General features: G+C 37.6%; 2 protein-coding genes and 1 non-coding gene across 3 annotated transcripts; all 3 read left to right on the top strand.

Annotated features, from left to right (window-relative positions):
• Positions 1 to 55,206: 55,206 nt before the first annotated feature.
• On the top strand, positions 55,207 to 61,960 carry LOC144371599 (circadian locomoter output cycles protein kaput-like). The gene is made up of 4 exons (XM_078033957.1): positions 55,207 to 55,266; positions 56,298 to 56,452; positions 58,669 to 58,757; positions 61,254 to 61,960. The coding sequence occupies exons 1-4, from the start codon at positions 55,235 to 55,237 to the stop codon at positions 61,395 to 61,397; spliced, it is 420 nt and encodes a 139-aa protein (XP_077890083.1). The 5' UTR covers positions 55,207 to 55,234; the 3' UTR covers positions 61,398 to 61,960.
• A 12,319-nt stretch (positions 61,961 to 74,279) lies between these two features.
• On the top strand, positions 74,280 to 122,964 carry Pasd1 (PAS domain containing repressor 1). Its single transcript, XM_040286787.2, has 13 exons — positions 74,280 to 74,366; positions 83,695 to 83,794; positions 84,461 to 84,574; positions 86,091 to 86,224; positions 87,541 to 87,620; positions 104,716 to 104,791; positions 111,509 to 111,641; positions 115,289 to 115,560; positions 118,062 to 118,253; positions 118,639 to 118,689; positions 118,815 to 118,915; positions 120,055 to 120,310; positions 122,244 to 122,964. The coding sequence occupies exons 1-13, from the start codon at positions 74,292 to 74,294 to the stop codon at positions 122,427 to 122,429; spliced, it is 1,770 nt and encodes a 589-aa protein (XP_040142721.2). The 5' UTR covers positions 74,280 to 74,291; the 3' UTR covers positions 122,430 to 122,964.
• On the top strand, positions 110,724 to 110,796 carry Trnal-caa (transfer RNA leucine (anticodon CAA)). Its single transcript has one exon. It is a non-coding gene; the product is annotated as a tRNA-Leu (tRNA).
• Positions 122,965 to 144,179: the final 21,215 nt, after the last annotated feature.

Genomic DNA, 144,179 nt, shown 5'->3' with positions numbered 1-144,179 from the left:
CCATTTCACACTGTGCAAATTCCAACTCTGGCAGCAAAGCGGGCCAAAAGAAGACGTGCATACATCATCGAACCAAGTACAAGAAAAGCAAGGTGAGCTGAGCCACCCAAGTCCTGCTCTTCTGCCCCTGGACTGCCCTCCCTACCTCCCCCTGCACAAAGCCCCTGTTGCCACCCATCCTCCACGTCTGCCCCCAAACCAGTGCCCCTCTGTGATCTCCTTGTTGTCCTTCCAGGGCCGAAAGATGACAAGAAAGTCTAGAAAGCCCCTTCGAGGGCGTTGTAGGAACAAAGAAGCTGCCAGAGCTCCGACCACCTCAGCTGATAGCAATAAGAGAGGAGCAACTCAAGCCAGCCACAGTCTCCTGTTGAAGAAAGTCCACTGTCGGGAGGAGCCGGAGGGGACGACCGGAGCCTGGAAAGTAGCTGCTGCGGTTGCTGCAGTGAGGACCCGTAACACCAGCGAGGCCTGAGACCTCAGAACCTTCCCTGAAGGCTCCACAGATCTGGCCACAGAGAGGTGGTCACTGCGCAGAAAAGAGTGTACATCAAGAGTACGGAGATTGTGAAAATAAAATCAGCCTCTCTGGCGTGTGTGTGTGTGTGTGTGTGTGTATGTGATGGTGGGGGACAGAGGAGCAAGGGGAGGCTGGTGTGTGGGAAGAGGGAGGTGGGTCCTTTGGGGCTGTGGGTCTTCCAACAGGGCCACAGACCAGACGTGGAGGATGAGGACAGATGGGCGCTGAGCACTGAAGACTCATTTCCTCCACCCGGGTTTACCAGGAAGGAGGGCTATTTTGCAGGTGTAGGTTAGCAACATCAGGGTACAGATTGCTAGGACCTAGCTGAGGTGAGGTATGTGGGATGACGGGGCCACCCCCACTGGAAATGCAGACAAGTCTATTACTTCTAGGTCAACTTAAAGATTTTTTTTTGCATCCAATCCTATGCTAGAAGAAAGTAAACACTTTTCAGAGGACTAAAAATTTTACCCTAATGTCAATGGCAGTGTCACCAAGGACTGTAATAAAGGCATTTGGAGGCTGCAAAAGCAACATTGATTAGGCCACTTTCTTGTTTAAAAAACAATTGAAATAATTGCCCTACTAGGGACAGGTCAGTGAGAATATTTTGCCACTGGTATTTGGGGGGATTTGTTTCAATATGTAACACATTAGAAAAAATAAATCTCAGATCAATAATATAAACTTATACCATATGAAACTAGAAACAAAAAAGTCAATCCAAAGCAAGCAGAATGCCAAAGTAAGGATATAGTAAAGATAATAGCAGAAATCAATGAAATTGAAAACAAAATTATCAGGGAAAATCAAGCACAAAGCTGTTTATGAAAATCAATAGAATTGATAAACCTCTAGCCAGATCAACCAAGCTAATTAGATGTCAGATTACCAATATCCAGAATGAAAGGGAGGGTATCAATAATAGGTACTTCAGACATTACGGAAACAATATACCAGCTACTTAGATGACTTGGATAGGAGGATTGCAAGTTAAAGTTCAGCCAGACCTCATCCCCTCAAAAAAAGAATCTAAAGGAGCAATTAAGGAACACCATGGACAATTCTACAGTCATAAGTATGACAGCCTGGATAAAATGGACAAATTCCCAGAAACATATAAGCTTACAAAGGAAATTGAATTCATAGCTTAAAATACCCAATAAAAGAAAACTTCAAGTCCATGTGGTCTCATTGGTGAAGTTTCCCAAACATTTAAGGTAAAAATATATTCATTACACACTACAAACTCTTGAGAAATTACAAGTGGAAATATTTCCAAATATTTTATGAGGTTATAATTACCCTGATTACCAAAACTAGGCAGAGACATGACAATAAAGATGATAGACACCAGTATTACTTATGAACATAAGTGTGAAAGTTCTCACGAAAATATTAGCAAATTAATCCAATAATGTTTAAAAAGGACAATGTGTCATGACCAAGTGGGCTTTATCCTGGAACTGCATGGTAGGCTCAATATTCAAAAACTGCTGAAAATAACACAGTAAAGAAGAAAATCATGCAATGATATCAATGGATGCAGAAAAATTAGTGGATAAAACCCAATATCCGTATGTGATTCAAAAAATATAAACTCTGTAAACCTGGAATAAAAGGTAACTCTCATAACCTAACATAGAATATCCATAAAAACCCTAAAGCTAGCACTATACTTCAATGTGAAAGACTAATACTTTCCTTATACATTGAGCACAAGGCAAGAATGTCTGCCTTCACTATTCCTATTCAACATTATACTTGAAATCCCAGCAAGTGCAGTAAGGAAAGAGGAAATAAGTAAAATGCATACACATTTGAAAGGAAGAAATAAAACCATCTTTATTGGCAAACAGCATCTCTAAGTAAAAAAAATCCAATAAAATCTAAAATTGTTCTTAAATGTACTCAGTAAAAGATTCTTTTTGCAAGCTCATAGTGTAAAAGATCAATAATAGATACAGAAATCTATTTTTTGGCACTGGGGATTGAACTCAGCAGCCTTAACCATTGAGCCACATCCCCAGCCCTTTTTTAATAATTTTTATTTAGAGACAGGGTCTCACTGAGTTCCTTAGGGCCTCATTTAGTTGCTGAGGTTGGCTTTGAACTCACACTCCTTCTGCTTCAGCCTCCTGAGCTTCTGGGATTACAGGTGTGCACCATTGTACCCGGTAGAAATTAATTTCTTTTGAGACAGGGTCTTGCTATGCTGTTCAGGCTGGCCTCATACTAGGGATACTCCTGTCTCAGTGTAAGTAACTAGGATTATAGGTAACCACACCAGACAAATTAATTATCTTTCTATATACTATCAATTCATATTTGTAATTTTACATTTTAACAGCTTTATTTGAGGTTTAATTGATGTACAAAACTGCACATTTTTAATGTATATGATTTGTTTTTTTTGGATATATGCATACACCCATGAAACTATTACCACAGTCAAGGTAATAAATACATCTATCAACTCCAAAAGTTTTCTCGAGTACCTTGCTCTTATTGAGGTGAAAACACTTAACATGAGATCTACTGTCTTCAAAAATTTTGTAGCTCACAATATCATATTGTTAACTATGGGGATTATGTTGTGCATTAGATCTCTAGAACTAACTCATCTTGCAAAATTGAAACTTCATACCCATTGAACAGAAATGCCCCATTTGATACTCCTCTCAGCCCCAGCAATCATCATTCTATTCTCTGCCTCTATGAGTTTGACTATTTCTGATACCTCATGTAACTAAAATTATGACATATTTATTCAGTGACTAGTTAATTTCACTTAGTAAATGTAAAAAGCAGTATCATTACTGTAGCTTCCACAGATGGAGTTCTTAGCAATAACTCTAACAAACTATGAAAGTGCTCTGTGTGATGATGGTGAAAGTAATAAAAGATCTAAATACATGGAAATACATACTATGACCATGAATTGGAAACCTCAATATCATTGAGATAAAAATTCTCTACAATTTGATCTATGGATGTAGTCCCATCAAAATCACAGCAGGATTTTTGTAGATATTCACAAATTGATTGTAAAATTTATATGGAGAGGCATCTGAAATATGATGTAGGTAATTTTTTTGAAAATAAGAACAAAATTAGAGGACAGACACTGCCTGCTTGTAAAATTTAGTATGAAAAAAGCAAGAAAACAAAAACAAAAACCTGTAATTTTGGTAAAGGAAAAGACACTGATATAAAGAACCTAGAAGTACAATTAGACATACACAACTATGACCAATTGATTTTTGATGAAATTTCAATGGCAATTTGATGGGAAAAGTACAGCCTTTTCAACAAATGACACTTAATCAATTGGACATCCACATGGAAAAAAAAAAAGAACCTTTACTTCAGATGGTACTAAGGATTGAACTCAGGGCCTCACACATGCTAAATATGCTCTACCACTGTCCTATAACCTCAGCTTCAATATCTTATGTATAAATTAATTCAAATGGATCAGAAAACAAAACGAAAAACAACATTATGAAATTACAGATAGAAACATAGAAAAAATCTGCATGACAACACCAAAACCATGATCTATAAAGGAAAATAAATTGGGTTTTATATAAATTTAAAATATTTCCTATACAAAAGACCCCATTAAAAAATGGAAATTCAACCCACAGAATGGGAGGGATGATTGTTTTTAATACAGGGATTGAACCCAGGAGTGCTTTACCACTGAGCCACATCCCCAGCCCTTTTCATTTTTTATTTAGAGACAGGGTATTGTTAAGTTGTTTAGAGCCTTGCTAAGTTGCTTAGGCTGGCCTTGAACTTGCAATCCTCCTGCTTTTAGGTGTGTGCCACCACTCCCAGCAGTAATGATTTTTTAATCACATATCTGACTTTTATCCAAAATATATCAAGAACACTCAAAATTCAGCAATAAGGTCAAACTAATTAGAAGAATAGATAAAACAGATACTTCACTAAAGAAGATAAATGATGGGACAAGAAGATATATAAAAGAAATACACAGCAAAATAAAAAGTTCATATGAAGACATTTAGCATCACTAGTTAGTTGTTTTAGAAATGTGTGGAACCACAATGCAAGAGGCTTGGGGTTTGGGGTGCAGGTTGGTGGTAGAACATGCATGAGGCCCCGGGCTCCATTCTAGCACCAAAAAGAAAAAAACACGTTGAGATATCACTACCCATCTATTAGAAGGAATAATCTTCAAAGAATTAGTAAAAAAGAAAAAAAAGTCCTGATAAATCAAGTGCTGGTGAGGTTGTAGAGCTACTAGAAGCCTTATCTAATGCTGGTGGAAATGCATTCAGCAGTGTTTTAATAAAATTAAATATACACTTCTCATATGATCCAAACCTACTCCCATGTATTTACTAAAGTGAAATGAAGACACATATTCATACAAAAGCCTGGGTATGAATATTTATAGTGCCTTTATTTATTTATTTATTGTTTTGATTTTTTATTAGTTACACATGACAGTACAATGATCTTGACATATCATACATTTGAATCAAATGGGGTATAATTTCTCGTTTTTCTGAGTATAAGTATGAAAAAAAACCCGGAAATAACTCAAACATCCCTCATCTGTGCAATGGATAAATAAACTGTGAGCCATCCATCCAATGGAATATAACTCAGTAATAAAAAGAACAAACTATTGATATGCACAGCAACATGGATGAATCTCAAATGCATCATGTTGAATAAAAGAAGCCTGTCTAATAAACTTCTATGATCTCATTTCTATAACAGCCTGGAAATGGCAAAACTATAGGTATGAAGAGTTCATTAATAGTTGCCAAGTGTTATGTGGAAGGAGGGCAGGAAGTTTGCCTAAAAAAGAGGCAGCATGAGAGAACCTTATTTGGCATAGTGATGTGTACTCACTGTAGTGGTGATTGCATGAGAATTGTCAAAACTCATCAAAGTGTATACCTAAAGACTGCATTTTTTTTCCTGAATGTAAATCAATCTTAACATAGAAAGTTATTGATGAAAAAAATTACTTGGGTTTTTATTAATCAAAGTCAGTATTGCTTCCTCCATCTCCTCCTTCTCTTTTCTTCAGTACTTCCATATCATCTACCACTGAACTTCATCCCCACTCCTTTTTAATTTTAAACTTTGAGATAGGGCCTTGCTAAGTTCCTGAGGACCTTGCTAAGTTTCTCCAGCTGACCTTGAATTTACCATCCTCCCACCTCAGCCTCCTGAGTTGCTGGAATTATAGGAGTGCATATGACATCTGGCTATTACTGTTGTTTTTAAAAACAGAAAGCAGAAGATAAGGGCCAAGATTTGGGTGAAAGATTGTCTGTTCATTTGGGGACACAGGGCTTGGTGGAACAATTTCTGTAAATGTGATGTTAAGGTAGAGATGGTTGGAGATGACTTGAAAATATGAGTTTGGTGCTCAGAGCAAAAATAGACTGCATTAGAGATCATGATTTGGGGAGCCCATCAGGTCATGTGAGTTTGGAGATCCCACCTGTACAAAAAGGGCATGTCAGGGGCTGGGGCTGTAGCTCAGTGGTAGAGTGCTCACCTAGGACACACAAGGCCCTGGGTTTAATCCTCAGCACCACATAAAAATAAGTAAATAAAATAAAGGTATTGTACCCAACACTATATATAATTTTAAAGAGCATGTCACTGGGTAGGTGTTTTTAGAACAGTCTGTAATTCTGTAAGCTCAGGCTCTTCTCCAGTTGTTCCTTTGTTTGCTTTTGCCCTCAAATTCTTTCAACTTTACCAACTATCATATCTCAGAACCTCAAGGACATTTAGAAGCTCCTATCCTAGATCTGGGCCTCAATATTGCATCAGCAAGCACACAACTAACCTTTGCTGCCAGTCACCTGAAACATGTCTGTTGCCTCCTGCCCACCTCCTGCCTAATCCCATCCTATTCCAGGAGTACAGATGCACTATTGGGATGGAGCCCCATTTATCACCAAAGCTGCCATATCTGCTTCTGCCAGGCACCAATCTGTTTCCTGGACAGATTCTGGTGGAATTCTTACCACCAAGTCATAGATACCTTCAGCCACTTGTAGCTCTTTCTGTCCATGAGGCATTTGGCTTTTGAAACAACAGCTTTATTCTTCTAGATGACACGTCTACCTTTTCAGTCCTCCTCTGAAGATTATAGCACATTTTCTAAAAAGGATTTAAGATTTCCATTTTTTTTGGACATCCAGCTGAGTTAGTCAAAGGTTTGAAATGTCCACCTCTAAGAAGCTCTACCATCAAATCCTCAAGGCTAAATAGAAGGTGATTATTTTCTTACACAGGGATGAAGAAATTGGAGTCATTTGTTCACGAAGTGGCTTGGGTTTCCAAACATGTTTCAAATTATCAGCACTTCTCAGGGGCTTCAATTGGAAAGTACCTGCAATGCAACCCTGTGACAAATGTATTCAGATCATCCAGTGAACACAGGAAAGCTGATGGACACACTAATTCCCTCGTTATGAAATTGTGTTTATTTATCCTCCTGTATTAAACTCAGATATCAGAGAACAGCCAATCTGAACCTTGTTATCTTCCCACCTGATAGAAATGCCTCTGATCTTTTCCTACAAGGTGCAGTCTACACATACAGCCTTTACAATATGAGTCTTCTTTTTCCTTCCTTCCTTCCTTCCTTCCTTCCTTCCTTCCTTCCTTCCTTCCTTCCTTCCTTCCTTCCTTCCTTCCTTCCTTCCTTCCTTCCTTCTTCCCTCCCTCCCTTCCTTCTTTCCTTCCTTCCTCTTCCTCTTTTTCTTTCTCTGAGGATTGGGCCTTGTTCAATGTTATCTTGGCTGGTCTCCAACTCCCGGATTCAAGTGATTTGTTTGCCTCAATCTCCTGAGTTGCTGGGTTTGTAGGCTCAACCCGTTATGCTAGACTCATCATTCAGGCTTCAACTTGTTAAACATGATTTCACCAGTGATGTCTCTGTTCTTCTCAAACTGAATTAGGGGTTCCCTTTTTATTCTGTACTCTTTTTGAAATGATCTGTCATAATTTATAATTAGTTTTGTAATTTTCTGTTCAAGATACCTCTCATCCACTAGGCTCTAAGCTCTAGGAAGTTAGACCCAGTTTTGATTTTGTTCTCTGCTGTATTCCTGGTGCCTGGAATATACTAGAAGCTCCGAGCATGTTTATTGAGTGAAAGAGTAAATGAATGGCTACCCTGAGAGTCAGGCACAATGTGTCAAAGTTTTGCTGTGGTCAGATTCTAAGAATGGGTCATGTCACAGAGGTAATGGGTGTCATATGTAAAACAGAAGAGAGCCTCAAGGATACATCCAATTCATCCAATGAAACCATACAATAAAGAGGGGCTTGCAGCCCACATTTGAGTAGGCAAAGTTAAGAGAGCATCTCACAGTTTTAAAGGAATTAATCCTCTTGTCCAGACACAATTCAGTCCTAAGGCCTGAGAAATTTTTTTAAAGAGGGAGAGGGAGAGGGAGAGGGAGGGAGGGAGGGAGGGAGGGAGGGAGGGAGGGAGAGAGAGAGAGAGAGAGAGAGAGAGAGAGAGAGAGAGAGAGAGAGAGAGAGAGAATTTTTTTATATTTATTTTTTAGTTTTTGGTGGACAAAATATCTTTATTTTTTTATTTTTATGTGGTGCTGAGGATCGAACCCAGTGCCCCCCACATGCCAGGCGAACGTGCTACAGCTTGAGCCATATCCCCAGGCCCCTGAGAAATTTTTAGATGAGGTAAGAAATACATTATTTGTAATAGCAGCACTGGTAGTCATTAAAAATAAATATTTGTTGAAGGCACTTTTTTTTCTTTTCAAAGTCACAAAGAATGAGGCTTGAAGGAGGCAAAAGTTACTCTGATTTTCCAAGAACAGAAAGGGAAAAGTTCCAGAAACTGAAGTTGGGCTTTTTGCTGTTTTCTGGCTTTTTTTTGTTTGTTTGTTTTTGATGGGCTGGGGTTGGAACCCAGGGCCTCTTGCATACTAGGAAAATGCTTTATCACTAAGTTATAACCCCAGCCTCAAGGCTGGGTAAATTTGAAAGCTCATGTAAAGGTAAATCCAAATGGTTTACTACAGGTCGAAAGAGAAGGTTCCTATATACCCAGTTTCTTTGAAAAGATCAATAAAATTGACAAATGTTTAGTTAGTTATGCAAACAAAAATGTGAGAAGTCTCAACCTCATAAAATCAGGAGTGACACAGAGAACAACACTACTAATCTTGCAGAAATAAAAAGAATTATAAAAGAGTACTATGAGCTACTCAGGAGGCTGAGGGAGGAAGTGCACAAGATAAAGGGCCAGCTTCAGCAATGAAGTAAGACTATGTCTCAAAATTAAAAAAAAAAAATTAAAAAAGGGCTGGGTTGTAAAGCACCCTGGATTCAATCTTTAGTACAAGGGGAGGGGGAGGAAGACTATAAATAATTGTATACCAACAAATTAGCTAACAAACATGGAATATAAAAATTCTCAGAGATACATAAAATACCAAACCTAATAAGAAATCTAAATAGAATAGAGGTAAAGAGAATAAATTTTGTGTGTGTTTGTGTGTGTGTATGTGGGGCTGTGGATAGAATCCAGGGCCTTGTACATGCAAGGCAAGCAGTCTACCAACTGAGCTATATCCCCAGCACTAGAGATTGAATTTAATAAATTAAATAACTTCCCATAATGAATAAATTGGCTTCATGGTTGAGTCCTACCCAATGTTAAAAGAAGAATGAACACCAATCCTTCTCAGGCTTCTCAAAAGACAGAAGAAGGAACACTTCCCCACCCATTGCATGAGGCCAGTATTAACCTGATAACAAAACCAGAGAAAAACATCACAAGAAAAGGAAACTACACAGCAACATTCCTTACAAATACTTACCAAAAAATTATCAACAAAATAATAGCAAACAGAATCTGACAACATATAAGAAGGAGTTTATACCATGACTAAGTGAGATTTAGTCCAAGAATGCAATATTGAGATACATAACTGGTTGAGTCCCATACCACTACAATAAAGTGAATGTTGTAATAAAGCAAATCACACAACTGCTTTGGTTTCTTACTGTATATAAGTTATATTTAGACTATGCTACAGTATTAAGTGTACAATAGCATTATGTCTAAATGAAGAATGTACATAGTTAATTTAAAAATACTTAAGGACTAGGAGTGTGGTTCCATGGTAGAGCACTTTCCTAGCATATACAAGTTTCAGGGTTCAATCTCCAGCATCAAATAATAACAACAACAACATTTATAAGCAGGGTGCAGATTTCAGGAGTTCAGGACCAGCCTGGGCAACCACTGTGAGAACCTGTTTAAAAATCTTTATGCTAAAAACTGCTGACAATCATCTGAGCCTTCCACCAGTCATAATATTTTTGCTGGTGGACAGTCTTGCTTCAGTATTGGTAGCTACTGACTGATCAGGATGGTTGTTGCTGAAAATCAAAGCAGCTATGAACATTTCTTAAGACAACAATGAACTATACCACATTGATTGACTCCTCCTTTCATATAAAATTCATGTGTTGCATAAGATACTGTTTGATAGCATTTCACCCACAGCAGAGTGCCTTTTAAAATGATGACTGTTATTATTACGTGTAATTATATACATCAAGAAAAAATACATTTGAAAAATTATAGTCAATCCTCTTGAACCTGCCCCTGTTTTGCCAACTAATTTTATGTGATATTCTAAATATTTTCTTGTCATGTCAACTGTGTTCATAGCATCTACACCAGGAGTAGATTCCACCTTAAGAAATCAGAATGGCAGCCATTATGAAGTCAAACAACAATAAGTGCTGGCAAAGATGCAGAGAAAAAGGTACACTCATATATTGCTGGTGGGACTGCAAATTGGTGCAGCCAATTTAGAAAGCAGTTTGGAGATTCCTTAGAAAGCTGAGAATGGAACCACCATTTGATCCAGCTATTCCCCTTCTAGGACTATACCCAAAAGACCTAAAAAGAGCATACTACAGGGACACAGCCACATCAATGTTTATAGCAGCACAATTCACAATAGCTAGAATATGGAACCAACCTAGATGCCCTTCAGTAGATGAATGGATTAAAAAATGTGGCAGTTATACACAATGGAATATTACTCAGCACTAAAAAATAACAAGATCATGGCATTTGCAGGGAAACGTATGCCATTAGAGCAGATTACGCTAAGTGAAGTTAGCCAATCCCTAAAAACAAATGCCGAATGTCTTCTCTGATATAAGGGGGGTGACTCAAAACAGAGTAGGGAGGAAGAGCATGAGAAGAAGATTACCACTAAACAGGGAAGAGAGGTGGGAGGGAAAAAGAGGGAGAAGGGGAGTTGCAGGGAAGATGGAAGGAGAACCTCATTGTTATACAGAAGACATATATGATGTTGTGATGAGAAAAAGAAAAAAAAAGTGTGTCACATTAGATTGGATAGAGAGAAAGGATGGGAGAGGAGGGGAGGAGTAGAGGGGATAGGAAGGGCAGCAGAATAGAATAGACAATATGATTAATGTATGTACATTCCATGTATGTATTATAAGTCAAAATACATTCTGCTGACATGTATGACTAAAAAAATAAAAATAAATCGTATGGTAAAAAAATTAAAAAAAAAAATAACATCTAGATGACAGGTTAAAAAAAAGAAACCAGTTTTAAAAAAAATTTGGTTTAGTTTTTTTTTTTTTTTACTCATCTATAAGGAGAAAACTCATCTGTTAAAGTGTTGTCATGAGTGGCTGCAGGTGTGGCTCAGTGGTAGCGTGTGTATTTAGCAAGCAGAAGGTCTTTATTTCCATTCCAAATACTCCCCCTACAGAGTTATCATGAAATTGAGGCAATTCAATTCTAGTTCTCTTATTATTTCCATGAAATCCAAATTTGCTCCCTCACTGAAGTCTTGAAGATTCAAATTGTAAAAAAATGTAGTATTTTGAGAAGTGTGATAAAGTGTGGTACAATAAAATGAGGTACGCCTGTACCTAGTGAGTGTGCATGCGTGTGGCTTTCCCTGTAGAATATTTTAGAGATTTCATCTTGATTCAGTTACCATGAAAACACTGATTTAGGAGCCAGAAAACCACAGCCCATGTGGGATCAAATTCTGTCCCCTATTTTAGTAGGACACGTACAACACAGCTATGCTTGTTATTCCCATATTGTTTCTATCCCACAAAGCCTAAGATATCTACTATTTGGCCCTTTACAAAGTTTTCTAACCTGTTATTTTCCAGATCTGACCATTATACTTTTGACTGGGGCACAGAAGTGTGTGCCTATAGTCCTAGCTACTTGGGAGGCTGAGACAGAAGAATCTCTTGAGCCCACAAGTTCAAGGCCAGCCTGGGTAATATATCCTATCATATATTGTTAAATCCAGAATATTAAATGTCTTAAGTTGGATATCCTGTTCAAATTTATATTGCTATGAATGTGACAGAGTTCAGATATGGATGCAAGCCACTTGATTCTTGGGCCCACTGTTATAACATATATCATACTATCTTATTATTGTGTTACCAAACCATGCCCATTTTGCCTACAGGACTGTATTCCCATGACCAAGTCTTCCTGATGTCTTCTGCCTCCTACCTGCAGTGTCTCTCCACAGGACACCAGGAATGCTTTCACATATATGATTTTGGAAGAGGAGATAAATGATACTAAGGGAAATGAAGAAGCCCCGGGGCAATGTAATCCCAAGGGCCCTTGGTGGTTGAGTTAGTAAGCCTTCCATCTCTGTGAAAAAGCACCTGAGAAAGTCAACTTAAAGGAAAAAAAGATTTTTTGGGGGGGGGTTAATGGTTTCAGACCATGGTGCCACTAATTGTCTAGCTGAGACAGCCTGCTTGGGTCTCAGCTGGCTGGATTTGGCTACCCACCCACATAAGAAATAATGAAAAATAATAATGAAATTTATGTAGTTTGATCAAACTTGGGAAAACTGCTTCTCTCCAACAGCCTGTAGAATCAGTTACAATTTATAGAAACACAAGCAGGGGATATACATATTTAGATTTAGTTAGGCAGCCTGTGTTAGGCCTGAGGGGGCAATCTCCACTCCCATCTTCTTCAGCCTGTCTTGGTAGGAAGAGTTCCAACCTTTGGACTTCTTTTCTCAGCAAGACGAATGTGTTCTGAATTCATAAATGGGTGGGCAAGTTCAGCCTATTTCAATGGTCACTTTGTTTTATTGCTTCTGGACTTGTGTTGAGACAGAACATCACAGGTGGAGTGAATCTTCTCACCTCATGGCAGTCACAAAGCAGAGGGAGAAGAGGAGAATGGGCTGAGGACAAAATATACCCTTCAAAGCATGGCCCCAGTGACATACTTCCTCCAACCAGACCTCACGTCCTGCAGTTTCCTCTGTCTTCCAATAGCCCATCAAGCTATGAGTCCATGAATACATTAATCCACTGATGTGGTCAGAAGCCTTATGATCCAATCCCTTCCCACACTGGGGAGCAATACCTCAACATGTGAGGTTTAGAGGTCATTTAAGATCCAAACCATAGCAGAAGGCACCCATCTGAACTCATTGGGGGGAAAAAAATGAAGTGTGAGAACCATTTCATGTCTGATTTTTCTCTTGTGCTCTTTTCGATCTTGAGAATGTCACAGCAGCACCAAATATTCTTCACAAATAGAACTTTTAACCCTGCAAAGCATTCCATCCTATACTTTACTGTAACTTATGCTACCCTCCCTGAGATGCTGGTTTATGTAGGTAAATGCTCTACTACTGAGCTGCATCCCCTGCCTTGCCTGGGCTATTTTTATAACTTAAATTACTTTGCTGAGCTTTTCCATTTTTTTTTTCATTTGCTTCAAGATCATCTGTAGTTGCTGGTTAGAATAGTTTTTAATGATGATGCCTATTGTGGCAGCATATCCCCTGCCAGGGCTGTTGGACCATCTGGGGTCTCTGGGTAGAGGAAGGGATTTCCTGGTCTAAAGAGATGCAGAGAAGTTCCAGGGCTGGATCAGTTTTTCCAACAGGACCTATCTTACATTTCCTCTGGGTCTGTTGGTTCCTCTAAGGTAGAAAGTGAGTCCCATGTACCATGGTGAAGGTGAGCATTTTCCTTGGCCATATATTGCCTTTGGAGCTTGTGCTCACTGTCTTGCTGGGGTTTCTGATATTCGTACTGTTGTTGGTTGGCTTCCAATAATCCTGGGAAAAATGTATATCCCTGAACTGCTTTCAGTTAATCAGTTAGGGATTGGAAAACATGCAGTCCATTTAACCTTCTTTTGTTAGGGAAGGGTTTCATAAGATACCTTGCCACTATAGTGTTCTACTAGTTCTAAGGTTCGTAACCTATTCTCCCTTTTCCAGCTTTCAGAATCCTTCTTCGGTTTGTTCTTGCATTATTTACAAATGCTTAGACGTTTTCATTAGAAGTGCCAGCATAAACAAGTTTACACGATCTCTGCTAACTCTTCTTAGAAGAAAAAAAATTTATAGTTCATCAGATGTTTTTATTGTAATCACTGGTTATGCTGGTACAAAATTCACTTAATCCACCATAATAAAAAAATTGCTATACATATTTCAAACAAATACAATAAATTTTTCTGTTTTGCCTCTCCTTTCTTTCTGGCTTTTTTTTTTTTTTAATGGTACCAGGGATTGAACCCAGGGTGCTTAACCAATAAGTCACATTTTATTTTTTATTTTGAGACCAAGTCTTGCTAAGTTGTTTAGGGCCTCACTAATTTTGCTGAGACTGGCTTTGAACTCAATGTCCTTAGCTGCTGGTATAACAGGCATACAACACCAGGCCACGAGTCTTTCTGGATTTTTTTAAATGTGATGCTGGGGGCTGAACTCAGGCCCTCAAACATACTACTTTAACACTGACCTAAATCCCCAACTCCTACTTTATTTCTGGTACTTAGATTAGTATTGTTATTCACAGTGAAGCCCAAAGACCCTGCCTGGGTACTGGCTGGCTGGACTTGGTTGCCCACCCACATAAGGAATAGGCAAATGGTGGGAAAAGAAAAGTGAATTTTATGCAGTTTGATCAAACTGGGGAGAAACAGCTAGATTGCATCTCTGTAGATCCACCAGAAGTGGTTACAACTTTTAGAAAAAGATCCAGGTGATATACATAGGTAGACTGTTGCTGTAGTCATCATAGTTAGCCTGGTAAGCCAATTGTCAAGTTAGCAAACACATTAAACATTTGTATTAAATCAGAATGCACTTTCAGATATATATGCCATGCTGTAATCAAAACCACTCTATGGAACGCTAAGATAGAATTAGTGCTTCTCATTTGTGTAACAGATCTCAAACATCCTAGATCTCTACTTCTCTTAGTGTCTCTTCCAAACAAACAAATTGGCACCACCAACAAACAATCCCTGTCAGAGGTAAGGCCCAATTTTCCTGTGACACAGTTTAAGAAAAAACTCCAACTTGGTTTCAGGGAAACCCCAGACAACAGGAAAGCAGGATTGTGAGGGCTGTGGCAAACTGCTGGTGCCAAAAATTTATTTTTCCATTCTATCAAAAGTGGCAAAGGGCAGTCAACATTGGTTACAGGGATGGCCTGTTCCCCTTCTCCAGCCCTGGGAATCTTCCTGAATCTTGGTTCAGCTACCTAACCACATAAGAAATATGCAAATGATGAAAAAAGAATAATGAACTTTATGCAAAACTATTGTCTTATGATTATCACATTATAATAGGGGAAAGAATCTAAGTATCAGATAGTATTTCTAAATTAATTATGGTATCTCCATATAACATGTTATTATGTAGCCCTTCATGACAGATTACAGAATTTTATTTAATTACATGAGGATCCTTATAATATTAACATCTAAAATTGGAATATAAATTGTATGAACAGTAGGACTCAAGTAAAATATAAATGCCAGGGAATGTACCTAAAGAGTATCAATGATTTTCTATGCATGATGAAAGTTTTTAAAAACTTATTCTTTAAACTTTTTGTTATTCTGCAACACGTCAGCATTGCTTTTATAATCATAAAAACAGACAAAGCTAATATATGCTCAATTATCCCAAAATGATTACAATAGAGTACTTGAAAAATAATAGTGGAAAAAAGCTCTATTTTCTTTCTGATGCAATAGGGAAAATAATTTGTGTCAGTCCCCTTTTCAGAAAGCACAATATATACTCATCACAGAGTTGCCAATACAATGCTGGGGTAATATTGGTAAAAAGCCCAAAGCATAACCCCAGAGGCATCTCTGTTTGATTAACTGACCCTTTGAAATCACTACATGAAAGGGTCACTTACTCTCCAAGGAAAATAACATTTTTTTCCATGTCCTCTAATTTCAAACAATGAGAGTGTAATTTAAATATATATGTTTTTGAAATTTTCAATTTAGTTTGAAGAGGTATTACATAAATATTTTGAATATTCAATTTAAAGTTCAGCATAATGGAAAGCACCTATTTAACAACCATGCTATTCCACATGGGGACAAAGACAACTTATGCTGCCTTTCACAAGTTTTAATTGGCAGGGACCTTTTTGCATAGAAAGGTTACATTCATTTGAATAGTCTTTGTATTTATGTGCTACTGTCTGCTTTAGGAGCTCACGAATCAGCTGATGGATCATCTGTCCCCATTTAATAGATACATCTCTCAGATGCAGATCAATTTATTTTGAAATGAACAAAGGGGCAAGGGTCCTTTTTGAGCTGTTCCATAGGAGATGAAAATGGAAATGAATGCTCAGAGGGCCCTTCATGCATCAAGTTGCTGCTGACTCATAGGCAGAAGGTGCTATTTGTTTAACTATGTGGGCCGATGGAGGTAATTCAATATTGCACATTCTCTTCTCAAGCTGTTTTTGTGATCAAGGAGATGTATTTCCTTTTCTTTCTCTTTCTTCTTTCCTACCTTCCCCTCCCTTCCCCCCTCCCTTCCTCCCTCTCTCTCTTTCTCTCTCCTCCTCCCTCCATCCCTTTCTCTTACTCTCTCTCTCTTTCCTTCTATAGTTCCTCACACATATAAGACAAGTTCTCCATCACTGAGCTACATCCAGCCTGGGAGATGCATTTCTAAACTGGTAGGGTGTCTAGTGGCAATAATTAGCAAGGCAATAGTATACATACCCTAATTCTTGCACCTTGTTCTCATAGGAGGCATTAAACTAACTGTCAAGGGAACTCTATTGGGCCCTATTCCCAGCCCTTTCATTCTCTTTTTGTTTTAGCATCTCTTTGTTCTTGACTACCCAGTCCTTACTCTTCAGCATCATCTCATCCTTTTGTGCTCTATTCCAGCTTTCCAGCTCTCCATGTGACATGCTTTTTTTCTGAGTTCCCAGGACCAGATCCTGGCCTGTCTCTGGTTTGATTCTGCTTTCACTCCTTGACCCTGACCCCCAGCCGCTTCTCCCTTGCCACACAGGCTTTGTGTAGAGGTTCCCCAAGGAACTCTAGACAGAGTTGGCTTCCAACATCTGCTGAAATTAGCCCTTCACATTTCACCACTGACCAGAGCTGAGACTAGTTCAAATAAACAAATAATTAGAGTTGAAAAGAGATCTGTGGACGTTCTACAACAACCCAACACACAACATTATCCAGAGGGGCCATCTAAATTAGAGCTTATTTCACCACATCAGTAAGGAAGTGTATAATTTGAAAACATTCAAAGGGAATCATTTTCCCCTCTGGAGGTTGACACTAAACATTGTCCAGTCCCCCAGGCCAGTGTTGCACATTAATCCATTTTCAAGTTTTAGGTGTAAATAAATAGTGCATTTTTGTAAGGGAAGGACAAAACTTGGTGACCTAAAATTTAAAGCTGATTATACCCTATTGAATATAAAATCATGAAACTTTTTAGGAAATCACAAAAAAGTCTTGACCATTTCTGTCAAGGCTCTGCTTTTCATGGTCCTCTTCCCTCCATGCACTGGGCAGTTTATGACTTTTGAGGTGCTTGTTAATATTGAATGTTCTGTCTCTTGTAGACTACTAAGTGATTTAGTACTGGTGGGATCCAAAAGTACTGACACAACAGAACTAAGAGCTTCTACCTCTCACAAAATACCTGTGGGGCTGGAATTCAGCAAATTCCTCCACAGCCAGTGAATATTAGCAAGCAAGTTTATTAACTATTTTCTTCTAGTCCCACAAAGCCAAGAAGCTAATTGCTCGTAGGCCAGGCAGGGTGGGCCTTGCTCTCTGGTTCTTAGTGATTGAGATAACTAAAACTCTTGTATTTTCCAGCCAGAAGCCTTTCAACTTAATGCTTTCAATATGGAAATGCTCTGGTTAACACACTGAACAGGATTTAAAGCAATTGTTGAGTCTTCAAAATTAAAGTATAAACAGAGGGCAATTTTAAGAATTTGTAAATCCTTCTTCCTGGTTCTGAAACCTTTCCCTGAGGCTGACATTAGGCAGGGCTTGGTCATTTTCCTTTACAGGAATGACCCTAAGTCAAGTTTCCCTGGAGATTTTTCAGCTTGTGCAGCCATGAGTTTCTCTACAATCAAATGGTACAAATTCTTAATTTTGAGATTCTGAAGTTATGGTGCATCAAGCCAAGAAATAGACTGAAATTTCATATTTGGTAGCAATCAAGGTAACCCTTGCAAAGTTATGTATTAAATGCATCTGAGGAGGGAGCTAAGGAAGACATATAGAGGAACATAACTGATTTTTTCCCTCTTATAGTTTTTTTTAACATAAAATTTGCTTTTACTATATTCAACATTAATGAGCCAGGTTTATTACTGAAAGATACAAAAAGTTGCCCTTTGTCAATGATGATAGTACTTATATTTTGTGAGTAAAGTAAAAGTTAAAAGCAGAGTGCTAATTTTTTCAGGAATAATATTACTTTGCATTAGCAAGAGAAAGTAAATCATATGCATTAGTATTTTTTCTAATTAGTGAATACTATAACTAAGGTCTTAAAGTAAATTTAAAACATCCATTTACAAGTGAGTAGCATCCTGTTTACATTTTATACTCACCTCCTTGGCATGGATTCTGGTAATTGTTTTTCCATCTTTATTTGCATTGGAATTTGTTAGTGAAAATGGAAACAAGTAAAGTGCCTGTCATTTAAAACACTAAACAGTGTTTAACAGTTAAAACATTAAACTCAACTTTTGAATGTTGTAGAACAACTTCCATCTTCTGCTACGATTTTTGAGACTTGATTACATCTTTGAACAACTGATAATAAGTTTTAAGGATTTGAAGGAGTCAATGTGTGTATCAATTGTTACAGTTTATTTCCAGATTACATTGAATTTTATCAAACAATTAGTCCACATTTACTTATATTCTCACAGCATGCCCCAAAGCAACAAAGCACTGAAATAGCAAGCTTGATCCCTATTTCTTGCAAAATGACAATCTGTCTGGAAAGGTAAGTCCTGGGAAATATCTATAAGCATAAATAGATAATTTAATAGGAAAAATATATGGCAGGATCAATATTTTAAAAATTTGTTTTTTTTAGTTCTAGATGGACAGAATATCTTTGTTTTATTTATTTTCATGTGTGCTAAGGATCAAACCCAGTGCCTTACACATGCAAGGCAAGCACTCCACCACTGAGTTGGAACCCCAGCCCCACAGAATCAATATTATAGTTAGTCAGAGACTAACAGAAACCAATGCTAGAAAAAAATGAATTGAGCCAAGTGTGGTGACACCTGCCTGTAATTCCAGTGGCTTGGGAAGCAGGAGGATCACGAGTTCAAAGCCAGCCTCAGCAACAGCGAGGCACTAAGCAACTCAGTGAGACCCTGTCTCTAAATAAAACACAAATAAGGGCTGGGGAGGGGGCTCAGTACCCCTGGGTTCAATTCCCCCCCCAAAAAAAAGAGGGTTTAATGAAGGAAATGAAACTTGAGTGGGATATAAGGGGAGCTGGAAAATGATTCCCTCCCATGTAAAGATACACATTTTCTCAGGGTTGGATAACTAACCTAGTACTTCATGAATGCTAGGTAAGCACTCTATCATAGAACTACATTCCCAGCTCCCAAATAGTTCCTTTTGACTAGAAACTGGAAGATGTAAAAAATACAGTTAAAGAACAGTACATTTGTATTAAAAATGGTTCGTTTTTGTTTTTATTAATTTGTAACAACAATTATAATGTTAATAAACTATGTTGTTCCTCTCTTTCTTTTTTATTTATTTTTTTTGCAGATAGGGTGGGAGGGTCTTGTTAAGTTGTCCTGGTTGGCCTCAAACTAATGATCCTCCTGCTTCAGCCTCCTGAGTAGCTGGGATTACAGGTGTGCACCACCACATCCAGTTAAGGATTTTTATTTTAAATATCTCTGAAATGTTGCTGCTGAAATATTTTTGATGAAATATTCCTGATAAAATATGTTGTGTTGTCTATCGTGCATATTCAACACACTTTTATAGAATTAAACTGAATTGAGAATTAAAGCAACTAGCTTTATTTTGTATGTTTATGAATAAATTAGCAGGGAAGAAAGGGACTCAGATTCACAAACATTTAGTAAATAATGCAAGAGCACGAATTTATGGATATGGATATAGCTTTTGATCTTCAGTTGATAATAGGTATATAGATAATATATACATACATTAAAAATCTTGGACTCTTACTTGGCAGGTATACTGTGTTCCAAAAATATGATGTCTAAAGTACAATAGAATTTAAAAGAATCATCTGCAAACTGATCCTAGAAAAGCATTAAAATATATTTTATTGAATTTCATTCAAAATACTTGAAACTTTGTTTTTGAAGTAATATCCATTGGGAAGTTTATTGACCATAAATAACAAAATCATCAAGGATTGCAGAAGTGGTTTAGTAATACAGCACTTGCCTAGCATGTACAAGGCCCTGAGACAGAAATAAAAACTTGCCCTAGATAACTTTTGCTTCTCTTACATCAAAGTAGATGATTTACCAAGAGAAAGGACAAATGTTTTTTGAGAAACTTGCTAAGTTGCTGAGAATGGCCACGAACCTGAGATCCTCACATCTCAGTCTCCCGAGTCACTGGATTTACAAACTGTACCAGCACATGTGGCTGAGAAATGACAAACTTTTAAATTGGCTTTTTACTGCTTTCCGAAAATACCACAAAAATGATAGTGAATAAGACATCCTTTTAATTTTCCTTATTTATTAAAACCTCCATAACTTCAACTTCTTATATTGTAATTCTCAATTTATTAAGCTTCATTTATTCCTGGAGTCATTCGTATGATGTATAAATATGTGTATTTTTCCTCCCTCTGGGGGTTATGATCAGAAAGGAGATCACTGTGCCAAAGGTGGCAGCAGATGTTTTCCAAGAATGGACAGACATTCTACAAGAATGACTCATCCACTATTTAATACAGAGAAGCAAGTGGTTTTATGTCTCCCAACAGTCCATCCCTAGCCCTTCCAAATCCTCACTCCAGTTCCACAGTTTTCCTTAGCTCTCTTTGCCAACCTATCTTGTTTTGGTTCTTCCTCATCTGTGTCCCCATGATATATGAAACTTTGGTCAGTAATTTACCTTACGTTTTCCTGCTTTTTACCTTCCAGGAATGTTTTCACATTTTCTCCCACTGATTTTCGTCAATCTTTTAGAATCTGTTAACTGCCACAAGAAATATAATGCTAAACTCTCTCTCATCTGCTCTCAATAGTACATTCATGTTCTAATTAGATTTTATTCCACATAGAATCCTTCTCTGTGTTTTACCAAATCACATTTTAATCTTTTTTTAATATGTGCTCTTCTTTCAAGTTTTGAGTGACTTTTTGAATTAAAAAAGATGGAATGTGTTATGAATATGAAACAAATTCAGAAGTTCCTAACCCTACAATTAGGTAATTGTGAGCAGAATTAGCTACCGGCTGTTCGTTCTGAAGTAACAAGTGCTTGCCTGTGATAGTAATTATTTATACATACAATTTTGCACTTTTGCATTTTGGCAATTAATTAAATCATGAAGTTAAATTATGTGTGATAATTGAGCATGAAAGAACAAAATGCAAATAGAGAAAACTTAGTAAAAGTAGCCCTCACGAAGAGTAACTTTTCTAGTCACAAATGGAGAGGAGTCTATTGAGCAGCTATTTGATGCCTTTTCATGGAACAGGTTGTACAATTCAGGTGAGAGATTTGCTGAGAATTTCTCCCCTGTGTGATTTGTATTGTAATTTCCCCCAGGAATACTTGGGGATGCAAGAAAGTTTTGGGGTATCTCGAATACCAATCTGTTTCTCTCTGGCTGCTGAAAACTCCTTTCTGTTTCAAAACACAGACGTCTCTGTGAGGTGACTTGCCATCTTTTCCAAAACCCTGTACTTCCTGATGGGCTGTAGTTGCCAGGCACTGTTCTAGGCCCTGGAGATAGAACACTGAACAAAGCAAATTCCCTGTTCTCAGGGACTTAGCTTTCTAAAGGGAGGAGACAGAATAAATATTCCTGGGGTGATAAGTGCTCTCTTGAATATTGAAGTAGGAGAAGGGAGTGGAGTGAGAATCAAGCCTGCAGTGGTTGTTGGGAGAGGCCTCTTTGAACTGGGGATTTCATCAGGGTCCTGAAGGAAATGAGGTAGGAAGATAGGCAGATGCCTTGAGGGAAGGGCTTTCCAACCAGAAAGCAAAATGTGTAAGTTGTTTTAATGACAAGCAAGAATACCATTGTGCCTGGAGCAGAGAGGGTGAAGGGAGAGTAGGATGTATTAGAAAGGTAGCAGGGACAGGGTTATGTAGGATTTTGTAGAGTACAGTAAGGGCTTATTTTGCATTTTACTCTGAGGACAAGCAGAAGCTAAGGAAAAAGTTTCAAACCATAAAAACAATTACCAATTGTGAGGTTTTTATGGTCTAGATTCTTCACCCCACTGAACTGAAGGGTGATGTTTAGATGTTTTGTCTGTTTTGTTAGTTATCTACATCCTGGTCCAGTATCCTCAAAGTAAAATCCAAAACAAATCCTTCCTTTCCCTCCTTCTTTCTTTCTTGCTCTCCTCCTTCCTTTCTTTTGTTTAACCTTTTTTTTTAAAAAAATTTTTCTTTTTAGATATACATGACTCCTTCTTTCTTTTGGTGAGAACACTTAATATCTACTCACAATTGATTTTTGGAATAGTAACTGTGTAACCTCTGACTCTCATAAATTTACCCTTGATTCTAGTGTTTTTTTTTTTAATTCTGTAAGGTTTTCTGGGTTGCTTCCAATTTCAGAATATTATAGATAATGCTGCTATAAAAATCTGTGTACAAATATCTGTTTAGTCCCTGCTTTCAATTCTTTTGGATATACATCCAGAAGCAGAATTGCTAAGTTATGTAATAATTCTATAGTTCATGTTTTTGAGGAAACACCATACCATTTTCCACAGTAGCTGCACCATTTCAAAACATTCCTACCAGCAGTAGACAGGACTTCAAATTTCTCAGCATTCTCATCAGCACTTGAAATTTTCTATTTTTGTTTTTAAAATAATAGTCAAGTTAATAGATGTAAAGTGGTATTTTTTAAAATTGTTGCTGTTGTTATTTATTTATTTATTTTTGTCATTGTAATTTTTGTATGACTGGGGATGGAACCCAGGGCCTTACACATGCTATTGAAGCCCAGGCCTTATTGTATTTTTTTATATTTGATTAATGAGTAATGCTTTTAAGCATCTTTTCATGTGCTTGTTGGCCATTTGTATATCTTCTTTGGAGAAATATCTGTTCAAGGTGTTTTTCCCACATATTGAATTTTATTGTTGTTGAGTTGTGCAAATTTTTATCTGTTAGGGATATTAATCCCTTATCAAATACATAATTTACAAATATTTTCTACCATTCCATAAGTTGCCTTTTACTTTGTTCATAGAGTCCATTGGTGTACAATTTTTAAAATTTTTCATGAAATCCAATTTCTTGTTGCTTACATTTTTGCATTTTACCCAATAAATCATTTTCAAACTTAATATCATGAATCATTCTCCCTATATTTTCTTCTGAGGACTTTATGGTTTTAGCTCGTGCATTTATGTCTTTGATTAATTTTGAGGTGATTTTTGCTCAGGTGTAGAGAAAGTGTCCAATTATTATTATTTTTTTCTTTTTGGTACATGGATACCAACTTTTCAACACCATCATTGAAAAGTCTGTTCTTTCCTCATTGAATGGCCTTGACACTTTTATCAAGAATCATTTGATCATATATGTGAAGATTTCTTCTGGTCTGTTCTATTCCTTTTATGTGTGTGTTTTTGCTGGTACTACACTCTTTTGATTACTGTAGCTTTGTAGTAAGTGATATGTTCTGCAGTCTCCTTTGTCTGATGTTAACACAGCCACCCCATATTTCTAATGATAATAATTTTCATGAAATCAATTGTCCATCCTTTTACTTTTAATCTTTTTTATTTTTATATTTAAACACATTTCTTATAGATCATAGTTTTGCTTGCTTTACTTATATAGTTGGAAACATTTTTGTCTTTTAATTAAGGTTTTTAAAAGTTCACAGCCATCCCTCAGTATTCATGGGGGATTTGTTCCAAGACCCATGTGGTTACCAAAATCCTTAGATGCTCACATCTCTTATACAAAATGGCATATCATTTCCATATAATCTATGCACATCCTCCTCTATACTTTAAATCATCTGTAGATTACTTATAATACATACTACACTTTGGAACAACGTTGATCCATGGTTGGTTGAATTCTTGGATGCAGAGCCCTTGGATATGGAAATAATACTGCATTTTCATTTAGTATTCTTTTGCAGTGCTGGAAATTTAACCCAGAACACTGAATATTGCTAGACAGACACTCTACCCTTGAGCCACATCTCCAGCCCTGAATATTTTCTTTTAAGGTAATTATTAAAGGGACTGATCTTAAGTTCTGGAGGCAGTTTCCAGGACCCCAGCACCTCAGGATATAGGTACAAAGTCCCCCTGCGTCTGCTTTAAACTCAGCAGGCCACCTACCCTATGGAGTTCATTGTGTAAGGAGTTAGCCAGAAGCCAGTTCATTTGCAAACCCTCAGGGCTTCCACAAGAGACCAGAGAGAGCAGAAGAGGACAAATGTGAGGCTTTGAGGATTAAAGTCAGGAGTACAAGCAGGAGTTGATGGTGAGGAGGACTAAAACAGTGCCAGTCATGGAGGAGAAAACAGTGCACATGCCACTTTTTGTGCCTAAGGGGCATGTTTAGCACCAGAAAGCATGACTCTGTTTCTGAGATTTTTTTGCTTGGGAGTAACAACTCTGCTATATGGGAGAAGCTTTGCATCTTGAAGCATATGTTTTTTTTTTTTTTTTTCAGGCACAAACTCCTGGGGTTCCTGTTTGTAATAAGTAACAAAAAATGAAGGCCATCCACTATATACTTGGATTCATGGAGTTGAAAACCATGTAAAAATAAAGAAGGTTTCTTTTGGAATTCTCCATTTGACTTCCAAAAATTCAAAATGAATTAACATGGCACTCCTTAAATTACATTTTTTAACTTTATCACTGAATTATCCCACATATAAAATGGACCAAACTTTTTTAAAGTACACCACTGCATATCAACATTGTACAAGGAAAAATGGGAAATTTTAATGGAAAGTCAATACATATGTTGGTAGGAGATACATTCCAGATGTAATGGAAATATTACCAAAATTCTACAAAACAGCATTTCAATGAACTGGAGATGAATGAGTATGTGGGTGTCCTTACAAGCCAGGACTGACTTGATGTTGATTTTGTACATGGGTGCTCTGTTTTGCATTGAAAGATGTGAAAATAAATATATATTTCCTTTGGGGAGGAAACAAGCAATGGGTAGTTCGTTAACCATATAGTGATGAAACCTTACATCATTTGGCCTTCAGTGTTCCAAAGAATTCCTTCAGATATTTCCATGGCATTTTTGGGCTTGCTACACAGGCTATTCAGAACTTTCCTTTCTTTGTGAACAAATGCCTCATTTGATATTGGTTCCCAGTGAGAAAGACCACAGATGAGATGGTACCTCCAATCAAGACCACTTGCAGTCTCTGGTGGAAGTCTCCCAAATATGCTGTGTGCAGGAAGAATGAACAACTGCAAGCCCTTCTGCCTTTGCTGATTTTTTTTTTTTTTTTGGTGCCAGGACTTGAACCCAATAGCACTTAACCACTGAGACACATCCTCAGCCTTTATTTTATTTTTTTTGTATTTTATTTAGAGTCAGGCTCTTGCTGAGTTGTTTATGGCCTTCCTAAGTTACTGAGGCTAACTTTGAACTTGCAATCCTCCTACCTCAGCCTCTGGAGCTGTTGAAATTACAGACATGTGACACTGTGCCTGGCTTTTGCTGAATATTCTATTATGATTCCTAATGGTAATTATAGCCTTACTGACCAGGAACTCCTTGCTGCCAAGCCCTGTGTGTTATACCCCGTGTACCTGTCAGCCCATGGAATCATCCCAATTTTACAAGACCTGTTGTTGAGAGCGGGCTCCAAGGCTTCAGAGATATTCATTATATTCTCTGAGATCAGTCAGGATTTATACTTAAGCCCCAATATTCCCCCTTCTTCTTTGCTGCTGATAATCTCTCTGCTTCATTTCTGAGGAAGTGTGGCTGAAACAATATCAGGATAATGCATGTAAAATCCCTCTCTTTTGAATGTTGCCTCTGACAGCTCAGTACTAATTGCATAATTAAACTTAATTTATGCTGATGATACATGCATCCTGTCATTACCTCCTTACCTGAAAGTGACACTGAAAGAAGGGAAATGGTTTGCTTAAAGGACAAGAAGTGAGGGTCAGGGGGAAATGGGCCTAGTTTGGGGTTTTAGATGTATTACATAAATGTCTGCCTTACTAAACTTTTTGCTCTGTCATTTCCTGGTTATTTTAGATGCCATGTCATGCTGAAGCTTTTATACTTAATAATTAGAATCTGTGATGCTGAAGGCTGTAGACATAGCTACAAATCACAATGTTCTATTTAAAATTCACTCAGAACCCGGCATGGTGGTGCTTGCCTATAATCCTCACCTGTAATCCTACTGACTCAGGAGCCTGAGGCAGGAGGATCACAAATTCAAACTCAGGTTCAGCAACTTAACCAGACCTTGTCTCAAAATAATGCATAAAAAGGGCAGCAGATGTGGCTCAGTGGTAGAATGTCCCTGAATTTAATTCCCAGTTCCAATAAATAATAAAATCAAACAATTTAATTAATTAATTAAAATGTACTCAGGAAGACCCACACTGTTCTACAAAGAATCTCCTGTGAAACTGAGTTTAGGAGCTTGCTTTTAAAGTTCATAAAGGTTTAGGATATGGAGAAAAGTACCTCCGATGACTACCACTCACCTATGTGTTATTTTAAAAGTAGAAGGACCAAATAGTAGATTGTATTCTCTAGAGCACCCACCCTACCACCACTTGACATTTTGGGGATTGAACACCAGGCCTTGCCCATGCTAGGCACACAGTCTATTATTTAGCCTAACCCCCCACCCTTTGTAAGTCTCTAGAAACAGACTAGAGAAGTCAAATTGTGTTATATAAGGTAACCCTGCCATTCTCTATGAGTGTCTCTTTGAGAAAAGGCAAGACAGGGGGGTGGATTGAGAAGAATAAAAGAAAGTTGGCCTTGTGGTTGGGCTCACCATGCTTATTGAGATGGCAAGACAAGAGAATACTGTACACTCGTCCTCTCTCTGACTTCTAGGTTTCCAGTATCAGCAGATAACATCTACAAGGCCTGACTTAATACTTGACAAAGGACATATTTTGGTGTTCCTTAGGTTCCAATCACCCATTCTATCAGGATAGACCCTAGATTCTTTAGATCTACAATGCAAACCTGATTGGACTTCAAACATTCTCATCTTCTGGGCTCTGTACCTCTCATCAGGTGCTGCTTGGTTGGTGCCCTAAGGTCCAGGAAATGTGGAGGATTTGGATTGGAGTAGAATGTTGTGACTCAACAAGCCAAGGAATATGGAAGGAGCTTCCTCCATGTGGAGGAAGGATGTGGGTGGAAAATCTCCCTGGCATAGTTTGCATCCTGGGATCCTGTGCAGTTCATTGCATGAGGAGTCAGCCTAAAGTCACTGAATGTGCACACCCTGAGGGTTTTTGCTGATACAGTGAAGCTAGAAAGAGCTTCTAGTTCTCTTATTGCTGCCCTAGTCTCAGTGGAGACTTTAAAGCAGACACCAGTGCAGTGCAGGCAGAGACCAGTTCCCTGACTGCTGCTCTGAGGTAGCAATGGTGGCAAGGACTGACTTTGGTTCTGTGCAGGTGAAGCACCCATGCTATCCCATCAGATATAGCCCCCTGCCCAAGAAAGGAGTTTTCCTGAGCAGCTCTGTAGTGATGGTTGACAGAACTCTGGGGTGCTTGGGTTGGGAAACCCTCAAGTTTTTGAGCCCCACACACCCATGCCATCAGGTGCCCTGCAAGAGGCATTTATTGACTCTTCAGGAAGTCTAGAAATTTTCCTGGCATCTAGGTGTCCTATCAGCTCAAACCTCAGGAACAGAACAGGGAGGAAAGAAAGTAGCAATATTTGGGGCCTGCATGGCAGGGACGATCCTGGTTGGATGGTTCTCTGGGAGAACCCGTGCCCTGTCGGCAAGCCAGTCAGCACTATAAAGGCAGACAGCAGGCGGGTGCAACATGCTGCAGAACTTGCAGCGAGGTGTCTGGCGGTTAGCCACCGGTGCGCTGTAAACTCCCAGAATTGTGAATTTTGATGGTAACTCCAGATTTTCAAGGGAATAGTTGGAGGTAGGCATGTTTCTTTTCCTACTTTGTGGTTTTCAAATGTTGAGGGCTTTGTGTTGGGATGTGTGCGTGGGAATTCCTGGGCATGTCACACATGCATTCTTGTGAAATGGAGTAAGAGCACATGAGCGCTGTAGCCGCATGTTCCATGACTGTGAGAGCTGCGCTGTATGTGATTAAATCCCATGAAGTCTTAGACGAAAGCCCTTACTTACTTACTGTGGAAGTAAGTAAGCAGGGTTTTCCCCTCCCCCAGGAAACCAGTTGCAACTAATTTTGAGAAAACCTTTTGGGTTGATTGGTAGAATAACCTGTTCTTTGAGGAATCTTGCTAAAATGGGCGCAAGAGTACTGCATGGAGATTTGAATGTGCCTTGAGGTTTGGTTCCTTCGACCCGGGACCTTCGGTGGGGGATGGTTATGCCATGATCACGGAGCTGCACTTGGCTTTTCTCAGTTGCTTGATTATTTTACTACCAACTAGTTTTCTTTTGACTCCTTGTATTGTGAGTCTTGATATTTCTATGAAGAAAGTACTTTTATTCGGTTCTAGAAAAGTTTTCCCATATGATATCTATCTATCTATCTATCTATCTATCTATCTATCTAGATTGATCAATCTATCTACATATCGAGATATACATGCATATTTCTTTCTATCTTTTTCTTTTTTCTTTTTTTGGTACCAGGGATTACGGGGATTGAACTCAGGGGCACGTGACTACTGAGCCACATCCCTGGCCCTATTTTGTATTTTATTTAGAGACAGGGTCTCACTGAGTTGATTAGTGCCTCACTTTTGCTGAGGCTGGCTTTGAAATCCGCAATCCCCCTATTTTCAGCCTCCTGAGCTGCTGGGTTTACAGGTGTGCACCACCACACCTAGCTATGATATATCTTTATAGATAAATAAAATAGCATAATAATAAAAGTTCCCATGTTGCTCATTCAATTGAATGAGTTTCCACTTCAATATTACTTATTCTCTCTTATTTTCAATTTAATCATAAAACTCTGAATACAATGGCACGGGGAAATTCACAGGCTGAATGTCCATTCCAAAAGATGGCAACGCCTCCTAGGAGGGTCATTCCCTTATTCAGTATGAGAAGGAATAGTGTGTTCTTCACCTGACTGGGGAAGAGTTCAGTGATTGGGGGAAGACTAAATGGTGCTGCAGCTTTGGACTCCCTGATGTACTGAGGGCATGGAGTTTTGTTTGAGTATTTGTATGATACGAATCAGCTGTATAGCTAGAGAAATCTAATGAATTATTTTATAGTTATTATAATTTTAGCTCTTTGTAATATTTCTTCATTATGAATAAGTGTATACTGGTATTATCCTATAAATTCACATTCTGCTTCTAAATAGTGATATAGCTAGTAACTCTGAAACTAAAGATACTGTACAGCCATGTGCTATGGATTTGAAAATTAAAGTATTCCACAAGGTACATACAATAGCAGTGAAGTGTGATTACTTTTCAACTATTTCTAAAACAATGCCTTGATGCAATGATACGGTAGTGGAGATGTTTTTGGCTTTCACAATGGAGAGCTGTGATTAAAAGCACCAGGTGGGCCAGGTACCATGATGCAGGCCTGTAATCCCAGAGGCTCGGGAGGCTGAGGCAGGAGGATTGCAAGTTCAAAGACAGCTTCTGCAAAAGCGAGTTGCTAAGCAACTCAGTGAGACCCTGTCTCTAAATATAATACAAAATAGGATTGGGGATAAGGCTCAGTGGTGGAGTGCCCTTGAGTTCAATCCCCCTTTCCAGAAACAAACAACAAAACAAAACAAGCAAACAAAAAACCCCAAAACACCAGCTGATTCAAGGTTGTATAAAAAATCAAGATGTCAAAGAAAGTAATTTAGCTCTTTTTTTAAAAGTAAAAGCCCCAAATGAACTTGCATATCTTTCTCAGGTGGAAACAAAATCTTAAAGAAGAAAATAGTAGACAGCATGAACTCAGGTAGGGCCAGGAGATATAATCACCCCTGCAAAGTCCTGCAATTCTTTCTGCCTTCTGTTTTGGGACTTACTCAGCAGTATCAGTATAGTACTGTTTTCTTTTTTTCACTCCAAACACGAGTAAGAAGTATTTTTCATTATTTAATTAGATGTACTTGGATTGTTGTGTTTAATTTGTCTTTTGAAGAAAATGAAAAAAAGGGGATAGATTTTAATATAGTAATTAACCTCTAAAATGATCGCATTTTTCCTTTTTAAATTTAAACGGGTGCTGGTTGCAGCAATGAAGGTTTGTAATCCCAGCAGCTCAGGAAACTGAGGAAGGAGGATTGCAAGGTTCAGGCCAGCCTCAGCAATTTAGCCAGACCTTATTGTGAAAAAAACAAGGCTTGGGGTGTAGCTCAGTGGTAGAGCACCCCCAGGGCTCAATCTCTAGTAACACACACACACACACACACACACACACACACACACACACACCAATAAAAAATAGCTCCTTTTTTTATACTTACCATGGAATGAACTCAGGTCTTAACCACTGAACCACATCTCCAGCCCTCCAGCCCTTTTTATTTATTTTTTTTCTTTTGAGACCAAGTTCCATAGGGAGTTGCTAAATTGTTGAGGCTGGTCTTGAACTTGTGATCTTCCTACCTCAGCCTCCCAAGTTACTGGAATTACAGGTGTGCACTACCATACCTGACAGCAAAAAGTCCAGATTTCTGTATGAACAATCAGTACATGTATATTTTAAATTGCAATTGAGATTGCCTTTGCTTGTGCCACTGAGTGTCTTAAGGTTTGGTTCCTTTGACAGGAGATCTTCAGTTGTGGGTGGTGGATGAGGCTGTGGGGTGGGAATGTTATGACCAGGGAGCTGCACTTGGCTTTTCTCAACTGCTTGGTTGTTTTACTACCAAATAGTTTTCTTTTGACTCCTTGTCTTGTGAAAATTGATATTTCTATAAAGAAAATACTTCTATACAATTTGAGAAAAGTTTTCACATATGATATATATCTGTATATATATATAAAAGAGAATAATAATAAAAGTACCCATGTTGCTCTTTAAAGGAATGAGCTTCCATTTCGATCCTACTTATTTCATCTTATTTTCAATTTAGTTATATAACTCCGAACACCATGGCAGAGGGAGATTCCCAGGCTGAAAGTCCATACCAAAGGATGGCAACCCTCTGAGCAGGGTCATTCCCTTATTCAGGGGTGCAACGGTACAGATGATTAAATGTACATTTTTCTTTTTGTGGTGCTGTGGATCAAACCCAGGGCCCCACAAGTGCCAGGTAAGTGCTCTACCACTGAGCCACATCCTGAGTAGCACAAGAAAAATATCTGAAATTGTTCAGCTCTTGTATTTTAAGACACTGATGTGCTGGGTGTACTAACTTGAGAATTTAGTGAAAGACTTTATCAGTATGACTATGTTAAGTTTTCCTCAAATACTATAGAAATATTAAATTGACTTGCCAATGTTGTTGATAAGAGAATTTTTCATGCCTTTTGATATGTATTTATGGAGTGTGTGTGTTCTGACTTCAGTCTTGTTAATGTCCTAGTAGGGGAGGATGCTTTAGATGTTGATGAGTTTTTCTTCTGATTCTATTTCTAACAATTAGGCATATTGTTTAACAGGTTGTTCTTTCATTAAAGAGTGTTCATGACCACCAATGAATGTCCCCATATTTAAATATAGAAGTTGTTGCTCTGAGAGGGCCATCATTTTTTTCATAATATAATAATACCTGAGATGAAGGCATAGTGGAAATTACTCAATCAAGCTAATATTTAGCTTTACAAGTTAAAGTATAAATTCATGAATTTGATTAGTGTTCTTCTATTTGCATTGATACACACACACACACACACACAAACACACACGATGTCCAAGATTTTCCTTTTTGAAATTTTTTTGGTAATATACTTTTTACTTGCAGCAATATTTGTTGGCTTTTAAATATTTGGTTTTCAGAAGAAAGTCATCCAAGAGGTGTTGAATTTCTAGCATGTCTTTCCTGAGGCTTTTTTCCTTGTTAAGGTAAACCCTAAAATTCAAAGTTTATGTAAATCTTATCATTTCAGGCTGTTATCAAATATGTTGGTGTCAATACAACTTCGAGTTTCCAGTGAACTTTCCATCCTACATGGCATCTGATCCTCTTGAGAGTGACCTTATGGGGTACAAAGGCTAGAATTCAACATCATTTCACAGGTACTCAGAGAGGTTAGATAAATTGCTTAAAGAATCTCAGCTAGTACGTAGCTGGGATTGGATCCCAACAATTGTGACTTCAAAAATAGTGTTGATTTCCATTAGTTTTGTAGTTTCTCCTACTTGAACTACTGGATTAGGTACTTTTAGGATGTGTATTAAAGTCAAAACATTTTGTTGTCTGCTTTAACTTTAGTTCTAGTTGGGAGAATGAACTCATAAGTCAGTTGTATCTTACTAGAAAGTGATCAAATTCATTGATTTGTATATTTGGTACTGGGATTTGAATGCAGGGATGCTCTACCAGTGAGCTACATTCACAGTCCTTTCATTTATTTATTTTGAGACAAGGCTTTACGAAGTTGCCCAGGCTGGGCTTGAACTTGATCTTCCTGCTTCTCACTTTGGAGATGCTAGAATTAGAGGCATGTATCACCATGTCTGGCAATAAAATTTGTTAGTATGGGCAATAAATCATAGAACCTTTGCTCTTTTCTCCTTGTGTTGGGTCAAGACCACTTGGAAACATTCCTGGGTATTCAGGCACATATTCCCCTTAGTCAGCACTGTTTGCACTTTGCTGCCTTAACAGATTCCTTTGCTGATCATCTTGAGAAACCTAGGTGCAAACTGTGCTGCAAGGCAGAGACCACACAGCACTTCAAAATGAGAAAGCTTTAAAGTAATACACAGGAATTTGCCTGGGAAATTGAAAGGTCTGTCTGCACAGAATGATTGTGCTTTGAGGTAAAATTCACAAACAAAGTCAATCAAACATGAAGACTCTGGAAACTGTTAGGGAGAGCTGTTTCATTTGTCTATACATTCCACAAGCTGAAATATCTGTGTAAGGACACAACATGTGTGATCACAGAAAGTATTTGAAGTGTATTGGGATGGGAGAGTGTTGGGGCTGTCTGCCAGGTCATTTGCAGAGTTTTCCTGGTGGTGTGTTGGGAAGGGGGCTTTGGCACAGAGTAGCCAGAGTCAGCAGCAGTCACAGAGGCCATTTTAAGTGAGTAGGTCCATAGCCTTTTTCTCAGGTGATGCAAAGTTTCCTTAGCCCTCTTTCTGAGAACAGTGTGGCTAATAAATTAAGACTCTTTCAAATGAAGTGGTGTATACATATATATGTATATATATGTGTGTGTGTGTATGTATGTCTTGCATTAATCTTCTTGTTTTAATGACCACCTTCTAACTCCAAGTCTTGCCTCAGCTTGTCTGCTTGACCTCCCAGCACCATCTCTCTTCAAATGAGTTTGATCTTGTTAGTTTCTTCTCAGCAATTTGCAGTAGTGTCTAGCAAAAGAATCCAGCCTGATCTGGTCACTTGGATTTTTCTTACTTGACTCTTTTTATATCTTTTAACATTCTGGCTGCTCAATATTTAGAGAATCCTTTTGATTATTTAACTCTTCTTTTGAATAATAGTAATAATAATAATAATAATAAGAAGAAGAATATATTTTTAAAATTTTGTAGTGCTGAGGATTGAACCCAGGACTCCTACACATGCCAAGACAGTGCTATACATTAAAATATTCTTATTTCTCTCTCTTTTTTTATTTTTTGCTTTCAGGGCTGACACAATGATAATAATAACAATAACAGCTAGCACAGTGCTGTGCCCATGTTAGATAATTATTCAGGGGTATGAATGATGAACAAAAAAAAGAAAGAAAAATACTTGAAATCATTGTCTGACAGCTTGATTTGCTAAGAAACAAACAAACAAAAAATGCAGGACTCAATGTCCTGGAAGCAGGATTCTTACTTCCTTGGTAACTTCCTTTGGAGTCAAATAGAGTATGGCTCAAGGAGTAAGGAAAAGGCAAATGAAGAGGTCATAAAAGGGGAAGGGACTATTAAAGCAGAAGAAGTGGAGCCAGGACAGGGAAGAAGGAAGGGCAAGGGGAGGTACTGGGGAATAATAGGAACCAAACCATGATATATGCATGTACAAATACGCCACAATGAAGCCCTTTATTCTGTAAAATTAATATGTATCAATAAATAAAATTTGAAAACAACTAAAGACCTAAAATATTCCAATATAATTTGTAATATTTCAAGTTCTTGATTTCAAACAAAGATTTTCAGTCAGTTTTTGTGACTTTCTGATTGAAAAGTTCTGTTATGGTGTAAAATACAGCTCAGTGGTAGAGTGCTTGCCTAGAATGCATGAGGCACTGGGTTTTAATCCCAACACTGAAAAAAAGGACTTCTTTTATGAAATGTTTTTATCAATTTCTTTTGGCTTGTTTTGTTGATTGGCTCTCAATATTTTAAGCTCAAATAGACTGAAGACAGAGAAAACATCAGATTTTTTTTTTGTTGTTTCTGTGCTGAGGATGGAATGTAGGGTGTCACATGCTAGTAAGTGCCTTTCTGCTGAGCTACCATTTAACTATACCCCAGGTCCTGAAGTTCTTAATTTAATGACTCGTGACGATTTCTTTAAATGATTCACATAAAATAGACCTTTAAGAGAAACTGACAGCACCTAGCTTTCATAGAGGGCCAAGTAAGTCAGGTACCACGAGGGGTACAGGCAACATGCCTATGGAGATGGAGCAGACTGGACTGAACAAGGTTTCTTGGATAAGGTGCTTTAGGGGATGTGCCTTGATTCTTTTTTTGGGGGGGGTGGGATACTGGGGATTGAATCTAGGGGTGCTTAACCACAGAACCTACGGAATGTGCCTTAAAAGGTATACAGGGGGCTGGGGATGTGGCTCAAGCGGTAGCGCGCTCGCCTGGCATGCGTGTGGCCCGGGTTTGATCCTCAGCACCACATACCAACAGAGATGTTGTGTCCGCCGAGAACTAAAAAAATAAATAAATATTAAAAAAATCCCTCTCTCTCTCTCTCTCTCTCTCTCTCTCTCTCTCTCTCTCTCTCTCTCTCTCCCCTCTCTCACTCTCTCTTTAAAAAAAAAAGGTATACAGGGCTTCAGTGAATAAAGCAATACAGAGAAGAGTGCACTAAGCAGGGAGATGATCAGGAGGGATGAAGAATGAGGACCTGGGGAATAGTGAGCACTTCCTGGAATTCAGAGGACATGAGGAATAGTGTGACTGGATGGGTGGACAGACCTTTTAGTATACGGTCTTGCGTGGCAGGCTGAGACATTTTTACAATGCTTGATGCTTAAAAACTGCAGAGAGAACATATGTGACCATGATAAGAGAGGACATTCAATAAGTATTTGTGGAGAAATTGTACATGGAACCTCTTATTTCCCCTTTATTAGCATGATCTTTTTTTGTAATGACACAAGGTACAAATCAGCTTAGTAAATTACACCAAGGCCAAACCTTTCTAATATGGTGGGTTCCAAAAGCCACATAACCACTTTTGCTTGCTTCAATAATGTTTGTAAGTAACAAATCTTGTCAGAGGATCTTCCTTGAGGTCAGTACCATGCCAAACAGGTAGTCCTGAATGCCAGTCACCCATGAAGTAAGCACTGTGCATAAGTGCCACTACAGCAGACACTTACCCAGATTCTTGCAGATGCTCCTTACTAACTGTAAATAAAAGTCATCTGATGGTTCTTAAGCTTCTATGCTGTGGCAGGTGATGGTGATGGAGGTAATTACACCATTTTCTGGTCATGTGTTCCTCTTTCAGGGGACAGACAGAGAAGGGCCCAGACAATGATCAGGCATCCTAGAAGGTGGCAAGTGCTTAGAGAATGTAGTAGACAATGAGGGCTCAGGGAGGAAGACTCTAAGGAGAGTGAGTGTGAGAGATCATTGTACATGATTCTGAAAAAAACTTGAAAAATGATATCTTTTTGGATCCAAGCCATATCTACAGGACCCATGTACATTCAGGCCCAATAGATGCTGTGGGTAATATTTACCAAATATCAGAAGCAATATATTTAGGATCATGATATTTGACTTTAGCATTGGTACCATCCAGGTGGCACAAGAATGGTGTATCTTTCAGAGAAGGCAAAAAGGGTACCTGATACCTGATTAATATAAAGCAAGTCCATGGAAGCTGTTAGAAGAAATTGATGAACACACACACACACACACACACACACACACACACACGAGTTGAGAACCATAAGTAAACTGTTTTTTTTTTTTTTTAATTACACAAAAGACAATTCTCATAGAGAGATCTCAGAGTGCTGGGGACTGAACCTAAGGCTTTGTGTATGCTAAGCCCACGTTACCCCTGAGCTACACCCCAGCTCCATGCACATCTTAACAGGCACCACTTATATGAAAGAGCACTGGAGAGGATAGCATCAGAAAGCTCAGACCCAAAGTTTCCTTGGTAATTGCAGGGGCCTGGAATTGGGACGAGACTAAATTGGACTTTATGCAGAAGCTAGAAGCAATTTATGAACATTTTTGCAGAAGAAACATTTCCAGTTTGTCCACGACATTGCTTTGAGAATCATAGAACTATATGGAAAAGTAATTTTTAACCTGGAAGGTCTTGATGGTGGAAAATGTGCAGTTACATAATTATTGCCTTTCCTGGTGTTGTTAAAAATGACTATTGATCTAAAAACATCCCTTTTTCCCTAAGGCAATCTGCAACTGCTCATACACAACACTTATTCTTCATTTATCATTCTCAGGGTACAAAATGATTTTTGTTTTTTACACTTTAGTTTTGTACATTTTACATTTTACTGGGCACTTGTAATCTAATGAAAGTAGGATTCCTGTGTTTTGAATGTAATCATCAAGTTTTAAATGAGTGAAGGAAATCTGAGTAATGAGCTGCATTTTTAAAAAATAACACAGCATCTCAGTTAGTCAATGATTCACACAATATAAACATGTTCAGTCAGGTTTAAAGTGCATACATCAAGACGTAGCATCACTCAAGTGGCCACAGTCAACTCCTAGGATTAGCAAATTGAATGAGTGAAGTTGTGTAACATGAATTTAAAAAAATATGTTTATAAATTTTCTTGACTTTCACCAATGAGAACTATCAACTTAAAATGCAAATTATATTTTTTGAGATTGTATTTGATCTCTGTAAATGTAGCACTCTACTCGTTTCCCTGAGAGAATTATAAAATTGAGCAAATGAAAGAAAACACATTTTGGGTGTGCGAATTTCTTGATTTTAGATCCACAAAGTGTGTGTGTGTGTGTGTGTGTGTGTGTGTGTGTGTGTGTGTTTGTGTTTGCTTATGTACCCAGTTGTAGAGCAGATGCAAACATAAGTGAACATAATTTGTTAATTTTTGCATCCTAAATATATTTTAAGGAAGTGGAGGAGAATTTAACATTTATGTCATGCCAACTTGCTCAATTTATAAATCTTTTTTTTAAAAGAGAGAGTGAGAGAGGGAGAGAAAGAGAGAGAGAGAATTTTAATATTTATTTTTTAGTTATCGGCGGACACAACATCTTTGTTTTTTTTGTATGTGGTGCTGAGGATGGAACCCGGGCCGCACGCATGGCAGGCGAGCGCGCTACCGCTTGAGCCACATCCCCAGCCCCTCAATTTATAAATCTTGCTCACTAGAAACACAATTTATCCTTGTGCTCCCTTGAAGTTCCATACTGGGGGTATTTCCTTAGTATAGAAATTCTACTGAGATGGTACACATGGTGAACACAGTTCACCTTGTTCTTGTTTTCAAAGTTATTTAAATGTCAGGGAGTGAGGATGTATTAATTTCTGGGTCATATTGGTGGCATGAATAAGACTTATCTTGCATGGATAATTCAGAGAGAGGCTAAAAAGAATGCATGGTAATTGCAGCTGTTCTTCAAAAGAAAGGTTAGGTGTGTGTTCTCTGTCTTTAGATTCCTTCCCAGGTGTTTGAGAATATTTGAGGAGTACCTTGGACCAAAACCAGTAAACCCTTTCCAAAATTCATCTTGGAATCCTTCATAAAACATCAGGGAATCCAAATACTGGAATTTTTGTTGTAGAGCCCATTAAATATTTATTGTTAGGCTTTCAAAAGTTCCCTTTTGTCATTGCCAAGCCAAAATGCATCTTGTCAAGGAAGATGCTTGAGGATTGGAGGTGAAGCAAGGTAAAGCCACACTAAAGTCATTTTGAAGGTTCCTAGTATTCCCAAACCAATTGAAAGTGCTGCAATCTCTTGTAATCAAAAACACTGCTTCCCAGCTGGGTGTGGGGGTGCACACCTATAATCCTAGGGGCTATAATCCCAGCTTCAGCAATTTAATGAGACCCTATCTCAAAATAAAAAATAAAAAAGGCTAAGGATATGTCTCAGTGGTTAAGCACCCTTGGGTTCAATCCCATTACCAAGAAACAAAACAAAACAAAACAAAACCTTTGCTTCCTTACATTTAACCAGCATTTTCAAATATACTCAACCAAGAAAAACTTCATTTTTAGTTTTGCCTGAGTCCTCTTAACATCATTGGCTTTTAGTGTTCTGCAGGATCCCTGACCTTTAAGAAAGTCCTAGTTATTTGTACTGGAACATTTTATACATGTGAGTGGCAGTATTTTGCCAAAGCATTATTTAATTTTCCAGGAGTGATAGTTACCAGTCGCTTCTGAGCAAGAAGAATGCCACTCATTCCTGGTAGTGTCAAACTTCTTAGGATAACTGGACATGGGCATTTCTTTAGACCCCAGTATGATTAAAGATAATAAAAACTCTTGGGATAACTCCAATAGGTTAAAAAATAAAATGACCTTCTTGGACTTGGGGTGTGGCTCAGTGGTAGAGCACTTGCCCAGCATGCAGAGGCCCTGGGTTCCATTCCTAGCACTGCAGAAAACAAAGCAACAAAAACTTGCTTTCTAGTCATAAGCATTTCCTCTACGGCAGAGACAGCAAAACAAACAAACAAACAAACAAACAAGTCCAACAAGTTTGTTGTCTCATTTCCTTCTGCTCTTAGACACTGTTTCATGGGTATGACATTGGCCAGAGGTTTCTCCCTTTCTCCCTCTCCTCTGAGTGGCTTTGAGATGGCAGACTTTGATAAGCGAGTCCATGTCTTTGGAGACGTAGTGTGAACACCAGTATCACCTGTGATGGACAAAGAAGCTAAGAGGGCATGTTGCTTCCAGTGAAGAATTAAGAGCTTCAGGGTTGGAGCTGTAGCTTTCAGGTGGGGCTTTTGCATTTCCCTAACTGGCCAGAGGCTCTGGATTTGATCCCCAGCATCACAAAAACACAAACAAACAAACAAAAAACACATGCACAAAACCAGAAGTCTTCAGAAAAGGTTACTTACTATTTTTCTTCTCTTTTGTAAAATTATCTGTTGAACCTTTTTCGGTCACAGACCAAATTCAATTCCATGTTTCTGAGAATCAGTCCTTTTCCATTTCTGAGAAATGAAATTTCCTTTGGTTTGACAAATGAACTTTTCTTTAAAGAAACAGTAAAATGTCATTTTCTCTGATTTACAAACTTTGAAATTCTTTGTGTCAAGTTTCAATGAGTTTTTTTTTTACAATAAACACAATTGAAGTTCTATTTAATAAATAATTTAAAAAGTGAATATCTGTTTATTTTACATATAAAGTAAAGCCAGTGTGGACAACTTCATACAAAATGTTACAGCTCTAAACCAGCAAAGGCTTCACCTTTAGAATAAACCTCTTGCTAACCTAGCTGTGGTGTTTGGGGTCATTTGTGTAAACTGTTTAGATAAAGTGAGTGATTTTAATAACCCCAGTTTCTATAAATTCTAATAAAGTTAAGTGGGAAGATAAATATTACTATATAAATAAAATGAAGTTTTATTTATGTGATTAATAATAGAAGTTTTTAAAGAGTTGTGCAGATCTGTAGACACCAGAGATAAGTTTTTAATTAGCTTTTGTAAGGAACAAAGAAGAGAATTCTGTAGGAAGCCTGGAAGATGTAGAAATTTCAGAGATGGATATGAGAGTTAACATGGGATGATTTTGACTCACATCTAATTTCTTAAGGTATCACTTGCAATTTTCAATGCCTGAACCAATATTAAAACATGCTTACTTAATTCATTTATTTATTCATTCTAAAAATCATAGAAAATGAGAATGAGAGGTGTAGTGGAGATGTGCAGGGTCTTTGGAGGCTGTGTCCCTTAGTATCTCATATGTTTGTTTGTAGACAAGATTCTGCATGTTGGTTTTCCTTATGAATTGAAATGAAAATTCTGTTGAAATATAATGGATCAAAGTAGTTTTTCTTTGAGGATGGTTTGCTCTCCTTTCCTGAGTAGCTGTTCGGTGTCCACTTCCTTGGTGATTCTAAAAATGGCAGCCTGAGATTTTACTAGGTGGGAAACTCTGGGTTCCACTGGCAGAGTTCAGGGCTTTACACTTGAGATACAATAGATTGTGAGCTGGAGGCATAGCTCAATGGTAGATGCCTTGCTTACCTGTGTGAAGCCCTGGATCATAAAACTCTTTTTAAAAAGTACAGTCGCTTTAACCTAGGTGCTCCCTTACTACTAGTGACATCACATTTCAGCTTCGGTGCCTTTGTTTCTGTGTTATCTCTGTGGTATTTATCTTTGTTTCTTCATCTCAGCTTCCAGAACTATTTTGAATAATTTTCTTTTGAAATTTACAAATTTTCACCTTGTGTTCTAGTTATTATTTACATGTCAGTTTCCAAAAAGTAGTATCAAAATAACTTTGTCTGTAACCATCAGAGTGTAACCTTGAGTCCTCACATAGAAAATGACTATAAAATGTTAAAGGAATACATGGAGTTTGATTTATGCATGCATCTTGAAGGAAGATACATTATCCAACAAGGGAAAATATGCCTTTTTAAACAAGTATTTGCTTTTTACAATAACAGACATCTAGCAAGGGATATTGGGATATAGGTTTTTCTTCTGTAAACTTTTCTCCTTTAATATGTTCCCTGTACTTCTTTTTTATTGAAGATGAGTTATCAGTTCCACTTTTTGAATTTCTCATTCTTCTTTTTACGTAAATTCTCAGATTGATACCTTTTGAAGAGAAACATGTACAGGTCCATGGGGACTAAATAATAAATAAAGAGAGAGAGGAAAAGAGCATTGGAGGGCAAGAAAGTGCCCATTGACTGAGCCAGGACACTTGACCACTGAGCCACATCCCCAGCCCTATTTTGTATTTTATTTAGACACAGGGTCTCACTGAATGCCCATTGACTGAGCCTGGAAAGAAAGGCCCCAAACAGAAAACTGAGTTGCTTAGGGCCTCACCATTGCCGAACTTGTGATTCTCCTGCCTCAGCCTCCCGAGCCACTGGGATTATAGGCATACACCACAATGCCTGGCTCAGAAAGCTCTGTTTGCTCATTTTTTTCTTCTATTTTTAAAAAATTGGTGCACATTAATTATACAGTGTAGTGGATTTCTTTATGGCATAGTTATAAATGTATATAACATAATTTGATGGATTTCATTCCTCAAACCATTTCCATCCCCTCTTTCCTCCCTCTTGTGCTTTCCTTCTCCCGTAATGGTCTCCCTCCTGTTAGCATGGTTTTGCACAGTATTACTGAACAGCTTAAGTAGATAGGACAGTTATAAGATGTGAAGAATAGACAGGAATAGGCAGTCTATGTAAACATCGGACTGCAGGAGATGTTCAGGGACAATGTCTTCGACATCATATCCTTATATCCTGAGTGGATCCAATGCCATGATTCACTGGGCTGACAGCAGCAACAAATACCCTAAAGTGGCTTTCGGACAGCTCTGGGTTGGGGAGGTGTAGTAGGAACTTGGAACCCAACGAGTGGAGTGGGGAGGGGTGGGGAGGTGATGAAAGACTGCACTTTAAGATTCTTACCTTCTGTAGATCCCAGAGTGCTGCTGCACTGCAGCCTGGATGCTGTATCAGGTCTTGTGCTACACTGGACTGTCACTCTTTACTATAGACTTTCTCAAATATTGAAATCCTGTGTCTCAGCAATCACTGTCAAGGGACTGGGCTCTCACCATGATAGAAACCAAACTCCCCTATATTTTTTTTTTAGTGAAGGCCATGGATGTGTTTACAGACAGTTTGTCAGCCTATTTATAATTTTTGACAAGTTTCAAGAACATGATCAATTGCAGAAAAGTTATTGGACATGAATGTGATTGCTACAGAACATCACAGTAATTTGTTGATGGGCAGGAGAACCACAATTGGGAGAAACATGGGGTGTGCATGCTTATTCCTAGTGGACTGCAAGGTCACAGATGAAAATTGGAGGGGTGGGAGAAGCGTGGCAGCAGAAAGCACATGTCAGTTGCAGAGGGCAGAAGTGTTGAAAGAGGGCTAATACTAAGCAATGAAAAGACCAGGCAGCATACTGAGTGAGTGCTTAGCACTACCACAGACTGACAGGGTGGTCTTGAGAAAGTTAACTAAAATCTTGGGATCCATTTCCTTATGTGTACAATGATGAAGATAATACCAGTGCTTGGGATACAGTAGGTGCTTAATAAATGCCAGCTAATATTATTGCTATTTGTATGATTTAGAAAAATCTCCTACCTTTCTACTACTATCAATTTAGATTCAGTAAATATAGTTGAGTCTAAGTACCCTCTCAATGGAGTTTTATTGTTTAAATATAGGGCTGGGGATGTGGCTCACGTGGTAGCGCCCTCGCCTGGCATGCAGGAGGCCCGGGTTCGATCCTCAGCACCACATACCAACAAAGATGTTGTGTCCGCCGATAACTAAAAAATAAATATTAAAAATTCTCTCTCTCTCTCTCTCTCTCTCTCTCAAAAAAAAAAAGAAATATAAAAATAACATGATAATGAGTAGTTTTATCTCCAATGGACTCTTACAGCAAAGGGCCTGGAGATAGGTTCCTAACAACTCACAGAATATCTAAAAGAGACAGGACAAAAATGTATTACTTCTCAGCTAGTTTGTCAAATGTTAATCTGAAGTATATTCTAAATTTCATGAATGAATAGAAGGTGGACCAGCACAGGACCACACAGAGGAGGAGATAGAGCAGAAGTTTTTGGAATTCCCCTCCCCTTCTGGCTCACAGTAGATCCTTGTCATTGGGCAGCAAAGACTAGACATCATAGCAGAGAATGAGGGAACCAGTCAGAGAAAAATAGCATCAGACAGGACATCCTGAAGAAAAGCAGATGTGAAGAGAAACCTGTACAGGTACTGTCCTCATGAATTTTCCGTTATCGGAACTCCTTGTCCTCATCTTAGAGGTTAGTGCTTTATATATGGAAAGATTTCCTTTTTTTATTTTTGGTATTGGGGATTGAGCCTAGAGGTGCTTTACCACTGAGCTACATCCCCAGTCTTTTGTATTTTATTTTATTTCTGGTACACAGTTTCACTAAGTTGTAGAAGCTGTCCTTGATTTTGTGGTCCTCCTGCCTCAATCTCCTGAATCAGGATTACAAGTGTGAAACCCTGGGCTTGACTCTAAATGGATAGATTTCTGTGTTTACTATCAAGGCATACTTTGGAAATAATGAAGAACACTAGTTGCACAGGCTGTTGAATTCTACTTAAAACCTTCAAAATCTTATCTATCACCTACATATCTATAGGGCTTGTTCTCTAGGTTTCATCATTGTATTGTGCATATGTGAACTGCAAACACTTCAGATCAGTTTTCCTTTTCCAGGGAGTAAAAGTTGTGGAGAGAGGACTTCTTTTTTTCATGGGAAATAAACCAGTGCTTTCCTTTGCCTATTGAGGGACCTGGGTATCCCTGGATAGTTGCACGCAGTGTGAAACAATACTTTATCCTTGAGATGTGAGAAAATTAGAATCTATCTTGTAATTGTTCCATAGACTATTATCCATCTTCTAACCCATTTAAATGGTTTTAGATATGATGTGGTTGGTAAGCTTCATACAACATGGTCTTAGGAAATCAAATAGGCTAGATTTCTCTGGAAGCATTTCTTTTCTAAAATTTTAGGACCTCCTTCCCAGGATTACATCTTTTTAAATTTTGGTATTCTAATGTTCATTTCCTCTTTTTTGGCATCTGAGTATATAAAATCATATACAGTCAATACAAACTTTGTGAGGAGAATGTTTGCACCAAATTTTCTATATTGTCTTTTGTATTTATTCACATTTTAATCAGATTGGACAAATATCCAGTGGTTTGTGTGTAAAAAGAATGTTTCTAGATGTTTTAGTTTATAGAAAGTGGAATGAGACTTTCCTACTTTGAGGAAGCTTAGAGTAGAATTTGGTGCAAACACTTTGATCTTACCACCTCTCCATCCTCCCCACAAAATTTACACTGACGGCATATGCTTTTATGCACTCAGATGCCAAAAAAGAGGAAATGAAAATTTAGAATACCAAATTAAAAAGATGTAATCCTGGGAGTCCTAGAATTTTAGAAAATAATGCTTCCAGAGAAATCCAGCCTGTTTGATTTCCAAAGAGCATTCTAGTGAAAGAATAAGATAAATTCACATAAAGGGCATTTGTTCCAGGGGTTTTCCAAGGAAAAGACTAAGGGTAAATTCAGGAAGACTTCTTGGAAGCATTGACATAGACATTGAAGGCAGTCCAGGACCTTTTTTTCTTTTACCTGACATGCCAGACTTTAGATTCAACTATTTGATCTACCACTTACTGGCTGGATGATTCCAAGCTATCTTTCTCTACCTCAGTTTCCTCATCTATAAAGTGAAGATGACTATATCAGGGTTGAGATAATGTACTTCTTGTAGATGTTGAGGGAATCAAATAAATCAGTCACCATGAGTCTGGGATAGTGAGAGGCTGAGGGGAAGGCGTTACAAGAAAGGACAGAAACAAGTCAATGGATTAGATCATGTTGGCCATTCGATTAAAGTGGGCAAGAGTGGAGACCATGGAGGAGAAGGTAGTTGTAGGAATTGAGCTGAAACCTGGGCTGGAAGGCTGACATCAGGATTGGCAGGATTAGGCAGCTGTGAGGCTCAGTGCAGAGGTAGCATGCTGGTCAGAGGAGGACAAAGAAGAAACTGAGAGTTCCAATAGGTGACTTGGACACCACTATTTGTAGGAATATAATGATGATGCACATATTTAAGGAACTTTGCCATTCAACTGGGATTTTCTCTGCTACTATTCCAGTAAATATGAAAACTTGACTTTCCATTCTATTCAGGGGATTTTTACAGAATAAATGTGTAAATTTAATTCTACAGAACTTCTGTTGCTTCAACTAAGGGAGGGGAGTGTTGAATTTCCTGGTAAACAAGAAAGAGAAAAGAACAAACATTGACTCAGCCTATTTCTGATCAGAATTCCTATATGGTCTTGGTGTTCTAGAAGAAAGGGGTGGGTGGGAAGAGATGTTCAGGCTGATTTGAATCCCAGTGCTGTCATATACTAGCTGGGGAACTTCAGACAAGCTACTTCAGCTCTTGAGTCTCAGTATCCTCATGTGGGAAATGGGAACAATGGCATCTATTTAACAGGACAGTTGGAGGACTAACTGATGGCTTGTGAAATGCACCGAACCTAGCTTGTATGTAGCAAGCTCAATAGTTGTTGGTTATTATGGCTGGGTTTCTGGGGCCCCTGTCAACTGAACCCATCTGAATGCTTCTCAAGGGTGAATGGGCGTTGCCTAGCAGTTTTGTTACTATGGTGATTCTGATGCTATGGGTATGGGCACATCTCAAAATTTCTCTCAGGTAAGGCCACTGCTGGTGGGTTGGGGACCACATTCTAAGTAGTAAGAGTCTAATTGTTATCCCTATTTAATTAATTAACTTATTTTCAGATGTTTTTAGTTGCCAATGGATTTTTAACTTTATTTTTTTATTCATATGTGATGCTGAGGATTAAACCCAGGGCCTCACACATGCTAGGCAAGTGCTGTACCACTGAGCTACAACCCCAGCCCTGTTATACCTATTTTAAACTTCAACTTCTTTCTAGTCATGTACTCCACTCCCAGGGTGATACTTATAAAATATCTGTATGAATTATTTTTTTATAGCCTATCAATTGAAGTGTAGTGTTTCGTAGTGTACCCCTGGGGCTCTAAGGTACATCAGGTTCACACGACTCAGTTGATTAATCAAACTTCTTTGTTTCTACCCTAACTTGCCTTTCTAGATGTTCTAGATTTCAGTCACACTGTGTTTCTTTTTTGGGCAGAACTCAGTTTATTTTTGTTCTTGTTTTTTGAAATTTCACTATGGTAGTAAAAACATTTATAACAAAAAGTTAACCCATTTTATATATACAGTTGTCATTAAGTAATTCACATTGCCCTACGACCATATCCTCTGTCCATCTCCAGAAACACTTTTATCCCTAAGTGAAATTCTGTACCCCTTAAGCATTAATTCCTTTTCCCCGTCTTTTCAGTCCCTGGTAAGCACTATTCTACTTTCTCTTATTACACTTTGTTTAAAAATATTCATTGAGGTCTTATTCTATACTTGGCGCTAGGCAAGACTTTTCACATCCTTTATAATTCCCAGTTTACAGATAAACAAACTGAGGCCCAGTGAGCTCAAGTAACATGCCAAAGTTCACATGCTAAGAAGTGGTCAGGACAGTTAAATCTCACACAAATGTTACATCTCAGTGCCCTGACTCAGGCTGTGTCTTCTGTCTACAATATCTTTTCCTTTCTGTCTCCCAGCTGAGGCCATTTGTATCCCAGTTACCCAGGAAGACATCTTCTGTGAAGTTTCTATTCCAGCATTGTTTACTCCCTTGCCAGGAATCAGTGGATTGATGTAGATAGTGTTCCCCAAATCTGCATTGGTAAGGTATAGTGGGGACAGAGATTGAATATATTGCTTATATTTCACAACTGGTGGAGAGAATTCGAATAAGACTGGGATTAAGAATTTAATGAGGGGCTGGGGTTGTAGCTCAGTGATAAAGCACTTTCCTGGCATGTGTAAGGCACTGGGCTCCATCCTCAACACTACATAACAATAAATAAATAAAATAAAGACATTGTGTCCATCTACAACTAAAAAAATATGTTTTTTAAAAAAGAATTTAATGAACTGCTAATCTGTTTCAGTAACCCACAGAAGGTTTTTCTGGATCATGTAAACACTTGAAATATTCAGCTAGAGTGTTCAAGGATGTAAGAAACCTTTTGATTCTTTAGTACCTCTTATTGTCTTAGGCTAAGAGGATATAAAAGTACAGAATCCCCGAAAGTGAGAAACCATTAGAGATGTACTTTTAGATTCAACTTTGTTTATCTGTCTGGATTTGCTGTGTGTGTGTGTGTGTGTGTGTGTGTACTCCCGTACATGTGTGCTGGTGTGTGCCTGTTTTTACAGGATTAGCTGGCAAAAGATATTCAGGAACTTTGTCTGCCTGTCAGCATTTTTCCAGGTAAGACTCAGTGTTCCTTCTTTCATTTATTCATTTACCCAGCATTTATTCAGCATGGGTTTTCTGCCAGGTACATTTTGGGGTACTGAGAACATAATTGACCAAATAGGCCTGTTCCTTCCCTCAGAAGGGATCAATGAATCTGCATCTGTGCTCAGAATGTCTCAATTTTGGTATAGAAAGAATAGGGATTTATCTGTACAGATGTGTGTATGTATGTGTGTATGTGTGTGTGTGTATGTGTGTGTGTGTGTGTGTGTGTGTGCACTCTTGCTCATTTTCTTTGTTGCTTGAGTCCCCCTTGATCCTGTTCAAGACAAGGGCTATGGCCTGTACAGCAAGATGTCACTGGAAAAATTAAGGGGAGAGAAAAGCAAAATTACTCACCTCAAGGGAATTAGGAAGACTTATCCTGTTGCTGGAACTGTTTTGGAGTCCTAACTTGCCACTTCTTCTCCCTGGAATATTCTGTGTGTACATGGCATGCCAGTCTAAATTAATTTCCATTCTTGATTTTATTCATTAGAAAGTTATGTTCCCTTAAGAGGAATGAGTAATAGATGAAATATAGTCTTATGAGTTGTAATTTTTGAAGAAAGTTTTGATTGAAAATAAATTGGAAATTTCCACAGACGTGGTTGATATATTTACACCATATGCATTTAACATCATCACTGTCTACTTGAAAATTCTAAATATTTCATTCTTTCTCACTGATTAAATACTTTTAATAAATCTTATATGAGTAGCAGAAGATGACTTGATTCAATTGATGAAATATGCCATCATTCATTTTCCTCTACATAACTTTAAAAAAAGTCCTGGAACTGTATTGAGATTTGAAAGACCATTTTCCTTCACTTGAGCAATTGTTTATAAAACTGTGTATGTGTCTTTCTATATGTAAAGAAAAAGTTGATCCTTGAGAATGTCCAGCAAATATTGTAACTACAAATATATGGTGTTATTATCTTCTGCAATGGTATTTTAAATACTTGGAGGTATTCACTTTAAAATAAACAAATATTGTAACCAGAGTAATATCCCAAGATGTATTCATCTCTGCATTCTGCTTTTCTTCAGACACTCTCTGGTTTTCTTTAACATTCCTTGTAAACATTTTCAGTGATGTTTACATGAGCTGCACACTTTCTGGCCATTACTGCACTTTGAGGCAGAGGACAGTTGTGGCTGCCACTCAAGTGGGATACAGGCCTCCCAGCAACTGCTTGGGACTCAGGCAGCCCCACAGACAGGGCAGCTTCTCTTGGCTTCTAGAGTGCTAACTAGTTCATGTCAACCTCTTCAGATGTACGAGAGTGCAGATAATGCTCTCTATTAAAAACTGAACTTTTTTTTTTAAAGAGAGAGTGAGAGAGCAGAGAGAGAGAGAGAGAGAGAGAGAGAGAGAGAGAGAGATTTTTTTTAATATTTATTTTTTAGTTCTCGGCGGACACAACATCTTTGTTGGTATGTGGTGCTGAGGATCGAACCTGGGCGGCACGCATGCCAGGCGAGCGCGCTACCGCTTGAGCCACATCCCCAGCCCAAAAAACTGAACTTTTTTATGATTGCAAATGGCACCACCAAAACCCATTTGTGCCATTTGCAACTTAATTTTCCTCAGTTATGTCCAGAACCTACTCTCCTTGCGTTACTCTTTTTCTGATTCTTTGAATACCCCTGCCCTTTGCTGCCTCAGGGTCTATTCCAGCCCCTTGACTGCTGTACTTTTATCTCAATGACTTCCCCTCATCCTGCCTCAACACTTCAGGTACATTTTCTGGCAATATCTTTCCTGCCTATTCTCATCCTTAGTGCCCAGAAAAATTCTAAGCTAAAATCAGGCTGAACATCCCTCTCCTTCATTCCTATATCTGGGAGGCTGAGTGCTGTTGAAGGAAATGTCATTTGTGTGCAGATCAGTAGCACTGCAGAATCATGCTCTTGTACCACATGCTGCTCATTACAAGAACACGCATTAGGTGCTACAATGCCCTGACTTATACCTAGAGCTGGGACACGTGAAACTCATCCTGCCAGCCCACTGCCTGCAGCATGCTCTCTGCATGGTTCTCATTCTTTTCACAGCAGCTGTCATCAGGATAACTCTGTATTACTAAATTTTTGTCATCACTTTCCATTTTGAGAAAAGTGTATCTTCCTTACATTCCATTAGATGTTTGTTATACTGCCATTACTAATTTTGATTAAAGCTACCATGTATTTAGTGGCTATTATGAGGCAATCACAGTGCTAGCCATCTGATATCCATTAAGGTAATTCTCATACAAAGCTTGTCACACAGGTATTAATATTTCACAGTGAGATAATCAAGACTCATATAAATTATCAAGACTCACATAGATAAAGGAATACATCAAAGTCACAAAATATCCATGAAGAGGTAGAGTTTGGATTTAAATCCAGGTCCAGTTGATTCCAAAGCTGAGATCCTTCACAATTCAATACTGGTGTCCATATTATTTTGAAAAGGTATTTATTTAGAATGCTACACATCATAATTATAGCAAATGTGGAAAATGTGAAAAATTTTGTTTACTTAGTTACCTCAACCAGACGTACCTCTCTAAGCATTTTGTTTTATTTCTAGTTCTGTTTATTACACAGTATTATATTTAATTTGCTGATCATGTTTACATGATTGAGTTTATATAACATGATGTTAAAACCTTTTTCAGCCAACATTATAACAAATATTTTTCATAGTATAGATTCTCCACAAATATGCTTTGTGGTGGCCTTGGAATTCATTACAAACACCATGAAAGGGGCTGGGGGTGGAGCTGAGTAGTTGAGCATTGCCTAGTATACATGGAGATGGCCCTAGCTTCAGTTCCCAGTAACAAAGAAAAAGTTACTGGAAAGTGTCAAAAATATTGAGCTGTTCCACAAAATAAGAAATGTAATCTTCAGAGGAAGGACAAAGGGAGTTTGGACTCTTAGTCCTGGGCAAATGTTAGTGTATTTCAAACTGAAGCATGCCACAAGCGTAGAAATGTCACATGGAAGTGCATTGAAATTCAACTTCATCATTCTTAGGCAGAACAGGCAAAGGTGGATGAGTACAAGTATTTACCTGAATTTGTAGGAAATCTGTTGGAAAGGTCGTCAGCCCTGAGATATGTAAGTAAATCCTTTGAATTGCAATGCTATGGTCTTTATTCTTATAATCTTTCCTACTTTTCTAGATTTGCACCCAGAGACTCCTGGTCTTGTAATTCTTTTGTTCCTCATCTGGTTTCCCCCTTTCCTCACCTGCAAGATGTAGTGACTGTTCTGCCCTAGAAAGCAGCTCAGGAATGGGAGAAGACTTAACTGCATAGCCCAGCCTGAGTGAACAAGTCCTTTGATTCAAATTCAGAATTATACCTTTAGTGTCATTTAGTCCTGAAATATTTGTACTTGGAGATCATGACATACATTATGTGTGGTACATAACTTATAAGCCGCAGATATGGTCTCTGTGATTTGTCAGGAATATGAGTAACAGAGGGCCATATGTGTCTCCAGAAAAGGTTGATACTGCCCGGGAACTTGGTAATTTATTTGGGTGCTGGAAGTTTTTCCATTGGCCTTCCTTTTTAAAACTGAGATTAAAGTTGAGAACTATTTTGACTGTGAACCTTATCCCAACTGAAGACTGATAAACTTACATCATCAGAACAGTTGCATTAGAAGATATTCAAGTAATTTTCTTACGCAGAGCCATTGCTTAATTAAATCCAGCTATTCAGTGTACTTTCATGTGATCTCTCTCCCTCCCTCTCTCTCTCTCTCTCTCTCTCTCTCTCTCTCTCTCTCTCTCTCTCTCTCTCTCTCTCTCACACACACACACACACACACACACACACACAGCTTCTTTTCCAAATAATTAAAAAGTAGCACATACCTGTAATCCTAGCAAGTCAGGAGGCAGGAGAATGACAATTTAGAGGCCAGCCTCAGCAACTTAGTGAGATCCTGTCTCAAAATAAAAAATATATAAAAGAGCTGGGGATCTCATGCAGTGGTATAAAGCTGGCTTAGCTTGTGCAAGGCCCTGGATTTGATCCATGGCACTCTAATAATACTAATACTAATAATTTTAAAAATCAAAATAAAAAGGGCTGGGTCTTTACCTCAGTGGTACAGACCTTTGGATTCAATCTGTAGCATTGTAAAAAAGAAATCTTGCAAACAAAAATGAGCTATATTAAACTTTCTCTCTCTCTCTCTCTCTCTCTCTCTCTCTCTCTCTCTCTCTCTCTCTCTCATAATTTACTTTATTGAAAAAAAGAAAAAAAGTCTCCAAGAGGTACTCATCCATGTACTTAGTCACCTCAGACCAAAGGAGGCATCACATGGTCTTTGTCTCTCTTTTTATGATAGAAATATCAAAATTATAATACCTCTTTTGTTATAAATCAAATTTCAATTTATGCATGTATCTTTTCTTGTGTTGTCTCTTCTGTTCTGCTATTCTCTCCATATGTATTATAACTAAATACTAGAGGTTTTTCATAATCTCTGAGGTTCAGAATAGGCATATTATTTTAAACTGTCATTCTTCAAAATTATCATGAATGTTTTTGCTCCACAGGAACTTTGAATTTAACTTGTACAGTTTCATGGAAAAGGAGAATGCCTCAAAATCAACTTACTGAGTTTTGGTCATAATTATGTAAGTTTGCAGATAAGTAGTACAGATAAATTTATGATATTAGGACTTCCTTCCACAGATATGGTATATCTATCCATTTATTTAGGCTTTCTTTCATATGCTTCAATATAGCCTTATTATTTTGTATAATGATTCTTTTAATTTTTGTTAAATTAACCAGTAAATCCTGTACAGTTTTTTTTTAATGTGAAGAAACTATAAATGCTATTTAAGAACATGAAAAAGGAAACTGGGTCTGGTGGCACACATCTGTAATTCCAGTGGATTGGGAAGCTTAGACAGGAGGATCACAAATTCAAGGCCAGCCTTAGCAACCTAGTGAGGCCCTGAGAAACTTAGGGAGACCCTGTCTCAAAATAAAAAAACAAAAAGGGCTGAGGATGTGGCTCATTGAGTGCCTCTGGATTTAATCCCTGCTTAAAAAAAAAAGAAGAGGAAGGTATTTGAATAATTGGAGAGATAAAAATTTTCCTTATGAAAACATATATTATACAGTTATATAATTTTAAGAAATTACAATCATATTATTAAAGTTTCTAGGTTTAAAATTAATTTTCATAATCAGTTGGAAATATTTTTCTAATTTTCTTTGGAGGTTCTTCTTTGAGTCACAGATAACTTAGAAATAATTTGTTTAATTTGCAAATATTAATTTTTATATTGACTGATGTAGTTGTTTATTCATTTATTATGGATTGTTTATTTAATTCTATAATGGTCAGAGAACATAATCTGTATGATTTTGATACTTTAAATTTTTTGAATTTTGTTTTATGACCCAGCATATGTTGAATCTTTTTTTTTTTCCTTGTGGTACTAGGGTTTGAACCATGGGCCTCACACATGCTATGCAAGTGCACTACCACTGAGCCACATCCTGGCCCTTTAACTTTACCTTACTGAACATTCCATATGGCAGGTAGTATGTGTTCTATAGTTGCCTGGATATACTCTTCTATTAACTCAAATGAAGTTAACTTGGCTGATGTAGTGTAAGTCTTCAGTCTCTTTAATAATTTTCTTCGTATTACTTCAATTGATTACTGAGAAGAGTATTGAACTCACCAAATCTTAATTATAGATCTGCTTATTTCCTCTTTCTGTTCTGCCAGTTTTTACTTCATTGTAAAGCTTTGTAGTTAGATGTAGTCTTGCTAAGTCTTCTTAATTGATTTTTTTCTCATTATGAAATGCCCTCCTTTCCTAGTATGTTCCTTATCCTGGAGTCTACTTTGTCTGATATAGCCATTCAAGCCTTTTATCATTAGGACTATGTAGTATATATGTGTCTGTGCTATTTTGAACCTATCTGTGTCTTCATAATGAACTTGTTTGGTCTTGATTTTCAAATTTAGTCTTGACAACCCCTAACTTTATAATTGTATGTTTGGTCTATTGACAGATAATATAATTATTAATATGGTTAGGATTAAACCTACCATCTTACTACATGTTTTCTGAATATCCAATGTGATATTTATTTTTGTTGTTTTCTTTTTCTTCTTTCTTTTGGATTAAGTGAGTATTTAATTAGTATTCTATTTTGTTTCTTCATTTTATTCATAATAGAATAGAAATAGAATAAATAGAAATATCAAAGTTATAATACCTCTGAATCTTTTATTTATTGCTCTACATACTTTGTAGTATACATCTTTAATTTATTACAGACTTCTATGAATTTGTGTTGTGTCACTTCATGTAAGAACCTTATAATAATAGATTATATTTTCTAACCTCCTATCTTTTTGAATATTATTTACATAGGTTTTGTTCCAGCATATTTTACAGTACAGGTGTTCTTTGACTTATGATGAGGTGATATCCCATCAGTCTTTCATAAGTTGAAATGATCTGAAGTAAAAACTGATATACACTTAAACTAGCAAACATCACAGTTAACTTAGCCTACCCTTAACATGATCAGCCTAGAGTATGGAAAAATCATCTAGTGCAAAGCCTATTTTTGATAAAGTTTTGAATGTCTCATGCAATTTATTGAATATGGTATTAAAAGTTAAATGGTTTCTACTGAATATGTACCATTTTTGCATCATCATTAAGTAAACCAAATGTTAAGTAGAACAATTATAAGTCAGAGACTGTCTGCATTTTTCTTTCTTGTCAACTAGGTTCTAAAGAAATTGTAAAAGAGAAAGAATATATTTACTTACATATATGTTAGTGCCAGTGCTTTTCATTCTCTGACATCAACATTAAATGTAGATTTTTGAGTCTTGTGTACATACTAGGTATGGGACTCTCACCCTGCATGTTTGTTTTTTCAAGTGTTCTTGAAGTAAGCAAAAGTTAAATGAATTTAAAGGTATGAAGTTAAACCTAAAATGATTTCACTTATTTTTTGTTGAACCCAGGTTGGGCTTAAACTCCGAGGTTCAAGCAATTCTCCTATATCTGCCTTTGAGTATCTGAGATTACAGACACCACCATGGCTGGTCAACAAATACTTGGCCTTTGAATCAAGTTGTGTAACTTCACAGAATACCTTTATAAGTTTTAAAAATGTGCTTATTTTAATGTTATTGTTGAAAATATTCATGAGAGAAATCACACAGTAAATCAAGACTTCATCAATACATGTCATATGAAGGGGTTAGTAGCACTTAATGAAATCCTATGTTTTAGGAGAAGTTGGCATTCCTTGAGGGCAAGGTGTTATGCAACTGAGGATTTTGATTAGTCTTTCTGCTATACTGTGATTCATCATAGGCTGGTTTCTTACTAAGTTGTTGTTCTATTTTGTTTGCAGAATCCTTCATTACTTCACTGAATAATGGAGGAAGACCAAAGGGGCAATCGGAGGAGGTATGAATTCATTACTGACTGATATTCATGTCAAAACTTTCTGCCCTGTCTTCCCATTTCACATCTAACAGAGTCTTACTTCACAGGGAAGCTTGACTTACTCAGGGAAATTTGGTCTCTCCCATGTGTTTTATATAACTGTGAGCCCCAACTCTATTGTAATACTTAGCACATTATCAATGTGCCTCACAGCTTCCCTGCCTAGGGTTGATGCTGAGTAAATAAATGGTTATTAAATAACTTATGGGTATATACTCCCTAATAAGTTTAGAATTCTGATTTCCAGGCTTCGATTGCCTAGAGCTTCATTTCATTTACATTTAAGAAAATGAATTAACTTACTTTTCCAAATTAAACACCTAAAAAAATTGAATTGCACTAATAAAAAAGTTTTCATCAAAAAATTTCGGTATGATCTGTGTTTTTTAAAAGAAAAATACCTCTAAATTAATACTTTATCATTCAACCTTCTCTCTAATAAGTAGCATTGACTTTGAGAGAGCCTCTTAAGTAATTACAGATGCTTGGAAAGAATTGTCCCTAATCAGAACTCCTCTTCTTAAGGCAGGTAAGAATATATGGCAGAACAAAAATCCACCATTAAATTCAAGTTAATCTGGATGAATCTATGTCTTTCTTACCCCATGTGCCAGGCACTACACCAGGATTTCCTCTCCACCCTCAAAAGCACCACAGTCTAAGGGTGATGAACTTTGATTTCACTTGTTTGTTTTTATTGCAATAGTGTATTGTTTGGAGATAGGGTCTTGCTCTTTTGCCCAAGCTGCCCTCAAACTAACAATACTCCTGCCTCAGCCTCCCTGGTAACTAGGATTACAGATGTGCACCACCACACCTAGCTGTTATAATTATTATTGGTCTACCAATAATCAAGGGACTGAATTTTTGTTCAAGTATTGATAGAAACATCTACCTTTCTCTTTTCTTATTCCCCTTTCCTATTGTTCCACCATCTGAATTCCTAGCTCCATCCCTGCCATTAGTAACCCTAATTGTTCTTTGTTAATTAGGGATGCTCCTGCTAAACCTGAAAAGGCAAAGAAGGAAGGGATTGGTAACCTGTTTAAGGAGCTGCGTGCAATGTTACAAAATCATGGCTACCCTGCGAAAGGAGATAAGTCCAGAGCATTGCAAAGCACATCTGCCATTTTGCAGAGGAAGGAAGGTTTGACTCTCATTTCCTCCACTCTGAGCAAATTCTTTTGGCTTCTACCTCTAAAAGAGATCTCAAATTCATTTACTTGTCACTGCTTGCAGAGCCTTGATGCTCCACTCTCATCCATGCAACTATCACCTGCTACTTTTTTCATTCTCTTTCATTAATTAACAAATACAAATTGCATATATTTGTAGTGAACAACATGATGTTTTGAAATGTGTATACATTGCAATGGCTGAATCAAGCTTGTCAAAACATGCATTACCTCACATACTTATTTTTTTATGGTAAGAATACTTAAAATTTATGATTTCAGCAATTCTCAACTATGTAATACATTGTTATTGACTGTAGTCACCATGATGCACAGTAGATCTCCTGAATTTCTTCCTCCTATCTAGCTGAAATTTTGTGTCCTTTCACCAACAGCTCCCCAATATGTCATCTGCTACTTTTCAAGGAATTTCCTAGCTAGACTCTGCTTCCACTCTTGCTCCACGCTTTGTTGATTCTGTTTTCCACAAACCACTGTAGTGATATATCAAAGCCTACCATTATCATTTTCCTGCTTAAAAGCACTTCACATTTCATCAGATTAAAATACCAACTCCTCACCATATACCTGTATGCAATAGCGTTTTCTCTTCTGCTTTAATTTCCTATTACACACCAAAGGTTAATTTCACTGAAGCCACTCTCACCTCTTTTGTTTTCTTTAAATAGGCAAAAGTATGTCCTGCTTCACTTTATACTCTCTGCTTCCCCTGCCAGAGATGATTTTCTTCCATGTCTTCCTGTGACTGCCTTCTAGTCATTCAGATCTTATCTCAGATGTTACCTTTTCAGTAAGGCTTTCCTGGATCACCCAGTCTCAGTTCTTGTACTTTCAAAGATTTGAAACCATCTGTTCTACTATGTGTCTCTCCTCTTTTTATCCTGCCCTACTATTTCTAAGATACAAAAGAACAGTAACTTCTTTGTTTGGCTCATACTGTGTCTTGAGCCTCTAAAAGTCTAACACATAGAAGGAGCTCTGTCAATACCTGTTAAATAAATGAAGTTCTATTTAACAACATTTATTGAGTCCCTACTGTGCTCTAAGTACTGTCCTATATCCTGGGTATACACCCTGAAGACAAAATAAGAACAAGTTCACAGTTAATAGTAAAGTATAAAAGCAATTTATAATTTATTGATAAAATACAGTGGTTTTCATTTCTTGACAATATGTAGACTGTCTTGCCTATCTGTTTTTATTTTATTGGAAGAAGAAAAGGAGATGGAAGTCACTACATGGAATCAACAGGCAATGGGGAAATGACTTAAGAAATTGACTATGGGGGAGCATCATGGTTCATTTTCTAAGTTGGAAGACCTGTTCCCAGAATTGACTTTCCAGGCTGGGACAGTGATCAGGAACACTGATCCTGAGGCAGTTTTGCAGTTAATGTGGTTTACTTTTTATATCATTTCTATTTCCCACCAGTTTACACACACTCTTATTATCCCTTCTTTAATGAGAGTTTTGGAGCTCTTTGGCTTATACATGGCTTCCCTCTTACACAAATCTACTCCCCAATATGCTCTTGGAGTCCCTTTGCTAGTGAAGTTAACAGAGCAGGTGTTTGGGGGAGATGCATATGGGCAGATGTGACAGCATATGCTCTCAGTGAGCCCAGGAGCAGAAACACTCTTGTTGCAAAAATCAGAAAACTCTGAAGGATGGGATAGGATGTTGGAGAGAGAATAGTGCTTTGGAGAGATACCAGATAAGGCTTGAAGATACCCCAGGTAAGGGCCCTTGCTTAAACCTTAACTAATGAAACTCAAGAGTGTAATTTCATGTTTTAGCCAGGAGTTGGGGGTCTTGATATGTCTAGGGTTCTTGACTTTATCTGATACATTATGGATATTGAGCTTTTGAACTCAAAAGAAGAAAAGAACCAAAAGTTGAAAAGTCATAAAGTTTTTGGATAGGTCATTATGTATGGGGTAGAAACTTACATGGATGATCTTTAAAGTCTTTTCCAAGTCCCAACATTTCCATGTTTATGATCATTTACAAACATTAGCTAGTCTGCATTACATCCTTCATTAACACTTAGCATTTTGTCATGAATCTTTTCTAAAAAGTTAATTATAACTTTGAAAAAAATCTAAAACTCATAGCTAATCATTTTAATATGACACTTTTGTGTGCTTTATTCTTTTTTTCTAAAAAGTAAAACTCAATCCTGGTGGCTCTCGAGATAAAACAAGTTGGGTTCCATTTTTTCATAACTATGAAGACTTTAACCAAATGATGCTACAGGTAAGGGGGCTTTTGTTATTTGTTTACTTCACATGTAGAGGACATAAAATATGATTGAAATGATGTTGTCAAAGTGTGTCTAGGAGACCATATGTAAGGAGCTTGATAAATATAGATTTCTAGGCTCTAACTTAAACTGTTTGAATCAGTATCTCTTACCTATCATGTCAGGAATCTGCATCACAGGCACCCCAGATGCTTCTTATGCCAACTGTTTTGATAACCACTGATTATGAGTTACAAAAAAATATGTGCAAGTTCTGGTTTGGATTCATGGGCAAAATTAGTAAATATTTTATATTTATCCAACACATATTATTGAACTCTAATGAATAAGAATTCAAGTCATTATTTTTCTCCTTAAGGACATGAAATTGTACCTCAAGAAAACTGGTTAGTTTCACTAAGTTCAAAGGCCACAAGCTGTCCCCTGAAGGACCATAGTTAGAAAAATAGGGATACACATTTTGCTTTGTCAATTACTGACTGTGTGTCTTGAGTGAGTTGCCATCTCTGAGTCTTGATTATTTTGTATTTAAACTGAGTCAAACCATCTCTGTTTCATGAAATTGTTGTGAGAATAAGGTAAAGACAATGTTGTAAAATTTCTAGTGCAGTGTTTGGCATATATTAGATGCTCAGAAGTTATGAACTCAGACCTTTTTCTTCTATTGTACTAGCTGCCATTTGGCATTATGATCATTAATCAAAATGAGGTCTGAGAAAGGCATTGTGTGGGTGAATCTTTTCAAACCTACTCCAGTGCTGGGAGCAAAATTTCACTGACTATGGATGAATGGAGTCAGTTTTTAATAAAGTTGCTGCATGATTTATGATGGGGTTACATTCTAGTAAACCCATCATAAGTTGAAAATATATTGTAAGTAAAAAATGCATTTACCACAACTAACCTTCCTAACATCATAGCTTAGCCTAGCCTACCTTAAATGACTCAGAGCACTTATTAGCCTACTGTTGGGCAAAAATCACCTAATACAAAGTATATTTTCTAATCAAGTTTTGAGCATCTCATGAAATTTATTAAATAGTGTATTGAAAGGTTTCTACTGAAAGCACATTTCTTTTGCACTATCATAATTTCACAAAGTCATAAGTTGACCCATCACTGATGTCTGTATGCAATAGCTTTTTCTCTCTGTGTCTTCATTTCCTATTACACACCAGAGGTTAATTTGATGTCAGTGTTCTAGAGGGGGTGGGATCACCTTTCTTTAAGTACTTTTATTGAAGAGATTTTGTTTTAGTGGTTATTATACAAACGCTTGATACAGAGAAACCTCAAAATGTGTTATATGAGAAATCCTGTAACTAATTTTATGAAATCAGATACATATTTGATTATACTTTAAAAGCTAGACAAGGCATGACTATTCCCTGCAGTGATGGTTATGTACACAAGTGCAGAATATATAGGACTTATTTGTGTGTGTAATGCTGAAGACTGAATCCAGCACCTTGCACATGCTAGCCAAGTGCTCTATCACTGAGCTTCACACCCCAGCCCTTTTGTAAATTTTACTTTGACACAAGGTCTTGCTGAGTTGCCCAGGCTGGCCTTGAAATTGCAATTCTCCAGCCTCAGCCTCCAAAGCAGTTGGGATTACAGAGTGCACCACAGGGCTTGGCTCCTCCTTTTCACTTTCCCCCTCCATTAGACTTTAGTTAGCTCCCTGGAAAAGCTTCTTATATTATAGTGAAGTTTCTCATATAAAAAATAGCTTAGCTTATTCTGGCTAATCATAACCAACTTCATCCATAGAGATGGAAACATCAGGGTCTCTGGGAAAAGGGGGAGTAGAGGGTTTTTTTCTTCACTTGCCAGTTTGAGGAGGGCTTTTTCTGGATGCAAGCAAGCAGAGCTTGCCTTTTGTTTCTTAGGCCCTATACAGGTGCTCCATAACTTAATGATGATTGAACTTAATGATTTTTCCACTTTGTGAGTACAAAATTGCTATGCATTCACTATAAATTTTACCTTGTTTTGTGCTGGAAATTGAACCCAGGTTCATGCTCATGCTACACATCTACCACTGAACTACACTCCCAGCTTCACTTTGGATTTTCATCTTTGCCTGGGCTAGTGATAATGGGCAAGATACTCTCTTGCACCCACCAGTGAGCAAAACTCCCAATCAGCCACACAATGGTGAAAGTAATCAGTTAGCAGGCCATAGTATACTGTGTTGTTAAGCTATGAGTTTTCAGTAGGTAAAGCATATTAAATGCATTAAATGCCTATTAAATGGTATTTTTAATTGACAATGGGACACAATCTTTTGGAAGACCAGGAGCATCTCTAATTCAGGTAAGTGACTTGGCTTTGAAAGTTTCCTTCCTGTTTGGCACCCTGCTCAGCAAATGTAAGAGCTTCCTGACATCTGTACAACAACCTACTTGGTGTTCTCAGGTAGAGTGGCTGGTTTCATCCTCACAACAACTAAATTAAATTCATAATGTTAATCCTTTTTGCTGTAGGAAAGAAGAGATCAAACCTGGGAGACCTTGCACCTTGCCCTAATCCAAGAGTCCTTGAGTAGTACAGCTGAGACACCATTTTTACTCCACCCATACTCCAGCCCATGGGAGACAAAGGTCAATCAGAACAAACCATCTCAGTAAATAAAGTGTGATGAAAGTTTCAAAAAGCCATCAGGAATATAGAGAATGATTAGAAGATCAAAGCATCTTACCAATATATGTGTAGATTGTTTTTTTGAAATCACATGTCCAGAAGGTCACTTCAGTTTCATAGCAATTTTGAACTTCAGGTTTTTTATGACAGATGAATAGGACAAATAGGAAATACCAAACATTTCATTTTAACAAGATTTTTTATTTTAAATTTATCTTACTTACAGGAATGCACACAACATATATTCATAGTTAAATAGTACAGGTGATGCTGATACCTTGAAACCCCTTTATCATAACCTCTTTCTTCTCCACCATTTCCTGAATTCTGTATCAATCATTCCCTGGCTTTTATTTGTATTTTTAAGACATGTATATGTATCTCTAAATGATATCTTCTTTTGGATGGTTTTGACTTTTGTTTAAATGGAGTTATATTTTTTGCATTTTTCTGTGATTTAATGTTTCTTTTGCAGTCACCAGATCAGTGACTTAGCTTTGGATGTTTCCTTCCTGTTTCCTGCACTGGGCTTTGGAATCAATTTTAGCTCATGTTCCTGAGAAGGTAGAAACTGAAGCAAAACTCCATGTAAAGATTTTAGTGGGCTATGTAATTCCAGCACAGTGAGTGTGAGGGGAAAAGAAAAGTTATACAAGGAAAGAAGGGAAGGAAATATCAGATGGATTATTAGCAAGCTGGATACAGCTTCACAAGAACACATAGCTGCTTGTTCAGTCCCAGGAGACTTCTTACATTTAAACTGCCCTGATGCCTTGCAGTAGTCTGTATTTACCAATATTTTTCTGTCTCCTGTCATTAATCAAAAGTTGCACACAAGTTGTTAAGTACTCTGTCCTTTGGGTTACCTGACCCTTTGAGGAACCAAGTGGGACACACAGATCCCATGTGCTGAGGCACATGAACTGACAGTTTTTGTGAATCCAGTCACAGAGTATGAATATTGAAGCCTGTATAGACAGGGACAGCAAAAAAAGAGCAAACATCCCTGTCTTGGTGGGATGAGATGGGATGTGTATCTTCAGGGAGTGCCCAAATTGAGTCCAGTCTATGTGTGGATTTTTCTATGGTAAGCAGTACTGGCTTGATGAACAAGGATGTTTTTAGGTGAGATTGGTCAGGGGGCAGAGTAGAATGGAAAGATGGTTTCCCTCTACATGATAGCAGCTGTTTTGATTTATATTCTTAGTAACAAAGGATGAAAGTTTTTTTTTTATATTTTAAGATTAATGTGCTAGATAGAACCCAGGGCCTCATGCATGCTAAATAAATTCTTTACCACTAAGGTACTCACATAGTTTCTGCATGAAAGTTTTTATTGCTCCATATCCTTTCTAATAATTTTTCTGGTTTAGTTTTTAATGTTTTGTCAATCTGGTGTGAACGAATGGTATCTTCTTGTTAAATTGGAATTTTCCTCATTATGAATGATAGTGGTATCTTTTCATCTGATTTGAAGCCATTTGTATTTTCTCTTCTTGAGATAATTGCTTTTAGACTTTGTTCAGGTTTTTATTGCATTAGTGCTATTTTTTTAAATTGTGGGCTTTTTAATGAAGTCTTTTTACATGGCTCTTTATACCTATTTATTTATTGAATATTTTATATTTTATTTTTATTAATTATTTTTTAATATAATGTTTATGGGGCACAGTGTGATAATTTGATACATGTATACAATGTGTAAATCATCACATCAGGAAAGTTATCATTTCCATTTCCTTAATCTTTTTAAAAATTTGATTGGGGTTGGGGATGTAGCTTAGTGGTAGATCACTTAACTACATGTATGAGGTGCTGGATTCAATCTCTAGAACAAAAGAAATTAATGTTTAAATCGATTGTATTTATTTATGGGCTATGTGTGATATTTCGATATTTGTAATGTGTAATTATCATATGTTACAGCTTTTTCAAATATATTCTGGAAATGGGTAATTTACTAGTTGTACATTACTAGTTTCTTCTAATATGGAGCTTGCCTTTTCACCTTGTTGATGGTGTCTTTTGACAGAAATTCTTAATTTTAAAGTAATTTATTAATTGAAAGGTCTTTATTAAGAAATACTTACCTACCACAAGGTAATAAATATATTCTCTTTTATTTTAAAGACTTGGATGTTCTATCTTTAACATAAAATATCTAAATTTGGTTTGAATTGCTTTTTGTGAGAAACACCATTACAAAGCTGACATATTGTCAGTTTTGGTTGCTATAACAAAACACTTGTGGCTGGGTATTTTATGAAGAAAAGAGGTTTATTTATCTCAAAGTTTTAGAGGCTGAAAGTCCAAAAGCAGGCAGCCCCATTAGTTGATTCTCTGGCAAGGGCCACCTTGGCTGCCTCACATGGTGGGTGACATCACAATGATGGAAGAACCAAGGAAAGGTTGAAGTCCTATGGTGAGACAGGAAACCTAAGAGATTCAGAAACCAGGATTGTTCTTTTAATAAAAGAACCCATTCTCCCAGAAACAAACTGGGGTCCTATAAGAATTACATTAATCCCATCCAATGGCAGTGCCCAAGATGATCCAAGGCCCCCTCACTTATAGGTTTCACCATCTCTCAGAACCACCAGACTGATTACAAAAGTTTCAGGTCATGAAACTTTTGGGATACTCTGAAATCATATCCAAATCATAACAGATGAGAATAGAGTATTTAAAAGGAATGATTCAGTCCTTTAATGTCCTGGAATTGTACATATTTTACACTTTTCGTGAGTCATCTTTGGTAATTTATATTTTTCTAAGAATTTGTCTATTCCATTGCTTTCAAATTTATTGGCATAAAATTGTTCCTAATATCTCTTGTTCTATCAGTCATGTCTGAAGCTTCTTTAATGATACCCACTTTTCATTCTTAATAGTGTTTGTGCTTTCACCACATGATTCATCTTGCAGCAGCTGTCAACTTTATTGTTCTTTTCAAAGAGTTGACTTTTGACTTTTTTGATTATGTCTCTTGTGTCTTTATTTTCTAAAGTTTTATTATTCTCTACTCTTAACTATATTTTTCTGCTGTTTTGAATTTATTCTTTTGTTCTCTACCTGACAATTTTTGATCTCATTGATTTGTAATTTTTTTCCTAATATATACATTTAAGGCTAACATTTTCTAAGTGTTGTTTTAGCCACATTCCACATCTTAATAAAGAGTTTTAAAAAGTATTACATTTTGGATATTTTATGATTTTTTTGAAATTGTTTATTCTTTATTCTATTTTCATTGTGGTTAAATATAAACAGAAATATACACACATATTATATAATATGATATATATAATATATATATATATAACATGAAATCTTACCATATTATCCATTTTTAATTATATAGTTCAGTGACTTGAAGTATATTCACATTCTTGTGCAGCTGTTATCACTATCCATTCCCAGTTTTAAAAATCTTGCTTAACTGAAACTGCACTCATTAAAAAATAACTCTCCAGGCTGGGGATGTGGCTCAAGTGGTAGCGCGCTTGCCTGGCATGCGCAGGGCGCTGGGTTTGATCCTCAGCACCACATAAAAATAAAATAAAGATGTTGTGTCCACTGAAAACTGAAAAATAAATATTAAAAAATTCTCTCTCTCTCTCTCTCTCTCTCTCTCTCTCTCTCTCTCAAAAAAAAAAAAAAAAAAAAAAAACTCCCCATTGCCTCACCCATTCCCCACAGTCTCTGGCCACAAGTGTTCTACTATCTGACTCCATGAATTCGATCCTCCACAAATATCATACAATAGAATTATAACGTATATTTTCTTCCTGACTGGCTTACTTCAATAAGTATAATGTCTTTTTTGGTTCATCCATGTGGTAGCTTGTGACAAAATTACCTTTCTTTTATGGATAAATAGTGTCCAGTTGAATGTTATACTACATTTTGATTATCCATTTATTTGTCAGGTATTTGGGTTGTATATTAATTCATTTACCTGGCATTGGAAAAAATGGTTTATTTAGCTTACAGTTTGGGGGGCTGAAAATCTCAGACAGATCCAGTGGTTTTATTGATTTTGCTTCTTTTTAGGGTCTGCTTGGCTGTGCCACATAGCAGATAGTAAGATAATAATGGTAGAGCATGTGTGGGGGGGGGGATGATAACATGGTAAGACAAGCCAGAGATCTGGGAAGGGCCAATATTATTCTTTTATAACTACCTCGTCTCAAGAACAAATGAGAATCCCATGCGAAGTACATTAATGCCTCTTATAAACAGAATTCCCAATGACTAGTGATGTCTTACTAGGCCTCACCTAGCAAAGGTGCCATCACCTCTCACATTACCACACCTCCACACTGAGAACCAAACTTCCAACACATGAACTCTTGGAGGACAAACCACATCCAAACCATAGCAGGTTGCTTCCACCTTTTGGCCATTGTGAATAATACTGCTGTGAACATAGACAGAGAAAACTATTGGAATCCCTGCTTTCAATTCTTTTCAATGTACACCCAGTGGTGGGATTGCAGGATCATGTGGTCTTTCAATATCTATTTTTTGAGGAACTGCCATATGGTTTCATAGCTTCATCATTTTGCCCTCTCACCAACAGTGCATAGGAATTTAAATTTCTTCACACCCTCTTCAACCCTTATTTTCTGTTTTGTTTTCTTTCTCTCTCTGTTTTTCTTTCTTTCTGTTTTTATATTGATTTTTTTTAAAAATAAATGACAGCCGAATGCATTAAAATTCATATTACACATATACAGCACAGCTTTTCATATATCTGGTTGTATATGAAGTATGTTCACAACAATTCTTCTCTTCATACATGTACTTTGGATAATGATGTCCATCACATTCCACCATCCTTGCTAATCCCCTGCCCCCTCCCTTTCCCTCCCACCCCTCTGCCCTATCTAGAATTCATCTATTCCTCCCATGCTCCCTCTCCCTACCTCACTATGAGTCAGCCTCCTTATATCAGAGAAGACAGTTGGCATGTGTTTTTTTGGGGGAGTATTGGCCAACTTCACTTAGCATTATCTTCTCCAACTCCATCCATTTACCTGCAAATGCCATGATTTTATTATCTTTTAATGTTGAGTAATATTCCATTAGTGTATATACCACATTTTCTTTATCCATTCATCTACTGAAGGGCATCTAGGTTGGTTCCAGAGTTTAGCTGTTGTGAATTGTGCTGCTATAAACATTGATGTGGCTGTGTCCCTGTAGTATGCTGTTTTTAAGTCCTTTGAGTATAGACTGAGGAGTGGAATAGCTGGGTCAAATGGTGGTTCCATTCCCAATTTTCCGAGGAATATCCATACTGCTTTCCATATTGGCTGCACCAATTTGCAGTCCCACCCGCAATATATGGGTGTACCTTTTCCCCCACATCCTCACCAACAGTTATTGTTGCTTGTCTTCATAATAGCTGCCATTCTGACTGGAGTGAGGTAATATCTTAGAGTAGTTTTGATTTGCATTTCTCTGATTACTAGAGATGATGAGCATTTTTTTCATATATTTGTTGATTGTACATCGTCTTCTGAGAAGTATCTGTCCAGGTCCTTGGCCTATTTATTGATTGGGTTATTTGTCTTTTTGGTACTTAGCTTTTTGGATTCTTTATATACCCTAGAGATTAGTACTCTGATATGTGAGGGGTAAAAATTTGCTCCTGAGATGTAGACTCTCTATTCACCTCACAGATTATTTCTTTTGCTGAGAAGAAACTTTTTAGCTTGAATCCATCCCATTTATTGATTCTTGCTTTTAATTCTTGCACTATAGGAGTCTTATTAAGGAAGTTGGGGCCTAATCCCACATGATGAAGATTAGGGCCTACTTTTCCTTCTATTAGACCCAAGGTCTCTGGTTTCATTCCTAGGTCCTTGATCCACTTTGAGTTGAGTTTTGTGCATGGTGACAGATAGGGGTTTAATTTCATTTTGTTGCATATGGATTTCCAGTTTTCCCAGCACCATTTGTTAAGAAGGCCGTCTTTTCTCCAGTGCATGTTTTTGGCACCTTTGTCTAATATAAAATAATTGTAATTTTGTGAGTTAGTTTCTGTGGCCTCTATTCTGTACCATTGATCTACCACTCTGTTTTGGTGCCAATACTATGCTGTTTTTGTTATTTTTACTCTGTAGTATAGTTTAAGGTCTGGTATAGTGATGCCACCTGCTTCACTCTTCCTGCTAGGGATTGCTTTAGCTATTCTGTGTATAAGAGTATTTTTCCAGATGCATTTCATGATTACCTTTTCTATTTCTATGAGGAATGCCATTTGGATTTTGATTGGAATTCCATTAAATCTGTATAGTGCTTTTGGTAGTATGGTCATTTTGATAATATTAATTCTGCCTATCTAAGAGCAAGGTAGATCTTTCCATCTTCTAAGGTCTTCTTTGAGTTCTTTCTTTAGGGTTCTGTAGTTTCAATTGTATAAATCTTTCACCTCTTTCATTAAGTTGATTCACAAGTATTTTATTTTTTTTGGGGGGGGGCTATTGTAAATGGGATAGTTTTCCTCATTTCCCTCTCAGAGGGTTTGTAACTGATATGCAGACATGCCTTTCATTTATGGGTGTCGATTTTATATCCTGCTGCTTTGCTGAATTAATTTACTAGTTCTAGAAGTTTTCTCATGGAGCTTTTTGAGTCTTCTAGGTATAGAATCATATCATTAGCAAATAGTGCTAATTTAAGTTCTTCTTTACCTATACATATACTTTTAATTTTTTTCGTCTGTCTGATTGCTCTGGCCAGTGTTTCGAGAACTATGTTGAATAGAAGTGGTGAGAGAGGGCATCCCTATCTTGTTCCAGTTTTTAGAAGGAATGCCTTCAATTTTTCTCCATTTAGAATGATGTTAGCCTGGGTCTTAGTGTAGATAGCCTTTATGATATTGAGATATGTTTCTGTTATCCTTAGTTTTTCTAGTGTTTTGAACATAAAGGGGTGCTGTATGTTGTCAAATGCTTTTTCCTGTGTCTATTGAGATGATCATATGATTCTTATCTTTGAGTCTATTGATGTGATGAATTACATTTATTGATTTCCATATGTTGAACCAACCTTGCATCCCTGGGATGAATCCCACTTGATCATGGTGCACAATCTTTTTGATATGTTTTTGTATTCCATTTGCCAGATTTTTATTGAGAATTTTTGCATCTATGTTTATTAGAGATATTGGTCGATCTAAAGTTAGATTCTTTCTTTGATGTGTCTTTGCCTGGTTTTAAAATCAGGGTGATATTGGCCTCATAGAATGAGTTTGGAAGTGCTGCCTCTTTTTCTATTTCCTGAAATAAATTGGAGAGTATTGGTATTAGTTCATCTTTAAAGGTCTTGTAGAACTCGGCTGTGTACCCATCTGGTCCTGGGCTTTTCCTGTTTTCTTTTGTTGGCTTCTTCTATTTCCTCACTTGATATTGGTCTGTTTAAATTGTCTGTATCCTCCTGACTCAATCTGGGGAGATCGTATGACTAAGGAATTTATCGATGCCTTCACTGTCTTCTATTTATTAGAGTATAAGGTTTCAAAATAATTTCTGATTATCTTCTGTATTTCTGTAGTGTCTGTTGTGATATTGCCTTTTTTATCACGGATGCTGATAATTTGAGTTCTCTCTCTCCTTCTCTTCATTAGCGTAGCTAAGGGTCTGTCAGTTTTATTTATTTATTTTTTGTTTTGTCTACTTTTTCAATTGTTTCTTTTGTTTCGATTTCATTGATTTCAGCTCTAATTTTAATTATTTCTTGTCTTCTCCTGCTTTTGCTGTTGATTTGTTCTTCTTCTTCTAGGGCTTTGAGATGTAATGTGAGGTCATTTATTTGTTGACTTTTTCTTCTTTTAAGGAATGAACTCCATGCAAGGAACTTTCCTCTTAGAACTGCTTTCATAGTGTCCCAGAGATTTTGATATGTTGTGTCTGAGTTTTCATTTACCTCTAAGAACTTTTAATCTCCTCCTTGATGTCTTTTGCAACCCATTATTCATTCAGTAGCATATTGTTTAGTCTCCATGTGATGCAGAAATTTTTATTCTTTATTTTGTTATTGATTTCCAATTTCATTCCATTATGATCTGATAAAATGCATGGTAGTATCTCTACTTTTTTGTATTTGCTAAGAGTTGCCTTGTGGCATATTATATGGTCTATTTTAGAGAAGGATCCATGTGCTGCTGAGAAGAAAGTGTATCCACTTGATGCAGGTTGAAATATTCTATATATTTCCATTAATTCTATGTTATTGATTGTATTATTGAGTTCTATAGATTCCTTATTCAACTTTTGTTTGGAAGATCTGTCCAGTGGTGAGAGAGGTGTTGAAGTCACCTAAGATTATTGTGTTGTGGTCATTTTGACTCTTGAACTTGAGAAGAGTTTGCTTGATGAACATAGCTGCACCATTGTTTGGGGCATATATATTTATGATTTTTATGTCTTGTTGGTGTATGGTTCCCTTGAGCAGTATGTAATGTCCTTCTTTATACCTTTTGATTAACCTGGGCTTGAAGTCTACTTTATTTGATACAAAGATGGAAATCCCTGCTTGCTTCCGCAGTCTGTGTAAGTGGTATGATTTTTCCAACCTTTCACCTTCAGTCTTATATGTCTTTTCCTATCTGATGAGTCTCCTGGATGCAGCATATTGTTGGATCTTTTTTTAATCCAGTCTGCTAGCCTATGCCTTTTGATTGGTGAGTTTAGGCCATTAACATTCAGGGTTATTACTGAGACATGGTTTGTATTCCCAGCCATATTTGTTTATTTTTGTTATTTAACTTGACTTGATTTTCTTCTTTGATTAGTTTTTCCTTTAGTGTATTACCTCCCTGTGCTGATTTTCATTGTTGTTTTTCATTTCCTCCTCATGGAATATTTTTTCCAAGGATGTTTTGTCATGCCAGTTTTCTAGCTGTAAATTCTTTTAAGTTTTGTTTATCATGGATGGTTTTTATTTCATCATAAAATCTAAAGCCTAATTTTGCTGGATACAAGATTTTTGGTTACCATCCATTTTCTTTCAGAGCTTGATATATGTTGTTCCAGGATCTTTTTTTTAAAGAGAGAGAGAATTTTTAATATTATTTATTTATATTAGTTTTTGGCAGACACAACATCTTTGTTTGTATGTGGTGCTGAGGATCAAACCTGGGCCGCACACATGCCAGGCAATCACGCTACCACTTGAGCCACATCCCCAGCCTGTTCCAGGATCTTTTAGATTTCAGGGTCTGTGTTGAAAAATCTACTGTTATCCTAGTTGATTTTCCCCTATATGTAATCTGATTCCTTTCTCTCATGGTTTTAAAATTTGTTCCTTATTCTGTATGTTGGGCATTTTTTAGATTTATATATGACAGCAGAATGCATTACAATTCTTATTACATATATAGAGCACAATTTTTCATATCGCTTGTTGTGTACATAGTATATTTACCCCAATTCTTGTCTTCATACCTGTACTTTGGATAATAATGATCATCACATTCCACCATCATTTATTACCCCAGGCCCCCTTCCCTTCCCCTCCAACCCCTCTGCCCTATCTAGAGTTCATCTATTCCTCCCATGCTCCCGCTCCCTATCTACTATGAATCAGCCTCCTTATATCAAAGAAAACTATTGGCATTTGGTTTTTGGGGATTGGCTAACTTCACTTAGCATTATCTTCTCAAACTCCATCCATTTACCTGCAAATGCTGATTTTATTCTCTTTTAACGCTGAGTAATATTCCATTGTGCATATATGCCATAGTTTTTTATTCATTCCTCTATTGAAGGGCATCTAGGTTGGCTCCACAGTTTAGCTATTGTGAATTGTGTTGCTATAAACATTGATGTGGCTACGTCCCTGTAGTATGCTGTTTTTATGTCCTTTGGGTATAGTCCAAGGAGAGAGATAGCTGGGTCAAATGGTGGTTCCATTTCCATATTGGCTGCACCAATTTGCAGTCCCACCAGCAGTGTATGAGTGTACTTTTTCCCCCGCATCCTCGACATATGTTGGGTATTTTTATTATAATATGTCTTGATGTGGCTCTGTTGTGGTTTTGTTCATTTAGTGTCCTGTAGGCTTCTTGAATTTGGGTTTCCACTTCATTCTTCATGTTTGGAAAGTTTTCTGACATTATTTCATTAAATAGATTACTCATTCCTTTGATTTTAACCTCTATGCCTTCCTGTATCCCAATAAAATTACTCAAAAGAAGAAACCAGGGTTGTTGCTAGTTTTAGAGATCCATATCTTTTCTGCTTCTCTTCTCATCCAGTAGGTGGGGTTGTCTGTTGTAAGCTGGTGTCTCTGCCCTCAGGATGGTATAGGAACCAGGGTGGGAAGGCAGGTCCTGTTGTATGGCATCTAGGAGTGGGGAATGCCACCCACCAGTCCCTGCAGGGATATTGCACCTCAATGGTCTCTTTTTGAGACCACTTGTCTGATTTGAACACCTCTTGTCTTCCTCTCTTTTCTGGAGATTTCCCAGCTCCTGGTCTCTCTGTTAGGCTCCAAACTTTAGTCCCATCCCCTGTCTCTCACCAGTTTCCACCTGCTGGATATCTCACAGCCAGGCTAACACCAGATGAGCGGCACCCTGGTTGCACTGCACACCTGTCCAACTGGGAGCTGTTTTAGTGTTGAGTAGTCACTGTGTCAAGTTATTGCCACTGGGGAGGTGGGGGAGATTTGGATACCTAGTACCTGGCCAGATGGAGATTTGATCTGAGAGCTGCCCCCACCAAATATGGAGAGAAAGGTTACTCACAATGGATTCAGTCTGTTTCCAGCACTGGGTGTCTGGTGAGATGGGGTAGCCAGGCGATGGCGTTGTGCTGTGGGTAGGTAGTCACTGAGTGACCTGTGTGGGAGCAGAGCACAGTCTGGAGTTCTTCAGAGGTGCTGATAGGTGATTCTGCTAAGCTTCTTGAGAGCTGCGTGTGGGCTAGAACTGCGGGCTTTGGGTTTGGGGAGCCAGGAGTCTGGAGTCCTACTCGAATGCTGAGGCTCTGAGCCCTGTGTGGGGTCACGGCACTGATGATTTCTCTGGAAATCAGGTTTATAGGGGTCCTCTCACACTCTCTGAGATGCAGTATTCTGACTAGATGAGAACTGGGTGGGAGCAACACAGGATACTGCCTCCCTCTGGTCTGCCTCTTGGAATCCTCTGTTTTGTAAGATGACTCTATCCACATGTAGAATTCTCTTCACAATTATTTTGGCTTCCCAAATCTCAACATGGGTGTATTTCATGACTTCTGGAAAAAGTTTGTCCTATATCTCTTTGAATATTTCTCCTCTCTTCTATGATTTCCCTCTGGAACTCCTTTTCGACATATGTTGGACTTTTACCTTCCATGAAATTTCCTCTATTTTTCATTCATAAACCTTCTTGTATTGCAATCAGTCTTTTCTTCAGCTGCATCTTCCAGTTCAAAAGTTTTCTTCCCAGCTGTGGCTTAACATCGTATTTAGCCCATACACTGAGTTTTTTGTTTGTTTAGGTGCTAGAGACGGGATCCAGGGCAAGTATTTTACCTGCATGGTAGGCAAGTATTTTACCACTCACTGAACTACACTTCCAGCCCCTGTGTTTCTATTTTTTATTATAATGCCATTTGTAGATATTTTGTTTATGCTTCAAATTACTCTAGTCAGTTTTGAATGTCTTGTTCCTTCAAATTTTCAGTAAACTTGTTATTTATTCATGTGTAATAAATATGCTATATTTATTTTATATTCTATATGTGGTAATTCTAATATCTCCTTTTTTGAATGTAAATTTATGTTTTATTATTTCTGCAGCCTCTCATTCATAATTGTCCATGTCTTTCTGTGCTTATTAATGTTTTAACTATAAGCTCATATTATTTGTAGCCTTGTCTGCATGAATTCCCCAAGCTCTCCTTTTAAATTAATTCTCCATAGGTGAGTTTGCTTTCATTTTATTAGACTGCAAAGGTCAGAACCATTTTCAACTCAATGTTAGACTTGGTTGTTGGGTAGTATCTGTGTGAATGTGGGCTTTCACTTAGTGCTTCCTGGGGGAGACAATTTACTCTTTTCTAGTCATCTTAGAACTGAACATAAGGCAGGCAGACAGTCTCTACTTCCCTTTGCTGTGTAAACTTTTCTATTTTGCCTACTAAAGGTACACATCTCCACATAGGAGACTGAATTCTTTTCTGATCTTGAACAGGCCTTGGCTTTGCTTTCAAACCTCCAAGTTCTAAGTATTCAGTATGGGACAGATGTTCCCAAGCTAATGACAGACACCAATATTCCCTTATGTCTTGATTGTCATGTCCTACTGATTTCAGATATCAGATTGCTTCCCTTGCTTTACCATAAGCTTGGTCATATTTTGCAAAATGACTTTTTGTATATTTTATTCATCATTTTAGTTGTTCTCTACCAGGAGACATTTCTCTCTATACTATACTAAATCCATTATACAACAGGAAAGTGATGACAATATCCATATTTATAACTAGATGACTAAACTAACCACTAACAAAAGTACCCTCAAAATATTCTTGGCATTTTTTAAATTAAGTATGCTTAAAGCAAAACAACCTACACATGGAAATGAATCTTCCTTGCTTGTGTTGAAGAGTTTTGTGTTAATTGGGTGTACATTGAAATTTGTTTGCCTAAGTGACACATCATTTGATAAACATCTCATGCTTAAAGTTAAGTAGATTCTGTGTAGGAGGTAGAATAATGGAATTTTAATTAAGTATGTGCCTACTTTATTGATATATAAGAAATGCAGTGCATTTTCAGTGTACTATTATAATTATGCATTTAGAAATAAAGGTATCATTTTATTATTGTTCCAGTATTTAATGACATTATATTTCTCTCTTCATTAGTCATTGGATGGCTTTATGATTATACTGAGCACGGATGGAGTGATCATGTTTGTGGCTGAAAACGTCATGTCTCTCCTTGGCCACCTGCCAGTAAGTTCTTCCAGCTTTGGGGAAGGTGGGCCATTCATGTTTGTTGTTTAGGGCTTATTATTTCATTTTAAGAGCATATAACTCATCAGAAAAGACATTCTCAATATTGTCAAATGTGCCCATTTCAATGTCATCTCCAGTGATTGTCAGTTGTAAATCTATAACAACAAATTCTCCTCAGAATCAGTAGATACTTTCCAGTGATTACTTTGAGAAGAGATGGTGGTGGTGTTGGATAGGTATTTGACTTTAGAGTTCATTACATACTGATTAAAAAAGGAAAGCTAGTATTTGCTCATGCTGTCTCATGGCATCCATTCCTGGGCTGATATAGGATTTTAAAAAATATCTTTTATATTGAAGAACAAATTATTGAACAAATTTAGAGAAACTAATATATAAGCAATTGCATAACAGCCACATCGTAAGTATTACTGCAGATACCTGCACATTAACTGTTCTCAGTGTCTCTGGTGTCCAAAAACAGTCACTCATTCCTAAGCCTTTTGGTGTGGTGGCACAGCACCCCTCTCAGGAAGGTTTCTCCGTTCATAGGGCTATTGAATTGGAACATATAATTTTCTAATGATTTTTCTGGATCTTCACATTGCACCCCTGACAAATATATTACATAAAATATTACTTAATTTATCAAATATATTACTTTTATTAGATGTTATTTATATCTTGTAAATATGAGACTACTACATGCCTTCTTATTCCATTCAAGGTACTTTAACACAATAGCATAGACTAAGTGGCTTATAAACAACAGAAGCTTCTTTTGTGGGAAGACTAAATGAAGGAGCCAGCAGACTTGTTATCTGGACAGGGCTCACTTTTTGGTTTACAGACAGTTTTCTTCTGGCTGTATTCTCATGAGGTAAAAGAAACAAGAGAAATCCTTGGAGACTTGTTTATAAGGCTGTCCTATATGTCTTAGTCACTGTCAAGGACTCCACTGTTGAATACCAAACATTAAAGGTTAGCTTTCAACATATGAATTCTGGAGAAACAGTTTATAGAAACAGTGTCATATACCAATGACATATGCCTGTGAATGGGGGTATATGGAATACATCAGAAGCCGTCCCCCTAAAATATATATCATTGGGGGATTATGTTAATAATATCTGTGTTGTTGTTTTCATTATATATTCCTAATTCCATAGAAATCTCTCAAGAACTTGTCAAACTCTGAATCAGAGATCTATAGCACTTAAGTTTGGAACATGGAAACTAATAGAAATTTGGTAATATTATTATGTAATTAAGTTGGAAGTGTATTAGATGCTTATTTCACTAATTAAGCCATATCAGCGGGCATGTTCCATGGTGTACATGAAGTTTTCATATCTTTTTATTTGCAGACAGTAGAATCTATCTTCCCCATTTCTCTTCCTTTCTTTCCAAAAACAATTTAAATTTTCACATTGGGCTTATATTTGTAGGATGTCAAAACAGCTGAATAAAATGCAAACATTAGAGATACATAGTAAATTGAACTTTAGCATATTCTTAGCATAGAGGAGGAAGCATCTTATTACATCTGCATTAAACAACAGTGTGAGGGCTGGGGCTGTAGCTCAGTGGTAGAGCACTTCCCTAGCATATGTGAGGCACTGGGTTTGATCCTCAGCATCACATAAAAAAAATAAATTAAATAAAGGCATGCTGTCCATTTACAACTATATGACTTTTTTAACAAACCAAGAATGTGAGAATGACTCATTGCAGTTGAAGTATTTTTATAGCGAAAACCTGAAAATTTTTCATATCCTTGTGGTATTACATAGTACAACCAAATAAGTTTGTTTACAAATAGTTTTCTTCTGGCTATATTGGTGACTTTTTAGTATTGAGTGAGAATTTTTACAGTAATAATGCTAGTTATAATATTTTCCTGATTTCTTTGTGTGTTTGGTTCAAAGTTTCAATTTCAAGAGACTCTTTTACACTTTAGCATTTGAGGTACCACACACACACACACACACACACACACACACACACACACACACTGGCACACACATACATTACACACATAGTGTTGCCATAAAGTAAAGGTATCTGAGACATGTGTATTAAACTATATACCTTAGGGGCTGGGGTTGTGGCTCAGTGGCACTGCGCTTACCTAGCATGTGTGTGGCACTGGGTTTGACTCTCAGCACTGCATATAAATAAATTAAATAAAGGTCCATCAACAACTAAAAAATATTTTTAAAAACTATGTACCTTAAGCTCTAGATTTAATTACCTTAGATTAATATATTTGAAAATGAAGACATAGGGACTGGGAATGCAGCTGTGTGGTATAGTGTTTTGTTCAGTATGTGCAAGGCTCTGGGCTCCACCTCAGCATTACACATGCATATACACACACAAATAAATAAAAATAAAGGTATAATGAATACATCTGTATAAAAACATAGTGGGAATAAATTTATATATTCTTCTTTTCTTTTTTCGTGGGGGGGGTACTGGAAAGTTAAACCAGAGGTGCTCTAACAGTGGGCTACATCCCCAAGTATTTTTATTTATTTTTTCATTTTTAGACAGGATCTCAGTAAGTTTTCCAGACTGGCCTGGAACTTGTGATTCTCCTATCTCAGCCTCCCAAATCATTGGGATTACAGGCATGCATCACTGCACCCAGATGAAGTTATATATTCTTATTCTTATAAAACAGGATTATAAAGGACTATACCTGAGGCATCATTTCAGGTCTTTTTTATTATGTTCTACTTTTAATTTTTAAAAATAGACAATCTTTTTTTCCCAGGCTGTGGTTAAAATTTTCATTTTATAAGGCACCCATCTTATATTAATATGAAGAGCAAACCATTTCTGGAGTATTTTCCTGGCTCCAGGAATCTACAATTTGATCAAATGTCAAGTCATCTCTGTCTAGGGCAACTCTCAAGTGATAGCATGATGGGGTAGAAAAACTTGGTGTTTGAATTCAAATAATATGGAGATTAAAATTTAGCTTTGTCATTCACTATCTACATGACTTTTAGTTGCTCATATATAAGTGGGGAAAAACTAACACTTAGTGCTGGGCAGTGGGCTCTAATAAATAGTGTGGTTAGTGAAGACCTGCCCAATTAGGTGACACTTCAACAGAGACCTGAATGGAGTGAGTTTATGTGTCACGCAGATAACTGGAGCAAGTATGTTCTAGACAGAAGAAAAGTACGTATAAAGGCCTGTAAGCAGGAATGTGTTTGGTGTGTAAAAGGGAAGCAAAAAAGCTGGCATGACTGCAGCCCTGTGAGTGAAAGAAGGACAGCTAGGGGATGATTAGGTCACAGTGATGCAGCCACCTTTCCTATGACCATTGTCATCACTTTACCTTTCTCTCTCAGATGAGAGGAAGCCATTGACGGGATTAGAACAGATATTTGTCATGATCTGACTTAAGTTTTATGACACTTTGACTGATATGTTAAGAAATGGCTATGGAGAGCAGGCAGGGAAACAGTTGCAACATTCCTGGCAATAGATGGTGGTGGATGGGATAGGATTGGAATTGAGGTATTTTGTAGGTAAAGTAACTTTTACTAATGGATTACAAGGGAAATGGAACACAGATGGACTATGTCTAAGTTACCATGTAATAATACATGCTGTCAAAATTGATGTCTATTTTTTCAGTAATACAAAAATCAAACATTCTGTCCAGTTTAAAGTAACACCTATTTTTATGTATATTACTTTTAAATTTTTTTCTAATTAGTTATACATGACAGCAGAATACAAAATTATAATCATCATGGTGTTAAACTTACATCTGAGATCTGCCATATTATTTTCCCAGTCATTTATTTTCCTTGACAATCTTTCCTCTGGTCAAGTCACATAGTTATCTGAGGTCACTACTTTCTGTTCTTAGAAGCTTGCACTCCTACTCAGTCTACTGCATCATCTCCTTGAAAAAATTCACATCTAGGAACTTACATAGTTATCCTTTTGTGTAATTCTTAAACAAATGAAACTTTAAAAACATACACTGTATCATGGAGTTTCTCAGCACTGAAATTTTAACAAGAGAATTTAGCAAGTGTAGAAGGTACGTATGTGGTTAGTTTCTGGTAATTCTGAGGTTTGCTTTGTTTTCCCCGAGAAGCTCACAGAATAGCAGAGAATTACCAGTGATGAGTCTCATTTGATTCGAGATCCAGCCTGAACCTCCTGCAGAGCCGCTTATCCTTCCCTGTGCCCTATACAGTTGAACAGTTTTCTAATGCATGTTTAACATAAATGTCTCTGGCAGAAAAGAAAATGCTTCTTGCCTAGACTCTAAACGTCATGGAGTGGGATAAATTCCTTTATTCTTTTTTTCTTCAGCATGACTAAGACCATAATAATATTTTTGTGAAATTAATAGGTATTCAAACTTGGCTTTTGAAAAGCCTTCTTAGTTTTTCACTGGTATTTATCCTTGCTTCATTAAGCTCTAAGTACATTGATCTTTCTGCCTTGTGTAATAATAATAATAAGTATCAAAGATTTACAAAAATAACACAAGATTGGTAATGCTCTCAGGTTATTGCCCTTTTTCTCTCTAAAGAGAAGGGTCACTGGAATGATAGTTACATCTGTTTTAGTTAGTGGTTATTGTCACTAGTTTCATCCTTACAGAACCAACAAGAAACTCACTGCCTCTATTCTCTATCCATGGGAATGTGAACTACAGTTTTGATCACTTTGATTCTTTTAAATGACAATGCTATCTTTCTCTTAATGAAAAAAAAAACCTGACAAGTCTTAGAACTTCATATTTCCTGTTATGATACTATTTTATAATTTGCATCATAATTGTGCATATCTCATCTGCCCTGCTGGACTAGGTGCTCATTGGAATTATATTTCACGTCAGTTTCATTTTTTAATAATTTTTACAAGTACTCAGTATGAAAATCATTTGTTTATTTACTTATTTTGCAGCGCTAACGATTGAACCCAGAGACTTGCACATACTAAAAAAAACACTCTACCACTAAGCTATATCCCTAGCCCACCAAAAAATTTTTAAATGGATAGCTCCACATAGTGTCCTTAATGCTGGAAATGGGTCAGTGTGATCCTGAACAAAACTGGACTTGAGGCAGCTACAATGCAATGAAAATAACAATAAATGAGGGGCTGGATGAAATTTTTGTGCAAATCTCATTTCTGCATCTATGCATTCCCCAAAATTGAATAAGCATTAATTTCTTTATGAATAAGAGGGGATAATTCTTCCTCTCCTGAAGATTCTGTGAGCTAGTACACCTATCATAATGTCCGGCATGGTACAGATGTCTAATCATTGTTAGATGAATGAATGAATGAATGAGTAGCCTCCACTGATCACGGACAAGTTGGTTTTGTATTAAAATTGTATTCTATAACTAAAATAATAAGCAATTTTATTGAAGAAGTTAAGTTTAATGAAAACAAATCTACATTTCTTTCAGTGACTTTTACTGGCAAAATTTATTACCTTTTAATTTCATAACATTTTGTTTGCTAAATTAAGGTAATATTTCTATCCACAATCAAGCCAAGCTTTTTTCTTGATTGAGACAGGACCCATCTGCTACTTTGAGCATTGGCCAATTCATAGGATGCTTCTACAAATGGGCCTTAAAATATATTTCTATTTATTGACTGGAGGTTATTAATACTAATTAGTTAAAAAACTCATTTGAATTTGTGATTCATCATTCAAAACCATTATTCAGTTACAAAGAATATGTTGTTTATTACTTTGTTCCTATCATTAAAAACACATTACTTCTACATCTGATATTCAATTTATCCATATGTCAGTATATTTCAGCTACATGGCACTGCATTATTTATTCATTCAACTAATATTTATTGAGAGCTCACTTTTGCCAAGCTCTGTTCTTGTGTTGAGAATGTAGCAGTGAATAGACAAACAAGGTCTTTGTTTTAACACAATTTACATTTTAATGAGAGACACATAATAAACAGGTAACAAGGCAGTGGCAGAATATCAGGGAGATAGAGAAACACAGTGCAATGGATCTGACTTAGCTTTCCTGTGTACATATATGCACATACCATAGTGAAACTCAGCATTGTGTACATCCACACACCCATAAGACACTAATTTAATAAATAGATAGCAGAAAGATCAATAGAGCAGAGGGAAAGGGGTGGGGGAGGGGAAGGTAATGGGAAGTATTGGGGACTAAATTAGAACAAGATATATTTCATGCTTTCATAACTTTGTCAAAATGAATCCTGGGCTGGGGTTGTGGCTCAATGGTAGAGTACTCGCCTAGTATGCACAAGGCACTGGGTTCAATCCTCAGTACCACATGAATGTAAAATAAAAATATTGGGCCCACCTAAAACTTAAGAATAAATATTTTTTAAAAATGAATCCTAATGTTATGTATAACTAAACAGAACCATTAAAAATACTTTTGAGTAGAAAAATGGGAAAATAAGAATGCAATCAAAGCAGAAGGGAGAAATTTAAGGAACCAAAAATGGGTATTTTCTTGGATGTGACTAAGGATGCACTTGGAGTGCAGCAAGCAAGGAAGGAAAGAGTGAAAAGCAGCAAGGAACCAGAACATAAGAGTGGTAAAGGACACCATAAATACAGTGCTTTTACTCTGAATAGGTTAGAAATCAATGTGTTGAGGGCTGGGGTTGTAGCTCAGTGGTAGTGTACTTGCCTGGCATGTGTGAGGCACTGGGTTCAATCCTCGGCACCACATAAAAAATAAATTAAATAAAGGTATTGTGTCCATCTACAACTAAAAGAATATTTTTTTAAGTAAAGCACCTACAATCTCTTATTCAGTGCTTCACAATTTATAATAGCCAGGATATGAAATTGGCCTAAATGTCCACCATCAGACAAGTGATAAATAAAATATGGTGTATATCCATAACAGAATGCTACTCAGCCATTAAAAAGAATTAACTCCTATTGTTAGAGACAACATGTATAGACTTGGAAGATGTTATGTTAAGTAAAATAAGCAATGTACAGAAAGAAGCAGCACGTGATCTTACTCATAAGTGGTAACTTAAAAAGTTGATCCCATAGAAATCAAGAGTCAAATTATGGTTACTGGAGGCTGGGGAGAATAGTGGGGAGGAAAGAGGAGGGGAGCTCAATCAATGCATACATTATAGGGAGGATGAATTCTGGTGTTCTATGGTCAATACAATTAACAATAATGCATTGTGTATCTCAAAATAGAAGAGAGAAATTTGAATGTATTCACCATAAAGAAATGATAAATGTTTTTAAGATGAAGAATCTCCTAACTACCTTGACTAAATCACACTACCTAGTATATACATGAATCAAAATATCACATTGTACAAATAGTATTTATCAATCGAAAAACTAATGAATATTAATAAAAGGAAGGCGGGATCAGTTGAATTGAATGCTGAGAGGTTAAGATGAGGGCTGATGGACAATTCACAATAGCTTAACAGTGGAACCAACCTAGATGCCCTTCAATAGATGAATATATAAAAATGTCGCATGTATACACAATGGAATATTACTCAGCAATAAAAGAGAATAAAATCATGGCATTTGCAGGTAAATGGATGGAGTTAGAGAAGATAAAGCTAACTGAAGTTAGCCAATTCCCAAAAACCAAATGTCGAATGTTTTCTCTGATATAAGGAAGCTGATTCATAGTGGGGTAGGGAGGGGGGACCATGGGAGGATTAGATGAATTCTAGATAGGGAAGAGGGGTGGGAGGGGAAGGGAGGAGGCAGGGGATTAGCAAGGATGGTGGGATGTGATGGACATCATTATCCAAAGTACATGTATGAAGACATGAATTGGTGTGAATATACTTTGTATACAACCAGAATAAATTTTAAAAAGATGAAGGCTGATGGATATCAACCCCAAATTTGAGGACCGTCACTTAGAATACACTCTCTTTTTCTTTAAAGTCAGCTTTATAGTCTAAAACAATGGGGACTGAAAATTGTCTATTGAATTTAGCAATACAGAGGTCTTTGGTGATCTTGACAAAAAGAGTTTCAGTGATGTGGTTAGGATAAAAAATTGCTTAGTGTGGTTTCAAGGGAAAGTGAGAAGAAAGGATTAGATAAGAAATATAGTTCATTTCAAGATTATTTTTTCTCCAAAATAGACCAGAAAAATTGAGTTAGAACTGGAGGATAGAAGGTTTGGAGTTTTTACAATTTTTTATTGTTTTTGTTTTTGAGATAACAGCTGTAGTAGCATGTACAATAGAGATTAGCATGGTTATAGGAATACCTAGCCAAGAGCAAAAGCTTGGTGATGTGTGGCTAGGGTTAGGATTTCTAGAATGACATATTTGAATAGTCAAGAGAGAATGAGATTGACTATACAAGGGAAGGAGTTAGACTTAGGTGGGAGCTTATTCATAAGAATAGAGCAGATCTCCAGGCATGGGGATAAATAAGTTGGTGGCAGGGAGGTGTTGATAATTCCATTTCTTATTTTGCACTGAAATAAATGAGGTCAGCTTATAATGCAGAGAGTTGGGTGTTTGGAGGCTTGAAGGAAGAAAAGACAAGAAATAGTCACACTAAAGAGTAGGAGAGAAAATTGCAACAGAAGTGCTTTAGGGCAAGGTTGAATACCCATTATTCCACATGGTTGTTAGGTGGGTTCATTTTTTCCATCTATATTCAGTTTCTTGGGTAAAGGTGTGTGATACATGAATAGTTGGAGATTTCCCCAGGCAAATATGGCAGAGGGAAAGAGCACATGGAAATGATCACAGTGACTCTGGAACCTGAGCTGGGGATTCACATTCTCTGCGTGAATATTTGAGGGAGACAGTGAAAATGTGACAGGAATAGACTGGAGGTCTCAATGAGTGGAATTGCTGGAGAGGTAGGATACTTACATGAATGCTCTAGAAAGGTAAGAGGTAGTGGTCATAGGATAGAGTAAGGTGAACTGTGTGACATGTGACAGGTATAACCATAGAGTTGGGGCAGAGGCCAAGCTCATTGGAGGTAAAAGATGAGGTAAATAGGGCTGGGGTTGTGGCTCAGTGGTAGAGCACTCGCCCAGCACATGCAAGACCCTGGGTTCGATCCTCAACACCACGTAAAAATAAATAAATAAAATAAAGATATTGTGTCCATCTACAACTAAAAAATAAATATTAAAAACATTAAAATAAATAAATAAATTAATTAATTAATTTAAGATATTGTGTTCAACTACAACTAAAAAATGAATATTTTTAAAAGGAGGTGAATGAACAATATTAACACATGGAAAAATTTTTACTCTTCCTCTTTTCTCTCTTCCTCTCTTCCCAGAGGGATATTGTGGGCAAAAAATTACTGAGCTTTCTGCATGACGAAGAGAAAACTGAAGTCTACCGTAAGATTACACTCAAACTTCCTTTGGCATGCTCAGGTAAATATTTTTTTTTAAAAAATAGTAAGCTTTTAGGTTTTAAGAGACAAACTCAATGCAGTAATTTTTAAACATGGATTAGGGCCACTATAGCTCTTAATCATATATTAATTTAATTTAATAACATATTATATTACAAATTGTATTTCTAGTGTTAAAAAGTCTCTCCTCTGCTAAATCTTGTTATTTATTATGAACCCTCATTAGTGCAGTGTCTGTATAATTGTATTATTGCTAAATAAATAATAAGGGGTGCAGTGGTGCAAACCTGCAATCCCAGTGTCTGGCAACTCAGAGGCAGGAGAATCATGAGTTCAAAGCCAGCCTCAGCAACTTAGCAAGGCCCTAAGCATCTCAATGAGACCTTGTATCTAAATAAAATATCAAAAATGTTTGGAGATGTGGCTCAGTGGTTAAGACCCCATAGGTTCAATCACCAGTACCAAAATAAAATAAAATAAAATAAAATAACGAGGGTCTGTAGTGTTCTAGCTAGTACCCGATTCTACAGATATGACAGAGATAGCTATGTGAGTGCTAATGTTGATGGAAAGAAAAATAATGGTCTGTGAAATCTGGTCCTAGTAAGACATTAGTCATATGAAACAATCCAGTAGAATGTGGCACAATACAAATGTAGACTTTTTTGTTCCTATTCTCTTTTAGTGGGAAACCATGTTGAGTTTTGCTGTTATTTAAAAAGAGGAAATGTTGAATTAGAAGAAAGTCCTACTTATGAATATGTGAAATTCATCCTGAGTCTCAAACACATCTGTAATGGTGAGAAATTCAGTTCATCTTCTCTAGATGAAATTCATGAGTTCTGTAGCCCTCATTACTAACTAAATGTTCTCCTACTCTTTCAACTCACAAATTCTCTCATAACCCTATAATCACAGTTTCTGGCTACATACAGACATTAAAATTACTAGTAGTGAAATTTACAACATGGGGATCATAGAGAATCATGTTGGATTGCATTGGTAAAGGATGACTCTATCCTGTTACACAAAAGGCAATGTTGTTTAAGACTTAATGAAAGGGGCTGGGGATGTGGCTCAAGCGGTAGCGCGCTCGCCTGGCATGCGTGTGGCCCGGGTTCCATCCTCAGCACCACATACCAACAAAGATGTTGTGTCCGCCGATAACTAAAAAATAAATATTAAAAAATTCTCTCTCTCTCTCTCTCTCCTCTCTCACTCTCTTTAAAAAAAAAGAAAAAAAAGACTTAATGAAAGAAGTTTAATACATAACAAAGCTTAGGATAAAGGGAACTGCATGTGCACCAGAAATTAAAATATAAATTAGTGGTAGTGAGGAAATGGAAGTTTTGGTGTCCAGGTTGGGTTTGAAATCATAAATAGGCTCTGTTGTCTGGGGTTTGGAAACTAATACCCTCTTAAGAACCAGTATATAAAACCTAGAGATAATTTAAAGGTCTATCTTCCAGCCTAGAGGAATAGGAAGTTTACCATCTCTTCAGAAAATTGAACAGACAAAAAATGTGCCATTTATAGGAAATCAGAACCCAGATTTCTGTCATGTGTGAACATGGGACCTGATTTACAATATTTGAGGTTTCAGGAACTTCAAGCTGAGAAATTAACATAATTTACATTAACTGGTTTGGGGTCGTAAAACATCTGGGGCTTGGATCCAAGGTAAAAAGCCCAAATAGCTTACAAATATATGACAAGATGCTCAAACTCATTAATAAGCAAAGAAAGAAAAAAATGAAAAGCTTCAAGATAGCACTACTACTATCACTGAGATATATTCAACAGAATGGCCCAGATTGAAAATGTGAATAATGCCAAACTCTTGGTGAGGATATGAGATAAACAAATGGATAAGTAAATAAATAATAACAATTAGTCCTCAGAAAGATTGGAAGTTCACATTTTTATTGGAAATTAAGGCAGGAAAATGTTTAAAAAGATTTTACTAGACTAGACACACACACACACACACACACACACACACAATATCTGTATGTTCTGTATAAGAAAAAGAAGCAAGATTTTTTTTAGATTAATGCATCCATCCATGGAATAATAGTAGAAGACCGAGACCAACATGAACTCACAACAACCAATTTTTAGTAATGGCTTGTTTGTAGTTTGGTGAAGAGCACTGTGGTGAGGGGAGGTTGACTGCAAAAGAAGGGAGCCAGGAAATATCTCATGCCTCAGAATTCTGAAAATTGTCAATGGGCTGCTAAACAGCATGATGATGTGGTAGGTGTCTGTCTTTGGATTAACTGATTCACTTTTCAATGATATTATCACATATGTAGAATCTTTGATGTTCTTTGGAGGATTTAATCCTAAATGCACCTGCCCTGCAACATCAATCGCCAGCAATCTCCTCTGGGAGGATCAGTTTTATTTTGTGGGAACTGTGTGTGTCCTCAGATCTGAAGTCTTAAAGGTGAGTATGCTGTATGACCACATGGGTTTCCTTTGAATGGCATATCCTCATTGGTCTCTCAGCCACAAGGCATCATCACTAATGCTCTTCATGTGAGCAGAAACATGAATAAGAGAAGATTGGTTTCTATGTTTCAGAAGGTGAGATCTTAGTGGGTATTTAGATGCACTCCAGAGAGATACACTGTCATTAACAAGTGGATTTGATACACTACAATAGGTGCAGGGGCTGGGTTTATGGCTTAGTGGTAGAACACTTGCCTAGGACAGGTGAGGCCTTGGTTTGATCCTTAGCACCACATAAAAAGAAATAAAACAACAACAAATAAATAAAGGTTGAATTTATTAAAGAAAATAGATAGGTGCTGTGTTTAGAACATGATAAGTAAGCATTTTGGAAGTTTGAAAAAGGAATAGCATCTGTTTTGAAGTATTTTGAGTTTTGAGATATCTCTCTCGTTTTTTTGGTATTTGATAATAAAATCTGTCCCTCCCTTGCTGTTCTACTAATTTGTCACTCACAAATTTTATCTCTGAAAAAGTTGATCTTTAGAATTCATTGGATAGACTCACAATAAGTTAATTTATTCAGTAAACACTTATTTTCCAGGTACCATGCTAGGTGCCAAGGAAACATTAGGGGAGATCAAAAATTGCTAAGCACTTACTGACAAGAAATATAGTGCTAGTGACCAAGGGTAGAGTTTAAGCAGAGTGTTTGGGAAGTCTCTTTCTGATGATTTGTCTTTTGGACCGAGACACCTCCTCCACGGTGATAAGAAAGGAAGGTGATCCAGAAAGAGGATGTGATAGCTATAAAAAGCCCTGAGATGGTAGCTAGCTTGGAGAGTTGGAAGGGGAAAAGTAAGTTATGTGACTACAGTAGGGTGAGAGAAGAAAAGAAGTAGTAGAAAATAATATCCAGGAAGCAGACAGAGGCCAGATTATGCTGAACTTTGAGATCCATAACAATGAGTATTTTATTCTAAATGCATTGGAAAGCAGTGGAGTGACATGATCTGATCTTATTTTAAAATAAACCATGCTGATTTCTGAATGGCAAGTGGAGTATACAGAAATAAGACATTGAAAAATCTACTCCTTGATCTACCAGCTCTATGACTTGGGCCAAATCATAATATCTCTATAATCCTCAGTTTTTACATCTGTAAAAATCCAGCATCTTACTCATTTTGATAAGGGGATTGATTTTGACATTGGATATAAGAGCACTTCTAAAATTAATACATGTTATAAATTTTAAGTATTTTCCTGTAGATACATTTTATGAATCTAAATATACCTGATTTTCTGCAGGAGCTCCATACTGCAAAGCAATCAAGTGAAACTATAGTTGTACAAGATTCAGATGAGGAACATACTTCAGGTGATCGTAGGTAAGAGAAAGTGTTGACATAAGTAATGGAGGGCTGAAATACCTCTTTGCTGAATAAAACTGCAACAAAGAACATCTACACATATTTTTCCTTTGAAATGAAAGAAAAAGATGACCAATTTACTGGTCTGAACTCACTTTACATCTTAATATAATTCATATTTTTCCAACAGAATGAAAATGTAGGTGACTGGGTTTTTATTTTGAAAAAAGTGTCAAAGCAATGAACACAGCAAATTTAGCTGACACAGACACTTAATGACTTGCAAATTAAGATAATGCACCTAAAAATAGTACTTCAACACTTTTTCTCAAAAATAAAGATAGTACTTAGAGAATAGAAGCCAATATTCTATTTAAGTGGAAAAAAATAAAAATACATTCTTATCCTACAGGGAAATGCTGATCAGTTTGCCAGATATCACTAAACCCTCTTTATATACCTACTTGACATCCTACCAAAGGTTTATGCAAAATATAAATTATTTGTAATACTATCAAGTTATTTGACACTTGGTAAACTCATTAGTAGGTCTCTTTGTATGCTGTAAACCACAATAGCATACAGTATACAGTATACAGCATTGGGAATATATTATATTTTCCTTCTACATTACATTTTAAATGTACTGGTAAGTAAAAAATGAAAAGATACATCAAAGATGTGCACTAAAAGCCAATAATACTTAGCAAAATAAAATAAAAAAACAGGAGGACTTTGTGAGCAGTTTCTTATGATCAAAGGTATATAATTTATATTTTTCCAACAGAATAAAAATGCAAGTTACTGGCTTTTTATTTTGGAAAAAAGTGTCAAAGCAATGAACACAGCAAATTTAACTGACACAGACACTTAATGACTTGCAAATTAAGATAATGCATTTAAAAATAAATGAGTTTATCAAAGGTCAAATAACCTGATTGTATTACAAACAATTTACATTTTGCAGAAACCTTTGGAAGGATATCAAGTAGGTGTATAAAGAGTGTTTAGTGTGAGGGCTGGAGGTGAGAGGAAGGGGCTGGAGGCTATGGTCACTGCCACTTTTTGAGGGCAGGGGAGGTAAGAAAAGAACGAGTTGAACAGGAAATATCTGAGGTCAATACATGTGGATCTAAGAAGGGGTGGATAGAATTCTCTCTTCCCAGCAGTAGATTAGAGGTGGCTGGCTGTGAGCTACTGTCTGAAGCTACTCATAGCAGTGGGACCAAAAGCAGGACTCATGGCAGCAGGTGGTTTGCACTCCCTGTGCCTTGCCGAAACCGTGGCTACCATGAGGCTGCATTTGTGATCGTGTGTCAAATGAGACACGTTTATATTATGATCATACTCATTTGTAACAGCAAAATTTCCCTTGTTTTAAGAATCTAACATTGTTGTAGATTTCATCATCATTTGTGGTTCAAGGCCTAAAGCTTCCAGCCATTTGACTGCTAATATACCTTATCTCTCCCAAATTTTCATATAGTAGATGGACTGTGGTAGGCCTCTTAGGTTTACCTACCTTCCTTCATTAATTTTCCTACTCTTTTATAAGACATTTTACTGAATATTGTGAGGAAACAGGTAGCTATAAGAAAAAACATGTTTAGATGATGGGAATGCAAGTTGCAGTTCTATTAGGAAAGTGGCTAAGATACAAGAGTCCCCTTGCTGAAGTATACATGATTTCAAAATATTCTTGGATGTAATCTAAAACAGATTTACTTAGTAGTATTAGGTAATGAATTTTGTATAAAGAGCATAGCACACCATTATAGGAAATATTCATATTGTGAGTGTTCATTAAAGAGATACCTGTATTTTTTTTAGAGTTTAATTGGATGAAAAATATTCTGATGCTGAAAGAAGTCAGTTACTACATCTATACTTCTGATCTTCATAGAATATGTAGGAAAACATTTTCTGAAGGCTTAAAATCTTATCCTAATATTGCAGGGAATTGCCTGTCTCAGTGGTGTGTACCTACAGTTCCAGCTATTCAGAAGACTGATGCATTGTGATCCCTTGAGCCTACAAGTTTGGGTACAGCCTGGGCAACATAGTGAGACAGTTTCTTTAAAGATTACTGTATGAAGTTGAGCTCAGTAGTGCATGCCTGTAATCCCAGGGACTTGGGAGGCTGAGGCAGGAGAATCTCAAATTTGAGGCCAGCCTCAGCAACTTAGTGAGGTCCTAAACAACTTAGCAAGAGCCTGTCTCAAAAAATAAAATGGCCCGGGCATGGTGGAACACACCTGTAATCCAAGTGGCTCTGGAGGCTAAGACAGGAGAATCCCAAGTTCAAAGCCAGCCTCAGCAAAAGCAGGGCACTAAGAATCTCAGTGAGACCCTGTCTCTAAATAAAATACAAAATAGGGCTGGGATGTGGCTCAGTGGTTGAGTGCCCCTGAGTTCTATCCCTAGTACCCCCTCCACAAAAAAAAATAGAAAGGGCAGGGGATGTTGCTCAGTGGTTAAGCACCCCTGGGATCAGTCCCCAGTATAATAATAATAATAATAATAATAATAATAATAATAATAATAATAAATGAAATCTGTGGCTCATTTCTGGATGTATGTCCTATAGTTTTATAATTCTTTACTTTTAAAGTTCAAAATCTAGGCAATAGAAGGTTTATCATTTAGAAAGTAAGATGGGAAATGACACTTAAGAAAAATACTGATGCATTTAATGAAGAGAATTCTGTTGAATTTAATTTCCTTTATCCATCTCATAACCTCTCTTCCCTTCTCCAACTTCATGGCAACTCTTCTAGCTCCACCCTCTTCAGCTCTCACTGATGCATTGTTGGATGATTGCACTGGCCCACTAGTCTGAGGTAGCACTCATCACTTTCATTCCTGTCTAGCACAGAGACTGATAATGTATTGACAGAGGTGACATCTGTTCATTGGCTGACTGATCTATTGATTTTCAAAATGGTAATCCATCCCAGGCCATGAGTGTTTTCAAACCTAGTTCAGCATTGCTATAAATTCATGCAGTACTGATGTACTGCCATAATTGTTTTATAGATTTACTCCTTGTCCCCAGGATATTTTCAAATAAAAAGAAAAGATTGTGTCATGTCAGGGTTTAGTTTGCAGTTGATACTTTGGCTACTCTGTTACCCTTCTGAGGGATAGTTAGCAAAGAATTGGTCACTAGGGTAATAAAAACCTATAACGCCCTAAAGATTTACATTCCTTTAGGTACTTTCACGTTTATTTCTTTATGTATGTATTCATTTATGCATCTATGTATTTATTTTTCAGTACTGGGTATGGAACCTAGAACCTCATGCATGCTAGGGAAGTGTTGTACCATTGAGCTACAGTCCTGATTCTTTTTTGAAAAAAATATGATTTATTCTAATTAGTCATACATGACAGCAGAATGCATTTGATTCATTGTACACAATTATAGCTTGACTTTTCATTTCTCTGGTTGTACATGATGTAGTGTTACACCATATATGCAGTCATACATGTACCTAGGATAATGATGTCCATCTCATTCCATCATCTTTCCTGTCCCCAAACCCCTTCCTCCAACTCCATCTATTTTCCTGCAAATGCCATAATTTTATTCTCTTTTAATGCCAAGTAATATTCCATTGTGTATATATACCACAGTTTCTTTATTCACTCATCTATTGAAGGGCATCTAGGTTGGTTCCACACTTTAGTTCTTGTGAATTGAGCTGCTATAAACATTGATGTAGCTCTGTAGCCCCAACTCTTTTTAAAATTGTCATGTTGATACAGGGTCTCACTAATTTTCCAGACTGACATTGAACTTGCAATTCTCCTGCCTCAGCCTCCTGAGTAGCTGGGATTACAGGTGTGTGCCACCACACCCATACCCATTGTCATTTTTAAATATTAAGAAGCATCCTGTTAAGAGTCTATAGAAGATTTTTCTATACTTCTGAAAGAAGAACAAAAGAGAGAGTTTGAATTGTTTGGAAGAAAGGGCCTGTTTCCATGTAGGATGCCCTGTATTTTAAGTCTTACATTTGGATCTTAAGAACTTTGTGTTTCAGTTGAGAGTAGAATGGTAGTAATCAGAGGCCAAGGACAATTTAGGGTTATGGGGAGAGATTGATCAATGGGTGCTCAGTTACGGTTAGATAGGAGCAAGAAGCTTGGTGTGCTATTGCACAGTAGGGTGACTAGAAATAACAACTGTGTACTATAGATTTCAAAAAGCCAGAGGAAAGTATTTTGAAAGTTTTCACCACAAAGAAATGATAAATGTTAGAAGTGATAGATATGTTTATCCTGATTTGAACATTTTATATATATATATAATTATATATTATATATAATGTTCAAATATATATATTCATATATATATTTGTGTCTATATGTATTTATGAATTAGTCGAAATTAGTATAGATTTTAAAAAGAACTTTTCATTCCAGGAGAGGATTTCAGCAGCTTGGGTCTTTTCTTTTAAGGTCACAGGTGCACTGGAATTGAAGACCCTGCTTGCTTGGACCATTGACGGTAGAAAGAAGTAAGGGATACATGAGAGCCAATGAGGGGGCCAACAAAGAAGTGAATACTACTAGAGTCCAAAGCAAGCAACAATATGCTCTTTTAGTACATATTGTTAAGGCCTCAACCTTTATAACAGCATCATCATGACACAAACATATTTTGTACTCTATTTTTTAAGATGTGATTTCATGTTCACTAAACCAGCTATTTTCACACATCTATAAAGTGGATTTCTGACCCATTGCACAGATGAGAAAGTACAATCTCAGTTGGTGTCTGATTCACCCAAACTCACTCACACATTAGGCAGTAAAGCTAGAATTGAGACCCAGATTATCCTGGGCTTATTCCTGTGAGGAAACCAGCTTTAGAAGTTGTGACTGGTATGTGATTCTTTCAAAAGAGAAAATTCAAGAGTCTTAGGAAAATTTGTGATTGGAATTGTATTGAGAGAAATTTTTTTTTCATTTTACCTTAAACTTAGGGAGAAGAGACTGCAACAGTTAGCACTGAAAGCTTCTTCAAAGATGACATGTTTTCACCCAAAGGCACAGTAGAGAACACTAGAAAATGCAATGGCTAGTATTTCCAAAGTCTAGTAGTACTTAGATGTCTGTAAAATCTTCAGAAACTCTGCTACACCAAAAAGAATATTCCACCCCATCTTGGGCAGGGACTGAGTCTTGAGCATCTTTGGTTGCGATTGTGTACTGTTCCACATCCAGTTTGCCTGGCCCCATCACACTAGTCCTAGTGAGATTCATTTATCCATCTATCAAATATTTAACATGTACTCTGTGGAATGTGGGATCTGGGACATACTAGTGAACAAAAATTCTTATATTTATGGTGCTTACACTCTAGGGGATGAGAAAGACAGTAAACAAATCGATAAACTATAAAGTCAGTTAGATGGTGATGAAGGAAAAAGGAAATTATTGAGCAGCACAGGACAGAATGTTAGATTTTGTTAGGCTTTGCCACAAAGGATGGGATTTGTGGAGGTTAAAAATGGTGTAATGTTGGCCTTTTCATGTGGTTTAATGGTATAGAAAGGGTGACCAGGAAAGGTCTCACCAAAAGGGTGACTTTGTGTTAATGTCTGAAGGGATTGGAGGAGAAAGCTTTATGCATTTTGAAGGAACTATTCTATCCAGAAGAAAGAACAAACATAGTCCCCCAGGCAGGAGCTCATCGAGTGACTTTGGGAAATGGTAATGATGCCAGTGCATCTGGGACAGAGAGGAGCAGAGGGTCAGCATGCAGGGCATTAGAGGTTGCAGGGAGTACTGTCCTTCAGATGGTGTGAGCAGCTTGCCTGTGCCCCTATGGACTAGCTGGGAGACAGCATCATTCACCACTGTTCCTCCTGCTTTTAAATGCCACGTGGAGCCTCCCTCCTCAGGTTACATGGCTGATTCAACTAATTCTTCTCCAACAGTTATCTTTGGTGAACTTTGTGGTATCCCTGAGCTATGTTTAAAACTATATAGAATTGGGACTTTTTTTAACTTCAAAAGAGGTAGGTAGAAGAAAGGGTAAGCAGTCTCAGGATTCTGGTTTTTTTTTAATTCCATTTTGTTTATATGACCCCTACCCAACTCATATTCTATCTTCACCTACATGACAAATTATTTTGATCATCTAAAAGCATAAAATCATCAGACTGTATATTGTTGGTGATCAAGAAGAGCAATTTTGTTATTAATATATTCAGGAAGCTCTATGTAAGGGTTTGTACTCAAAACTCATTGAAGCAACACTAAAAATCACTGAGGGTTTAGACACTAATGCAAACGAGAATAATAAATATCAAAGTTTAGAAAAATCTAGGATAAATTATTGGAAGTACCCACCTATTTTATAAAAGGTGATTTTGAATAAATACCCAGGCAGCTGTTTGTTCTACTCAGACAAGGAAAATGTGCGTGTTTTCTTTCTTCTTCCTGGCATTCATTTGTTACCCTGAATGAAGATAACAGGCTTGCAAATTAGTCATCTGAAGAAGAGGAACAGGATCTGTCCTCTTTGTTTGGTCTTAATGTGTTTTGCTCTATCTTTTTTCTTATCTTGGGATATTTTCCCGTTTGCTTCATTACCTTTTTTTAAAAAAAAAAATTTAATTTGAATATAGGCAGAAGCTCCCATGTGTGCCCCACTTTGCTTTTCCTTCATTCTTTCTCTTCTTCCTCTTCTCCTCTCCTTCCTTTCCATCTCTCTTCTCTTCTCTCTCTCTCTATGTGTGTGTGTGTGTGTGTGTGTGTGTGTGTGTGTGTGTGTGTCTGTCTCTGTGTGTGTATAGGCATACATATGCATGTTTTTAGAAATACAGATTAGATATTTTGCAGACGTATCTAATTTCCATTTAGTGTTGGCTGGTGCTTCCTCTCAACTAGATTCAAGTTATGCATTTTTGTCAGGGATACCAATGTTGTATTGTCAAAGCAAGAGGTATGTGATGTTCATATTTCTCCTCATGTTGATATTAACTATGATGGCATAATATTCATCAAGCTTCTCAACTGTAAATTTTCCTTTTGTAACTTGAGAGTAATTATGGTAAAGTGCTTGAAGATTAGTTGTGCTCATTTTTACTTCTGTGTTACTGCTTCTAATTTTTCTTGGGACTAGGAAACAAATATACATACATATACCTAGATATAAAAACATATTTATTTCCATTTATACCTATTTTCATGTATATGTATCTTCATATATGTGTGTATGTAAAATAATACAAGCCATGAGTTCATACTGATGCTTCCAATTCTAACCTGCACTATTCATGTTAGTCTTTCTATTTCTATATTTGCAACACTCTTCTCCATATTCCCAGAGGCCTGGTCCTATTATACTTAGTTTAATTATTTATTTGCTCAAATTTGAAATGCAAAGAAATTAGTTTTATGGTTTCCAACTCATGTCATTGCAAAATAAAGTATTCTAAGTTGAATTCAATATCATTTACAGTTTTTAGGTATAATTTGTAGCTAGTGAAATGTACAGATCTTTTTTTTTTAAGAGAGTGAGAGAAGAGAGAGAGAGAGAGAGAATTTTTAGTATTTATTTTTTAGTTCTCGGCAGACACAACATCTTTGTTGGTATGTGGTGCTGAGGATCGAACCCGGGCCGCACGCATGCCAGGCGAGCGCGCTACCGCTTGAGCCACATCCCCAGCCCAAAATGTACAGATCTTAAGTGTATAAATCCATAAGCATTCACAAATGAAACCTAGTAAGCCACATTTCTATCAGGATACAAAGTGTACATCATAGTGACTATGTTAATAACAAATATATTTTATGTTTGAAATTTGCTAAGACAGTAGATTTTTCAGTGTGTTCACCACAGAAAATGATAAGTACATGAGGTAATGCATGTGTAAAATAGCTGATTTAGACATTTCACAGCATGTCCATATGGCAGAGCTTCATGTTGTACCTCATGGATATAATCAATTTTTATTTGTCAATTAAAATTTTTGGAAATACAGAATTTTTAACACACTAGAAGCCTTCTTTCTTTCTACCACTTCTGTGTCATATCATGGTGTAGAAGCAATGGCTGTTCTGATGTTTCTCACTGTAGACTAATTTTGCCTTCACCACACTTTGGTAAAAATAGAACTGTAGTCTATATGCACTGTTGAGTCGGCCCTCTCTGACTTAGCTTGAAATGTATGTATCAGTAGTCCATCTTTTTTATTGCTGAGGAGTATTCTATTCCATGAACATACCAATGTTTGTTATTTTTATCTTTTGATGGATTTTTTTCTTGTTTTTTCAAAATATTTTTTAAAAATCATTTGTCAAATTATACAGTAAAATTGAGATTTTTTTTTTCTTTTTCTTTTTTCTGGTGTGGCCGTTGCATGAGTTCTACCATTGAGCTACACTCCCAGCCCTGATGTCCTCATGTTTTTATTTTGTTGTGTGGTTCTGTAAATTTTATCACATATAGAGATTCATGTAACCATCACCATAATAAAGATACGAAACAGTTCCACCATCCTTCAAAAAAACTTCCTTGCCCTATTTCTTCACAGACAACCCTACCCCATCTCACTCCCAACTTCTGGCAACCACTCTTCTATTCTGCATTTCTCTACTGTGTGTCCTTGAGAATGGTATATAGTCATACAGCATGTAGTCTTTGCTATTCATCCACGGTGTTATATGCATCAATAACTTTCTATTGCTGAGTTGTGTTTCATCATATGGATGTACTATATTTTATTCAATCACCTTTGGAAAGGCTTCTGTGTTGCTAATGGTGCCATAAATGTTCATGTACGAGTGTTTTTTGTTTGTTTGTTTGTTTGTTTTGTACCGGGGATTTAAGCCAGGGGAACTTAACCCCTGGCCCTATTCCCAGCCCGTTTTTTTTAAATATTTTATTTAGAGTTAGGGTTTCCCTGAGTTACTTAGAGCCTTGTTAAGTTGCTGAGGCTGGCTTTGAACTCATGATCTTCCTACCTTAGCCTTCCAAGCTACTGGAATTACAGGTATGCACCACTATGCCCAGTATGTACAAATTTTTGATAGACATACTTTTTCATTTTGTTTATGTAGGGAAGATAACTAGGAATGAGACTCCTAGTTAATATGGTAATGGTATATTTGATGTCACAAGAAACTAACAAACCATTTTCCAGAGTGGCAATGCCATTAGACATCCTTATCAACAGGGTATGAGAATTTTAGATGCTCCTGTCCTGGTGAGCACTTAATGTTGTCAGTATTTTTAATTTTAGCCATTAATAAGCACATACTATTATTGAATTATAATTTTAATTTGCATTCCCTTAAAGATTAATAATGTTGAGTATCTTTTCATCATTTGCCATCATTATAACTTCTATGGCAATCATGTATGTTCACAGGTCTTGCCTATTTTTAAAATTGTTTTTCTTCTTTATGAGTTTTGAGAATGTTTTATATATTCTGATACAATTTATTTGTTGGATATTTAATGCACAAGTACTTTCTCCAATCTGCAGATTTTTTTTCATTTTCTGAATGGTGTCTTTAAGTAGAACAAAAGTGTTTGATTTTGAGGAAGGAATATATTGTCATTTCTTTTTCTTTGGTGGATTGGGCTTTTGGTAACATTTCTTAAAACTTCATTGCCCAACCCAGGGTTACATAAACTATTGTTTTTTCCCCTAGAGGTTTTACACTTCCAGGTTTTACAATTTTATCTATGATCAATTTTGAGTCAATATTATTATAAGGTATGAGATTTAGGTCAAAGTTTATATTTTTTTAAAGTTCATATTTTTTGGCATAAGGATGCCCAATTGTTTCAGTACTAGTTGTTGAAATATATTCTTGTTCCTCTCTTCCTTAGAAACTTTCAATAGTTTTCTCATTGCAGATTCAAACTCCCTCTTTATAGTTTGTAAGGCATATTGCTCTCATGCCTACCTTGAAACCTCATTTTGTGCTGTATTCCTTCATGTCTAGCATACCGTAGCCACACTGGAGTCTCCACATGTCTGTGAATTCCCAAAGCTCTTCTCCTATACAGAGCCTTGGCACACACTTGCCTCCTCAGCCTGAAATACTTTTCTAACGTGCTGTTCCAATGGCTTGTATTGACCCCCCATGTCCACATTTGATTCTGCCCCTTGGCATTGTGCCTTTTCTCCATCATGTTTATTATAATTCATATTTTTATGGTTATCTCTTGACTAATGGTTAATTGTCTGGATTCCTCTCAATACTGTAAATTTCCATGAGTACTGAACACTGAGAACACAGCCTCATGGAAGTTAATTGAATAAGATGAATTAGTTTCTCTACTGAAAAAGACACAAGATGGATACAACTTGGATGCCACTCTCATGGAATTTTTCATCCTCTAAGAGAAATGCTAAGTCCATACTCAACACAGAGCCATGAAATTTGCTGCCCAATGTGAAGTGGAAAAGTAAACAAAAAAAGAGTTTTGTAAAGTCACCATTCTGGATAAATTTCATTTATGCTTTTCCACCATTTCTATATCAGGGTGCCCTTCCTCTCTCTATTGCACATACTTGAATTATCTTCCTCTGAGAAGTCCTCCAACTAACTCTCTTAACTTTGCCCTAGATTACAGAGATCAACTTAGCTCTTCTAGAAAATCCAAACATCCATAGAAGCAGGGTCCAAATTACATTCTGCTTCCCTCTCTCTCAGTACAGACACTAACTTATTTTATTCAATTAACTAATTTTCTGACGTCTAGGATATAGACAGGTTTTTAGCTATGTGTTCACCTTGCCACTAGAAACTATTGGGGCTGAATGCAGAATGTAGAAGAAAAAAAACAAGGACATATTTTAAAATCATATTACATACTGACATAGTCAACATAGGCTAGCAGTATTTTTATTAAGCAACAAGACATAAAAATTTAAATATATATATATATATATATATATATATATGCAAGGACATAGTTGGTCTATGTTGCTTTATTTCCCCAACTGGTACAATAATAGTCTTATAACAATGACAGAAAAAACATATATGATGTCTTCTTAGAGGGATAACTTTGTGGATTATAAAGTGGGAAGATTAAAATGCCAAATAAAATATGGGCTATTTGGCAAAACCTTACTATGAACATATGAAATCGCCAGAGCTTCTGAAGACACTTGCTGTATTAAAAACAAGTTGGTCAGGCTCTGTTTTATGATGTAAAAGTATTGTAGATATTTCTTTACATTGTAGTGCTTTGTCAGGGGAATCACTTTGAGTAAAATGTGATGAACTTTAATTCCTAAAGTATTTTCAAACTAGAAAAAAAGTTTGATCATAAAGCTAAATATTAAATTAATAAAGTCTAAAAGAAAAATCAGTACCCAGTGAATTATAAAAAAAAAAAACACCAAACATCTGAGTTGTCAATTTGTAGTCTTTCTCTGAACAAGAGACTCATCCCTACAGAACATTCTGTCCTCAGCAGGAAGGTGAAGCCTTAAGGGCTTATTAGTTGGCAAGAATACAGTAAACTTTCTTTGTATGTTATCACATAATGCTAGTCTTAGTATACTGTCTTGTCTGATTTATGAATTCCTCCTTGAATGAATTTTCCACAGATATATGATGGGAAGGTGTGTAGCTTGGACGTTCATTCTACCCATGAATGTTGTTAGTGTTAGCATCTGGCATCCAGGCCAGGATCCAGGCATGTTCCAGTGACTCATAAACCAACACTATATGTAGCCTTCTCTATGTTTGAAAAAGGTACAGACCACAGAATACTTATCAGATTCTAAAGGTGACTTCTAGTTTGCTTAACATGTCTATCCTGTTCAGAAGAAGCCAATCTTGGCAATATTCTTTTTGACATGATGAAACCTTGATTTTTTTTGTCATTGATGGTCTGCCATATTTTCATAGAAACAGAGGCTTTGTGGATTTGATGTGTGTTTGTCTGTTTTCTCTTTATTCAATTGCTTTGAGGCACTGCTTGTCATAGGTTGCCTGCCCTTTGAGTACTGGAGACATCAGAGTAGGATTGATGGTCTACTTCGTAAGTGTTATGAATATTGTGTATTTCTTGGGTTTCTAGTGAGAAAATGCCAATGAGTGCTATTAGATGTTTTCCCTCTTCTGATGTGTTTGGGGAAAAGTGGTGTAATCTAAAATGGCCCTTTGGAGAGTGGTGTTTTCTATGAAATGGATGGAGTATGCTTTTGGTGGAAATTTTCCCACTTGGATTTCATTCTTCGTAAAACACCTAAATATCAGAGTCAGAGTTATGTTTCTTTTTAGTTGTATATTAGTAGTGGCTTTAAACCAGTCTATTACTATACATACAACTGCACCAAGAATTGGAGGTTTTTTTTTTTTTACCTATGTTATAAAAGTAACTATTTTCCAGATAATTTGTAAAGGACCCCATATTCTAAATAATTGAAACTCAACATTTATTTTTAAGTCTTTGTTTCTGTTTTGTAAAAACATCTGTGTGATGTGATTCCATTTTGTATCATCTTCAGATGTATCAGTTACACATTAGATATAGACATATAGGTACACATATTTAGATATATGTGTGAAACCATACAAAGACTATGAATTTTAAAGCCACAGGAATCTATATTATATCTGTGGATTGAGCAAGACGACAGGAAAACTGAAATGAAAGGATATTATTGGTACATTTGGCTTAGAGACCCTAAATCATGCTCTCATAGATACCAGCTCTTTTCACACTGTAGTCAGTTATTTACTAAGGCATCATGTCACACTTTTTGCCTGTCTCCCAATCCCAGCACATGCTACAGGCACATGCACACATCAGTTAGTCTGCTGGAGAGGACTGGCACATTCAAATGCACACACCATTTTCATTCAGAATATCACACTTTGGTTTTCTCATTAAAAAAAGAAAAACCAGGCTCTTTAACCCCAGTCTGCTTATCTCAGCATTGGAGATTCTTCTTGTATCCAAAGAAACTCACAATACATCTTTAAGGAACACATTTTATAATAAAGAGAACTAGAAATCATAAAAGAACAATCGCAAAAGCAAAGTACAATGTTATACCTCCTAAATCATTTCATTAAAGGGAGAGTGGCTGAGGGCATTTGAGATGATCACAGTTGTGCAGAACTCAACAGATTACAAAGTAATTTTTAAAAAATTTAAGCAATTTTAGTTTTTGTACAAGAAGTTGAGCACAGTATTTTTCCAGTTTTATTGATGTATAATTGACCAAGAACGTTGTATAGATTTAAGGTGTATGACCCTAACTTCTGTCTACCTTCCGCAGAACTCCTGAATACTGATACAATAAATGGGGATTGGGGCAAAGAGGGGACTATTGTAGAAATAAAGCTTAGGAAATCACTTAATGGGGATCATCTCCTATAAGAGCATAGTGACTGTTGGAGGATAATGTGCCAGTACCAAGCTCATTGTCAAGGATGCAGCTGAGCCTGAAGGAAAAAAAAGATGCTTGGAACTTGACTCAGGATTTCACATTTCAGAGCAAAGCATGGTGGTGCATGCCTGTAATCTCAGTGGCTTGGGAGGCTGAGACAGGAGTACTGTGAGTTCAAAGCCAGCCTCAGCAATTTAGCAAGGCCCTAAGCTACTAAGGGAGACCCTGTCTCTAAACCAAAAAATAAAAATAAAAATGGCTGAGGATGTGGCTCAGTGGATAAGTGCCACCGGCTTCAATCCCTGCTAACCACTCTGACCAAAAATAATTCACATTTCAGATGGAGCAAGGTAGAGCCTTGGAAAGAGCAGCCTTAAAACTTAGCTCATCCTTTGGGGCTGGGGTTGTGGCTTAGCAGTAGAGCACTCACCTAGCACATGCAGGGTGCTCGGTTTGATCCTCAGCACCACATAAAAGTAAAATAAAGGTATTGTCCAAATACAACTAAAAAAAATTAAAAAAAATCTTTTAGCTCTTTTAATTCTGTCCACAAGCTGCAAGCTAGAAGGGAAATCTGGTCTTCCTTTCTTACATCACTTTAGATTAGATCATCTCAGCTCTCAGTGAAACAAGGGGAGACATTTAGGGATTATATTTGTACTGTCATCAGTTTCCTAACTCTCTGCCACAACTGTTAAAGACATCCTTTAGTTTTTTCTCCACTGACCATGAAAGACAGTATTCATTTGACATAGTTTTCATTTTTACTGTTTCATTTGTATAGCAAGTAGAAGCACATGATTTCTTGAGCCAAGTAAAACTTTACATTAAAGTAATTCAGCAGTGTTTAGTACTTTACCAATGAATATCAAACCTTGGTAAGAGATTTTAAATGGAGTAGGAGTAAGAAACATCAAGGACCCAGTTTAAAAGTAATATTTTGACATTTTACCTAATGAGACAGTGGTGCTTTAATTTTGTAGCATTAGAATGTGTTCTTTTAGAGAACTACAGCTAGCAGTTCTCTTGGATCATTTTTCTTTGTGTTTTGAAAATTAATTGATACAGTTTGGTAAAGGTAAGTCATATTTGTATCTGTTCCTAACCAAATGCCATCACTGAATATGGTTGTAAATCCTCTGTTCCATATAATTTAGAGCCTGAATGCATTATTTACATGTATAAACTACTTCAGTATGAAATACTCCTAAATGTTTTTCTTTGAAAATATATGTACTTGTTTGTGACTTTTATATTCTAATTATAAGTTAAATATTTACCATTTACACTGTCTTTTAGAGGCATGAAATGCAAACTCAGTGAAGAACTTGAAAAACAATTGCTTTCTCTTATTTATGTTTTTAATATGCAAGTTGGTAAAAATTATGGAAAACATAGTTGCCCCACAAAATATTATTGACAAAGTCAGCATTTGTCCAGTAAGACTCACTGCATCTTTTACTACAGAACTGTCCAAAGAAGTTTCTGTGATGACAGAAACTGTACTCTGCTTCATTGAACACAGTGGCCACTAGCCACACATAGTTACCAAGAAATTGAAACATGCCTCTTGTGACTGAATAACTAAATTTTAACTTAAATCTAACTAACTTACATTTAAATTTAGTTGTGTGTGGCTGGTGGCTACCATATTGGACAATGGTGTTTACCTTAGACATAAAGGAACAGATAGATGGAAGCCTTTCTGTGCACTTTAACACTCGAGATAAAAGACATACAAACATTTTGATTGAATTGACTACTAAGTTTGATTATTCATTTACTCACTCAGCTAATATACACTAAGCACCATAGTAAGCATGCTACATTGTGCTAAGTGTTTGGGATCTAAGGGGTTCAAGGCATGTTCACCACCTTGAAGAAATTAACCATGGATAGAAAGTACCAATAAACTCTTATATTAAGTAGAGGAGAATTGAGAAAAAGTCAAAGATGACTTTCAGCTTTCAGTCTTGAGTGACCGGATGGAGGGTGGCAGTATTTACCAAGCTTGGAGGCACTAGAAAAGGAAGAGGAGGAAGAAGTGGAGGAGGAGGAAGAGGGAGGAGAGGAAAAGTCTGGCCCATGCTGAGTTGAGGTGTGTGTTAGACATCCAGGTTCCTCTCCTGAAGGCACAACAGAAAGCCCAGGACAACCTTGAACAGGTACCTGCATTTATTAAGGGGAAAAACATTCTTTTAGACTAAACTCACTTATGAATTTAGGCAAAGACTGAAAAACAGTTAAAAATATAAATAGTCTTTATTAGGAATATTATTTAATTGTTGCCTGGACAAATTTACACAAGATTTTGTTCATATCAGAGTTACTCAACACTGAAAATCAAATCAGTAAGAAATACATATGGACAGGTTGGGGTTGTGGCTCAGTGGTAGAGCACTTGCCTAGCACGTGTGAGGCACTGGGTGCAATCCACAGCACCACATAAAAATAAATAAATAAAATAAAGCTATAAAATATACAATAACATTATTTCAAAAAGAAATTCATATTGATATTTTTTGGTCTAATCATAAGCATGAATGACTGAAATATCTCATTAACTGGTTGTTTTGTGCTATACAATTCAATACCTCCTAATATTATATACTTTGAATATCCTAAATAAATATTCAAGCTCTTCTTAATTTTTGAGTATTAGAAATGAATGATATGCATAAAATAGATTTTGTCTGAGTTCTATGAAATACAAAAAAACGCACACAATTTCTCTCCATTGGATCAATCTTCACTTTTTGAAATCATAAGGAATAATCCAGTTTTTCAGTTAATTTTGTTTCTTCTGAATGAACTTAAAGGATTTCACAGATACCATTTTTGTCATCATCTTGTTGCTTTGGGGTATTAGTTTTTCTTAGAGTTATTATCAGATTGTTATCAGATGCATGTCTCAGTTTTGTGGACTGATAGGAACTTTGCACTCTTTGGCCTTCAAAACAAAACTGTTTCTTTTTTTGTGATGCCAGGAATTGAACCCAGGGCTTAGCAAACGCTCTACCACCGAGCTCTGTCCTCAGTGCTGAGAGAAACTCTTGAAAACAAAATACATTTTAATAATAAAATTCTCAGTTATAGATTTTTAAAGCTTGAAAACTACTTGCAATATTAAAAGTAAGATTGTCATCCATTCTTATTCACACTGTCTTCCTCATACCCCTCCCTAATCCCTCTCTCCTACTTCCTCTCTAGCTCTCCCTCCTCTTTCTCTCTTTTAACTTCTATTTAATTGGTGAAAAGCAAACTAGTATTTCAGTTGAAGTGTACCATGAAACTGCATTCTCACCTTGGGCATCAAAACTCTAATTTTGATAGAAATGAATTGTTAATGAGTCAGAGAATGGAGAGTTTCTCTAATTATAGGAAACAAAATTAAAATTGGCCAGAAGGCATTTTTTGTAATTGCACTTGGTTTAAAAATTGAGAAAGAACATTCACTCGTATACTTGTTTTTTAAAAAATCTTGTTTTACTCCCCACTATTAAAATGAGGCATAGAGACCTGTAACCAACTTTTTTTCTAATGAGGGTCCAGATAATTTATTTTGTAGATATTGGTGCAGGAAGGTAACACCTCAAAGTCTGATGATATTATATATTAAGAAAAATAAAACAATTATTTTCTTATTTAAGCCTTCATTTTATTGTATGATATGCAATTTAAATAGCTATTGAGCTTTGTTTAGCATCTCTCTTTTCATCTATTTATAGAAGTCCTCGAAGACAAAGGCGAAGTTACAGAATGGAATCACGGCTCAGCAGCGAATCTGCTATTGTTTCCTTGGATGTATGTACATTGAAAGCCATAGACTATAAGCCTGGACCTTTGTCCCTGTAATGTTGATGAGTTAATTAATGCAAGTTGATTATAGAGTGGTTTTAATTTCAAGAAGTATCTCTTATAAGTGGTGTTCCACAGTTGCCATTTTGTAGACATTCTTATTGGGAGGCAGTAACTGGCATGCTTAGAACAGTTCCTGAAGTAAGGCACAAAAGAATTAAGCTAGTGCTAGCCCAGACTTGATTTTAAGGTCTTTTCTCCTTATGAATACATTTCATAATGCAATTTTACTGACCTGCCTGCTTCCCTAAGCTATGGGAGCAGACTCATCAGACCACATCATCTCATCATGGAAGTACCAGTCCCTGATTAGCCTAGTTTGTCCCCATCCTTTCCCTAAATGTTCAGTGTAGCATCCTTTTAATAATTCACCAGATGTTTCCAGAGCAAATCCTTTAGAAATCTACAACCTGGGTCTGCCTTCAGTGATCTGAAACTCTACTCTGGGAAATAAAAGCAAACTTTAAGAGAGATATAGAAGAACAGGAAAGACATTCCAGAAGGTATTCCCTAGTCAAAAAGTGACAAGGCAGTCCTTAACCTTACCTGCCACTTCATGGGTGCGTGTAACATCCATGACAGGCTATACCACCACAGGGGTAATAGTGCTACAGAAAGAAATTATGGCTGAGATCTGTAAAATGGAATATATATAACAATTCTCAATATATAATAATGCTCAAAGGAATCTTATTATTATATTATCTGCATGCCTTCAATAGAATATAATGCAGAGGCCCTTGGCTGTCTTATTTATTGATCAACATATACCTAGGTTCATGTCGAAACATCTGCTTCACACACATAGTAGGTACTCATAAATATGAGAAGCACAAATGAGTATTCTTTGTTAAAGAATTCTATTTTTAAGACTTTTCATACATATGTTAAAGAGATTTCAAAAGCAGCATGGAGGGCTAGGGAAATAGCTCGGTGATAGCACATTTTCCTAGCATGTGTGAAGCCCTGAGTTCAATCCCCAGTACTGCAAAAGCAAATATGCAAATAAAAGCAATGTAGACAGGCTATATGCATGTGATGTGCTGTCAGTTTGGTTTTCAGACTTCCAAATGGTTTTTCCTTAAAAGGCTTGTGTATTATTAGGATGGTGCAGAGAGTAGCTCTGTTCAGTACTTAAGTTCTCCTGTCACGGGGAAAATCTGTGAGCACATATATTAAATATGAAAGGCTGAGTTTTCTATTGACTTATCCAACTATTTCTCATTTAACAAAGTACTTCTAAATAAATATTATACTCTCGAGTTGGGGTATAACTCAGTGGTAGAACACTTGCTTAGCATGAATGAGGCCCTGGGTTCAATCCCCAGCACCTCAAATATACAGAGTAAAACTTTCTCACTTCTGAAGAAATACTTCTGCTCACCTAACATTATGTTCTAGGAACTGGGACAAAGGAAGGAAATAAGATAGAAGAAGGTTAACTAGAGGTATGGAAGATAGGGGAAAAGTCTTAAGTTGAAATTTTAGCAGAAACTACATTAAATGAGATTGATGGCAGATAAGACATTGCAGAGTTAGTAGATTAGAGGGTTTAGACAAACAAATAGAAACTCTCCCAAATGGCACATAAGGAAAAAATAATTACAGAGGCAAGGACAAATGTAAAGAACATAAGTTACATTTTGGAAACTCCAAATATCCAAGTATATTGTCTCTTGCTCCTGTTTGAACTGATAACCTCACCCACCACTAGTTAAGTCTAACAAAGGTCGTTGGATAAAGGTGCCTGCTAGAACACCCTCTTTTGGCCTCATTGCCTTCCCGATCCCTTGTGCAGGGGATTGGTTATCTTGGTTTCTCCCACAATTGGTTTGGAAGCCTTCTCAGCTGCCCAAGTCACTCAGCTCTCAAGAGTAACTTCTGTCATCAACTAAATATTGGAACAGGTGGAACCTGCCACTAGTAATGTGACCCACAGTGGAAAGACAGTGACTCAGTCCTGGCAGCTCAAGTCAGGTTTGAGAGAGGCGACCGTGGGAATCCAAATGCCTCCAGTGGTTTTTGTAGCAAAAGCCTTCATTCCTGAAAAAGGTACAGTTCCAGTGTCATGAATGTGACTGGCTCAGTGCAAACAGACACTCACACACAAAGCCACTTGCTTCCCGTTGGTTGCTGGAGAACGTGGTCTCCCACCACCCATGAAAAGAGTTCCAGAAATGCAGGGCAGAGCTAAGATGGAGAGTTTGCTCCAAGGCTCAGACTTGCAACTGAGGGTCTGAGCAGCAGTTTCAAATGAAGCCCATGAGGAAAGAAGTTCATAAAGAAGTTTATAAAACAAACAAACAAAAAAGACAAATATCCAAGTATAGACATTAAATGGAGTCTCAGGGGGTGGAGAATGAGTGCAGAGAAATATATTTGAACTAATAATGACCAGAAAATTTCCACATCCAATGAAAGCTATAAACCACAAAAGCCAAGGATCTCAACTAAATCTGAGTAGAAGAAACATGAACAAACCATACTAAGGCACACAAACCCCTGCCAGAGAACATCATATTTTGGTCTATCAGCTTATGCTATAATAGGCAGTCCTATATACAAGAAAACATTATAATGAAACCAATTGTTAATTGACAAGGATTTTAGGAAAAGATGTTTACACTGGGTATAAAGTTTTTTTCCACAAAACTACCACCTCACCATTTGGACAGCAGTGGCTAATGTAGTAGCATTGATACTAATCCATAGTCAATCCTTCTAATGACTCTAGTGACTTATTATTGCCAGCTACTGATATTTCTGCCATCTCTCCCTAAAGATGTTGCTCCTCACTGTGTTACACAGAACAGATATGTTTGGCAGAATTGGTGCTTGTACATTTTCAGATTGTTTTCTCACCCAGATCTGTTGTACCTGGAGATGGCAGATGAGTCTGAAGAAGCAACTGGCTTTGAGCATGAACTGGAGGCTGGGGGTGGAATAGCCAAAGTATAGGTCAGACTTGGAAGCAATCTGCCCAAGATAATTATGTGTAAATGAGAGGATGACAACTCTGGCTTAGGGAGTGATCATGAGAGCATGTAGCATTGCAGTTAATAGTTTACTTTTCAATATATTTCTTATTTAAGTATCTAAAAAGTATTCTAAGATGATCAGCCCTAACTCATTATGAGAGTTGGAGGTGACATAGTGCTTATGATAGAAGAAAAATAATGCAGAAATCTAGAATGTATTGAGGACTTCCTATGTGTTAAGCCTTTAGTATTCTAGATTTACAGATGATGAATCCTGAACTTTTCCTATGGAATAACTTGGCCCAAATCACATAGTAAGTGGCAGAACCATGATTCAAATCTGTGTCTGTTGGATCCCAATATCAATGTCATCTTACTACACGAAGAAGCATCTACCTTCAAATCTATTTCCCACATTGTCCCATTTTTTTGTCATATCATTACCCATTTTCTTTTTTTTTGAACATTCTAAATGCATTTAAAGGCAAGTGGGAGAGGGTTTACTCATCTATTAACAGAATCATGAAAAATTCTTGCTCTAGAGGAGTCCACATTCTTGCAGCAGAAGAGAAAATAAACAAAATAAACAAATTAAATATTAGAAGGTGATAAGAGCTCTTGGGAGAGAACTCACAATAAGAGGGGGAAGCACTGCAGGGCCTTGAGGCAGAAGCCTGTGTGGTGTTTAGGATGAGAGAGGCGAGAGGGCTGGGGCAGAGTGCTTAAAGCTGAGAGTAGATATCAGTGAAATCAGAAATGTGATGGAGATGAGGGGGAGTAAGGCCTTTGAAGCCATTGTACAGATTGTGGCCTTTACCCTGAATGTATTAGGAAATCATTAGAGAGAGTTTGGAGAAAAAAATGGCATAATCTGACTTAGTTACTAAAAGAGTGTCTGTCTTGAGAATGGACTATGGAGAGGAAGAGCAGACATGGAAGCCAGGAGAAAACCAGATGTGAGATGGTGGTTGCTTGGCCCAGAGTAACATTGGAAATTTTGAAAAGTCATCATACTATAGATATATTTTGAAGGAAGAGCCTTTGGATTTTCTGACATTTAATTAAGGGTGTGAGAAAAAGAGGGTTTGGGGATGACTTTAAGGTAATTGACTTGATCAAATACTGTGATGTTGCACTAATTGATATGAAGAAAATTGTGGCAAGAATTGAAAAGCTCTCTATGATGGACTAGTATCAGGGATTTAGTTTTGAAAATATTTATGATGGATATGCTCATTAGACATCAAATTGGACATTTATTTATTTGAAGAAGCAAATTTGGGACTCATTAGCATGGATGGTCTTAAAGCTATAAGCTTGGATGATGTCACCAAGGTGCATAACCACAAGGAATGCAGGGAGATAATGTCTCATTGAAGTAGGCTTAGAAGAGGATGGTGAAAGTGGAGGTGCAGTATGGAAACCCTTTGAGAAGTTTTGCTGTAAGAGCAATAACAAAAATGGATGACAGGTAGAAAAGAGATGTGCTCCACAGAGGATTTTTAAGCTCATTATATTTTAAAATTTTTTATCTATTTTATTTAGCATTTTATCCATGTCTATTCAATCTGTCATTTTTATTGCAAGTCCTACAATTCCTGCCTCCCTCCCAGAAAAAGTAAAACGCAAGGATCTTTTAAAAAATTAGCCAGAACACTTTTGATATTAGATTACCAAAAGGGAAAATGTGAAGATCTGGGGACACACACTTGTTTTAATCCCTCTCCACATAACCATCAAGTATTTGAGCCTATATTTGAAGTCCACTCTATGTCCAGCCTCAACAATCATGCTTCCTTTCAAACCCCTTAGCATGCTGGAGACAATTATGGAATGAAAGTGAATCCAAAACTTTCAAAATTGAAAAAAAAAACATGTTGATTGCCTTCCCATACACATATATGCATTTTTATTTTATTTTTGAAGCTTCTAGCTGCATCTCATAAAAGACTGTCTTCAGGCCCTAGTCCTAATTGTATTATAAACTGATATCTTTTTACTTCCAAATCTTGGTTCCCTCACCCTAGATAACTACCATTACTGTGAATGCTACTGTCACTTAAGTTCATTTAGGCTTACTGAATTTCTATTGATAGGCTAAAATGTGTGTGCACAAAAATGGACATCTTAATCAGCATTCAAATATATAAATCCCTTATGAAAATCATGCAGAAAACAAGGAGTTAGCGATTAAATTGATAATGGCTATGATAAGGAATGGAACCAAGAAGAGACAGAGAGGTCAACAGGTACCACTCCACCAGAATACCTTTCTAAGTAATTAAAGCAACATATCACTTAAGGAATATGAAGCACAGTGCACTTGATCAGTGAGGTTATTCAGTTTCCTGAAGTTGAAATGTTTGAATATGATCCAACAAACAGGTTTCTAGGAGGAAAATCAGCCTGGATCTATGCTACAAACAAAAAATAATGAAATATTAGGGCAGAGATGTAAAATGTTTCACTGCAAAACCAAATATTTAAGTGTCATATGAGCAGTGATCCACCGACTATTCAAAGAGAATTCACTCAATGGGTACATAATATACAAATGACTCCCAACTCAGGAAGTTTTGACTTTAGAATGGTATAAAAGTGTTAAACTTTTGGAGAAACTGTGCTTTACATTTCTACTTCTGGTCTTTTCTGGAGCTAGTGATATTCTGCTATTCCATACCTTTCTTTCAATGTGTACAGGGACAGAGGGCGGGAGCTCCCAGTCAGCCACATGGTCACCAGACAAACAAGCAATCCTTTATAACATACTGTGCTAAGCTGTGCTGTTTGGTAGGTTAGATATATTAAATGATTTGTTTTTACTTAGGATATTGTCAACTTCAGACAAGTTTACCAGGGCATAACCCCATTGTATTAAGTAAAAGTAGTCAGACTTGGGCTGGGGTTGTAGCTCAGTGGTAGAGCACTTGCCTCAAATGCATGAGGCCCTGGGTTCGATCCTCAGCACCACATAAAAATAAATAAAAATAAAGATATTGTGCCCATCTAAAGCTAAAAGATTATTTTTAAAAAATGTAGCCAGGCTTAGGGAAAATGTCACTGGGTTTGAAATCAATAGATTCTTATTCTACTTATGACTTACTTTATGAAATGCTCAAGAACCTCTCCGCTACTCTAATAAAAGCACTTAGATTAGTCCTACTTTCCATATAATCTGCCTAAAATCATAAAGTAGTTGTTATGCATTGGCCTTCCCTTGATTGAAGCCCAGGTGGCATGTGCAGGAACTCTGGAAGGTGGTCACTTCTCCAGCTACTGGTCCATATCTCTTGGAACCAGTGGGTTTGGGCCTAATAATAAAGAATGCAAGGTGAGATTATGCCATCCTTGGCTACAACGAAGACAACATCCTTCCAACACCACTGAAAGAAACACTTTTTTAAAAACTAAGGTCTTTGATATGTAGTCACTTTTAAAGAACACTTTATCTCTTCTTGTAATTAGCAATGTATATGTTGTGGCACCCACAGTCTCTGCTTGCTGATATTTTCCTGCAAAATTTTCAATGTTTTTCATGTTTGACAAGTTTGTGTTGGGTTTTCAATTAATTGAATTCATATTAGAAATCATGATATGAAATGTATTGAAGTTTGTGTTCTATTTTTCCTGTTGTCCAGTCCATGTCCAAAATGAAATGTCATCTTTCTCTTTTGGAATTCTGTAGGATGAAGTTGATATTGTAGAGGTTGAGCAGTATGGAGCACAAGAATCTGTTCATATCATTCAGATAGATTCTAGTTCATCATCATCTTCCGACACTAGCATATCATCTTCTGGAATCATGCCAGAATCACCAAGTAGGTATATTGGAAGAAAAATAGTGACTTAAAAGATAGTTACAATTTTCCAAATGAAAATAATGTTCTATTGATAATGGTGTGAAATCATAGGACTGAATGCCAGCTTTCTTCATCTGTAAATTTGTGAGATGATTTGAGAGTAATAAAAATGAATATCTCATCACAGGTTCAAGTGCTTGGAAATGGTATTATTCTCTTCATTTAATTTTAATCTTTCAAAGATTGGTGGTAGATCTCAGTCCTTAGAGAAATGGCATTTTATCTTTGCATACTCATATAGCCTGCTCTGCATTCCAGAGAAGCCTCTTGCAATTAAGTTTTAATGAGAGTAGAGAGAAAAGATAGTCTTTCAAAAATTGAGATATTTCTTGCATGAATTTCAACAGTGAACACATTGCAGAGATATAATTTGATTAAAAATTGCAAAACTTAAGGATTGATATATAATATAGATTGTGTCCCTGATTAGCTGAATCTTATGGTAGATGATTCATATTATGGAATCTTCTTATATTGAAGCAATGTCTTTAGTTTAATTTAATATTTTATTCTGTTTTAACAGCCTCTAAACTCAGTCTTAATGCTTCTATTTCTTAAATATTCTTAGTTGTTGCTTTTAGTCTCAGAGTTCAGATCCAAAAAAAAGTCCTTTCAAAACAATGGAAGGAGGTGAAGCCCATGAACTTATAACTATGATTTCTAAAACTCAAAGGAGTAGTGATTGCTTTAAACCTAGTATGAAGACTTATTTTGTAGATTTGCTATAGAGAATTATTCATATTTATTACTATTAAAACACAATGGAAAAATCCTTAAAATCTTCTACAGCTTGACTTTTCCAATAAGGTGGGCAACAAATTGCACTATCATTTATTGATAATTTATTTGGCTTGTTCATTTGAAATCAGAAAATGATAAGTATACTGTTAAGATGCAAGACATATTTTGGAAGTGGTTGATAGTGGAAAAGGAGTTAAAAGTTTAGTCAAGGATCAACACCCAAAGTAACCAGAAACCAGAATTTTCCAAAATATTTTAAGTGGGCATCTAAAACTCATGCCATGGCTGAAAGGCAATTTGCTCACATCTGTCTGCCTAATTCATATGTTTCTATCTTCTAAATTTTGATTTTGAAATAATTGTGGGCTTTGAGAAGTGTTATATAACTAGTATCAGGAAAACATACAGGAAATTTCCTCCATTCCTTTCTTCTCTTTTGTGATCTTGATATTTTTGAAGAGTACAGATATTTTATGGAATGTCCCTCAATTTGAATTTGATGTTTTCTCGAGATGATTTTGAGGAAATAACCTTTTGGGGAAGAATATCACAGAAATGGTGAACCTGTATCAGTGCATCAGAGCAGAACCAGTGTGTTGTTGGTCACTCATACCAGTGATGTGAGTGTGATCACTTGGTGAAGATGGTGTTTGTGAGGTTTTACTCCTGTTGAATTACTGTTTTTCCCTTTGTACTTTACCAAATGTTTGACGGGGGATACATTGAGAATATAGAAATATCCTTTTTCTCCTTAATCTCTCCAGTCATTTCAGCATCGACAGTGTAACTTGCTTATAGCAATCTACTTCTATACATCTTAATGCCAATTTCTGTTTCCCTCATTCCTTATATGTTTATTACCTGAAATCTTTCTGTAAAAAAAGTGTTGTTCCTTCTCCCTCATTCATTTATTTATTCATTCTTTCATTTATAATAGGATGGACTGATGTGTAATTATTTTTATGATTATTTTGTTCCCTGTTATCATCATCATATGTTTTTCCAAATTTCAGCTCTTTCCAGTTAGTTCCCTTGTCCTTTCACCATGCCTGCATCTTTTCCTTCTCACTTCCTTATTTGTGATATTATAAGTTGTTCCAAGTCATTAAAATCAACATCTTCTCTAAGGAATCTTAGGTCCTGTATCTGGAGAATGGTATTTAGAAGTGAAGGCTGGGATGCTAGGTGTACTTATTGTTACAGGTGTCCCACTGCATCTAAACCCTCTCAGTGGGCAAAGCTATGAAAGGTGTGTATGCATATTAAAGTATGTATGCATATGTTCTGTGTTTTCATTTCAGCATATTAAAAATATTTATTGATAACCTCTTACTCTGGTCTAGTACCACAGGATTCATTCTAACCTTTTCTCATTATGTGCAGTATAAATTATTGATCCCCTCAAAGCACAAAAGCATATAAAAAGTAGTTTCAAGAGAGTAGAGCAAGAGCAGGTAGTAGGGAGAGTGCATATGATTAAAGAATGATATATGTATACATGGAAATGTCAAAATGAGACCCATCAATTTATAAAAATTCATGTTTGAATATTTATAATAAAACATCCCCCCAAAGTGGTTTTACAATTGATAACCCAGACCCCTGAAAAAAACCCAAATTACCATCTAGAGTTAACTTGTGTGTATACTTCTTTTTATCTTTAGCCTTATAGTATTCAGTTAAACCACTGCTTTCAAATTTCTTAGGTTGGACTCTTTATTCCTCACCCTTTTTAGTATGGATATGTCATTTATTTGTACTGCAGTTAGATTCTCTTGTCACAGTCTCCATTCCAACTTGGGTTTTCTCACATCCTAATCAATTTATTTTTACATTTGTATACAGTAAAACTCAGGCTATGAGTCCATCACCATAGTACCAAAGGGAACAGTTCCATTACCCTGTAGATTTCTTTGTGCTGCCTCTTTGTAGTCATCCTTTGTCACCCATCCACTGTCAACCATTGGTCTGTATTTCATCTCTGTTTGTTTCCTTTTTCCAGGATGTCAAGTAAACACAATCATACATTGCCTAGCTTTTTCTTTCAGTGTTAGGGATAGAACCCAGATCTTCATGCATGCTAGGTAAGCACCATACTACTGAGCTACATTCTCATCCCCAATGGCTAGCCTTTTTGATCTAGCTTCTTTTATGAAACAAAATGCAATTAAAAATTTCCTCCATGTTTTATCAATCAGTAATTCATTCCCTTGTATAATTGAGCAGACTGTGCTTTAGAAATTTACCACAAGCTTTTATTAAAAAATCCATTTACCTGTAGAAAGAAATCTGGGTTATTCCCAAGATTTTGGCGATTATGAATAAAGCTGCTATAAACATTTGTGTAGAGGTTTTTTTTTTTTATGAATGTATGGTTTCAGCTCACTTGAGTAGATTCCTGGCCATGAGATTACTGGGTCATATGGGAAGTGTGTGTGTGTCAAACTCTTTTCCAAAGTGACTCCAGTTTTCATTACTCAGTGTTCTCCAGGTGGTCTTCAGCCATGTCCCAACACCTCCAAGAGCATCTTTAAGGTCCCATATTCTGGGGAACCCCACTGTTCAGAAGTGATCTATGACTAGGTTTAATTTGGTTTTACTAGTTGGACAGTACGAAATTTCTAGACAACTAGACTGGATTTGTACACCAGCATAAGCCAGGGGGTAGGTAGAGGTCAATTCCAACATTCCCTCCTTTGTTTTCATTTTCAAATGTTAATGGATTTTAAAGTTATGTTCTAAATGATTCCTGGTACATGGCACATCCTCATCCTGAATGTAGAATTAAACCATACTCTCCTGTTGTAACTTTGATAACACTGGAACTTTTGCTTTTTCAGTCATGAATATGCTTTCTTCCTCAGCCTCCTCATCTTTGCAGAGCCTTGAATTTGAATCTGAGATGGACCTGAGGAAACGAGAGGAGCCCATAGACTTGGAATATTCAGTGGACTCCGAATACATAGATGACTCCATGGACCAGGATGATGTTATTGACCTAGTGTCCCAAGAGGCCTCAGTGGAGCCAGACTTTGAAGAAAATTCCTTGGACTCAGTGTATCAGGAGGACGAGGTGGAGTTGGTGGAGCAGGAGCTTTACCCTGCCTCCAGCAAGGCTGCTAGTGGTGATGCTCAGGTACATCTTGGAGTCTTCCTTTACACATTTGTCTGGAACTGTAACCTTACAAATAGTCCCAAATTGCCACTCTTGTTTCCAGTTTTACTTTGCAGAAAAAGCATGTTCTTTACTTTTTAAAACTGTATCACTATTTCTGGTATACTGGATTTTGAGATGCAGCTGAGAACCTGGTAGACCTTCATAAAGATGGAGTCTGGAAGTTCTCTAAGACTGAATCTCTGTTTTCATCATGTGAAATGTACAAGGGTACCTTATACTTCAGAGATGTTTGAGCCAAATAGGAAGCTTGACTACTATGAAAAGCAGGATTTTTAAGAGCCATGACCCTCATCACCTGTGAGGGGATGCTAAACCATCTCAAGGGAAGACAACTCTCCTGCCCACCCATATCAACCCTCCTACACCAAAAGCTAGGTTTTCCCAGTGAAGTTTGTATTAGGTCACAGCATACATTTCAGAATGGTAGATATATCCAGTCATCAAATGTCAGTACCAATGCACAATTCAAAGCCTAATCCAAACAGATGGATTAACTACTGTGCATCTCCTCTATCCCCAAATTTGTGTACATAGTCACAGATTTGGACAATCATATTTTATATTAGTCAGGATTATTAAAAATCAGGATTGGCAATCAAAGAAATGACTTCATGGTCAGTTGTGTGGAAATGTGTACATTAATTACTGTGTTAAACATGAGTCACTTTATCCCTAATGCCAAAAGCATCCTCATCTAATGAAAAATCTGAGGATTAGAAGACTGTTGTATGGATTTGGCCCCAACAGTATGATGTTGACAAGTTCCTGAGCCTTAATTTCTCCATCTTGGCAAAGTCTTGCCTTTGCAGGAATTTGTGTCCTGCTATGAAATTTCTTTTAACTACTCAAAGAATTTTTTGGGGGAGGGTAACAGGAATTGAACACAGGGACACTTAACCACTGAGCCACATCCCCAGTACTTTTTACTTATTTTGTGACAGGATCTCACTAAGTTGCTTAGTGCCTCCTACATTGCTGAGGCTGGCCTCAAACTTATGCTCTTCCTGGATCAGCCATCATAATTCCTGGGATTATAGGAAGAAGAATGTATAGTAGGGCTGGGGATGTGGCTCAAGCGGTAGTGCACTCACCTGGCATGCGTGCGGCCTGGGTTCGATCCTCAGCACCACATACAAACAAAGATGTTCTGTCCGCCGAAAAAGTAAAACAAAAATAAATATTAAAATTCTCTCTCTCTCTCTCTCTCTCTCTCTCTCTCTCTCTCATAAAAAATATTTAAAAAAAATAATGTATAGTATATGGTGAAAAGAGAACTGGACAATTTAATTTTTGACAATGGGAATTAAACCCAGAGTACTTAACCACTGAGTCACCTCCCCAGCCCTTTTTATTTTATTTTTCTATTTAAAGACAAGGTCTCACTGAATTGCTTAGAGCCTCCTAAGTTGTTGAGGCTGGCCTCAAACTTGTGATCCTCCTGACTCAGTCTCCTAAGTCACTGGGATGACAGGCATGAGCCACTGTGCCTGGAAGAACTGGACAATTTTAATGGACTAAACATACAGATACAATTTTTAATTTCAAACAAGAAAAAAGAATACTTGTATGGTTGTCTGGTTATCTCTCTGCCACACCTGGCTATGTACTCATATGAACTATACTGGCATTGAAGGACCATTTTGTGATATAATAATCTCTGGGTTTTTGTTCTTATTTTCTTTCTTTATTATGTATTTATTTTTATCTCCAGAGTTAGCATGTAGATGTATCTTATCTTCATTAATGTTCTAAGTTCTTTGTGTATGAAGACTTCTGTTCTCTCATCACGTTTATATAGAGGATGTCCAGTTCAGAGCAAACAAAAGTCATTTCCAGACCCTGGCCCTGCTGCCAGTCTTGACAGTTCTTTTCAAAGAATGCCATTTTTTTCTTCTGTTCTATTTTCAATTAAGCAGTCCTATCTACTTTCTTCATTTTTCTCAAATGTTTTCCATCTTTTTTATATCCTCCTTTTACCTTTGTTCTGTTTTGGGCTCCTGTTCTCTCTACTTTGAATGACCCCATAAGCCTTCTAACTGGTTTTTCCTCTAGCCTCAAGCTCAGAGAACACAGGGACTGCAGGCTGATATTAGAACTAGCAGAATTCAGTGGAAACAATGACAGCTTCTGACAATGTGAGAATGTAGGTTTCAGGTCAGAGACCAGTTCTGCATAAGTGGCAGATGGAAAGGAGAGAAGGGCCTTGCCATCCTCAAGGAATTACTAGAGCAGCATGAGGCATGTTGAGTGATTTCCAGTAAGAAACTTCTTTCCCTTTTTTCCTGGCCACACAAGCTGAGGTGGGCTTAGCCATATCTTTAGCAAGGGCTGATGTGGCTCATATCTAGTTATGAATATGGGTTTCCACTGGACACCCATATTCCATGCCCAGAGTGTCTTTTGCCCTAAGGAAAGGTGTGGACTGTAAATAAGACCTTCATGATACTGTGTCCTTACAGATGCGACGAATGACATTGCGGCGCATTTTCAGTCCTGAGCCCCATTCTTCAGGGATGATGTCCAGAAACCAGTATGCTGGAAAGATGAAGAGATCTGTTGCAGATTTCAAGGAGGCCAAACGTTTCCGTAATTCATTTAGCTGTCTCAAGTACACTGAGGACCTTGAAGAAACTTGTGTTTCTTCCACACAGGTATAGAAAACCTGTTTTAACCATATAACTGAAGGAAGGTCTCATTTTCATGATGATTTGTATTCGCTTGGTTTGCCTAAAGAAATAATGGCTGCCCAGTAGGCTTCCATACATTTGCCCAAGGCAGTAAAAATCCCAGGCTAACTGGACCTGAACATACGGTAGACAACATACATTTTTGTGTGTATATGCACTGGTTTATCAGGACTGCAGCCAGGGTCCCACCAAAGAAGTAGACAGTCACACAGCCCACTGAGCACAGAAAAAAAAAAAAAAGGATTCCTGTTGTCCTCTACTTTGTGAGAATGGAGTGGGAGTGTTAAATACACTTCTGGGAAACTCTTGTAGATGCTGAGGTTCTTTTATCTCTTGTCTCTTGATGCAGGACAATCTTCAGGAACAAGACCAATACCTTCAGGAGGAGCTGCAGGAGGAGGTACTGGAACAATGGGTGAAGAAACAGCCATAGCAGAAGGGAAGAGGGACAGATCATGCAGATATATTTGCAAAGCCAACCTGGCATATCTATACCTCTGCATTAACCCTGTTATATTTGTGCAGGATGAGCCCATTGATTCTCCTGTTGAAATAGAAGATGATGAGCAAGAGACCATTGACTATTATAACGATGAAGACTTTGATCACAAGGATAAGAGTCATAGGTAAAAAGTGTATGGAGTGGGGAGAAGGGCCGAGATCACCGCTTTCTCCATGTGGCTAGATACTGTGTCTGAGAGTGTCCATGGGGGCACCAGCAGCTCTCTCACTAATAAAAACTTGGTCTCAACTCATCTTTCTCTGTGGCTACTTTGTCTCTTTGTCTTTGCATGGATGGTGTCTAGCTAAGCAAGTAGTGATAGAATGGAGGAGCCTCCACAACAAAATGACAAGATGAGGAGGCTCCAAAGCTGGAGAATTAGCTCCATTCCCCAAACCTGTTATCAGAGTACAGGTTGTTTGTAGAGAAGTCTTCAGTGGTCGTTGCTGAGTATCTCCTGTGCTTTCAGATTCATTCCCCATCTTTACTGGACTCTGGTGAGCACAGTAGACCAGACAAAGGGGTCTCCATGGATACGAGGGAAGTGGGTGTGAAACAATTGCTCTACTGCTGTGAAGAGCAAAGAACACAAAAGAGTGGGTCCTGGGTAGCAGTAAGAAGGCATGCAGACATTTTTGCTCAGTAATAAAGTTTTTAGTTCAAATGCTGGAAAGAGAAGATTCTGCTCAACAATTAAGGAATAGCCTAGTAATTGGGACCCAATATTTTCTTAATAAATGCTAACTCTCTGAGTCACCCTCCCAAAGCCTTCTAGGCCTTACTTTAGAATCAGTGACCCTGATGTTTGGAGTGGGCTTGGTGCCATGTTTTTCTAAATGGCCTGATAATCAAAATCTTCCCAAGGAAGTTTTTGAAAGTACAGATTCAGAGTTTGGGATGGGTCTTTGAAAACTGCATTGATCCCAAGATTCCCTGGGGTTTTGGTTATGGAGAGACACTGGATTTGAAGTTAGGAAAGTTGCCTTGTAGTCTCTGCTCATGCATCAGTGTCTTTAGTGATTTTGAGGTAGGTGAAATGGCTTGCACAGTCATGGAAGAACATGGACTGCTCTCATACTAGAAAAGAACCACTTGATAGAAATGACTGTGCATTTAGGATCTAAATTCACTTGACTTTGACAGGTTAAGTCTTAAACCTAAATCAAATTTGCCCCAAGCACCTGCTAATGGCCAGGAGAATGTCTTGTGGGCCATCATTTCTAGATCAGTGTCACTGAACAAAGTTTTTTTTTTTTCTTACAGTCTTTTTCCTGAGGAGCAAGATGAGTCCTTTATGGATCCTTTACCATCAGCTCATAGCCGAAGCTCAGAGACAATTTCTCTGAGCTGCTTTCCTCAATCTCCTGTAAGCACTGCGTCCAGCATAGATGCCCTGGAGACTCCAGAGGATTTCATGCAACTGTGGCAAGAGCCACCTAGTCCACATGATTTAGATGAACATGATACTTGGCTCTCCAATGATCAGAACTCCACACAGGATTCACCCACCTGGCAGCAGGTACACTGTCTCCTTCTTCTTTTCCTTCCAGCTTAGGTCAAGAGAAATCCTGAGCCTTTTCCTCATAAGGTGACAACGCAGGAGCATGCTCTACATATGAAATCCAGACTTTAGAATTCAATGAATTTGAGGAAATTACTATTTTCTGTAAGAGTCCTTGAAAAAAATGTGAGTTGTCCCAAAGGATCTTAAATGTAATTTGACCTTGAAACTTCTCTCAGAAACATGTCACCTGGATCCATGCCATGGTGTTAATGCTAAGCTCATTACCTGAGCTCAGGCCCCATTCTGAACTTGCACATCTTTAATTCTGCTCCAAAATCTAGAGCCTAATATGGGTGTGTTTCCTCATAGTGGAAAAAAACACCCCAAAGTTCCCACTGTTGAATGTGCTTGGACTCCATCTATGATGTGCTTATATTAGGCTGGACACACCCATCTTGGGGACCATCCACAGTGGCCACATTTCCAGAATGAAAGCTGGTACAAATAAGTAGTAACACAGAGGTTTTCCTCCCAGGTAAGCTCCCAGCAGACTGCCCTGGAGATTACAAACACTAAAACTTACTGATAAACAACATTTGCAAAAGGTATTTTCATTATGGCATTAGAAATCTTAATATAGCCAGGCCTGGTGGTGCACACCTGTAATCCCAGAAACTCAGGAGAGTGAGACAGGAAGATCACAAGTTTGAGAATGTCCAGACTTAAAAATTCAGCTGTCTTAAAGTAAAAATAAAAAGGACTGGAGATGTAGCTCAGTGGTAGTGTGCTTGCCTAGCATGTGAGACCCTGGGCTTAATCTTGGTCTCTGAAAAAAAATGGTACAAAATAAAAATAAAGAGGGCTGTGTATGTAACTCAGGGGTAGAGTAACCCTGGGTTCAATTCCCAGTACCAAAAAAACTTAATGTAGCTTAACCTTTTTTTTTCTTCAGGCAACAAAACAAAGACAAAAAACAAACAGTAAGCTACAGAAGAATGAAATAATTGAGACCTTTTAAGCAGCTGTTTTCACATGCATACGTTGCCAGCTGGGCTATCAGTGCCATTTTGATCTCTTCATGTGGTTAGTCCCTCTAAATGATCAGAATGGTCAATCAGTCAATGGATCTGATGGTTCCATTGCCAAACCAGATTCTGTCAGAACCCTTCTTTATGCCTGTTTTCAAGGTGCTGACTCTCTTGGATGGGGCCCTGAGCTGCAAAATCTGAGCAGATAGCTCAGGGAAGTTGGGAAGGTAGGATTCCAGAAAGTTGCTCAGTCAGAAGAAAGTAGTGGAGAGGCCCAAGACAGGAGAATGTGGGAGCATCCTGAGGACAGCCTTTCCTGGCTCAGCACCACTTCCCCCAGTAGGTTCAACTCTCCAAATTTCTGCCCAGAACACAGCTCTGCTCCTCCTATCCCTCTGGCTTCTGCTTTACTCTGTTGAGTTCCAGTTGTTGAAGTCCTGCATCATGTCAAAACAGATCCCCACAAGTGGCTCTTTGCAACCCCATCTTTGTGTCTGTCCTCTTCCACACCACAGTGTGGTCTGGTACCTCTCCTGTCACTTTGTTAAAGTGGACTAATCAAATCAAGGTCAATATAGAAATAATTGTGTCCAAGGCCCATGGATGGGGCATTGGGGAGACATGGCTGCAATGAGCTGGGTAGGGGAGGGCCTGACACAAATCTGGGAGCTTTAAGGCAAGTTTGGGAAAGTATAGGTCTATTTCTTTTGGTCTTTAACCTAAGATGCTGCTGGAAAAGAGAAGAGAGGAGGAGCCTTATCTTCCCCAGCTCACCATTCTTCTGGTACCTCAAAGGCTCATATTGCAAAGAGCAACTTCTCAGCTGCTTACTGCCTTGAACTGAAGGGATTTTCCCATCATCATTAAATGGACCTAGGGACTCTAGCAAACAATTTCACCTTGTACACTTTTCCCGGCAGGTGCAAGCACCAGATGTAAATATTCAGGGGTCTCGGGGACCAGATGCTATCGAAGCTGAAGCTGCTGCTACATCCAAGCTGGAAGTACCAAACAGTATCCAGTCTTCTGAGAATTCCAACTCCAGAGACTCAGGAGATCTGGGAGATCCAGGAGAACCTGGAGATGCAGTAACAGCAGAAATTTAATCCCCAGCCATGACAGGAAGGTGGGGGATGGGGACAGACCCATGAGGTCTGCAAAGTCAGGGGACAATGCAGGGTACACAACGTCCCTTGGAGTGGGGATGGGGGGCAGATATTTACTGTTATTTCCTGAAAAGTCGTGTTCATAGTGGTTTGTTAAGCATAGCCTTTTGTTGGAAATTGTGCTGTAGAGACAGCATGTGATCCCTAATTCACTATTATGTAACTATAGCCAGACCCCAGCAGGAGTCTTCTGTCACCTGCCCAGCTTTACACCTACATGTTTCACTATGGCTGGCTGGCTGTGGTCCACTCAAGATCCAAAGTCATGTTTCTGCCAGAAGCATAAAGCATTGTTAGGATGATTTGCAATCTAGTAAGACACTGTTCAGTCTTGGCTACAATTCTGAGGCTGCCTATGCCCCAGAATCTTGCTAAGGAAACTAGCAGGAATGAGTTTCCAACTGTGGGAACCTAAAATCAGTTCAACAATGGTGTATGGCAGGTAAAATAATCTTAGCTTTTTTGCTTAATAAACACTTTCTTTCACTACAAATCTCTTTGAATTTATGACCAACTTTTAGATCCTAGGAGTGCTACTGATTCAGCTGACTGGTCAAGGTCCTAATGAAAGGCTCATTTCCTGAAGGTGGACACCTTGTATACGACCTGCTCCCCTTAGCCTCTTATTCATACTCTTGTCCCATGCCACTTTTGCAGAGGCCAGTGGCTGCTGCTTTCCCATATGGCCCTCTGAACAGCTAGGCATTTGGCCCTTTTCTTGACACTGAGGGCATTCCCAGGGCCACCAGACCTGAAAAAAATTGACCTAGAAGCGACCTGATCAAAGTAGATAATTCTGCCTGCACTGTACATGTGAAGTCAGAGGTGAACCTGGATACTAAAGGACGATGTGCCCATTCCCTTTGCATGTGAGTTCTCTCTATAGCCATTTTTATTGGCAGGCTTGCTCTCTGGAGTATAAGGGATTCTGTTTGCTGGTCAGGCACCAAGGAGAACATATTCCCAGCTGTCTGCACAGTGGTGGGGTGGGAAGTACTGGTATAAGTCTAACAAAAGTCATTATGTGCCTTTCACAAGGTCATGAACCATTGTCAGAAGAAAGTAAAGGAAACCCTCGGTCTCCAATGGCAAGGAAAATAAAGGGGCATATTAGGATTCACATCTCCAGAAGTAGCCTGATATTCCTTAGACAATGTGGTGTCTACCAGGATCTTATGGGACTGAACATGTTCCCTCCAAGCTTGTATGTTGAAGCCCTAGCCCCAATGTGAGGTATACAGAGATGACACCTTTGGGAGGTAATTAGATGAGGTCCTGAAGGTGGGTCCCTTATGATGGATTAGTGTCCTTAAAGAAGAGACCTAAGAGTACTTGCTCTGCCTCCTAACATGCAGGTACACTGATTCAGTCAGCTTTTTTGATATTGTGACACAAACATCTGAGCAGAACAATTTTAGGGGAGCAAAAGTTTATTTGAGGGCTCTTGGTTTCAGAGGTCTCCGTCCACGGATAGCTGACTCCATTCCTTGGGGCTTGAGTTGAGGCTGAGCATACTGGTGGAAGAGTGTGGCAGAAGAAAGCCGCTCATATGATGATCAGGAAGTGGAGAAAGAGACTTCACTCACCAGATACCCCAATGTCCACCTCCTCCAGCCACATGCTACCTACCTACAGTTACCAATCAGTTAATCCCTATCGGGGGATTAATTCACTGATTGAATTAAAACTCTCACAACCCAATCATTTCTCCTCTGAAACTTCTTGCATTATGTCACATGTGGGCTTTTGGGGAACACTCACATCCAAATCATTACAAACACATACCAGTGGTGACATGAGCATGAGGTCACTGTTCTCAAGCATGTAGAGTGGCACAGACTCAGGAATCAAAAGCTGCTTCCTAGCTATAGGGAATGGGGGAGGGTGGTTGTGGCATGCAGGCTTCTTCCAGCTATTCAGCTGGCCTGGAAGCATTGTGACCACAGTGGATGCTCAGCAGCATACTGGGCAGCATCAGTAGTTCCCATAGTCAGAGGCCCAGCTCTACCTTTGAAAAGTCATTTTAGTTCTTTGGGTTTCTGTTTTGTAAGCTGGAAAAAGAAGGCCACTACAGGATATAACATCCTTCCTACTAGCTGTTAGAACATATGAGGACACATGAATGGAGTGGTAGGGATTGTGTTATAGGTTGGCTCTGGAATGTCCCCAGAGGGCCAAGTGTTGAAGGCCTGGTCCCTAATGCAGCAATACTCAGAAGAGGGACTTTTGATAACTGATTAGATCATTCATAACTGAATGAACTATTGAAAAGTGGTTGAAATTGTAGGTTGAACCTAGTTAGAGGAAGTGAGTCCTTGGGGCCATGCCCTTGGGGATTTCTTGTTCAGAGCCAGTTGCTCTCTTTCTCTGCTTCCCAGGTACCATGAGGTAAGCAGTTCTGCTCCACCATGTCCTCTTCACCATGATGCTGCACCTTACTGTGGGCCCATAGAATGGAGCCAAGCCAGTTGACCATGAATTGAAACCTCTGAATCCAAGATCCAAAATACATCTTTCCTCCTTAAGTTGTTTTTGTCCCCCCTCAGGAATTTTGTCACTGCAATGTAATGTTGTCTAACACAAACTGCAAAAGCTTAAAGCACTGAACGCTGCCAAGGCTGGAAGCATTTGGTTGTGCTTATTGTTTGAAATCAGTGTTTAGCCTATGTTAGTCAACTTTTTATTGCTGTGACCAAAATACCTGACAAGATCCACTTAGAGGAGAAAGAGTTTCAGAGGTTTAAGAGGTTTGGTCCATGGTGGTCAGTTTCATTACTCTGGGCCCAAGTGAAATAGCACTTCATGGAGGAAGGACATGGTAGAGGAAAGCTGCTCACATTATGACAACCAGGAAGCAGAAAGAGGAGTCAGGGAAGAAACCTTCTTGCAGAGCACACCCACTTCCCAGTGATCCACCTCCTCCAGAATGCAGTTACCACCCAGTCCATTCAAACTAGGATGGACCAATTAGGTTACAGCTCTCTTAATCTATTTATTTCACCTCCTGCATTAATAGGAGCTTTTGTGGGACACTTCACATCCAAAGCATATCCACATCCCATCTTGGTGCTTTTATACTGGATTCACCACAACCTGTATTGCACACTGGGATCCTGAACTGGGGAATCTTGTGGTCACCCTCCAGTCAACTCTTCAACTTCTCAGCTTCACAGCAGGCTGCCATAGCGGGAGAGGGATGTGTTGACCAGTCTGACTCTCTCCCAGGTATTCCCCAGAAGATTGGTTCCAAGGAAGACTTAGCTTAGGATGGGAGAATCCAGAAACCCAGAGCTAGAGCTCCAATGCAAAGCTGTCCAGTTGTTTAGCTTATTACCAAAGTCAAACTGTGCAGAGTGGATTCTCTGTAGCCTCTTATACAGTTCTGGGGTCAAATTCCTGCTTTGATGTGTCCATAGTGCTACATAAAAGCTTCTTGCAGATTGCTCCCAGCCCAGACATTAGATTCAGTTGTGTCAGCAGATGAGTGGCTCTAGAATCAGTTGGTGCCATCTTTTTGTTCATTGTTCTGGTCACAGTCAGGAAAACTAATTCCCTACCTTCAGAGGGCCAGGGACAAAGCTGTCCACTCTTAGGCAAGGGCTTTGTGAGAGGCTGACCAGGCTAAAGAATGGTATCATCAGAATTGAGCATCATGGTCTGTGTTAGGGCACTGGACAAGTCTGGGCATAATTTGAATCAACAAGGCCTAGCACAGATCAAGCTGGCAGAGCCACAGCTGAAACAGGAAGAGGCTATCCCCACAGGGCACTGTAGCTCACAGCACAAATTTATATCAGGGAAATCTTCAAATGGATGTAGGGACACAGCACCCGGAACTACTCAGAACAAATATTTTCTGTCCTTTACCCTCCCAGCCAGCTTCACATGCCATATGTAACCCAGTGCACAGCTCGAGCAAGTCCATCCCATCTTTACTCGCAGGCTCTTCCTGGATGTGAGGGAGAGCACAAAGGGAAATGAGCCAGGCAGACTCCAGGGGAGAGGTACAGAGATAGGACAGGCCTCATGGCCAGGACCCAGGTTCAGCCATCTGGCTGTCCTTGTTGGCAAATTCTTTCACCAGGCAGCTCTGAAGGGGCTGTGGCATTCTGCCTCATGTCCTTAGTGTACTGCTCCCTATAGACTACTCAATGGTTAGGCACCTGATTTGGGACACAAGGTTAACCTGTTTCCAGAGCTCCCTGGCTTTGCTGAATATTGCCTCCCTCTTGATATCTGTTCGACCCACATCAGCTTCTCCTTTGAGGGGTAGAGCAGAGGCAGAGAAGCCAAAGCATGGACAGCTTGTTGGTATAGGGTTTCCACAACTAACCCAGATCCCCATCCCTCATCTTCTCTCCCCTCCATGGAAATTGCTGGAAAAAAACTTCCAGATCCAAGATTGGGCAGGAACTGCCAGGCCCTGACCTTCTGGCACTCCTCAATATAGCCACCAACAGTCCCAAGGATCAAAACAGGCAGTGCTAGTCTCCCCTCCTATACTTGTATGCCTCCAGCAATAGTGTCAGTGAGGTGGCCTGGGCTGAGACAATTGCCACCTTACTGTTACCCTGCAAGACTTGATAGTGGTAGGCATTGGATTTGTTCACTACTCCAGTATGAAGCCAAATTGAATTCACCTATGTGGGAAAGTGCAGATGATGCATTTCCATGAGGCCTAGGGAGGTGGAAGGGTTAAACAACATGATAAAGGTGTCCCAGCTGCCACACATGGCAGAGTTTCGACGCAGACACAGTGATCCCCAAATTAATTCATTCCCAGGTGGCAGTGCCAGGCTCAGACTCCACACAATAGAATATTCCATGCACAGACTTACAGCTGAATATTCATGTGTTTTCTATGGCATCAAAAATTTATAAATGTTCCTATTACCAAATGCATTTTATAATAAAAAGGAAGAGTGTTATTAAAACTGCCCACCCCACTCCATGTCTTTCCTTTGCACTGCACAGCCCAGCACCATGCTGTTGTCCAGAGCAGTGTCTTGAGGGTTTTTTTGAAGTATATCTTAAAGAAAAAGGGAAGGTGAGTTTGGAATATTCAGGATTGTGTTGTTCATGTGTGCCAAAATCACTGAGAAGGAAAGATGGAGGTAGATAGGCTATGGTAAAAGTAAGGGCCATGGGTGTGCATGGGGGCTCAGGATTGCAGCTTCAAGGCAAACTGCTTGTGGGGTGAAAGGAGGGAATTTGTCTTCTAAGACCTTGGAACATATTTCCAGAAAAGTCCATCCCATCTTTCCAAACAGGCTTATCAATCTTAATGAAAAACGTTCAGGATTGTAGCTTGAACCCAATTAAATAGTCCAAAAGGGATATTAAATTGTTGGAATTTTTCACCTTTAATGGGTACCAAGACATAGTTGAATTGTTGCCATTGTTCATCCAACAAAATCCAAGTACTCTGCCTCATTTGACCAGGCCCGGCCCCTCCTCCTACAGCTGTCTCTCCTCCCTTCATGCACTCTGCCCTCAGTTTCACTGACCCAGTGAGCTTCATACAAACTCTGGGCCTCTCTGCCCTCATGAATCTGTCCCTACTCCATACACCAGCATGCCCTTCCCTTCTATGCATTTCCAACCATTGCCCATGGCCCAGCATCCAGCTGGGAAGAAACCCCTGCCTCATTGCAGCATTCTTGTCACTGCTCATCACCTAACACACATTGTGATCTTCTACACTGACAAACAATGGGCCAAGATTGGGTCAGATCTTAGAGGTCCCTACAGCACAGGTCTTGCAAAAGTGAGCCTTCCAACAAACATCTTTGTCATGTAAGCCATTAACAGTCCTACCAGGAAAATGCTTCACAAAGAAAACCAGCTTCTGGAGGCAAGATTAAGTAGGAAATCAAGCTTGGTGGATGAGATGGCAGAGATTCAGGTGTGAAGTGCCAAGAGCTGCCCACGAGTTGGTGAGTGTCTCTGGTAGTGGCTCTAAGCAGCTTCTGCAAGTCCCTTTGTGGCATACACAAGTCTGGAACACTGTGAAGAGATGGGGGTGGGGAGAGCAGGGAAATTGTCAGTGACAATTAAATGCCAAGAGACCCGAAACTCCTGGAGCCATGGAAGTTTCCTGCCCAGATGGAGGCCCTGACCTAAATGTCAAAGGGTAATTAACCACATGGTCACCTTGTTGATGAAACAAAACCCACAACCCCACAGAATCATAACATGTCAAATGTAGAGAGGCAAAGGTCAGCAGACAGGACAGACAAATTGCAGTCTTTAGAATTCAAGTGTTTGTGTAATCTAAGTTCTAGCCCGTGGGGCGGGTAGGTGGGAGAGAGGCTGGAAGTTTACTGGCTGGAGTAGGGCATGGCTGCAGCAGGGAAATAGGCCAGGGCTCAGAGAAGCACCAGGCTCAGTAGGTGATTTACATCCTAACCCTGGAGTGTGTGGTCTACTAGGAAAGTGGGTCTTGGGATGCTTACACAAAGGGGACCCAAGATAGGGTGGGCCACCCAGTTTAGGGAAACTCTTTTATTTTGTTCTCCCCTGCTGTGTCAGAGGGCAGTACCTAGCAGTGTCTAGCTGGGATGTGGTGGTGAGGGAGCTAACACACTGAATTTGAGGGTTCTGCTAAAAACTGCCCCCTGCAAAATATTTCACATTTCCATGTCTCTGCTGACTCATGGACCAAAAAGGTGGTGATAAGATGCTTGAGAGTAGGGACTAGAATCTGGAGCCCTCCTGGATCAAGGAACCAATGAATGACTAGACAAATGTCAGTCTATCTCAATTCTAGTCTGAACACTTTGCCCCCCTCCTGAGCTCTAATGAAGACAAAGAGAGGGTGCCTGGTCCTTGCAAGGATGAGTACACTGCAGAAACCAACCTTTCCTTGTTACTTGCACCTCCCACTCTGTTCTCTTGGTCCAATTGGGTCTTCTCTCCTAGTACTTTCTCAGGATATTGATTCCCTCCTCTAACTGGTGCCTTTCAGGGACATGTTCCACCATCCTCTGTCACACAAGCTAACACACAGACATCTGCCTGACTCGTCCCTTTCCCTGGTCCATCAACTCTTACATATACCTGTCTGATCCACTGATGCCCAAGAACAGGCAGGTAAATAGTGAATGGATTAGACAGCAAATGAATGAACAGAAGCCCATGTAGTCTACATGTTTGTGTTCACAGGCCTAGCTTGGGCCAGGCATCTGGGGTATCAGGAACAATCTATTGAGCAATGGGCACATCCCAGATCCATATTTTGGCACAAACACCTCTTTGATGGGGGATCTTGGCACTTATCTCTAGGATTCTTGTAGGTTAGGGTCAGTCTCTGAGGACATATATCATGGGACCAGCCTCAGGGAAGAGGTTTCATGGTTTCTGAGAGCAAGCACATAGATTCGGCTTTTGGCCCCAGGCTTTCCATATCTCAGAGTGCCCAAGAACAGTTAGAATATGTTTCCTGTAGTTACTCAGGGATAAAGCATTGCCAAGAGTTTACACATGAACTAGGAAGAAGGGTGAATTTCACCATTACAGGACAGGTGTAATTGGACGATGTTCCTTTAGCTACATCTTGAGGTTCATGGTTTCTTCTCTTCTTGCCCCACATACTCCACCCATCACCAACCATTGGGTGATACATATAATGGCTCTAGCTCACATTGGCAGCATCTTGTACCTTCAAGTGGTAGGGATGCTCCAGGAGGAAGCCAGGGGAGTTCAGGACACACAGCCCCAAACTAGGTGGGGCGGGTAGGACTCATTTCTTGTCGTCTTTTGCCCCCTTGTGCTTGGTTGCGGTATTGCAGCTCTCCTGTGGCCTCCTTATGACCAGTTAACATCTCCTGAGTGCCTACTCTAGGCCAGATTCTATGCCAGACAGAATTCTGTTGTCAAATTTCAGTCCAGTCTTTCGTCAACTCACTGATCAATTTTCCTCCTCTACTGTCCTCAAGTTGCTCTATCCCTCTCTTTGTCTGTGTTACAGTTGACTGGAAAATATCCATCTTTGGATGAACCCAACTGTGCTCTGTGTCTGCACTTAAACATCTCTGTGCTGATAGGGAAGATCACACAAGCTGAAAGATTGTGTAGCCTGGAGATTTATGACCTCCAACATCACGCAGGCACCTCTACCTGCTCAAGACTTCTGTGCCTTGTGTCTTTCCAGTCCCATTTTCAGATAGCTGATTTGCTCTCTCCTCGGAGAGACTCTGAGAGTCTGAACCAAGACTCATTATGAACTGCTAACACTTTATACTCTTCTCTCCTTCTTGCCTTGTCCACACACAATCTAGAAATCAGAATCCAGGTGTTTCTCTGCGTTCTTCTGTACTCAAAATTCCCCTTCCTCAAGTTAAAATGGTGAAATTCTCCCTTCTTCTTTCTAAGACCAATGTTCTGAATCTCATCTCATTCTCTTCACTTGTCTCTATGCATCACTGAATTCCACCTGGTACTTGATCAGTCCCATCACCATGTTACTAAGTGTAATGCCCCAAATCCCGTGTCCCTCTCCAGCAACTACAACATGTATGTGCTCCTTTCCCAAACACTTGTCTTCATGTGGTGTCTTCATTTCTGCTCTCTTCCCAGAGAACATGTCAACGTGCTTTAGTGCAGTGTCAGCTCCTGCAATTCTGCTAAATTAGCTTTTATCAAGGTGGATAACAGCCTCCCAGTTGCAAAATTCACCTGGAGGATGAAGGGAAGAGAGAGGAGATGGAAATATGAAAGACAGTGAAATGAATGGAATAACTGTCCTATGTTCATATATGAATGCATGACCAGTGAAACCCCACATCATGTACAAACATAAGAATGGGAAATTATATTCCATGTATATGTAATAAGTCAAAATACATTCTACTGTCATGTATATCTAAAAGAACAAATAAATTTTTAAAATCAGTATAAAAATTCATCATTCACTTTTCTGTCTTCACATTACTCTGGCTTCAGCAGTGTAGATTCCCTGGCCCACCCCTTCCTTTGGTAGACAGTTCTTTTCCCCCTATCACCTCACTGGCTGTTCCTTATTCTGCCTTATTGGTTCTTTCTTCCTTTCAATATTGGAAGGCACAAGACTTGAATTTGAGATTATTTTTCTATCTCCATTCACACCTTAGGTGATTTCATCCATTTCTATAGCTTTATATTATACACAAACACTTCAAATGCATGCACATTCTTTACTGAACCAAGACTCATGTATGAACTGCTAACACCTTACCATAAAACGTAGACACATAATTGGCATGTCCCATTTAATATGCCAGAAACAAAACCTTTAATATCCCCACTAGCCTACTCCTCTCGTGATCTTTCTGCTTTTAACAGATGTAATCATCCTCCTACCTCCCTTACCAAAAACCTGGTGTTATGATTTGAGTTGTATTCCCTTGATACTAAGGTTGTGAAGTCCTAACCCCCAGTACTTCAGAATATAACCTTATTTGAAAATAGAGTCATTGTAGATGTACAGTTCTTTATCTTTAGAGTATATGTCCCAAGACCTTAACCCTTGGATGGTACCTGCTATGTTGTGGATATTAAGAGGATAGAAATTTTATCCTGCTACGATGTTTACAGTGGACCTTTGGGAAGAGATTAGGATTGGATAAGGTAATCAGAATGGAGCTCCCATAATTAAACCCTATGGCTTTATAGGAAAAGGAATGAGAGAGACCAGACATATATGCACAGACTAAAATGCAAGAGACCCCTGTCTATTGGCATGCAATGCTTTAAACTATCTCAGGAGTTTGCCAACAAGGAGGCCATCCCCAGATGAAGATCCTCACCTTTGGACCAGAATTGTGAGCCAAAATAAATGCTTTTCTTTGTAATTACTGAGTATATGATATTTTCTTATTAGTAAATTTTGTCCTGTGTGCCTTGTAGTGTTGTCACATAATATCAGAATTAATCTGTCCTTTTGTGTTCCACACCCTGGTGCCTCCTTTGCATTATTACTCTTGAGCTTTGAGGACATCATTAAGTAAAATAAGGGTTACTAGAACATGAGCACTGTTATACTGTGTCAACTGGTCTGATAACTGAGAAGCTTAATAAGTTACTAATTAGATATGCAGTATATACAAACAGCATAAATATGCTAGAAAAAATGATCATCTTGGGCAGGATTTCATCACAATTTAAAGCTTATGAATTCCTCAAAAGACTAGGCATGGAACCACCATGTGACCTAGCTATAAGACTCTAGGTATTTACCCTGAAGAATGAAAGCCATCATGCTACAGTGATCCATGTGCACCCATGCTTAGAGCACCACAATTTACAATAGCCAAACTATGGAACCAGCCAAGGTGTCCATCAACTAATCAATGGATAAAGAAGCTGTTTGGTATATATACCCAGTGAAATTTTATTCAGCCATAAAGAAAAATGAAAGTGTGTAATTTGCAGAAAATACATGGACTAACACATTAAGCAAAATAAGTCAAAGGAGGTTAAGGGCCATATGTTTTCTCTCATATGTGGAAGCTAGAGAGGAAAGAGGAAAACAAAATGTGGTGGATCTCAAGAAAGTCAAAGGGAGATAGTAGAGGAAAGGGACCAAGGGTTAGGAGGTGGGGAGGGGAGGGGAATTCCTGGAGAGTGATATTTGCCAAATTATATCATTAGATAGTATATACCAATATGTAACAACAAATACCATCATTATGTACAACTACAATGCAGCAATAAAATGTGGGGAAAATCCCTTATGAATTGTGGAGAGAATCATGGAACACATTCTCTCTCACAGCTTTCAGGTGGACCTAATGCTCAACAACTTGAACTCACACTATCCTCAGGAACTCTGGTACTATGTATTCCTCTTGTTTAAGCAACTTTTATACACTAAATTCTACCCCACATCCATATGTTGAAGTCCTAACTCCCACTTCTGCTATATTTGGAGACAAGGACTTAAATTAAATGAGGTCATAAGAACGGGGTCCAAATGTAATAGTGTCTTTTTCAGAACACCAAGAGCCTCCAGATTCCTTCCTTCCTTCCTTCCTTCCTCTCTCTCTCCCTCCCCCTCCCTCCCTCTGTCTCTCTCCCTCTCCTCCTTCCTCCTCCTTCTTCTCCTCTCTCTCTCTCTCTCTCTCTCTCTCTCTCTCTCTCTCTCTCTCTCTCTGTCTCTCTCTCTCCATGCACAAAGGAAAAGCCATGTGAAGACACAGAGAAAAGCCCCTTAACTATATATTTTTAGTCACCAGAACTCTGTTGTTTCAATCATCCAGTCTCTAGTATCCTTGTTATGACCGCCCATGCTAACAAATACAGCCACCTGGTTTGAGACACTTTGTTAGGTGCCACAAAGAATTTAAGATCATCCCTGACTAGTTCTTTTTTTCATTTCTCTCAACTCTAAATATCTAAGCAATGTCCACATCTTGTTGGTTGGGCCCATATAATCAACCTGGAATCCATCTACTACACTTGACTTCCCAAAATACTCACCCTTATTTCTCGTGTGCATTATTGTTATAACTTTTTCAAATGTTCTTCTTATTTTCATTAGAGGCCCGTATAGTGCATTCCTTAAACAAAATCCAGAGTGATTTTTAGAAAATAAAAAGCCTGATCACATCACTCTCTTGCCTAAAACCCTCCAGGACATTGCACCACACTAGATGGTTATTGCTAATTTATTAGAAAAGTACTAGTTTTTCTAAAATTGATTTGACTCTGTCTTGCTAAAAACATTTAATTGTCTTTAGTTTTCTAAGCATACAATCATATAATTTGCAAGTATTGACACTTTTTAAATAATGTATCCTTCCAGATATGTATGCCTCTTGTATCTTGTTCAAATCTCACTATATTATTTTAATTAATATTCTTTCCCTTATCATAAGCTTTCCTAGCAACTCAACACATCACAATTTGTACTTGCATATTGCTTTGCTGAATAAATACATGAAGAAATGCCCTTAAACACATTGAAAAATTATTTAGCTTCTGTCTTAATCTCTAAACTATAAGCATTGTAAAGTGAGAACAGTGACTGATTCTCTGCTCTCTTTAAAGGTCAAAGAACAAGGTGGGCCATCATTAGATGTGCATTGAAAACAATGAAGTAAGAAAAATTTATGAAATACCTTTCTGACCCTTGGATGAGTAAATGGGACTTTCTATGCTTAAAAGAATTGTAAAGAATCACCAAGGAAAACAAAGCAACAGATTAGTCTACACAAAAATAATGAACGAAACTAAACCCAAATGATAAGAAACAATAAAAGGCAAATGAATGCAAATATGTGCTATGTTATGTGCAAACAATATATGAAAATCTGTAAGAAAAACAGATTGCAGCAGAAAAAGGAGACCACATAGAATATTCACATAAAAGAAAAGAAAAATGGTGAATAAATATGTGATAATATAGGCATGATTAAAAAAATAAGCCAAAACAATAAAATGTCATATTGCAAACACAATTAAATGGCAATATTTCCTGCTACCAAGAGTGAAATGAAGTGTATACAGTAACTCGTGTCTACAGAGAAAGACGTTTATTTATATATATATTTATTTATTTATTGCAGTGTGGGAGATGTACATACTAAGGAAATGCTCTACCACTGAGCTAAAATTTCAGCCCTAAGAGTTTATATTCTTAACTCAGTAGTTTTAGTGTTAAGGATACATAATTCTACTTTTAGGAGGTAGATGCATATATATTTTAAAATATATTTGTTTGTAGCATCATCTACAGTAAGAAAGATCAGAAACAATCTACATTTCCAATCACCTGAAAAGTTTTTAGGTATATTTTGAAATATTTATTCAATGGAATAGTTTGTATTCATTAAATGAATCTTGCAAGGTCAAATGGTGGTTCCATTATGAATTTTCCAAGAAATCTCCATACTGCTTTCCATATTACCTGCACCAATTTGCAATCCCACCAGGGTGTATGAGTGTACCTTTTCCCCCACATCCTCGCCAACACTCATTGTTGTTTGTCTTCATAATAGCTGCCATTCTGACTGGAGTGAGATGAAATCTTAGAATGGTTTTGATTTGCATTTCTCTAATTGTTAGTGCTATAGAACATTTTTTTCATATATTTGTTGATTGATTGTATATCATCATCTGAGAAGTGTCTGTTCAGGTCCTTGGCCCATTTGTTGATTGGGTTAATTTGTTTTTTTTTTTTTTTTTTGAGTTCTTTATATACCCTAGAGATTAGTTCTCTATCTGATGTGTGAGGGGTAAAAAGTTGCTCCCAAGATGTAGGCTCTCTATTAATCTCATAGATTGTTTCTTTTGCTGAGAAGAAACTTAAACAGCATATTACAGGGATACAGCTACACCAGTGTTTATAGCAGCATAATTCACAATAGCTAAACTGTGGAACCAACCTAAACGCTCTTCAATAGATGAATGGATTTAAAAAAATGTGGCATATATACACAATGGAATATTACTCACAATAAAAGAGAATAAAATCATGGTATTTGCAGGTAAATGGATGGAGTTAGAGAAGATAATGCCAAGTGAAGTTAGGCAATCCCAAATAACCAAATGCTGAATGTTTTCTTTGATATAAGGAGGTTGATTCATAATGGGATAGGGAGAGGGAGCATGGGAGGAATAGACAAATTCTAGATAGGGTGGAGGGGTTGGAGCCGAAGGGAGAGGGCGTGAAATTAGAAATGATGATGGAATGTGATGATCATTATTATCCAAAGTACATGTATGATGACATGAATTGCTGTGAATATATTTTGTATACAACCAGAGATATGAAAAATTATGCTTTATATGTGTAATAAGAATTGTAATGCATTTTTCTGTCATATATAAATTAAAAAAGAAACTAAAAAATAAATAAATCTTGCAAATAAACAAAAATTCTTTAATTCTATTCCTGATTAAAGTAACAAATAGTAGTGAACTAATAAGAAGAGGGTTATTCCTCAATAGGATATGTTCAGTGTATCAGAATCAGTAGTAAATATTGGAATGAAGTGTGCATCACTAGAGACATTGCAATGAAAGTTAAGGGCATTGTGGTAGGATTGAGTCAAGAACAAATACCATAACATTGGAAAGAAAGAGGCCTATTTATCATTGTTTGCAAATTCTATGATCATCACTTAGAAAACTAAAGATAACTAAGAAATGGTTTTAGCAAGGCAGATGGATACAGATAATTTTACAAAATTCAGCATCTTTCTCAAAGCCAACCAGTTAAAAAGTATAGTGGGATAGGGAGGAAGAGCATGAGAAGAAGATTACCACTAAATAGGGAAGAGAGGTGGGAGGGAAAGGGAGGGAGAAGGGGAATTGCAAAGAAGATGGAAGGAGACCCTCGTCGTTATACAGAAAACATTATGATGATGTGAGGGGAAAAAAAAGAAATGTGTCACATTAGATTGGGTAGAGAGAAGTGATGGGAGGGGAGGGGAAGGGGGAGGTGTGATAGAAAGGACAGCAGAATAAAATAGACATTATTATGGCTGTATGTATATACATGACTGCATGACCCCAATATGATTCTGCAACCTGTACACTCAGAAAAAGGAGATATTATACCCCATCTGAATCAAATGTATGATATGTCAAGATCATTTTACTGTTATGTGTAACTAATTAAAAACAAATAACAAAATAAAAAATAAAAAAGTATAATGGGGGAAATTCCATTCACAATTGCAATTTTATATATATGAAATATAATATCATATTAATAAATGTATATGATATAATATATATAACATATTTTAAAATGTACAGGACCTATAAGAAAAAAACTGGAGGGGCAGGGGTTATGGCTCAGTGGTAGAGTGTTTGCCTCACATGTTTGAGGCTCTGGGTTCAATCCTCAGCAACACATATAAATAAATAAATAAAATAAAGGTATTGTGTCCATTTACAACTAAAAAACTTTTTAAAAAAGAAGAAAACTGGGGGCTAGGGATGTGGCTCAAGCGGTAGCGCGCTCACCTGGCATGCGTGCTGCCCGGGTTTGATCCTCAGCACCACATACCAACAAAGATGTTGTGTCCGCCAAAAACTAAAAAATAAATATTAAAAATTCTCTCTCTCTCTCTCCTCTCTCACTCTCTCTTTAAAAAAAGAAGAAGAAGAAGAAGAAGAAAACTGGAGACTTCATTGAAACCAGCGGCAACAGGTGTGTAATCCCCTAGCCTTCCCTCTCCACACATCGGGGAAACCTTAAGGGCCCCCTCCCAGCTCTCCCGTGAGCATGATAGCCAGACCAAGGGAATCAAGAGTGGCACAGGACCCGTAGAGCGGAACCCCCGGCTACTGCTCCCACCAGTGCTGACAACTGAGGTCTCTTGCACCAGCTACCGGGGGCATGGCTACCGGAGGGCAAGTAAAATTCGCTGAAGGTTCTCAGCACCAATCTCCACAAACTTAGGGTCTGAGGGAAGGGCAAGAAGGCAGAGTGTGCCCAGTCGTTCAAGAAAATAGGGCTCCTGGGAGCAGCAGACCTGGCGTGTAGCCAGTATTGTGGTGAGCGTCACCGGTGAGCGGGGCCTGGCTTGAGGAAAACTGGGGAAGTGACTAGACACAAGAGGAGGCCCTAGGCACTCAGGATTGGAGATCCGCCCCGTCTGGGAAGAGGAGCTGCTGCACAGTGATTGGGTTCCCGCGTATTGACAGGAGAAGCTTGGCCCAGTTGGCACAACTCCACCTACTGGAAGAGAAGTTAGTCAAACTCTAAGACTGCATTTATTAATTTTTTTAATTTGTTTTTTTTTATTTTCATTTTTTGTTGTTTTTTAAATTTTTTTAAAAAATTTTTTAATTATTTTTTTAATTTTAATTTTAATTTTTTTATTATTTTGTAAATTTTTTTTCTTTTTTTATTTTCTATTTTTTTTCTTTTGTCTTTTCATTTCTTTTCAATTCTCTTAGTCCCCTTCCTTGAATTCTATCTGCTTACTCTCATTCTCTTTAGTGACTTCTTCCCTTCCCTTCTAATACCTTTCCTCCCAAGCATCAAATAAATTTATAGGAGTAAATGGTAACTCACCAGTCAAACAGAACAAGAAGTAACATGAGCAGCATGAAAAAGCAAGGAAGAAAAGGAGTACAAACAATGCAGGACAGCCTAAACATTCAGGAGGACCTAGAGGCATCAGAAAAATGGTCAAATAAAGAACTCAAGGAATACCTTAGACAGATGGAATGGAATCTTAAAGAGGATACGAGACAGCAAATTCAAACAGTGAAAGAACACATTGAAAATGAATTACATAAACAGATAAAAGAAGTTAAGCATCTTTATCAGGAGATAGAGATTATTAAAAAAAATCAAACAATAATTCTAGAAATGAAGGAAACTATAAACCAAATTAAAACCTCAAATGAGAGTATCACTAACAGAGTGGAGCAAGTAGAAGCCAGAACGTCAGATAATGAAGACAAAATATATTATCTTGAAAAGAGTCTAGCCAACTCAGAAAGGCTGGTAAAAAATCACAAGAAAAACATCCAGGAGATATGGGATAACATAAAAAAACCAAACTTAGGAGTCATCAGGATAGAGGAAGGTATAGAGGTTCAAACCAAGGGAATGAACAACCTGCAGAATGAAATAATTATAGAAAACTTTCCAGAAATAAAAAAGGAAATGGATATACAAATTGTAGATGTATACAGGACACCGAGCATACAAAATCACAGTAGACCAACACCAAGACACATTGTTATGAAGATATCCAATATATGGAACAAAGAGAAAATATTAAAAGCTACAAGAGAAAGGAGGCAGATTACATTCAGGGGTAAACCAATAAGATTAACAACGGATTTTTCATCACAGACGCTGAAAGCGAGAAGATCCTGGAACAACGTATTTCAAACACTGAAAGACAATGGATGCCAACCAAAAATTCTGTATCCAGCAAAATTAAGCTTCAGGTATGACAACGAAATAAAAATCTTTCATGATAAACAAAAGTTAAAAGAATTTGCAGCCAGAAAACCAGCATTGCAAAGCATCTTGAGCAAAACACTACACGAGGAAGAAATGAAAAACAATAACCAAAACCATCAGTGGGAAGTGCCTCAGTAAAGACAGAGGGCCAGGGGAAAGCTAATCATGGAGAAACAAACTAAATTAAAAAAAAAGATAAATAATCAAACATGGATGGAAGTACAAACCATATATCAATAGTAACTCTAAACGTTAATGGCTTAAACTCTCCAATAAAGCGACATAGGCTGGTAACATGGATTTAAAAAAAAACAAATCCAACAATATGCTGCCTCCAGGAGACACATCTGATTGGAAAAGACATGCACAGGCTGAAGGTGAAAGGTTGGGAAAAAAATATACCCCGCACATGGTCCTTGTAAGCAAGCAGGGGTGGCCATCCTCATATCGAATAAAATCGACTTCAAGACTAAGTTAATCAAAAGGGATAAGGAAGGACATTATATACTGTTAAAAGGAACCATTCACCAACAAGACATAACAATTATCAATATTTATGCACCAAATAATGGTGCTGCAATGTTCATAAAACAAATTCTCCTCAAGTTCAAGAATCAAATAGACCACAACACAATAATTATGGGTGACTTCAACACACCTCTCTCACCATTGGACAGATCCTCCAAACAAAAGTTGAATAAAGAAACTATAGAACGCAATATCACAATCAATAACCTAGACTTAACTGACATATATAGAATATCAACCATCATCAAGTGGATATACTTTTTTCTCAGCAGCACATGGATCCTTCTCAAAAATAGACCATATATTATGCCATAGGGCAACCCTCAGTAAATATAAAGGGGTGGAGATAATACCATGCATCTTATCTGATCATAATGGAATGAAACTGGAAATCAATGATAAAAGAAGGAAGGAAAAATCCTTCATCACATGGAAAATGAACAATATGTTACAAATGGGCCAAGGACCTGAACAGACACTTCTCAGAGGAGGACATACAATCAATCAACAAGTACATGAAAAAATGCTCACCATCTCTAGCAGTCAGAGAAATGCAAATCAAAACCACCCTAAGATACCATCTCACTCCAGTAAGATTGGCAGCCATTATGAAGTCAAACAACAACAAGTGCTGGCGAGGATGTGGGGAAAAGGGTACTCTTGTACATTGCTGGTGGGACTGCCAATTGGTGTGGCCAATTTGGAAAGTAGTATGGAGATTCCTGGGAAAGCTGGGAATGGAACCACCATTTGACCCAGCTATTGCCCTTCTCAGACTATTCCCTGAAGACCTTAAAAGAGCGTACTACAGAGATACTGCCACATCGATGTTCATAGCATCACAATTCACAATTGCTAGACTGTGGAACCAACCCAGATGCCCTTCAATAGATGAATGGATAAAAAAAAATGTGGCATTTATACACAATGGAGTATTACTCTGCATTAAAAAATGACAAAATCATGGAATTTGCAGGGAAATGGATGGCACCAGAGCAGATTATGCTAAGTGAAGCTAGCCAATCCCTAAAAAACAAATGCCAAATATCTTCTTTGATATAATGAGAGCAACTAAGAACAGAACAGGGAGGAAGAGCTAGAGGAAAAGATTAACATTAAACAGAGACATGAGGTGGGAGGGAAATGGAGAGAAAAGGGAAATTGCATGGAAATGGAAGGAGACCCTCATTGTTATACAAAATTACATATAAGAGGTTGTGAGGGGAATGGGAAAAAAAACAAGGAGGGAAATGAATTACAGTAGATGGGGTAGAGAGAGAAGATGGGAGGGGAGGGGAGGGGGATAGTAGAGGATAGGAAAGGCAGCAGAATACAACAGTTACTAATAGGGCATTATGTAAAAATGTGGATGTGTAACTGATGTGATTCTGCAATCTGTATTTGGAGTAAAAATGGGAGTTCATAACCCACTTGAATCTAATATATGAAGTATGATATGTCAAGAGCTTTGTAATGTTTTGAACACCAATTAAAAAAAACAAAAACCTATTTGAAGCAATATATCAGTTATATCCCTGCCTTATAAAAAAAAAGAAGAAGAAAACTGGAAAACTTCAGTGAAAGACATTCAACAATGTGTAGATAAGGAATATCAAGAGCTTGATTGAAGAATATTACAATTGTAAAGATAACAGATTTTGCCAAATTTAATTCATAAATGTATTGCAATTACAACCAAGATAGCAACAGTATTTTTTTGTTGTTGCTTTTGTTCTTTTGTAACTTTATGAAACTATTCTAGAGATTAGATAGAAAAATAAATAAGCAATATTGATCAAGAATGTTTTGGGGGAAAGAAGTGGCACCACCTGGGAGCAAGGGGTAAGAGGGCACTTGTCTGTTAAAGCTCCACTGGTTTCAACAGGAAGAGATATATGTTATGCCCAGATGCTGACATCCTGAAAGACCAAAGTCTAAAATTCCCTGAAGATCAAATTCCCAACCATCATAATCCTGAAAATTTTAAATCCTGAAAGCTTAAATCCTAAGAACTGTGTTTCTCATAGGAGTAAAAGCTACGTCATATGTAGAAAGTTGAACTCTTGGGAAGGGATTAGTGTGCTTTTAGTTGTATGTAGGGTAGTTGCCAAATTATCCCATTGTGACTACACCTGCCCCTTCATGCATAGTGCCACATTTACAGAATCCAAAGAATCTAACAAGTTCAGAGACCTGCTTAACCATAGACTTTGCTCAGCCAGAGTTGCCACCACTGCTACAAAACACATTAAGCGGTAAAGGGTTTGGAATTATGAATTAGACTCTTGAAGAGGATACACATATGTAATTCATGCCCTTGCTGAATTCCAAATTTCTAGAACTTATACTCTCATTTGGGTAGTGATGACTGGAAAAATCAAAACATTGAATAAATATTTATTTGAAGTTTGATGGACTTGAAAGAAGAAAATGGAATTCATTTGAAACCCCTAAACATAATGACAGATGTGAAATTAAGTATGACCAAGGTTACTAAAAGTAAATTTTAAGAAGTTTCCAATAACGTTTGCTTTTCCCATTCAGCCCTGTGCATTCAGCAGAAAATTTAGATGAGTGTAGTGGCCACACAATACAAAAACACTAAATGCTTCAGCTGAACAGTGCAGCATTTGTTTGCATTGGCATTCCTTCCAGCTGATGAAATTCTAGGAGTTTTAATGAATGAAAGCTGCCTTTGCCAGGAGAAACCAGTGAAGTTACTGACTGGTTTAAAACTTATGTGCACCATAGGATTAGAACATACTTTTTGGGTTGCTGGGTTTTGTTGTTGTTGTTGTTGTTTAGTTTCTTCCTTTCTTTGGGTGTTGCTGTTGGATATCAGTATTGTTTCCACCAAATTTGTGGTTTGTACGTGCATATGGGCAGAATGGATTTCTGTGTGCCCCAAACAACACAGAAGCACAGCACAGAAGATGGAAAACTTTAATAGGAAATACTCATGTTGGTGTATATTGAACCATAGAAGAATTTCAAAAAGAGTAGATCCATGTAGAAAATGTATGTGAATGTGTTCTCTGAGGAGAACCATGCCTTGAAAGGAAGGAAAGCAGCTATTCATCATGATGAAAGACTTCAAAATATAGTCAATCTTTGTGAAGGTCAGTCACCGTCACCTCTATACAATTGCCTGTCATCTCTCCCTGTAATACACTGGGACATCTGTCATTTCCCCCCCCACCACTATTTTCAGTTGTCAGGATTATTTTATACAATTTGCTATGCTGTGTATTTTATCTTTGCAGTATTTCTGATACTGGAAATATAAATTGTGCAGACTTTTAGAGATTTTCAGTTTATTTTGTACATTTTATTGCAAATTTAACTCCTCAAAGTCCACTGTCATGTCTTTGATTGTGTGTGTAAAAACACTGAAACTTTCCTAATAAATGAAGAGATATCCTTTTTGTACATCTTCATCTGTGAAAGGTAAAATTTCTCAAGAATTTCTCTCTTTGAGCTACTGCATTTATGATGGTGACCCACGGATGTTTATAATAGCTCACATCAAAAGATGAAAACCTACCTTTATAAATGTAAATAGATTTTAAAGAATTTAAAAAGTTATTTTTCCAGAATTATGTTTTTGGAATTTTGATATTTCTGAATTTTAGATCTTAGACATTACAAATTTTGATCTTCCAGGATTTCAACTTTCAGAATTATTGTACTTGGGATTGTGACTTTCAAGATCATGGCCCAAATGCTCAAAAACTTACCAAACAATTAGAAAAATAGAGTCAATTCTTATCTAATTCTTAAGCTAAATTCAATTTTATATAGACTGAATATTTACAGGTCAACTAATGAAACATAAAAATGTAAAGTGAGTGTAACAAACATTTTTAAATGTTGGAGGTGGAGAGGTTATGAAAATGAAGGGACAAAATGTTCAAATACTAAAGAATGTATAAGTGGGAGCATAACAAACTTTTTACAATGACAGAGCAAACAATCTCACAAAAAAATGAAATAAGAAAAAAATCAGGAAATAGGAAATCTGTATTCCATTGACAATAAGACACACTCATGAAATCACAAATATTGCTAAGGGGAAAAAGCAGTTCATAATTACATTTTTGTGTGTATGAGAAATGTATGTGTGTAGAAGACAGCAAACACAGGGATAGACAGCAAACTACTAATGGGATTCTCACCAGATTATGGGGTTTGGGGTGAGTTTTAACTTTCCATTTTGTATATTTTATATCTATTTTATAGATTTATAT

Source organism: Ictidomys tridecemlineatus, chromosome X (genome assembly GCF_052094955.1).
Source record: "Ictidomys tridecemlineatus isolate mIctTri1 chromosome X, mIctTri1.hap1, whole genome shotgun sequence".
Taxonomy (NCBI): Eukaryota; Metazoa; Chordata; class Mammalia; order Rodentia; family Sciuridae; genus Ictidomys; species Ictidomys tridecemlineatus.
Note: the sequence above shows the minus strand (reverse complement) of the source record. Positions and strands in the feature narration are given on the sequence as shown.

What these genes read in the sequence shown, in the direction of transcription:
- LOC144371599 (XM_078033957.1), top strand. Translation starts at nt 55,235, where the DNA reads ATGGAGGAAGACCAAAGGGGCAATCGGAGGAG. An exon ending in CAAAGGGGCAATCGGAGGAG is followed by an intron (nt 55,267 to 56,297) that starts GTATGAATTCAT and finishes TTTGTTAATTAG; the next exon opens with GGATGCTCCTGCTAAACCTG. An exon ending in TTAACCAAATGATGCTACAG is followed by an intron (nt 58,758 to 61,253) that starts GTAAGGGGGCTT and finishes TTTTTGCTGTAG; the next exon opens with GAAAGAAGAGATCAAACCTG.
- Pasd1 (XM_040286787.2), top strand. Translation starts at nt 74,292, where the DNA reads ATGATTATACTGAGCACGGATGGAGTGATCATGTTTGTGGCTGAAAAC. An exon ending in CATACTTCAGGTGATCGTAG is followed by an intron (nt 87,621 to 104,715) that starts GTAAGAGAAAGT and finishes ATCTATTTATAG; the next exon opens with AAGTCCTCGAAGACAAAGGC. An exon ending in CTTGTGTTTCTTCCACACAG is followed by an intron (nt 118,254 to 118,638) that starts GTATAGAAAACC and finishes CTCTTGATGCAG; the next exon opens with GACAATCTTCAGGAACAAGA.